Raw genomic sequence first — 144179 nt, 5'->3', positions numbered from 1 at the left:
GAAAAGTGTTTAGTGATGTCACACAAGTCGAAGCATAGACGACCCATCATGATACAAAATATGATTAAGGCATGTACAGTATAACCAAAAGATTCAAGCTAAAGCAATTTGTCCAGTGTCAGATATTCATTCATTCATTCATTAATTAATTCATTCATTTATCCCGTGAAGAAAATAAAAATTCATTCATTAATTAATTCATTCATTTATCCCGTGAAGAAAATTGAAATGCGGTTTTGAAGAAATAAAAGTAATATTCACTTTTTACATAAAACTTTCTCCTTTTTTCAACAGAAAATTAGTTTATTTTAAAAATGAAATATAATTATGTGAGACCTGGAGCTTCAATGAGCAGCTACCACAAGTCTGATCTCACAAAAAATAAATAAAGAAATAAAGAAAGAAAGAAAGGTCTCAAAAAACTTCTCCAGCCCTCAAGAGAAACCATTATTGTAAAGTTTTGTGTACTTCTCCAGTGTGCTGGAAAAAGGTCAGAGTAATATGTTGCACACCCCAGCAGAATCCAACAGAAACCAACAAACCCAAACAACAGCATCCATATTTTAAACAACTGGCACTGAAGAGGGGGAATTTTACACCTCCGTGCCAATTACTTCCCTCTCACAGCTCCTCTCTACTCTCTAAAAAAATAAAATACAAATAAAAAACTCCCTCTTTCATAATGAAGAGGCTGACAGGGAGTAAAGTGCAGTCGTTTTCCTCCAAACGTCCAGCTTTTCTAGCTTGTACAGTATATTTACATATTATATACATTTACATTTATATAAGTATCCTTTGTTATTTTTGCATACCTTTTCCATATTTCTCATATATCTCACATCCAGTTCTAATCCTAATGTATCATTAATCACATTTTGCTATGGTGTGGTAAAACTTTCAAAAACTTCCCCTTGGATTCTCATGCCAAGTCTAACTGTCTGTTTGTTTATCAGTTTATTTATCTTTCATAAAGTCAGCACTTTCTTTTCTTTCAATGAAAGTTGTCAGGGCAGAAGGTACATCACCTCAGTCCTGAGACTAGCGCAAAACCGGTCCATTATAGGTCCAGTCCAGCCGACTGCTGCTGAGACTGACATTTTTGGACCTGTATAACTGTAGAAATGTCTGTCTGTGTGTCATACAGTCTCTCAGCTTTGACACTGAGTGAGTGAGCGGATGCGTGGTGTCCTATTGACACCCGATCTGTTAACTTTGATTTTGACAGAGTAGTGAAGCAATGTTGGCTATCAAAATAGAGATTTCTCCACCGATGTGAGTGACAGGGCACTTGACAGAGGAAGACATTCATCACAAATCAGGAATTTAGAGCTGGAATTGAATATAGAATATCGGAATCTCGCTTAGCACATTCAGTCTGATGTCTCAGGCTTAAATGTGAAACCAGGATGAACACAAAATCGAATGACATAATACATGGTATCTTTGTCTCTCTCCCTCACTCTCTTTCTCCCCCCACCTCCGTAAAAATGATAATCCGAGTCTGTCTGTCTGATAGACTGAAGTATGATTCAGTAAGACAGTGACTGACTGCACATTCAATCTGTTTCAGCATGGGAGCAGTGGCCCATTATCTCAACCATGTGAGACGCCCGCAGCGTGAGAGATCGAGCAGCCCGATCAGCTGGCTCCAATGGCAGGTTTGCTGGGAAAGTTATCAATAAGCGATTGTCTCTAGTCATTTAGGCTGTCACGTTATGACAGGGCTGAAAATTAAGCTGGCAGATATTAATAATAACGGAAATAACACAATGCCGAGGGGAAGATATTGGGCGAGTTTGGGAAAGGAGTTACGGATAGTCTGAGTGAGTGGATTTGTGCCTATGTGTGTGAATGTTGTTTGTGCGTGAATTTATATGACATTGTTAGCGTTTAAATGCAGTGCTAATTGACAGACTATTTGTGATCATTGCTGTTGTGTGTGTATATGCTGATTGAGGTCAAACTCACTCTGGACTTCAACTTTTGATAGAAAATAACAGAAAAAGCTGAATAAAGTGTATATATTTATTTACTTTGTGACAAATATAGTGACAAATATTGTACTTTGAAAAAAAATAGTCTTCATGTTTGTGATAGTACTAAGTACTAAGTTTACTTTTGAGTTTATTGGTGCACACACAGTCACTATGCATTTAAACCTCTGGCATTTATTTTGTAATCATTGTGCTTTCAATCAGCATTTGTTTGTCTCTGTTTTGTTGATAATTTTATGGCTACCAAATTTTACCGCATTTTGTTTCTGTAATAGATTACAGTTTGGCAGACTTATGAGATACAATAAAGTAATGCTTTCAGTGACAAATATCCTGGACTAGTTGCCAGTTTGAGTTAATGGGGTCATTTTCAACCAAGACTTCTGAGGTGGCAATCCTAAACATATGGTGATTAAGTAGAGTGCAAGCACATTTTTGTTTCCTCCATTTATGTATTGTACACATTTTTTTACATTTCACAATTAATTGCAAATCAACAGAAAGTAACACATTGAATTAAATGTGAAATTTTGAAATAGAAAGACTGAAATAGTATTTTCTTGTAAAAAAAAAAAAAATTAAAAAATCTGTGCGTGTGTGCTGAAAGCCATTCTAAATGCTAAACACTGCTTAACTTTATATTCCACATGCTAACCACAGTAGTTACTGACCTTCTGAGAGAAACAGGTGCACTCCAAAAAATGCTAGGAGTTCAAATGAAACTTGGGTGCTGTGAACTGCTGACTGCAGAGCTGCTCTGTGATGAAGAATTACAGGTGATAGCAGTAAGACCAGTAGATGAAGGTAACTAGCGGTGGAGCAGATGGTTGGGGTTCATGTTTGGTTTATGAGGAAGTCAGCATTTTCCATGACTCTCCACTACAGCAGGGTCTATGTCACAGTCGCGAGCAAGACCCCCTCTCATAAGTCACAGTACCAAGGGAATCGTCCCCCTGTGATATTAATGGCTGCCCTTGTGGCACAGGGCGAAAGAGTATGGGGGACACTGGAGGGATTTAAGGGCAACATTGCCGTTTTCAGACTTGACGTTATACATAATTTAAGTGTAGAAAACAAAGATTTGTAAAGTATTTATGTGCCTTGATCAGATATTTATACTATTGGATAGACACAGTTGGCTTCTATTAACTTCTCTGATAATGCTAATGCTGATGCTAACATTTAGGGGAGTAAGGTTTAGATATGTGTTCTGTTTTCAGATTTATGAAAAAGAAGTGCGCTTAACTGTGTTGAATGTCCACTTGTAGTATACTCCAAAGTATGTTTTTTTTTATTTTTTATTATTTACTTGCAGATAATATAATATTAATGAAATAAAAGACCACTTAGGTTAAGAGAGTATTTTATATAAAACACATAAGTTCTCTTTTTAAAAGCGAGCTTTGTAAAAAAAAAAAAAAAAAAAAAAAAAAAAAAAAAAAAAAAGCCAAATTAAAAGTTTTATTTTAAAGTATATTTTAAATTTTTTATTTTTAAATAATTTTTGTCAAGCTTTAAAGATGTACGCTTATTTTGATGTGTTGACTAACATAATAAAACACATTTAAAGCACTTGGTTATATTTTTGACTGTAGTGTGTTATTTGTTATTACTTTTGTAGTTAACATATTTTAGGTACTTTACTTAATTGTAACTTCATCAACAAACACCACATACAGTTTTCAATATAAATTGTATTAAAGTATATTTTAGTTTACCATAAATTGTTGTATGTTTTTTTTTTACTTATGTTTTTTTAGAAGATGGTGTTATTAATGATGTTATTTATTATGATGTTGTTAATACTTATTTGGTTGGTGTTGTTATATTTTTTTTTTTTATTATTTTTTTAAATAATATAAACTATAATAACATTTTCCTTGAATTGTAAACAAGATGAAAGAAGAAGTATTTTCTTTTACAGTATAATATTTCCATTATAAGTATATTCTTTTAAAACATATTATTTCCTTAATAAATACTCTTTTTAAATGCATACTAAAGTGTACTTCTTTTTCAGAATGGTTGCTATCCAACTCCATATTTTTTTTTTCCTTTATTTATTTTTTTTTTTTTTGTCATCTTGGCATCTGGATGACTGGCACCTGAACATGCCGCATTTGCAAATCAATAATATTCATTTACAATACACCAGCCACGTAAAGCTATTAAACAACCACCTCTACATGCTCTGGTATCTTGATAGATGAGAATTATTGATTTCAGCATTCGCTAAAAATAACTGTCTATTTTCATAAGCACAGAGCCTAAATGTATGAGGCTCATGAGACCAGAAAAACACAAATATTTAAAAGTGTGCTTCATTTAAATACTGATTTACAATTGGGATCCACTGCAGCTATGTTTCTATAGACCCACAATGGCTGACAAGCCATCTGACAGCTGACGCCACTCAGATAAGCCCTTACACAGGCTTGAACAGGAAGTGACACGAGTGGGAACGCAGTGACAGCCGCTTACTGGAGAGTAATAAACTGGCAAAATAATTCCGCATTGGACACACTTACCCAAGCAGAAAGAGTCTGAAAGGCAAGACAACATCTTGTGTCATCCATCTTCCTTAAACAGTGAAGCTGCGACAAAGTGAGAAGGAGGAATTATGATAAATGAAAAGATATATTTAGTCAATACCTGGAATTCTCCTTCGTCAACCCCCTCTTGTTTTTGTTCTAACAAGGGTCTGCTTGGAATGAAAGCAAATGAGAATGGTCACACACACACACACACACACACACACACACACACACACACACACACACTGTACATACACTAGGCTAAATGTATGGAATTAATTTCTGAGATATCATGTAAAAGAGCTTAATCTAATTAACAGTGAATTGTAATCAGTTTTGAGAGCCATATTCCTTTAGTGATGAAAATGAACGACAAGTCAACATCACTTTCTCCATCACATAGACATACCCCTCTTTCTTTCTTTCTTTCTTTCTTTCTTTCTTTCTTTCTTTCTTTCTTGCCAGATGCCAAAGGCAGTCTGCTCCTCACCAAAATGCAGGCATCATTTATTTTACTGCCTCATTTGAATATGATGAATGCTAGCGTTGTTTGTGTTTTCACAATAAGTGAATAATTGTGAATCATTCGATTCAGGTCCAATGAATCATTCTCCACGCTGCCTCCTCTTGCCAGACATGATAGTTCATGAGGGCTTTAAAAATGATGAGTGACGAATTCGGATATTTGTTGTTATTCTAAACAATTAGCAAACTGAGTGATAAGAAAGCAATTAGAAAAGACAATTGTTTACTTTATAATTGACCATTTGTCACTGTAGCACCTCTTGTTTTCTGCTACACCTCTAAATTAAGTTTGCATTTTATGTGTATTTAGTGAACAACATCCACATCTCAAAATTCAATCAGCAACTGATGCATAGAACACAGTCCCAACCCACACATTATTTTCTTTTAAGATGATCTGTTAAGCTCAGATGTACGTCACAAAAAGAAAAGACCTGTCTCCACTTCCAATTCATTACAGCTTTAACAATGGCATTTCCCCTTCCTCAGAACATTTAGACCTTAACCATCTATTTGTGATCATGACATAAACCAGCACAGATCAGGTGCGAGACAAGGCATGAAAACACTTTTGATGTAATAATTTAAACTTATTAAGTTTATTTAGACCTTAAAAATTTTTAAGATATATTTTTATGTTATTTCATTTAATTTTGATCCAAAGAAGTAGTTAGTTAGTTAGTTAGTTAGTTATAAAGCACATATAAAAACCACCACAAGGTTGACCAAAGTAACATGATACTTGATCATGTCCGGATGACCACCCTTCAATGCTCTGCAAAACTGCAGCAACAGGTCCAGCAGTGTAACGGTAAAGGACGATAAGCGCTTGCTATTCCTTATGCCAGCCGCAGAGAGGAGAGCCAAGAGAACTATGGGATGATGGAGGGAGAGAGAGACCAAAGGGTAAAAAAGGATGACATCGTCCAAAAAAGACCCACCAATATTGAACAGCATCATCGGCAGGGGCGACTATTTATCTCATGCCCGCCAAGTTGGCACGCACATCTGGCGCCGGGTACTTAGTGCAATTATTTATGATTTCCTCCAAGATTTAAAAGCTCTTCGCCGGGCCTTGTAATGCAGTAACTGATTGCGGCGCTAATGTAATTAAGGGGAGATTATGATGTCCACGTGGCTCACCAGATGGTGGCATTCGCAGCAATGGGGGGGAGGCACAACTGGCACACCGCTGCACAAGGGCAGTGAGGCGCAGCCAGTCAAAGCGAGCCAGACCTCCTGCCAGACGCTGGAGCGTGAGCGTGAGTATGTGTGTGCAAATACGTGAGTTCTGCACTTGCGATGTGTCTGTGTCAGTGTGTGTGTGTGACTGAGGCAAGGTTGGCAGTTGAATCTATCAGCAAGAGAGTATTGGTGGCCTCCGCTAGAGTCAGGGTCACAAATCTGACCTTGTTAACTCGGGTTAAAATCAAACAATGAGGATGTCAGGAAATATTATGCGAGGTTGAGTCCGCATTAATTTTGATTCGAGTGGAGTCCTGATAAATGTAATTGAATCATTTTGCAACAGCATTCAAACTGTTTAGTCTCCTTAAGCATTATAACATTAGTGTTGAAATGAACACCATAGCTCACCTGATTAAACTCAGTGGAGTTGGGATGGTGTATTCGATAAGAGCAATAAGGGTACGTTTTTAACTTATGCATTGGTAGTGCCAAGAAAACAGATGGTTTAAAAAGCACGTAATCACATTTTGGCAAAGCATCACAGCTGATGTGAGAAAAAGAGAGGAGTGCTTCTCTCCAGCCAGGCAACTGCAGTCTAACCCAAACTGACCTTTAATTACTTGCAGAAAATACATGGATATTACATCCAGGCACTCAGCTGCGTCCTCTGGGTGCAGTAAGGCTGTGCTTCTTAAAACACGTTATTATAAGCTATTCAAGAGACATGGGGCCTTTTCATATGCCTGCCAGTAACAGGGGGGACAAGGGAGCGAGGAGGGGATCATATCTGAAGCGAGTGTGGTGGATTTTTCACTCTTCCGCAAGTAATGGCTTGAACGTGGAGACAGAGGTCACCAGGGCTTCTGTAGATTTCCCAGGTCGAGATAAGGGTATTATTACACTGCCTGGTAACAAAGAAATCTCCATCTCCATAGGTCCCCAGACAAATGTTGGTAAATTAGAAAACACAGGCAATGACCTTTCTTTTCACATGTATGGAAGAGAGGCATTTGCAGCCTTTTTCAAACACTTTTCTTAAAACTTGACAGCATCAAACATTCCCTGAACATTTAAGAAAATAACTGTTGGAAAACATGCAACAAAGGTGATGATATCAGATTAAGATAAGTATATGATATGAGATTATTCTACTGTAATTGTCCGTATATAAATATATAATGTGCTGGCCTAACAACGTACCATACAAACATGAACAAACCATACAAAAATCAAACATGTTCAATCAAGCATGCAAACATTATGCAAATGTAAACATGATATATAGTTTAGTCATGAATCTTTAGATGGCGCAGGCTGATGGATTGATAACGCAACTGATGATATTCAGAGAGTTAAACGACTTGGCATATGCTTATTGGTTTATGCTGTATATGCAGCCAATGTGCTTACTGCCTTCCATTTATATGGCTGTCTAGCATTCACTAGAGATTCCTGCAGCCCGCTTTTCAGAGTTTCTCTGAAACCCTCCACCTTCCCCAGCTCCACCTATCTGCTATGGGTTATTTTATATGCTATTCATGCAGCAGCAGTATCTCTTAAATACTCACGGCACTGTATCACCGTATGGATTGGCAGTAGCAAGTTCATGTATTTGCTTGCAGCAGCAGCAATAATCTACTACTACAGCAATAACTAACAGCAGCAGCAGCAGCAGCATAGCAGATCTATTCCACCAAGACCAAATACATTAACATTGTCATGTACATCACCATGTTAAAATCTTTCGAGAGTTGTCATGATTAAAATGTCTTTAAAATCAAATATTGGAATTTATTAATATTGCCATGAACTACAGTACATGGACCTAACAATATGCAAATCATAAATATGGCATGGTCTATAAGAAAAAGAAGTAAAAATTCTAAATAAACAAATAAATAGACGCTTCATTCTGTCTAGTGTATCAAATTTTTATCATTTAATTTTTTTTATTATTTGTTTATTTTTATTTATTTTTCTTTGCTTTCCACAGAGTTATGGAAACAGACCTGTGGCCTGTTTTTGGGTTGCAATATATATGTATTTGTGAACATTGTCTATGTGACTGAGGTTCGCATATCTGTAAGCTGGAATATTGGCATGGAGACTCTTTTATGGGCTTCTGGATGTAGAGTTCCTATCCTTATTCTTAATAATTCTATTGGAATATTGAGCTATGTACAGTCCAGGAGAAATATGCAGACTTTTTTGCATATTCTGCACTTTACTCTGAAAATCTGAGGAATTGTAGAGCTGATTAATTTGCTTGTGATAAAATGTGCTAATAAAATTGTACACTCTTCTTAGTAGCTAAATACAGAGGACACATTCTCTACATGGTATGCATAGAAATTTGTGTATGCTGCTTTCCCACTCATGCAGAAAATCTGGGAACTTTTTAAAGGAACTATTTCCCCCAGCACACGCTCTATAGATGTAAATATGCCATTTCATTGTTTATTTGAGCTCCATGGCATTTAAACAGCATTATATGATTTTTGCAGTTCCTTATTATCTAGTACCTTTCACAAGGTCTTTTGTAGGAAGTTTAGGGCCGTGAAAGTGAAGTGTATGGGTGACATTTACTGGACCTGAAGAGGTGGTTTATTGGAATGTAAGAACTGCAGCGCTGCAAACAAAGCACCCTCATATCTAATGATCCCCCCTCCCATGTACCATCTGCATTGCTCAGCGGACCATCTCCACCCCCATCACACACACATACACACACATACACATCCGGGAATCATTCATCTTACCCGCAAATCCCCAAGCATGCGTCGGGGCGCATATTAAAACCAGCCCATAATGGCTGACGGCTTTCACAGTTAGTGTGAGAATGCTGATCGCTGACTGTTTCGCGCTGAGTGCTTCACCACCTTTTCCATAATTAGACCATTACTTTAACAGGTGCGCCACTTCCCTGGTTTCCTCCTTCCTTCTGAAAACATCTCTCCACACTCCACGTTTTATTTCATCAACTTCAGCCTGTCTGTGAAATCTAGCTGAGGTGTTAGGGGAAAGCTTGTAGTGTTTTTTTTTTTTTTTCACCTTGTCAGGAGAGTCAGGTGTGACATTGAGAAGTTCAGCTGACACTAGAACACAGCAGGATGAAGAAGAACAGCTCGGGGAGTTAGTGGAGATGTTTGTACTGCAGAAAGTGCATGAGATATCTCTTGACAGCCTGTGTTAACTACTGTATGGTTAAAATAGGCCTACCAAAGAAATAGCTTTTACTATGTACAGTGCCGCACTGTTTCGGGATGACTTGCATGCTTCTTTAGCATCTCTACGGGCTTGGAAATATTGACAAAGGCTCATTATATCAAACAACGGATAGTGAAACTTAGCAGGTGGCTCTGCTGCTGCATGACCTGACGTGCCTCGGTGCTGTATACGCGCTCTGACATGAAACACATGTAGCGCTCTCGCTATCTACCACGCGTCTTTCTCCATCTTTTGGGCGGTTTGGTTGCTTGCCAAACTGACACAGCAAGTCTCAGTTGAGATGGCATCCATTAGTCTCTCATTGACACGTCTGTAGTGTACACTAGTGGCGGGCGTCTGCTCTGGGCCACGGGCATTGATTCATTGTCAGTTTTGCATGAATGATGTTGAGCGTAAGAGGTCTCATTACCTTATTATGTTCATTAAATCTTGTTTAGTTCCTGTGTGTTTGATCTTATTGTGCATTATTAGCTCCAGCAGAACACTGGGTTGATAACAGATGCTTTTTGCTGTTGTTTCTGTGTCCTTTCTCTTCTCTGAAACTTATTTCAAGGCAATGACAGAGTCAAATCTATCAGGATTATGCCACTGTGCAGCTGCCATTAGACGATGCAGACTCATGTATTCTTATGTCATGCAATTGGCTGTGGCGTAATCTGTTCCACCTCGCTGTGCTTCACGAGGGTATACGAGCCTCCCTACACATGTACACAGATTATTCATCTTCTACTTTGCAAGGATGGTAATTGTGGAATGTGTGTGTGTGTGTGTGTGTGTGTGTGTGTGTGTGTGTGTGTGTGTGTGTGTGTGTGTGTGTGTGTGTGTGTGTGTGTGTGTGTGTGTGTGTGTGTGTGTGTGTGAGTGAGGGTCGCCGTGATTTTGCCAAGTAAGACATGTTACTGGACCAACACCTTTTGATGATCCTGGATCAACATTATTGTCCAGAAATATAGACTATAGACAATGTTTTGTGTATAGATTTAACCCAATCCCTACTCCTAAACCTAACCCTACCCATAATTTATTGCTAAAATCAGTGGGAAATGATAGCTGATTAACAAGGGTGTTGTAGCACATAACCCTGACTGCCAGCCTAAAATTGACTTCCATAGTTGGGGAAAAAAAAATACCATGGAAGTCAATGGCAACCACCAACTGTTTGATTACCAGCAATCTTCAAAATATCTTCTTATATGATCAACATAAGAAAGCAACTCATACAGGTTTGGAACAATATGAGGGTGAGTAAATGATGACAGAATTTTCATTTTTGGGTGAACTATCCAAATAAACCATGCCGTACATCAATGGAAAGCTTATTTATTCAGCTTTCGGATGATTTTGAAAAATTGACACTTAAGACTGGTTTTGTGGTCCAGGGTCAAATATTTACACTAGATCAGTGGTCTCAAAATCAATTCCTGGAGAGCCACAGCTCTGCAGAGTTTAGCTCCAAACAGCTCCAACTAGCTCCAGCTCACACCTACTTGGAAGTTTCTAATAATCCTGAAAGACTTGATTAGCCAGATCAGGTGTGTTTGATTAGGGTTAGAGCAAAACTCTGCAGAGCTGTGTCCCTCCAGGAATTGAGCTTGAGACCACTGCACTAGATTTCATTTTCATTCATATTATTGTTTATTTCTGACAACTCTGTGTAAAATGCATCAATACTATGAATTTAAAGTCAGTTGTACATTTTGGATCCAAATGCTTTAGTAACAATTCTGTCTGGGAAAAAGTAGTATTTAGTGGTTATTTTTGTTGTAATTTATGGAAGAATGTTATGTTCAAAAGTAGGTAGATTTGACTATGACCATTGTTCATTCTGTCTGAGTGTTTTTATATGCAATGCAATGGCTTGATGGTGTAATTAAATGTGGGGTGTGCTGCTTCATCTGTTGCAATGCAAGCTTGTTCCACTCCATCCTCTTTCATCTTTACACAAAGACATTATAAGATGAGTGTGCATCATTAGTGCCAAAAAAAAGTCGCCCCCAGTCTGGACAGCCTGGCCTCCATTTTTCAATTAAAGTTGCTTTCCAATCAAATAGCCCAGCACTGTTAGGAAAAGGCTGCATTGATTAGTGTACAAATTAACACAAGAAAGAAATCATTCTCCCTCCATAAGCTAATTTGCCATCCTCGGTCCTCCTTAATAAGTCCTTCCGACCGAATTTTTATACATAGACCCTCCACTGCCTCAGTAAATCCTGTAGATTTAATAACCATAATTGCAATAAATATGGTAAACATTTAGATTGAATGCAATAACTCTGTCATTTACTCCAGTAGGTTGCTTTAAACGTAATTTAATAAAAGGGCAAAGGACCCTCCACATATGGCTAGTCACTAATCCTTGGTGATCCATGCGTACACATTAGGCTGAAGCATCTCAGGATGAAAATAGACAACGATTGATCTAGATTTCCTAGAAAATATCTGATTGCCATGGCTTGTTGTTTAGAGAGACTTCACTTGGTGGAGCCTAATTGTTTGTATTTCTACTCTCAGGTCATTTGTGTTGGGTCCACTGGGTCCTAACATAGGCCTATTATCATTCAAAGCCTTAAAGGTGTACCACAACATTTATCTGTTCAGTTCTTTGTCTTAGAGGTGAGCTAAGCAGTTGCGCCATTTTTTTTTTTTTTTTTTTTTTTTGTGTGTTCAGAATTTGAACAGAAGAACAAAATATATAACATATAAACCACCAGTTTAACCAGATGTTAAATGCACTAAAATAATACTTAAAATGAATGCTCACCCAAAAATAACAATTCTGTAAATATTTACTCACCTCATGTCCATTCAAACCTAAATGACTGTTTTAAAACTCAATTAAAACAAAATTGGACACTATTGACTTCCATTGTGTGGGAGTCGTTTTTCATAATATCTTCTTTTTTCTTTTGTGTTGCACAGAAATCATGAGAGTGAGTAAATAATGACAGAATATGTATTCACTATCCGTTTAAATAGCTTTTATTTTTATTTTTTTCCAGGGCAAACATGCATCCTTTATATGTAAATTAGCAAATTGTATTGCAATGTAGACAAGCACATTTTTGCCATTTTAAACAGCTGTTTCAGGTGTCTTTATTTTAATTTACTGAATGCATTTGCATACTTACCTGATATGCGTAATTCCTATAGTGAATCAGGCTCTAAAACAACACAGACAGTGAGTGCAAATAAATAGCATTGTCATTCTTTTGCACAATTAATTTTTAGGAAATTCCCACCATAATGTAGTATGCTTTTTAAAATAAACATCCTAATGCTTTTGCATATCTAACAGAAATCATTTTAAACAACATTCTGTTATGTTCTAACATCTCTATAAATGTACAAGACAACAATAAATAGGGTAGAGGCCATAACTATTGCAAGCACTACCTCTTTCCCAGAGATTTGCTGGTGGCATTTACGCTGTGAAAAGTTTACTCCCACTCTTTAATGTGAGAATGAAGATCGCTCATCTTTAAATACAGCTGCCACTAAAACCATTTCATCTGAAACAGTTCAGAACATAATGTCATCCCACTCCATATATCTGAAGCTCATTACAGGGGAAAAAGGGTTTGCAGTAATTAATTACCCTGCTAATTGGGCCCTCAGCAGTATTATTGTCTGTGTCTGTGCAGCTTATTTAGTGTACAAACGAGACCTGCCGCATGATTGTTTCTCTAGCTTTAGGAGGCTCACACGCACGGCTATTAGCACATCATTCAGTTTACTGACACTGAGAGTTCAGTCTGGTACTGAAAACCTTTATGAGAGAGTTTATTTTGATATATCTATATCTTTATATCTCTCGCTCTGTCTTTCATTACACCTGTGCATATGTGTGTGGGTCTGTGTTCTTGTGTCTTTGTCTGCCAAACCTATTTTTAATACCGAAGAGCACATATACTTGAGAACTGTGCTGTGATTTCCAATTAGTTACGTCAAGCAAAAAAAAAAAAAAAAAAAAATACTAAATCTTGAAAGCACAATAAATATCTTAATACAGTGGGTAAAGAAAATAATCACCCCCTTTAAAATAATCACATTTTATTGCTTTGCAGCTTGAAATGAAGATGGACAGAGTTTTTGTTTTTTTTCCAGCTGTATTTACTCAGTGCAATTTTATAACATCCAAAGATAACACCAACATCTGAGTTGGAAAAAGGATCACCCCCCTGCTAAAAATGACTAATCACCTTCTCAATGGCACACAAAGCCATTTGAATTTCATTTGTGATCAGCTTTGGACATTTTGATTAGCTCAGCATGAAAAGAGCTTTCCTGGAGCATTTCAGTCTTTGAAAGTGCAACTGAAGCAAACAAACAACTATTTGTTGGTGGGAAGGGTCAGTAATGTTTTCTAGGGTATAGTTTTGTGGAGGGGCAAGTGTGGAGATGGATACAAAAAATAAATTAAATTATATATATACATATATACTTATGCATATAATTTTAACAATGCTGTACTGTTAAATTACATGAATTGTCTTGTTAAAAGTAACATAAACCTTCACTATAAATTAAACAGTAATCCATATTTTTGTACTTCCATAAACTATTTTTGTATTATTTTGCAATAAAGTACACTTATTGTAAGTTGGTAAGTTCTTGTTTTTTGTAGTTAATATCTATTCATGTTGTTCTGGATTGTTTTGTATAAATAAATCTGCATTTGGTTTCAGTTTCCAACTCACTGGAGCCTTGTTATATGTTTTAAAATTGAATGATTAAAAAGTAAAAAAATATGTTTTTAATTTCTTCCCTTCCCAAAAGACAGCAACATCATTTATTGATAAGGTTTGGTTTTATTTCTGTTTTTCCTCGGGCTGACTAAAAGCTGTGAATCCTTAAGCCTACCCTGAGGATAGATTTTAACAACTCTTTCAGATAAGGCCTCCAGCAGAGCTTGGCACCAGTGTCCTGTGTTTGTTTAGGACTTAGATGGCACTGACACAAGGGTGGCTGCTGGTTCTCCGGCGCTTCTGCAACTCTCAGCAATCCCAGAGCGCTGAGAGGGGAAACTAGGACAACAGTATCAATGGCCTCTAGGAAAGTGTTTTGTGTGTGTGTGTGTGTGTGTATCTGTTGTGTATGTGGGTGTGCCTCGAAAAGACTGAGAAAAGAACCAGGGCGGAAAGAGAGAGGGGAAGTTTTGCGAATAAAACAAAGCACAAAGCAAACACTGTATAAAACAACTCTTACGGGGAGCTAGAGTTCTTCCTCTCTGCTTTCCTCTTCTCCCTGTGTTTTCTTTCTTCTCTCTCTCTCACTTCCCGTCCCACGTGCCAGTCCCCAACTGTTCCCGTCTCCGGCGGCTTGTCTATGGGTTGGCACGTTGCTGGGGTTCTGCCCACTGGTGCTGAGGATCCGGTGTACACCACATGGCACCAACGTGTTCTCAGAGGCCCTGTTACGCTTGGCCTTTCCCTCCATCACACGCAGTAGGATGCCACTGTTTCACTTTTTTTTTTGCACAAACAAACACATTTATTTATTAACAACCTTTATACAACCAAATATAAATGAAAATTTACAGATTGGTCTATTTTAGTGCTAGTTTTAGTGAGTGTTCTGAAGTTTGACTATTTCAAAAGGATTATCGGTAGCTTCTAACAGTCAAATGTGTCCACTGTTTCACTTTGCTTCTGTATTAACATATTATTAACCTTTAAATAACTAAATATAAAAATTAATCCTTCAGTTGTGCTATGATTTTTGGTAGCTAGTTTTAGCAAGTTTTTGGACTAAGACCGTTTTAAAATTATTAACAGCTTCTGTCAATCCATGTCTCACTTTCTTTGCACAACTGAGTATGTTTATTAAAAATAGTTGTGCAACCAAATATAAACAAAAGTTAGCAAGTGCATTGAACTTTGAAAATGTTAAACTTATTAACAGTGTTCAATAATTCAATATATATATATATATATATATATATATATATATATATATATATATATATATATATATATATATATATATATATATATAAACAAAAACTAATAGGTACATTAACCAAATATAATTTAAATATTTGTTTTTAGTAGCTATATGTATCAAGACTTTAAAGCTTTCACTGTTTTAAACTCATTAAACAATAGTTATCAATAGTTTTTACCAGTACCCAGAACCTCTAAACAGATCAGCAAATAACAAACCACAAGGCACAGAAGACTTATACTTAAGTGCCACTTGAGTAAATACATACTGTAAATACCCTTTTTTTTTGCACAGAAGACTTATACTTAAGTTTTTTTTTAGTAAAAGTTTTTTTTTTGCTCCTCCCTTTACTAGTCTCGGTGCTTAGCAGCTGTTTCCACATTCACGCTGCGTTGCTTGCCCTGGTTGCGCGGTGGCATACAGACTCCTTTGGTGCCTGGTTCCTCCCTGTTTGACTTTGGGCTTCACAGCTCCGGCTCTTTGTTTACTCTGACAAGAGGAGCGGGGCACTGACCTGGAAAAAGTGGCCAGGACGGGTTGTCTTGTAAAGGGAGGAGGGAGCTGGGAAGGAGGGGAGGATATTGTGGTTGATGTATAGACTATTCCTGAGAGTTTTCGTCCTAGCCAACGGCTGCTGAGGCTGTAGCTCCACCACACTCTTGCTGTCTCTGTCCACCAGTCTGTTTTCCTCAATGTCCATTTTTCGGTCAGGTTGTCTGTCTTCTCTGAAAGTTTAATTTATGCCTATCAAGACCTCACAGAGGATCACTTAATAGCTGTGGGCTATTTAAAACTTAATTTAAAATTGCAATTCAAAGGAATAGTTCACCCAAAAATTAAAATTTGCAGAAAATGTACTCACCCTCAGGCCATCAAAGATGCAGATGAGTTTGTTTCTTCATCAGAACAGATTTGGGCAAATGTAGCATTACATCACTTGCTTTTTATTGGATTTGTTTCTTAAAAACGTAGTAATTCTAAATTCCTCCAAATCTGTTCCAGTGAAGAGAGAAAATTCATCAGTATCTTGGATGGATTGAAGGTGAGTACATTTTTAGCAAATTTTCATTTTTGGGTGACTATTTCTTTAATTCCAGTTCAGTTTTTGAATAAAAGTAGAATTGAGGTAAACAGGATGCAGAAATGTGCTTTAAATTCTAATTCGAAATGAAACTCCGATAACTGCGGTGTGTAGTGGCGGCTCGTCAGGGGAGGCAAAATTTTGAGGTGAAAATGGGAGAAGGACAATTTAAAGTTAATAAAATTCACACTTAATTTCACAATTAATTTCAGTTCATATCTCAGAATGTGTATTTTTTGTTTGTAATTTCACAGTTGTAATACCATAAAATGTTACTGAAGTTGGAAAGCGCTGCATTTCTATCGTGAATGTGCTGAAACTGCAGATATAATTACAACCGCTAGGTGATAGAGAAGAGGAGGGGGAAGCCGGGGGAGAGTTGAGCTCTCTTGCCTCCGTTGGTAAAAAAAAAATAAAAAAAAATAAAAATAAAAACCAATTGCCAATCTGCATCGAGTGTTCACTTTCTGCGCTGAAGAGTGTTGAGGAAAGAAACATCGTAGAGGCGGCAAACAATCATCATAGATGTTTGCTTCAAGTGATAGGCCAGGTAAGTGAAATTATATTATATTGTTGTATGTGTCGTTTTCTTTACATTTTCTGACTAAAACCAAAAAGCCATTTTAAAGCGGTTAAGCAAATAATAATAATAATCGGCAGGGATCCCAGACCAGTACAATTAGTCAGTACAATTAGTCAACTATTCAGTAAATTCCACTTTCTGTCATTGCTGTTGTAATTCAACATTCTGTGGCAAGTTCCTAAATCGTGATTGCATCACTACAATTGTTTTAACTATTTTCAGAAAGGCAACTGCTTGCTCTCTACAGAGCACAGTGAAGCCTCATTTAGCTTGTTCAAGGCCTTCTTTGTGAGGTCTTGTCTCATCCTTGTTGTCCCATGGGAGGAGGGGGTATTTTTACCCTTTTTGGAGGCTGAAGATTCTTCTCCACTTGCGTAGGGCTCTAATGAGATGGAGTGAGAGCTCAAGCAAGCCTTAATTAAGTCAAGTATGCACAGAGCAGGGCAAAAAAAGGAAACACGCACACCATCCATACATTAACTCGATCTCACCTCAATGCACACTCTCCTCTCTGTGTTTTTTTTTTTTCTCTTCACGTAGGTTGCACAAACAACAGATGGCATTGATGCCAACCTGTGGAAGGACAGCATATTCAAATCCAAGGTCACATGCTATCTTTCTTCCCCCAAGCTGCCACAATTTCCAAATGTAAGTGAAAACGTGTACATTTTAACATGCTCATTGCAAGTTTTTCTCCAGTTTCTTCACACGCTGTGTGTGAAGAGTGTGTTTGCCCCGCTTGCTTCAGTCCGTCCCTCATTAAGGTTCTGCTCAGATCTTTGATCATAAATCCTTTAAAGTGAATTATCTAAACCGAATGCAAATACTACTCTGAATTTAGAATGATTTGAGAATTAATTTATTTATTTTTTTATTTTTTTCATTTGATGTATGAAGTCCCAGCAATCTTGCATTTAAAAATTTGTTGATGATCTCCGGTTCTCCCGAAGGAATTAGGTTTATGATTATTCATAGATGCAACTTTGCGTGTTAGTAGTTTATGATTTTATTTGGCTAAATTAACCTGGTCCCTGTAGATAGTTTGGATACCTCCCAGCCATTCATCAAAGATGGAGAAAACATCCAAAAAATGTCAAACTTTTAGTTATGTGGATTCTTGCTTATGAAATATGACACATCAAACAGCTATCCAATATGCCTGCTAACGGATCACCTATTTTAAAAGATTCCTCTGTGAATTGAAACTATTTGAACATTTACCTCTCGTTTGGCTGAGCTAAATTGAGAATGAGTGCCTTTTTATGTGTGGGTATCTGTCTTAAAAGTGAAACAGGTGGCCAGTAATGCTGTTCAGATTACCGGTCTTCATTTAAAGTGAACAATGCAGAGCTTGAGCTGGCCTGTCTTTATTGTTCCTCCATTTGCTGTGTAAGTGAAAGCAAAAAAATAGCATGTCTTTTTAGGAAACATGCTATACTTGTTCTCTGTCTAGGATTAAAGTTACTTAAAAAAAAGGATTTATTTAAACAGACCTTGTGTTCATAATTAAGTCTTGCCTGCTGATGGATTGCTTGTAGGTTTGTGACGATGGTGAAAAAAGGCTGTGGCTAATGAGCTCGTTTTGGTGGGTCATTGTTATTCAGTGTAATATCTCACCAGTGCATCTACTTTTTCCTTTTATATTCACTGTTGCAACAAAATGCTTTTCACTGATTAATTAATGAATATTTTTTAAATGATTTTTTTTTTCTCAGCCCATATATTAAAACGTTTCTTTATAAAAGTTTTCTTTCACCTTTATAAATGTATATAGCTGATTTGATATTTTAGAAATCATCATTGTAGCATCAAAATGGTTGGAAACTCCTGTTCTGTAGACTAATAAATCTCATGATATACTGTATGTGGTATTTCATTCCATATTCAAGAGCACTACTACCCTATAACACACGTGTGGTTATACATTCAAGACTCCTATCACATGGTAATCTCAAGTTAACCTTTAAGTGCATAAGACAATGAGAATGAGATAAAACACATTTTGAGAAATTTGCCTTTAAAAGATATGTATTGTAAATTAAATCTACATGTGCACGTAGATAAAGTGGAATAAAAGAAACAATTAAAAGTGTACTTTTGATTTTTTTTTTTTTTTTTTCCTTTTCACAACACGTTATGTAAAAATTGACCAGTGACCAGAAAAACAAAAACAAAAAAAAAACAATGTTTTTGTCTGTCGCAGTGCTGTATCTACTAAGCCCTATAATGGTTATGACATTCAGAAATGACATTGTAATCTGCTGTGGCTGGTTTACCCTGGCCAATTCCGGCACGCTTCTGCCTGTTGATCAAGTTCAATGAGATCTGCAGTTTTAGTATGTAGCACATCATTCCCCTCTGCCACCTCTCCAGCGTGGAGTCTTAAAATGTGTGTCTGCACTGTTTTGAAGTCCCTGACGCTAATAAAACATGGCAGCGCCATCAACAAAGGCTATTTTGTCTGTCAGTCAAAGTGGCCCCCACTGTAATTGTCTATGACAAAAACAGATTCCACAGAATTAGCCAATGAATTATGTGGTGGGAAGTAAACAGTTTGTGATTTATCATACTCAGGGTTGAAGGTACTGTAGATGGCCCTTTGTCAGGTCCTGATAGGAAAAATCTCTCCTGCATCTTTTATAAAAAATAAATAAATAAATAAAAAGTGTTAAAAAGAAAAAAACAGCCCTCATGCATAGTAATAGCATTCATCCCTATTTGTACCCTCAAGTCAGAACTATGAATAAAAATGGTTGGAGTGGTAATAACTGCTGGGTAACAGTAGCAACGGCATCCAGAATGTCGGACTCATCACGTCACGCCACACTAGCTGCACTCTTTCAGGGCTTTTGCCGGATTATTGCTATTTATTACTGTGAAAAATGGAACCATAATGAGTGTGGGCTGGGAAGGCTGAGGGAAAAAGTCATGCTTGAAAATGTCAACTAAACAGCTCCTGATTATTTTCAAGTACTCCCTGTTCTGAAGTACAAGCAATTTGGCCTGCCACCGACTGGCCCGAGCGCTGGGCTGCCATGTCTGAAGATGATGGCTAGTGCACAGGTGATTGCATGCTTAAAAGAGGGCAGCGATTCAACAAATTTGTATGTGCGCGTCTGTGAAATACTGCAGTGGCCTTTTCATTGTAGGTACGGATCATGCATAATTGAAAGCCGCCTGCTTCTAGACATAATTTTAACCCTGAGAAGCACTTTTAACTGGCTTATTGTTATCATGGTTTGAACTCATATAGTCATTATTATATCTCTAAATTTTGTGGCAGAATCATTTATGCAAAGATGATCGACTTGAAGGACTGTTTGCCAGAGGGCTTCACTCCGATCCAAGACACCACGGATACCCGTTAGCATAGTTTCCGTCTTTTTTTGCTTTCATCCTCTTTTTTTCTCTCTCTCCTCTCTGTAGTCATCATGAGGGAGCGCTTCTCCAGAGGTTGTGAATGTGAATGTTTCATGGGCTCAGGTTTAACTTAATTTATGATAGTGCGAGAGAGTAAATAAATATTTTGCCCCGGAGGTAGGAGGAGAGGAGAACGATGAGTCATTGTTTATCTCTGCCAGAACCCAGCTTTTCTTTATGATGTGCTTATTTATTTATGTATTTATTTGTGCAGAGCGGGAGTGGATGGTGGTTATCTAATATTAATGAAATGCATTCCCTTGATGCTTTAGTGCTTTTTGAGTGCTATGTATTTCTCCTCTTCTCCCCTTCTCTCTTCTCCTCTCACCACGCCTTTGAGAACGCCGCAATATTATTTTGGCATTGGAAGTGAGGGCAGCATGTTTATTATTTTCATTATTATTGCATTTAAACACCCCTCGCCCCGGTATCACGGGCTCAGGAGTAATATGGCAGAGTCAGGTTGTGGGTTCTGGAGGAATGACTAAAAGGAAGACGGAGTCTCATTGGGTGCTGGTTTTAATGTACCGCTTTATTGTAGTAAGGCCATGTTTAATAGATGCCTCAGCCACTGTGTTGCCATTTCACTCTCAGTCAAGTCCCTTATATCCTTCTTACACACATATTTGATGCTGAAGATTACCCTCTAGCACCCAATGACATTTTTATGTAATTATGATGGGCTTTCATATACTTATATGTGCCTGGAGCCTCAAAACATCACATAGGTTGCATTTATATGGTGTTCAAATATTAATGCACATATATATTTAGCTTGTCTCTCTGAATAAATTGTTAGGAAATAGGTAGTTTTTATACATATATTATTGTGTCATTGTTTATAAGGCTTCCCAAGGACAAATAGGTCAGGCAGTTTGTTTGTGAGGGAATTGATGCATAATGTAGGTTTTAGTTATGAGTACATGGGACTGTGGGATATAAAGGCATTCTGGTTTAAATGTAGTTAGACTGCTGATAAATGAAAGACATAATTAGGGCTGTTTATGTTATGACTGTTATATCTCTTTCTCTCTCAGAGGAGCAGGCTTTGAGGAAGGAGAGACTGTGTGTGAAGTTAGTCCCCAGGCACAGCGCTGATACAGCTATATGCAATGTGGTTATACAGGGGAAATCAAAGCAAAGCCTCACTAATTATACATTTATAGGGTAAGATATCATATATTTGGCTAAACTGAGTGAGTTGGTATGACGAGCATGACATTTTTATTTTATTTTTTATTATTATTATTTGTGTGTATTTAATGCAGATGGTTTGGTCACTATTCCCTGTGAGGGTAAAGAAGTATCAAAGTAAATATCCTGGAGCCATGCTTATTATGCTCTCTGAATCGTCATTTTTAAACCGAAGCGGATTGTTCTTCTGGTCTGTGTGTGTTTTTTGACCAGCTCCTGTTTCCTCTAGTGCACCTCAATGCTTGCGGCCTGCCACAGGCATTATATGTGCTTGCTTTACTGGTGCTGCTCTTCCAACAGCATTTAAAGCCACCCCTGATATGTCTTACAAACATTATATAGTATTTTATTGACAATATTGTGCTTCATACCATATAGAGTGAGCAAGTATTGTTTGTTTAGGGCACAGCTGTTTAAAAGTCTGAGGTCAGCAAATGACCTTTTTTTGATGTATTTGAATTCTCTTATGTTGATCAAGGCTGCATTTATTTAATTAAAAATACTGTATAACAGTAATATTGTGATTTATATATATATATATATATATATATATATATATATATATATATATATATATATATATATATATATATATATATATATATATATATATATATTACAATGTAATGTGCTCCTACTGGCAAAGTTGTAGCTTCAGTGCCATTACTCCAGTTTCCAGTGCCATATGATCCTTCAGAAATCATTCTTATATATTCTGATTTACTGCTCAAGAAACATTTCTCATTGTTGTATGGTGTTGGTGTAAGGTCTCTTGGAAACGGCTATACATTTTTATGATGATTATTTGAAGAATAGAGAGATTTATTTGACAGTCTTTTGTAACATTATAAATTTACTTTTGATCAATTTTATGTGTCCTTTTTGAATAAAAGTATTATTATCTTTCAAATAAAATGTTCACAATAAGGAAACAAGCTGTTTTGTCCACAGTGAGCTGAATGGTTTGGGGATTTGGTATTAGCTGGGAAAAGCCACTAAGTCACAGGATACAGCACACAAAACCTCCTCTACCTCTACAACAGATATTGGTGTCACCAGGTAAGACACTTCACCAAGAATACATATACTATATTGCTTATTTTAATATAAATTTCCTTAAAACAGGAGGAGAAAGTATTCATTGAGTCATTCATAGGATGAGAGATAGTCCAACAATCTGTAAAATTAAGTTTCTAAGTTGAAAATTCCTCCTTTTCAAGTTCAAGAACAGAATGTAGCATAAGATAACTGAGTGTGTTTCCACTGATAACCCAAAGTTCAACAGGGACAAAACAGCCATAAGCCACAAGTGCTCAAGCAGGAGAGACCGCCTTGAGGAGAGCACAGTCTGTTGTCTGCTCTGACACACAACACAAACACACAGTCTGCCCCACGGCCTCACACACAAACACACAGCCTGAAGGAAAGAAGACAGAGAGGGAGAGTGACTTTGTACCTCATCCAACTCAAACATGTCGATTATTAATGAGCAGGAAGTAGTGGGGTTTTTCCTCAGTAAATAGTAAATAAACAATCACTGCTCCCATCCTATAGCTGATAGAGCAGAGAGGTTGGTGGGGGTATGTGATTGTGCCAAATGAAAATGCCAGATTTGAGTGCGCCAGAAGGCTGTGAAGGTCCCGGCACTGCAGTTAGGGCCAGTACTCATAAAACTTCTGCAAGCCTTGAAAACTTTGTATTTCAGTGCCCTTATGAGAAGTTGCCATTTCTTTAACCTCAAGACATTGCTGCTGAACAAAGATTTGAGATGGTAATATAGTCTGTTCAGAGCATCATACTGCTTTAGAAGTTACAGTTGTTGGGTGGTTAGTCAACAAAACATTAGCTCTGTTCCGAATCCTAGTAAACTAACGTCCTAACCTCCATGGAACCAAAAGTGACTGCGCCACACAAATTGGACTGAACATGCAATTGATTTCAGTACATTTTGTTGTCAGCATGTTAATAAGCTAACTGTGTGATACTAAAAAGCATTAAAATATGCTTAATCAGTGTAGCATAAATACAGTGCACACAAATATTTTTCAGGTGTGCTTTTGCTTTTTATGTTTTTATTCAGTTACGAAGGTGCTTTAAACCAAATCATTATATATATTGTAATTGTCAATACTATCATATTTTGTATATGCAACATTTCATTTTGCTGTTAATGAAAAAATATTTATTTCAAGAAATTTATCATCAATTCAGATACTGCATCCATTGCATCTGCCTTGGTTTCTGACTCACACGGTTTCTACAAATTTCAGTCGACAGAACATATTTTTAATGTATCATCAGATGAATAATCAAACGCACAAGTAACCAACAGTACTATACAACACTGAACTTTATCTTTTTTTCCATCAGTTTTGTTCACTTGGGCCAATCGCTGACTTGGGCCAATTCTCACATAAATTCTCTGTGATCATTGGTTGTTTCATCCCATGACGAGCATAAGATGTTCTAGTGGGCTCCACTCGGAACTTTGTCTGAAGTTTTGCTCTTTGAACTTTTGCACAAGGCCAACCACTGAAACATACCATGGTTTCGTGGCTTGAATAAAGCCCTTTGTGCAGTGTGTTTTTTGGAAGGTGGCAGCTGTAGCGGAGAAGTGTTTGATGTCTCTGAGTCATCCTACATCCAGTCCCACACATTCACACACTTCGTCTCACCCTGTTAATTCCTCACTCTTTTGAAACCACTTTTCAAGTTGGAGAAGAATAAATTGTACCTCCAAGCGAGGATCCGCGACTCCCCACTCCGATACCTGCTGTGATCACAGACTGTGCACTTTTGTGTTGTTATTACATTTCATGCTTCTACGTCTGTGTGAATGTCCAACAGCAATCTGTGAATCTGTGAAAAAAAAAAAAAAAAAAACTCAGTTTAAGAGGCACAAGAGGTAACCAAGTGTTTCATTGAAAATGTTGTTGGATTTTTTCTGTTTTCAAGACTTTTAGCATCCCGTTAAATTGAATGTATCCGCTATAGAATAACCTTTTTCTGGCTTTTAGTCCATGTCAGTTAGGTTTGACGACATGGCATTGTTCTTCTAAAAGACAAAATTAGAATTTATCAGACAACCACCTTTTCTGGCAATTCAAATTATTAATAAATTCTAATTCAAAATATTAGTAAATACTATACTAGTATATAAATGGTAAAGTAAGCTAAATGCTGGTAAAAAAAATAATAAAAATAAATAAATAAATAAATTCCTTTCTAATTTGTTAAAAACATGTTCATCAAATGATTTGATGGGCTATTTAAGGTTTGATCTAATTTTTCAGAATAAAATGTAATAGGCTTGAATTTCCCTGTGATAAAACATGACCAGTTGTATTAAAGGCAAGAGAATATATTGTTAAAAACAAAGGAATAATCGAAAATAATAAAGGTTTTAGAATAGGAAACCCACGTGTCACATTACACGGTATGATGCTGTTCTCGTCTCATTTCACACAAACCATGCGGCCCCATCAATGTTTTACTGTTTGTAACTGTTCTCAAATTTAAATGGCTTTTACAGTTATAGGAAAGGTGTTTTAAACATAGTCAATAAAGAATAAATGTTTAATGACCCTTTTAACTTTGAATGCTGGTGGTTCTGCAAATAAACCTTTTTGCCTCAGGCTACAAGGACACTAATCACTGTGTGTGCAGACTACTGAGTGTAAAGCTGTTTCCCTTGCTGCCTGTTTGAAATTTCAAAGCGTTTCTATGAAGTGTTGATGTCAAAATAAATAATAATATAATAATCTCAACTCTATCAAGGAGATTAAATACTTATATGACACTTAGAAATATAAAGTGTGTATGAAAAATAGAAATATATTTTGTTTTTACCGATTGTCTTTTTCTTTAGATGTTAGGATGGCAGTGTGAATACTATATCTGCCATTCAAACTGGGCCTGGACAATCCAGTTCCCAAAGTATAGATTTTAGGGTTGTTGTTCTTCAGGGTGAGCTTCTTCTCTCATCTGTGTTGCCATTTGTCATCCTGATAAAACTGTCATCTCTCGTTCTGATATCTGACCTCTAGATTGACAGAGAACATAAAGTTGCCTTGTGCTAATATTTCGGTTCTCTTTTTCTTCATAGAATCAAGGTTCCAGGCATTTTTCTCTGAATGATAGGCCCATATACAGTAAGGCAGGAAAAGTTTTTATATCTTTATATTTCAAAGGTCAAGCATATTTCCAATTGCAAGCAGGAAGCATTTTATGCCATCCCATGATTCTTTTCAATTCATTTGATTTTAATTGAACCATTTAATTTCTGTGATATTAGTGGCACTAAATAGAATATTTTTTTCTTTTTTTTCTTCTTCTTCTTCTTCTTCTTGTAGATGACTTCTGTTGCCAAGATTATAAGAGTTAAGGTTGTGATCTAAATAAAACAGCAATAATATGTCAAAAATAATGATATATGTTGAAATTATCATTAGTTTGTGATGCTGTCTGGTGCCATCAGTGTTGCAATAATTACATGTATCAGCTAACAAATGTTTCATGATAAAATCTGCATATTTCACTTTGTTCTGTGGCAGTCCTACATGGATTTTTGTCTCGATATATTGTCTCAATATCAAGTCAGCTGTGACCCTCTGCATATATGGGAATGTCTCGGATTATGAGTACACTATACACCATGTGAGTAGCACTGATGGATGGGTGTCAGTGTTCCCACTCTTTGTTGGTTTCAGTGACCTCTGTGTCACCTTCTCAACATCAGCTCTCCAAACAACGGCTGATCTACCAGTTCTCAGGGAAGGCAGGCCCTGTACCAGATCTGTTGTGACACCATCATCAAATGTGTTTTTCAGACACTCTTCTGTGTACCCTTTCCCAGAAAGCCCTAAAAAGCATGCAAATTTCCATACACATCAAGTAAACTCAAACTGAGCAGTGCCACGAACAATAGAATCATCAGCAAAGATCTGTGGCTCTTCAGAGCATCTACACTCCCATATTCCGCCGCAGCATTCTTCAAGATTCTTCATTCTCTGCACCTGACATGGAACTTTAAGTGGGGTAATGACAAGCGGGAAAGCCGCCGTTGCAGAGAGCAGCTGTCTACAAGCCTGGTTTGTGTGGGCTGCCTGTTCGGAGCGAGCACTGAGGTGTTGTCATCGAGGATCTCAGATGAGTGTCAAAACACCATCTTCGAGATTCCTCTCAGTTTGAGCCGTATTATTTTTATATACCGTTTTTATCCCAGTCTTTGCCTCACCGAAGGCTTTGGCAAATTTGTCCACAGTGTGACAGATGTTCCCAACGTCTCCTCCCCGAGACGGACTTGCGCTTCAGCTTCTACGCCGATGCCTTCTTGAGTTTCTCATCAGCCACCCATGGAGATTCCAGCATGTGGGATTGGGCTTTTGATATTGAGATTACCCTGACTAATTAGCTCCTTTATTAGGCTCCTCCAAATTTCACAGGCTGTAATAGTGCCTTGCCAGTAAATACTGTACAAGTTAGCAACCATTTCTGTTCATGCAACAGTACACAAAATTGTGTTCCGCTTCATCACTGATGGTAGTCCAACAACAATTCATTCTTATTTTAGTCTGCCTACACTACTAGGATGTGTCTGTCTTCTCATTTGAAGAATCTGCTCTAATTTGTTCAGTCCTTCATCCCAAGTCGAGCCTCTTTCTCCACCTACCAGGCATTGTGATATTCTTGAGTGCTTGTCTTTGTGTCCACTTGTCTTCCATTTGGCCTTATTAGGAATCATCCATCAACTGTTCTCCGAGTTTGTGCCTTGAGACCTTTGTCTGTCTTCAAACTCCCTTCTTTTTTGGCCTTCGCGTCATCCATAGATCTAAGTGGAGCATGCTGAAGATCTAAAATGTCATAAGATACAGAAACAAATTGAGGCTTATGCTGTGGTATACGAGCTAAATTGTTTACATTTTATTCCCAGTTCTGTTGTAAGTCTGAGCGGTATTGTGGTATAATTAGTTATTCAAAATAGAGATTTGTGTCAGTGTGGCTCTGATAGGTTTGAATGATGATTAATTGTAGTCAAAACTCCAGTGGCCGACGTAATGCAAGCCTTGCGCTGCCGTTGATTATGTAGCCATGTTTGTATTTTAAGAATTAGATGTGTGATTGATATGCCATATGCTACCCAAAGCCAATGTACCTTATACCGTTAAAAGCAGAGAATTGGGATTGAGTATGGTTACACTGTTTGACAGCTCTGAAGATAGGAAAATGCTTGCTCCTGAAAATTATATTGATTCAAACATATAGTTTTATTTCACTTTTTGAGAGACAGCTCAGATAGAAAGTATTGGAAAAGGTTTTTTTTTTTTTTTTTTGGAGGGGGGCGGGTGCTTGACACTAGCACAATGAGTTGCTCTATTTAAATCCTGTATTTTAAACATATAAAAGACGTTAGATAATCTTATCTCTATTTTGACCTTATCAGGTGGATTTGTGTGCCGTAAACAGGCTTTTCACTGAATATATCTAATTTCCATTTTCTGTATCACTCAGTATCATTCGCTATTGTTTTGGCTTGCTCCAGTGACTGGGGTAGTTGAGGCCAGTTTCGACGAAAGAGCATCTGGACTGTCTCCTTTCAGTTTTATGGGCTAAATGTGGCAATTGATGCCAACCTTTTAAAAATTCACCATTGGGCCGAATTGAACATGGGCAAATGCTGATGCAGATGAACAGAGAGAAGTTGGCCCCATCGAGAGAAATAAATCTGAGTTGCAGGCTTCAGTTCATAAATACCACAGGCTGTCAGGGAGCATGTTTTATGGCCCCAGATAGAAATTACTGCATTTATTTATCTCATCACACCTGATAGAAATGCAGAGTAGCCACTCACGGCAGACCTGTCTTCAGTTTACTCACGAGTTGAATACTAGAGCTGACCCACAGTTCCCATTCATTTATTCAGATGAATATGTACAGTAGATCTCTGGTGGACAGAGTGTTTGACTAAAAAAAAAAAAAAAAAAAAAAAAGGTTTTCAGAAAGAAGCAATGACTGTGTTTTGCTAATTCAGTTTTTGCTTAGCGGATTTCTACACCAAAGCAACCAACCAGATTTGCATCCGTGCCCGGAATGAATGCTTCAACTATTTCATCTATTTATTTCAAACGTACCGCTCCTCCATTTTCAACATCTAGGCATCTCCTGCTTTGCATTGATATCACATTTCAGAAGCTTTTCCAACATCCACTTCTGCACTTACCTTCCTGACTTACTCTCAAACTCAGATTCTTCCGCCAGCCAAATGACATCTCACTCCCCTTGGCAGTGTCACTTTGCTCCTAATCTTCTTCCAAACATGACTCGGTCTGACTTTAATGCATCTGATGCATCCTGTAACATGTTGGAGATGCTCATTTGGTCTTCAAAGCATGTCTAAAGCAGAATTATGCAGCGCTCCTGATGCAGAGAGACTCAGGCAGCGAGGCACTGAATTTATTGATTCCTGTGAGTGAGTCAAAGAGTGTAATTCACCAGCACCTGATTGATGAGGAGAGCAAGTTCAAACTGTCCATGAAGTGCAACTCATGCTATTTTTGCTCTTTCCCAAAACTATGGTATGGTTAAGCAGTTTGAGTTGAGACCAGCAGAGGATTCTTATGTTTATGCAAAATGAATAATAGTAAGTATTATTATTATTATTATTATTATTATTATTATTATTTGTTATTATTATTATTATTATTATTATTATTATTGGCTCTTTGACAAATTGCTTTTGTTACTCTTTTGTCAGTCAAGTCTAAATGCATAAATGTAATTAAAAGGTATTATTATTAATAATAATAATAATAATAATAATAATAATAATAATAATAACAATAACAATGATAAATAATGATAGTAGCCTACAAATATAAAATATATTATAGTAAAATGCAGGTATAAAAGTATAAATGCAGTGCTAATCACTTTAATGCAAGCATTTTATTATAAAAATATAGAATAATATTTGATCATATTCATACTAATAATTATGAATATTCATAATTATTTATATTGTATTGTAATAAGATTAATTATAATAAAATAGAGATTTTTTATTATATGTTTTATAAATAATATTTATTATCAGTATTATTATTATAAAATAATATTCAATATTTTTGTACATTGTATTTGTACCTATATATTTAATTTAAATAATAATAATAATAATAATAATAATAATAATAATAATAATAATAATAATCTTTATATAATAATATTAATTGTATTTTATTATTGTAAATTATTGGTTGGGTTTTATGCATTTATCTGACAATTTGGTTTGAATGTTTTCAGCATTGTTACTGCAACATTATAAGATACATTGGCACTCCTACATAGGAATCTACTGTGATGCTCCAAGGAAAAAAAGAAAAAAAAGTAAGTCCAACACTTTAGCTGTCCACACAGGATGGCACTAATAATCTAGCCACAGACACCCTTCTTGTACTGATGAGGTGGTTGTGTGTGTGTGTGTGTGTGTGTGTGTGTGTGTGTGTGTGTGTGTGTGTGTGTGTGTGTGTGTGTGTGTGAGGGGGGAGGAGGACTGCTGCTGCTGTTGGTTTGTGTGTGTGTGTGTGTGTGTGTGTGTGTGTGTGTGTGTGTGTGTGTGTGTGTGTGTGTGTGTGTGTGTGTGTGTGTGTGTGTGTGTGTGTGTGTGTGTGTGTGTGTGTGTGTTATGCCATACTGGCTTAGGAAACCCTACTTATTACCACCGACTCCATGACAACCTCTCACAGCCTCCTTAGAGCCACAGGCAGGGAGGGATAGAAAAGAGGAGGTTAATGATCTGATGGAGTCAGTGACTTACAGTGGTTAAAGATGGAGACCCACAATCCCTAACATCAATGATTCCTGTTACATTTATTCTATATTTATATTCCAGCACTTTAAAGAGTTTAAGAACTCTTTAAAGAGCGGATTCATTTGTGGAACACAGTGTTGTACAGTCCCAGTAAAGTATGCCAAATCTCATAAGTTTGCTGCTTTTTTCACTATGTGGCACTTTGAAGACAATTTGAATTGCACTGTGTGAATTGCGTTTATGACAGATTTTGTGGGACGTGTTTGCATTGTTTCCTGATTTGCAAAATTCCTTCATAATTCTGCATGTGCAAATAAATGGTGCTTAAACTCTAGAAAGCACAAACCTTTTTCTTAAATTGCTGTGTGAAATCTCCTTCCAGAATCTTTTTTATCTAATACAGTAATTCATTTGAACATTTCCATTAATTATTTCCTATTTCTGTGCGCATTGTTAAATCTTTCCTAGGCCAGACTATGAACACCAAATCTACAACTTCTACACCAAATCAGGTCAGTCCTCTTGTAACTATTATCTCAAAAGTTCAACATTCATTTTATCTAGTGTAGCAAACGTTTACAGCATCTCTACACAACCTTCTGTGACAACCTTGACTTTAGAGACGTCCCTAAGATTATTGTTAACCCTTCAAATGGCAGAAAACGACACAGTCACACCAATGACGTATGCACTCCTATGCAAACATTAGGAGAATGAGATTTGTGTGCTTCAGGAAATCCCATAGACCACCTCGTCCTGCAGACCTGTCTTTCAGGTCCAAAATATAACTTGAGATTGGGATGTGAAGGTATGCTTGTGTGCTTTTTTTCTGGCTGGAGAGAGACACCATGTGGTGAGAATGAGATAATCTGTAGCATAGAGGAAGAAATCATACTGTATTGAGGTACATCCAGATCCAAAACTGACATTTGGCCACACCTGCTAACAGCGAGTTAATTTAGATAAATTGACCAGTTATAAATATATCGTATGTGCTGTTTTGAGATACATTGGTATACATATGCATGTCCTTATCATGTTTTTATTTTTATTTATTTTTTTGTTTATTGTGAATAAATGTGCAGGTCATATAATGTAAAAACTGCACATGCAATCATGATTTTATTCTTCATATTTACATTTTAGTGGCTTAATGTGAGGAATATTCCAAATGTGTTGTGACATGGAGATGTAGAGCAGAAAAATGTTAGAATATGTGCAAGTTGCTACAGTTTTTTTTATCTTTCTTTCTGTTTATTATTATTTTTTTTTACTGTGTCCCTTCTAGACTAAAAAATACAAAATAATTTAACTTGAGTTTAACGCTTGTGTTTGTTTGTTTGTTTTGTATATTAATTAATTGCATTAATACCTATTTGGTATTAACAGCCTTAAAGAGCCTGCAGTAAGTCACGTATAGATTTTACGCATACTGTTATTGTGCAATTACATGCATGTTGATCATATCAAGGCTTCAGTGGATAAAATAAGTGACTGACATGTTAAACTCTGCCATTTGCCTTTGATGTGGTTAAAGTGACAGCAGATTGACTTGTTCTTGAGTTAGGCCAAAGAGAAAGGAAAGGATCTGTCAGCATGAGGGCTGATGCATTCTGCTTCCCTGTCGCCATGGTAATGCCATTTGACTGACAGGCAGACACATGCTCTGCCACCAATCATCACTCTGTCACCACAAGTAGTGTGTTCTATTGATCCTCCTTTAGCAACTTCTCTGTAACCATCAGGAACTGTGTTCACAGGCGAGCTTAGCAGCCGACCAGTATGTGGTCTAGTTATACAGTGGATATTTTGATATTTTTATTGATGGAGATAGTAGAGATGGAATGTGTACACAAACTGCTATGACACAATGTATAATTGTGTATAATTATACTATATATTGTATACTATATTGTATACATTATATGTATTTATAATAATATTTATAATAATAATAATAAATACACACACACACACACACACGTAATAATTATTATATAAATTAGCATGCACACATATCTTATAAGATAGAATTATAATTTATTTGTAGATATATGTGTAATAATAATAATAATAATTATTATTATTATTATTTAGTTAATTATGAAATTAAAGTTAAAGTTAACTATGCATCTATTTTTACTTAAAATGCATGTAGGATTATTATTATCATTATTAGAGACTTTATTGAATTTCTTCCTGAATTGAGTTATAACGTGAAGAGTAAGAGTGGGGTTTCGAACAGACAGATGGATTTACTTTAATCGTCGGGGACTCCACGCACATGCATATGTGCATAAATGCATGCATGTGGATGTTGACAGTTGGCCAGGTTCGAGCTGGGCTAAAACCATGTGCGCTCTGTCAGGCTCGTAGCACCAGCTCCTTCAGGATTGATGAATTGCCTGCTTTCTTGATTAAACCTTCTGTCACTTCCCAACAAAATACACACATGCAAAAAAAAAAAAAAAAAACAGCACAGTAAAGACTAGCCCAGCACAGGAGATTCGACATGTCTGGAAATCTGTCATCGTCAGCCATATTATGTGTGGATTTAAGGTGTCGGTGCTTTGACACTTATTAACAGAGTAATAAAAAATTAATTCGCATAGATTTGGCAACCTTCATTCACTTGACAGTCTATGCTCATTTTAACAAGCTGAGTATTTCTAGAGTTCTCAACCTCTTATTTTGTTTCACCACTGCCTCTTTGAAGCTGAGCAAGATTTTTTGTGTCATTTATTTTTTATTTAGCTTGATGGCTTGAAGGAAATATTTCCTAATTAGCGAAGGAATCAGTGTGAAAAAGAGTCCGTTTGCAACATCTGTGAGGTGATGGATTTGAATGCATTCTTTTTTTGGGAGTATTAATACTAATACATAGTCACAGAAATGAGAGTATTATGTGTGGTTGGAAGCTTGACTTTTGCCACTTGACATTTTCATCTTTGTCTATAAAAAGCGGGGAACAGATACTCATAATAACACAGATATTCAATATCCCCTACGTAACTTACATTAACATATCTATTGCATTAATTGAGAAAAGGACAACAATGCCTTTATTAAAGATAATATAACCGCAATCAATTATTCCTTGGTGAGTTAAAGGAAGATCAATTTAGAGATGAAGGGGAGAGAGAGAGAGAGAGAGAGAGAGAGAGAGAGAGAGAGAGAGAGAGAGAGAAATTCAGAAATGTTTCAGTACTGCCTCAAGTTTGTAAAATATCAGAGCGATGACAATGATTTTTGATTTTCCGAAACTGATATTAGTCCTCTTATTAAAGTATGTGCATCTGATTTTAATTTGCTCCAAATAATTGGAAAATGCAACAGAGCTTTCCAATTAAAGTGCCACTTTACACACTTTAATAATACCCCCATAATATTAGAGCTTATGAAATGACAGGTGAGCTGGTGTATGAATAAAACATAAAGGCTCGTAATAAGAGACAAGAAAAAAATGGCAGACAGTTGTTGGGGGGAGGGGGGGTGTTAAAATGCTTGACTCAATTTGCATATATTAATCTCTTCTTTTCAGCCTTATCGAATATTTGTGCGTATTTGAAGTTAAAATAGTGATGACAGGCTGGGGTATGCTTCATTTTTCCACGGATTTATTGCTTCTATAATTCAGGATCTTTAATAAGCCAATATGACTGATCCTCCGAGTTCTGTGGAATTTAGTTAATTGTTCCAGATGGTGCTCACTGATTATGCAAAATGACTTCTCTTTTTTTTTTACTTTTTTTTTTTTTTTTTTTTTACCATCCCCGACCACACTGTTTTTTGATTGACTAACACAGAGAAAAAAGATTATTTTTGGGCCAGCACTTTCATTAGGAAGCCTCTCATCAGGTTTCAAACAAAAGTTCCATCTTATCTCTGGCTGCAGACTGCGCCGTCACTAGCGCTCCAGCTAGCGCTTGGCAGTCGACGAGGATCCCATAGGCTTTTAATCGTGACTCTAATCTTGTGTAGCCCAGCAGCTCTCTCCACCCGTGTGGCCATATTTTACAATACCAAAACACTTTAGACTGAAGGATTAGAGAACATGCACTCGGGCTAGCGACACAAAAACTCATCTGCTAAGTGCGGCTGCTCCATGGCTGGATGACTAGCCTTGAGGAACTAGTTGATTAAAACCCCCCAAAGCTAGGCCACTATTTTCTGCTCCTCCTCTCTCATAGCTGAGGTCCCATTGAAAGTTCACCTTGATTCTGTTTAGCATCAGCTAAATTGCCCTAAATGAATTGTGTATGGATATTTGATGGGTGGCGGTGAGGGGACTAGTAGGGGAATAGACATAGACCAGATTTACAGCTGTGTTTTACTTTCGATGGGTACACGATTTAAGCCGCACAATTTCGGGGCAATAAAATTGTTCTGAAAGGGAGCCAAGGACTTCAGGTTGGCGACAGGGCATGAAAGACTGCATACAGCTTCTTTTCCAAAAAAGCCATTAATGATTTATTCCCGTGGCCTGCGTAGAGGGAGCCTGGGGAAAATGCAGAGGGGGTTTACAACTTGCTTGGCTTGTGTGCATGATAGCAAACACCACTAAACTTATAATTGATGTGTCATCTAAAGTTCTGTTTCTGGATTAATCTGGATTTAAGACCCTCAGTCTTCCTTTAGGGGTTCTCTTGGCATTACTAGAGTATTGGGACCTATAGTAATATGCACATTGTGCAACATGACTGTGTTTACCTACTTTTTTTTTTTTTTTTGGATGCTGGCATTGCAAAATAATTAGAACAATTATTGTGCAAGTACAAATACTTCTACATTTACATTTATAGTTTTACCTATTGCATTTTAGTATTGAAGAGTCAACTAAAAACATTTAAATTCTATCCCTAGTTGAAATTAATTTATCAATATTTTATTCATTTTGTTTGTTTTATATATAAATAAACTGTTTAATATATATATATATAGATATATTTAATTTTTGTTTATATATATATATATATATATATATATATTATATATATATATACTTTTTACTGTTTAATATATATATATATATATATATATTAGCATTAAAATATACATTCAATCAACATCCATTTTTTTTGCAAAAAATATTCAATCTTATTTATACTATGAATAAAAACGTGCTCTTCTATTATTTTCTAAATGTGTCTGTACTGTAAGTTTCTTGGAGATTTAAGTCAAGCGTAAGACTAATGAGAGGCTCGTGCCTGTAGGCCTAATCACAGTCCGGGGTATCATTCCTCAGCCGTCCATCTCTCAGCCCAGAATAAGATCTGTTCCTTCATTAGTCTCCAGCCTATCAAACATGGCCTCCCTCAATAGATGGGCCTGTCTAGCCTTCCCATTGCCCTCATGTTCAGCAGTCTTTGTTATCGCACATCTAATTAGAACTTGATAAAAATATTTCCCTCGAAATCCCGCCATTAAATATAGGTTAAGGAGATTTATGATCAAATATGCTCTTAAAGATCTTTTAATGGGTCTGTGGACTCGTTAAGTTGGTTATTAACGAGCCCCTAATACATAGTGTGATTTAAACTCACAATGAGATTCCGGGGAATGGAGCCATTTCTGATAAGGGGGAAGTGGGCCCCCCAAAGGCTGTTTTGAAAGTGTGCCGCCTGCTTTGTCTCAAAATTTATTATCTTTAGCTGTATGAATAGTTTATTCTCTGAAACAATGGCCAAATTCCCACACTAATGCTCTTAAAATAAATGCTAGTCAGCATGCTATTGTATGTTTTGTCACTTTATGAACATCCTTTATTATTTGCAATGGGTCGCAGTTAATTTATTTTTAATTTTTAATTTATTATTTTTTTTCTGTTATTCAAGATTATACAATAGTTTACAATAAAGAAAAGTCTTCATCAAAAAGTAATAAAATACATGTACTAAGTTTTTAGAAATGTTCTATTTATGTGTCTAAAGTTCCATGCAACATGCACTTTATAGTTCCTAAAATGTAAATCTTGACATCTATAGTCAATGAGGCTCCTGCTTCCTATCCGTGATCGCCTACACAGTTGCTTCATTCAGGTCTCAGTGTCATACTTGCACTGTTTGTTAGGCCAAACTGCAGCTGTCAAACCTTATGCACATACTCTCATCTCTGAATGACACATCTGAGCTACAGTATCTACTGAGCCTTATGTCACGGCGAATGTAATGCTACAATGATTAACATAATTAATGAGGAATGGCGGTGCGGCATTGGTAGATTGGTTTAAGGAGATGATGAATGGTCTTATGGCTGCACCAGTGGCTGCCAACGAGGCCTCTCATGCTGTCATCCCTCCTGCCTGAGTCCTGGCACACATCATTACTCACCGGGCCGAGGTGCCACTTTACATCGCCCTGCAGCCACCAACATGAAAAACTTAATAACACTCCCCAGCTCTGAGGGGATCTATTGGGGCTCCGTGCCAGTGATTGTCTACTGTAGGGTGCCAGTGAAACTTAAGTGGAGGTATGGGATGCTAGCTCAGCTCAAAATAGCACTCGCACGGACTGTACAAAACAGTCACTGACCCTGATCGCATGACCCTTAAACCACTTTCTTGCCTTAATTTGCATCTCTTTCTAGTATGGTTCAAGATCTCTTTCCAAGTCCACCCTACCTCCTGCTCCATCATGGTGAGTTAGCATACCCACAGAACTGCTAATTAAGAGGGGATTTGGTGTAATTGTGCCTTCTGGTGCGGCCCATCCGGCACACGCAATTTAGCGGTGGGTCCATTGCCAGCTCTGCCGTTCATGCGTGCTCTGGAGAGGCCAAGCTCATTTACTTAGAGTCTCAAAACAACTTCAGATCACTATACTAGCATTATAGTACCGCTAGACCTAGCACATGCCAGAGCTAGTACTAATCTCTTTAGTACACTTGACTAATCCGTAGACCTCTTATCTTAGGAGGTTTTAACACTTGGTTCAATTGTTTGGTCCAAACCAGAGTTTGATTACTCACCCTACCCCTGCTATTATATATATAAAATGTTTTTGTTTGTTTGTTGTTGTTTTCATTACTCAGTTATTGTATTTATTTTTAATACTTGCTCTCTGAAGACAATTTATTCAGAGATAAGCAACTGTGAGAAAAGCATTATTCTATAATAATTAGTGTGCACCTGTTAGGGCTGTCACAATATCAGATTTTTCAAAGTATATATCGTCAATAGCTAAGTTAAAATAGATTGTGTTCATACCAACTGTGCACTATACTGAAATACTCACATGAAACTTACTCCAGACCACCTTTTCAAATAGAATGGGGTCGCTTTCACATCAACAACATGATTCAGACTCTTTAACCTCAAAACTTTTAATGTAAAAGCATCAATTAGTGTTTAGTATTTCTCTCTGTGATTATGCACATTTGTGTCATTACATGGAGAAAAAAATATGGAGATCATTTTTATCTAGAGGTCAAGTATCTTGACCTTTCTTACTGAATAAAATGGGTGATAGGTGCTGGAATTACATTACATTACAGCATTGCTGAAGTGTGTGCTTGATGCCAGGCATCCACTGGAGCATTTTCACTCTGAAAGACAGATAGATCAGTGCCCAGTGGGTGATGCTTACTGGCACCCAACCCACTATACCAGATTTCAAGGGCCACTTGTCAACCAGATGGAAAAATAACAATTCTCTGCTAAATAAACTTAATACATCTCCCCTGCCTCCTTATCTCTCTGGTCTCTCCCCTTCACTCTTTCACTTTTTATGCATATAAAGGTTTGTCCAAAATGACAATACTGTCATCATTTACTCATGTCATTCCAAACCTGTTGGACTTTCAGTCTATCACAAAGGTGAGTTTATGATAGATATATTGGCCATTCTTTCTAATCAAAGTGGACATGAAGGAGAATATATAATGACAGGTTTGAAGTTTTTGTCCAAAATAGTCCATTAAGATTTAGTGTTGCTGCTTTTCTCTGAATAGCTCATTTCAATTACCTACATTCCATTTGGGTTTTCTGTTCTGCAAGTTCTGCGGCATGTTGCTTTAAAGTGAAATATAAATTCTTCTCACTTTAATCTTTTCTGCATAAGTGCGATGCACAATGTTACAAAGTTAAGATGGAAAACGAATAAAAGACAAAAATCTGACAAAAGCAGGAGGAATGGCAAGGGGCACGACCACGAGTTAATAAAAGGTGCTGAAAATAGCAGCGAGCCATCATCTGTTCTCATAGCACGGGTCAGGAGCGCTGACACTTCCAAAACTCCTCCTGTCAGGGCAGGGGGCCATTTGTATTCTCTCTCATTAGGCAATTTGACTAATGACCAGGCTGGGCTTTGAAGGGGCTCAGGCAGACCTCCTCGCCCAGGCTCTGGCTTCACCAGTCAGCAGCCTTTATTGGAATGGCACAGATGGCAAACCCGGGTGACAAAATAAACGACAATATGTATCTGAGATGTCTTCAGGCAGTGGGCACAATTTTTCTTTAAAAGCAAGAAGGTTTGTTGCTGTTAGACAGACTGTGTGCTGAGAAAGCTGTTGGGATTTCCCTAGGGTTAAAGCAACCCATCCATCCCACTGATCCTTCTGAGTCCAATCAGCAGTCCACACCCACTGGGTAACCCTCTCTTCCAATCAACTTCCCCAGGTTTCACATCCATTTGCACAATTGTCCTTTATGCATGACCTGCTGCTGCTGCAGTGACTCAGACCCAGTCTGCTGTTGCTCTCCTGCGGTTTGGCTGGACGTTATCAGTGTGAGCTGTGGGTGTGAGGAGATTAAATACATGTTATAGGGTAAAAAGGTAAGGGAAGGTCTGAATAGCTATATGGAAAGAACATTAATTACTTATATAGCCTGAAAGTAGAATAATGTAGAATATTTTTGGGTACTTACTAATTTTATTAAGTAGTTGAGTACTCACTTCTTTTCAAATGTTTGGGGATTTTTAAGTGCTTTTGAAAGAAGTCTCTTATGCCCACCAAGGCTGCATTTATTTGATCAAAAAGACTGAAAAAGGCAGCAATACTGTAAAATATTATTACAATTTAAAGTAACTGTTTTATGTTTTAATTTAATTGAAAATTTAATTTATTCCTTTAATGGCAAAGCTGAGTTATCAGCAGCCATTACTCCAATATTCAGTCACACGATCCTTCAGAAATCATTCTAATGTGTTGGTTTGGTGCTCAAGAAACATTTATCATCATCATCATCATCATCAATGTTAAAAACAGTTGTGCTGCTTAATATTTTATATGATTCTTTTATGAATAGTAAGATGAAAAAAAACATATTTATTTGAAATATAAATATTTTGTTACATCAAAAATGTCTGTACTGTTACTTTTGATCAGTTAAATGTGCCCTTGCAAAATCAAAAATACTAATTTCTTAAAAATAAAAAATAAAAAAAAGCTTTTAAACTAAATATAGATACAGTTATGTTTTTTTGGTTTTAGGGTCTTTCCCCTACTCATCAAACTTCATGTTTTGCCATATTATGGCGTATTAAAATCTGAGGAACAAAATAAATGAAATATGAGCTGGTTTGCTACTTTGAACTGTTACAAAGTGTCTGTTTTAGTCTGTGTAGCCTAAAGAATTATTTTAAATTCACTGCATTCCCCTTTCTCATCACATTTTCCCCCTCCTCATCTAGGGAAGAAATTATTTTTTGTTTCATGAACTGTGCTGTACTGGCTGACCGAGTTTTCCATCTGTCAGTCTTTTAGCATTAGCCTAGGTATAAATCTGATGTGTGTGTGCGCCGGTATGGTGAGCGTGGTTGGTGGAAGTCCTGTGTGACAGTGCATCCAACAATGGAAGTGTGAAAGATTAGAACTCATAGCAGCATGTAACGGAAGTCTTCTCTGCCTGCAGCAGCCATCCGTCAGGGCTCGAGGACTGTGGGGATGACAATGGCGAAATTTTTCACAACACCTGACACAGCTATTAATAAGGCAATGATCCTCATAGCCACACTCATTCTCACTTTAGCACACCCTCATCATTCACTCACTCTAACCAATTCTGGTGCTGAACTCATCACTCTAATCAGCAATTAATGTCATGATTGTACCTGTCTACCCGGTCTAACCACTTGTCAAGTATTGGCAGACTGAAAGTCCCTATTGTAGTATTTGTTTTGAATAAACAGATATTATGCAACATTGAACTGCAAATCTGTGTCCGTCAACCCTGTAAAGATCAATGAGCTCTGTTGTAATTACAAGATGTTTTGGTAACAGTCAGATCCTGTAGCTCAACTGGTAGAGCATTGTGCGTGTAATATATATATATATACAAACCCGATTCCAAAAAAGTTGGGACACTGTACAAATTGTGAGTAAAAAAGGAATGGAATAATTAACAAATCTCATAAACTTATATTGTATTCACAATAGAATATAGATAACATATCAAATGTTGAAAATGAGACATTTTGAAATGTCATGCCAAATATTGGCTCATTTTGGATTTTGTGAGTGCTACACATTCCAAAAAAAGTTGGAACAGGTAGCAATAAGAGGCCAGAAAAGTTAAATGTACATATAAGGTACAGCTGGAGGACCATTTTGCAACTTATTAGGTCAATTGGCAACATGATTGGGTATAAAAAGAGCCTCTCAGAGTGGCAGTGTCTCTCAGAAGTCAAGATGGGCAGAGGATCACCAATTCCCCCAATGCTGCGGCGAAAAATAGTGGAGCAATATCAGAAAGGAGTTTTTCAGAGAAAAATTGCACAGAGTTTGAAGTTATCATCATCTACAGTGCGTAATATCATCAAGATTTAGAGAATCTGGAACAATCTCTGTGCGTAAGGGTCAAGGCCGGAAGACCATACTGGATTGCCCGTGATCTTCAGGCCCTTAGACAGCACTGCATCACATACAGGAATGCTACTGTAATGGAAATCACAACATGGGCTCAGGAATACTTCCAGAAAACATTGTCGGTGAACACAATCCACCGTGCCATTCGCCGCTGCCGGGTAAAACTCTATAGGTCAAAAAAGAAGCCATATCTAAACATGATCCAGAAGCGCAGGTGTTTTCTCTGGGACAAGGCTCTTTAAAATGGACTGTGGCAAAGTGGAAAACTGTTCTGTGGTCAGACAAATCAAAATTTGATGTTCTTTTTGAAAAACTGGGATACCATGTCATCCGGACTAAAGAGGACAAGGACAACCCAAGTTGTTATCAGCACTCAGTTCAGAAGCCTGCATCTCTGATGGTATGGGGTTGCATGAGTGCGTGTGGCATGGGCAGCTTACACATCTGGAAAGGCACCATCAATGCTGAAAGGTATATCCAAGTTCTAGAACAACATATGCTCCCATCCAGACGTCGTCTCTTTCAGGGAAGACCTTACATTTTCCAACATGACAATGCCAGATCACATACTGCATCAATTACAACATCATGGCTGTGTAGAAGAAGGATCCGGTTACTGAAATGGATGGTATTGAGTGATGATATTTTGCATATATTGAAAATTTGGCGCATCATAAAGAGGAAGATGGGTTAATGAAGACCTAAGACAGTTGAGCAACTAGAAGCCTGTATTAGAAAAGAATGGGACAACATTCCTATTCCTAAACTTGAGCAACTTGTCTCCTCAGTCCCCAGACGTTTGCAGACTGTTATAAAAAGAAGAGGGGATGCCACACAGTGGTAAGCATAGCCTTGTCCCAACTTTTCTGAGATGTGTTGATGCCATGAAATTTAAAATCAACTTATTTTTCCCTTAAAATTATACATTTTCTCAGTTTAAACATTTAATATATGTCATCTATGTTGTATTCTGAATAAAATATTGAAATTTGAAACTTCCACATCATTGCATTCGGTTTTTATTTACAATTTGTACAGTTTCCCAACTTTTTTGGAATCAGGTTTGTATATATATGTAATATATATATATATATATATATATATATATATATATATATATATATATATATATATCTATATATATATATATATATGTATCCAGTTGTGTGTGTGTGTGTGTGTGTGTGTGTATATAGTATAATAAATACTTAATACCAATCTTTAATACCTGTCAATTGAATTATGATGGTTTCATAGTCTTTGCAGACACAATCTACCTTGTAAAGTGCATGTGAACGGGTAATTAATGTAATTTTGATAATTTTGTGTAGTTTGTTTCATAGTTTCACCAGGATTTTGGCATTTAACACAACCTGTGTTAGCATCTGTCTAATCTGAGTAGTTTCTATTAAGTGACTGATGAATTTTTTGCAGCCTTAGACACTTTCCCCACCATTGACAGAATGTTCCATCACTTATGAGACAACGCTTCATTCCTTTCTTCTGTGGAACACTAAAGCTGATTTTTAAATGAACCCAGGGTTCTTGACTCATAATATAAGTTCAATGGGTGCCTTCACTTTGAGAGTCAAAAAAGCAGATACAGGAAACACAAAATTAATAACTACAGATCCTGACAATATATTATGAAGGTCTTATGAAGTGAAAAATGTATCTGTGCAATAATGTGGTTTTTATTTACAACATTATTACTTGTAATCCATAGCCTCTTAAAGTGATGGAACCCGTTGACTTGTATACGAACCACCATAGATTCAGCTAAAAATCATCTTCAGTGTTCTGCTGACGAAAGTAAGTCATATACATCTTAGATGGCCTGAGGCTTAGTAAATTAACAGCAACTTTTAATAGTTGGGTAAACTCTTCCTTAGAATATATGGGAAGGTTTTTTTTATATATATATATATATATTATTAGTTTTGTATGGTCTTAGTTTTAGTATATTGGATATAATATATATACTTCCTTAGAATATATGGGAAGGTTTTTTTTATATATATATATATATAAGATAATAAGCCCAAGTCTGTTGCTATATATGCTAACTATGTACAATTATATTATTGATTGTGTTTTATTATTTGCATTTTTTTTTTCTGCTGTCTCTGACCTGCAAAACATTTTTGGGTCACAGGCCACCAGTTCAAACACCAACTATTGTTTTAAATGCTTTACAACTACTTGGAGCACAAAGTCCCAGTGTTCCATAATATGATCTCACCCAATAATTTTCATTTACTTCAAATATATTTCCTGAACACTGGCATTTTGGTGCATTTGTACCAACAGATCCTTTCAAGCTGCTTCCATAATCTCAGTTATGCTCTTCCAGAGAAGTGTATATATCAGGCTGCCTGTGGTCTAACCTATTTGTGTATTATCTGCCAGGCACCATACTTTACCTTTACGACTTCAGTCCAGGCAACAGCAGTCTGGACAAACATTACCTTAACACTCCTCCTCAACGTGACCCCAAACTCACATCTATTATTCTCTCTACTGTTCCCATCAGGCCACGTGCCTTTGCAAAAAGTGTGTACATGTATGTGTGTGTTAGTGTGGGACACTAGTATGAGTGGCAGGTGAATAATAAGTGCAGTCTGATTGAAAGGCAATGTTTGAACAATAAAAGGGAATGCTCCGGCCTTCAAGTCCCGCCTTCATCCATTTGACGCATGCCTATTCATCCGCCTTGCTCTCTTTCCTCATGCTGTTGTTCACCAAAGCTTTAGCACATGTTTATTCACTTGTTTTTATGGACCGAAACATGTTGTTATCATCCTCTTTTCAATTACCCGAGCTCTGCTGGTGAAATGACCTCTTGAAGCTCTTTGTTGTTCAATAGTCCATTCTAGAGTCGAGTGATACATTCCCTGAGGCCTGTCTAATGGCCTTAAAGGTAGTATCCATAATGGTGTTAAAAAAGTATTCATAGAGAAGCCCAAAGTTGTTTGATCAGGTTGTTAATGGCTGTGGTAAAGTGATTTAACATTGTATATCATTCTCTCGATTTTTAGAGCTTGTACAGTATAAGTAGGACATATGCATTTTTAAAAGTACATGGTACAACCATGGCAACAACATTGATTTTTTGTTTAATTTTGTTTTTTGTTTTTTTTTTTTTTTTGTTTGTTTGTTTGTTTTTTTTTTTTTTTTTTTTTTTTTTTTTTTGTTTTTTTGCCATGTTAATATTTTTTTTTTCCTGAAATAAAAGTCTATGATGTGATAGAAGAAAAAGACAATAAAAAAAAAAAAATTGTTTTGTTTGTTTTTTTTTTTTTTGTTTTTGTTTTGTGTAGTTGAAAGTCTTTGATTTAATTCTTTGAAAGTGTTTTTCTTTATTCTATCACCCTGATATTTTGACTTTATGAACCCTCCATCCCACCCCACCACATATAATTAATTTTATGATTTATTTTATGTTACCATAATTTAACAGGTTATTTTATGTCCTTTTGTATAAATTAATAATAATAAAAAATAAAAAACATTTAAAAAAATGGCATTGATCCAAATACATTAGTAAGTGAATAATACAGTACCAACCTCTATAAGAGAGGAGCTCTTTGCCAGGACGTGCTGAGCTCATGATTGGGTGACAGTGTCATCATTTATAACATGTTCACCTTTTTCCCCAAGACATCTTGTATGTTCAAATATCCATTAATTATACTGGACATGCTGTGGAAAAGTTGAGGACAAAGAAGTATTCAGCTTTTGCCAAGGTAATGAAACCATATGACAGTTTAAGATATTCTTTTCACCTTCAGCAGCAAAAGTTACACTGTTGACCTCCAGGTAACTTATGAGAAGAGGTCCTCCGGTTTCCTCCTTCCATTCCAGCAGATCCCATGCATGGTTGCTTATATATAGCACCACTGTAAGATGCCATACTCAACATGTTTTCCATGAGCAAAGTTGGGCACTTTCTATTTTTTTTGAGGGGGATGGACATTTTTCTTTAGTTCAGTCAATGGGAGCTATTGTGTGCTCGTGTCACCCTGTGTTAATTTGGGCTCTAATGTATTTGATAAACAAAGGGGCGCTCTTTAGCCTGACAGTCGTGACACCCTGATTCTTGCGTGGGCGCCGTGTGGTGCAGGGTTACGCCGTTAATAACCCACTGGCAGCCATCAAAGGCGCTTTAACCATGATCATTATGATAAAGGGCATACACTTAATTACAGGCCTGCTTAATTATAGCTCTGTTGAAGCTCGTTTGTTTGGTAGAATGCTAATTATACCACCGCACTCTTGGCAAGTCCTCTTTCAATCCACCTCTCTCTTTCTTTCTCGCTCTCGCTTTCTCTCAGAGAGCCGAACACTCTGGCTCATTTTCATGCAAATTGATATCCGGCGAATGTTTTGTCTCTCTCTTTCCCCTTTTTCTTTCGACGTGTGCGAGTGGGGCTTTGTTTTTGGAGTTGAACATCTCCCTGACAAGACCAGGAATAATCAAGAGTAATTAACAGGGAAAGAAGGAGGGGGGCGAGTGGGGGGGCCCTCAAATACAGTAGAGGATAAAAAAGGCTTTCATCAGGCTTTGTCTGAGCGGGTTTCCGAGGGGATTTGGGAACTTTCAGTGTTCTGCTATTTTCGACCATTAGATTAAGTCATATGCATTTTCAGAACATAAAGAACAGAACTTGATATTGAAGGTGTTTGTTTGGAATATTTCTTTAATGTTTTAATATTTATTAGTAGGATTTATTTATTTTTATATTGTTTTTTTTTTATTACACTGATCTCTGATTGGTCAGTGGTGGAGTTTTCAGTGCTGGCGACCAGTTTCCTGCACTTTACTAGTTTCATGTTTCTCCTATGATTTCACATTCTTTTTGTTTCTTTAATAAAAAACTCAGTTCAAATGTTTAATGTCCATTTATTTACATTTTGATGTGATAATATCCAGCTAGGAGGTCTTATTTATTTATTTATTTATTTATTTATTTATTTATTTATTTATTTATTTATTTATTTATGTATTTTAATAAATACACCCCTTCAGGACCTGGTTTGTAAGTCATTATCAATTCATTATCACTTATATATTTTTCTCTCTTTCCAGCTATGGAAATCTACAACCACAGTTGAAGTAAGTGCTTCTTTAAAAAATATAATAAATAAATAAATAAATACAAATACTAATACTATGTATTATTATTATTATTATTATTATTAATAATAATAATCAGGTGACCCTTTACCTTTAGGTTAGTTAATGTTGCATTAACGATGCATTAGATAACATTAACAATATATCTGTTACAGAATTTATTAATATTTGTTGACATTAGTTATTAAAATATATAATATATAACTCATGTTAACAAATTAAACCTTATTGTACAGTGTTATACACTTTTCAAACAAGATTTCCTAAACACTTCCCCAGTCTTTCATTGGTTGGACAAACAAAAAGTCCCGCCCCATTGTTTGAGCCAGTGCTGCTATGCAAGGCTGACCCTGATGCTCAAATAGACCTGTCACTGTGCTACTTGATGCAACCAAACTTTTTCTAGACCCCCATCCCACCCAGATGTTGAGCTGTGATGTGGAGTCAGTGGTGCACAAGCCTTCAGCACTACTGTAATGGATGTGCGGCTGATGAATGCATGCAGCCAGGCAGAGCAGGCTCATGGTGGGCCATTTGGCCCCTGTCACAAGAGCTCTGTTCTTATAGTCAGAGAGAGGATTACAGATCTTATGCTTACTTAACCATGGGCACAACCATAATGTTTCCTGTCTGTTTTCATATGTCTGTTTTCATATTTTTTATTTTTCTTTCCATATAGAGTCAGTCCATTTCTTAAACATTACCATCAAATTACCACAAGAGATTGAGTAGGAAGTTGTTTCAAATATTCTCAGGTAGACTTAATTGTGAGGTAGAAAGGCAGAAATAGTATTTTCTTGTAAAACATACTCCAGTAATCTTTGTTTTTATTTACAATTTTGAAAAAGTTTTTTTGTGTACATTTGTGTTGTATGGCTTATCTATATGTGGTCTCAGTTGTTTGATGCCATAATCAGCAGCTTATCTTCTAATATTTACCAAATAAGGAAATTATATATATATATATATATATATATATATATATATATATATATATATATATATATATATATATATATATATTTTTTTTTTTTTTTTTTTTATATATATATATTTTATATATATATTATTATTATTATTATTATTATTATTATACATTTATTTTCATCATTTTTAAATATATATTTATAGATTTTAGGTAATTTTCCAATTAATTTCCTCTTCAGTAAGTAAGCTCAACACTGCCTGGATAATTATGTTGAAAGTGTAGGCACCTACAATGAAGTAACAAAAAAGTTTCATTATTATTATTGTTAAAAATTGTTAACAATATTGATAATAATAGTAATAGCAGTAATGCAATGAAAATGTTGTGTAAGGAGGCAGTAGTGCAAGTCAGTTCATGGCCTGAAATTTTTGTTAAAAACAAAAGAAAATGAACTTAGCGACACAAAAGGCTGATAATGGTTTTCATTTCATTACAAGTCATTATTGAATATCTGGAATAAATTATGTGAAAACAACAGGATTTTGTTTTAAATTGGCAGTTTTTCTTTGTTTAGTTATACATATTTACTGTCATGCTGACCCCCCTTCCCATCAACACTTTTCATGGCACAACTCTCCTCGTGATTAGAAGCAGCAGACCTAGCACGGGGGGAGTGGGGATTCATTAATTACAGCCTAACACAGGCTCCGCAGATGAAGTAAAGCAGAGATAGTGTAACAGCACTGGGTTTAGTGAGGTGGGCGACAGCACAAGATTAATGGAGACGCTAGGGCTGACGGCGACGGAGTCAGAGCGCTGCCCTGATAATTAGAATCAGTGTGAAAGCATCCACAGCTATTGTTCTTCAGCCGCATCTTCGACCTGGATCTTGGTTTCCCTGCCACCCTGTCAAAAATGCAAGCCGGGATGCTCTTGCTCTGAATCAGTCACTATTGGTCACATATTGCTTGTGTATGATCCTGTGACATGACAAAAACAAGCAAAAAACAAAGACAAAAGCATGTACATTTAAAAAAAATTAAAAGGACAAGTTATATTTATTGTTATTATGAATATTATGATTATTATTATTAATAGTAGTAGTATTTTTTTTTTTTTTTAGTTATACAATACATATTGTGTCAATGCAGCTTTAAAGTGTTAAACAGGAAAAACCTGTGCTGATAATGCAAGAGGACAATAGAAATCAGACAGTTTATCAAAGTCAGTTGATTCAGTGATGTCATCATCCAGCTCAGTTCAGTTCTCTTCCAATAGTTTCTGTGCAGTCGGCAACACTATTGCCTGATATATCTATACATGCATACATATACTTGTATTGTTATTATTTTTAATTAATAAAGACTTTCTGTGTTATGCTTATCTACTGTCACACTCAGTACTATTTTTTGTAGTTCATTTGTATATAATTTTGTGTGTGTGTGTGTGTGTGTGTGTGTGTGTGTGTGTGTGTGTGTGTGTGTGTGTTTATTTTAATAGTTATATATACAGTATATAAATTACTTTATAAAGAGTTTCTGTGTCTGTTCTTGCCTAGTGTTACACTAAATAATATATCTATGTAAATGTAATTATTTTGTAGTGCTGCTTGTAATCACACACTGTAATTGTTATTATTGTAGTAATTAATTTTATCAATATGTAATGAGCATAACATGGATGCTGTAATGTAAAGTGTTACTGAAATCTCAGTTTTAAGTGAGCGTATAATATAATTCAGTTCCATTTACAGGCCGGGAGCTGAATACATATTTCCAGCAGGAATCAGCACGTATTCCTTCATTAGTCTCTGGATGATAACTTCTCTGCTCAGGGCCTTGACGCACATCGTAATTGACTGATTGCTAATTCTATTAAAAACAAATTCATTAAAAAGAGCCATTTTGTGAAATTAAACATATGCACATGTTATTGCGGAAAAGCGCCGTAATCACAATCGGGTCTGTCGATAAGACTGCTCTCTAACAAGCATCCCTTGAACCTTTTTTTTTTTTTTTTTTTAAGATGTTGGTTCCAGCAATTAAGCATTCTTTTCATTTCCCAAATGATTCGCAAAACTCGTAGAGATTATAATTGCTTTAAGCCACGCATATCTAATTTGTGTCTTTTTAAGTGTTAATTAGTTAGTGATTTGAGATGACATCTTTATGTAGTTTGCACAGCTGAAAAATGTTATTGAAGTGAGGCTAAAAATTCTCTGGTGGGGGGAGGGGGTGCATTTTTTCAGCTACCTAAAAAATGGTATATATATATATATATATATATATATATATATATATATATATATATATAATATATATATATATATATATAATATATATATACACACATACAATATGTGATTTCAAGCATGTATGAAATTGTGACACTTTAAACCAGACAAGACCTATCACATGCTATAATGTATTTCCAACAGATGTGTGTGTGTGTGTGTGTGTGTGTGTGTGTGTGTGTGTGTGTGTGTGTGTGTGTGTGTGTGTGTGTGTGTGTGTGTGTGTGTGTGTGTGTGTGTGTGTGTGTGTGTGTGTGTGTGTGTGTGTGTGTGTGTGTTTGGTCATGGGAGGGAGAAAGAGACTGAGAGGACACCCAGGGAGCAGACGGGTAAATATTCAAATGAAGGGGGAATTAATGAAGATAACATGTCACATATTTTCACCTGCTCTGAACAGGAAATGAAGATCTGCTCATCTTGGAGGCTGCGGCCCATGTTCTGCATCTCACTGTCCTGTCACAGGCCTGTGTAAAAATGGCAGGCAGTGATACATGCACTCTGTGATAACGTCCCATTCCTTCCCATCCATCATTTATACATGTGCGCGCACGCATACACACACACTTGTTTCTTTTTTTACTTAGTCAGGTGATGTGTGTGACTTTTTATTATAACTAAGCGGGGTGTGACGTGACATGTTGGTGGAACTTGCAGTTTTGCTGCAGGTAGATAAAGGAGAGAGAGAGAGAGAGAGAGAGAGAGAGAGTGAGAGAGAGATTTCTGAAAGGAAGAACGAGGTTGTTGTGTGATCCTCCAGCATCACCTAGTGCTGTAAATCAGCATAACATCTTACAAGGGTTTTTTATAGAGCTTAAAAAACAAGAGATACACCAGGCTATAATTATTATTTAGTGTTGTTCAGAATGTAACTGAAGATAGAAGCAGGTGTCAGTGGTTCAGTAAAATTGAGTGAGCATGTGTTCTCTCTGTGCATAATCAGCATAATTATTTGTGATATGTCTATGTTTGTGTTTTGTGTCATCTTAAAACTTTTTCAGTGACTTCTTCCTGCACTGTATTTAGACCTAATTTCAGGGCCTACAGATGTAAAAATTTTATTAGGCAAGTCGTAAGCTTAAATTTTAAGTCATGAAGTTTTGTGTATTATAAAAAGTAGTTAATTCATTTGTTTGACTTTACCTTCTTGATTTAGTGGTTGTGTTTTTGGACACGTACACAAGAGGGCGCCATTTAGCAGCATTTAGGCAAAGACTAAAATAAAAAGCTTTGGAGAGGGCGGGAAGACCTAAGTGTAACGGATGTTATTGGACGAAATAATGCAATGACGACTTAGAAAAAGAGAAAAAAATAATGAAATGCAATTCAGTGCTGCTGCCTTGACATGGACTCAGTGACTCTAGAAAGTGACGATTCTCAATTAACACTGGTATAAGGAATCATGTACAGTTCAGTTGACATTAAATGTCATTTTATTTAGTTTAAGAACAAAAAAAATAAATAGAGTTTCTAAATAAAACCCTCTAAGACTAGTGTTTTCTTTACTCTATTTGCTTGGTTTCTTTTTATTTGTTATGAAAAAATATATATATATAAACATAGATACATGTGTATGTATATATATATATATATATATATATATATATTATATATATATATATATATATATATATATATATAAACCTTACTATGTGTACTACATCACTAGGACTTGTCACAGCACTTACATGATGTTATTTTGTTGGTTTGATTGCTTCTTTTGTCCTCATTTGTAAGTTGCTTTGGATAAACACATCTGCTAAATGACTAAATGTAAATATACTTTGACCAACAACATTTCAAGTGACACATGGGTTAGTTTAGGTTTGTTGCCACAAGGGCTTTAATTTATTAACATATGTGGATGATGCTTTTTACTGTTTTACTTTATCCTTTCTTTCCTTTTCCTTCCAAATTACCCCATGCTAAGAAATGTTCAGTAAAAAATGTGACAACTAGCCCCAGTCTTATAAGAAATGTGAAAATCTAGCCCCAGGATGATTTTGTGATGTTGTTGATTTCTAGAAACACTTTATGCTTAAAAAAAATATCCCTTGGCACAACATTACAGCCCATCAACCTCCATTATTCCCAAAGAGCCTTGCATTTTTGTTTAATTTTAAAGAAAAATAAATAAATAAATAAATAAATAAAGCAGTAAATAATTAATGACTTTTTGCTCTCCCAGATGATTTTCTCTTATTTGTGACCACAGATGCATTTTGGCTTTTTTTGTTCATGTCATTCTTGCTCTTTTCCCCAGACAAGCTAACAGGGGTTTCTAGAGTGTATGGGTGTCAAAGCTAGTGGTGTGTTGATGATTTCAGGAACAAACAGCAGCAACACCAGGAGACACACAGGTGCTGCACCAGAGCACAGGTTCTGTCTCACTGGCCCGTTTAGACATCATGAGCGCTGGGACAGGACGCTCTCATGGCTGTCCTTCCCATCAACTCACTTCACACTCCTTTGTTGAACAGGTAGAGCATTTAGTTTCCCAGGTAATCCATTTAATAACAAAGGCATGTCAAGTAAATATCATCAGTGTATTTTGACTAAGGGCTCCCCATATATATATATATGTGTGTGTGTGTGTGTGTGTGTGTGTGTGTGTGTGTGTGTGTGTGTGTGTGTGTGTGTGTGGGTGTATGTGTATATGGCAGACCATATATCAGACTGATGAGAAATATGATTTTAGTTTAGATCATTATGTCATCCTGAAGACCCTTGTAAATTTGTTGAGGTCTCTAAATGGCCCCATTCTATTTGTGTACTACTGATTTATTATTATTATTATTATTATTATTATTATTATTATTATTATTATTATTATTATTATCATCATCATCATCATTATTTTTTTATGATTTTAATTGTGTATGCACAGTCTATATATTTATCTTAATGTTTAATCTTTCATTTAAACTGTTAAATGTAATGTTTACCTAATCTTAAAATTAATATCCTTACTGTACAATATGATGCTGTAAGACTTAAATTCACTTGTAACATTGAAAACAACTGATATTAGTTTTTAGTGTTTTATTTTAAACTTAGTTAGACAAGATGGTATAGCATTTTAAGATAGCTTTTTAATCTATTATGCATCCCTAGTTTATCAACCATGGCCGGGTTTCCCGATAACGATTGATCTTAGCGCTTAAGAGCGTTTTCTACGAGTAATTTTACGATCGTTCGTTATTGTTTCACGTGCGTTTCCCAACAATGCTCGCAAAGCATTCGCACATAGCTGTGTTTTAAGTGCTACTTAGGAGTCAATATCCGTTTGTCAAGTGCTGAAACGTTACCTTAAAGAATGGCTCGTAATTGTCGTACACGATCGTTTATTAACGTTAACCTAATGCTGCGTTCCAGACAGACAACTTGGATATAATAACTATAATACAATACAATGTTATATTATAGAGTATAATATTATACTTTACATAATAATATATAATATACTTTATATACAGGAGAGAGAGAGAGAGAGAGAGAGAGAGAGAGAGAGAGAGAGAGAGAGAGAGAGAGAGAGAGAGACGTTATTTTCGGGTCCAATACACAGCTGGTTTTCGTGCGCTTCAGCAAGTTATTGACATATTTTCCCCCAGTCTTTGAAGCATTTCCTATACTTCTTTTATCATTCATTTAATTTAGATGTGTATTTTTATTTTTTCTGCCCTTTTTAATTATTTTATTTATATATTAATAAAAAGATAAAGAAAACGATTCATAAAGTGTACAATAAAGCACAATCAAATCCTTATATTATAATCACATTGCACTTGAATCAAGTTAAAGGTGTAATCTGCCGATTGTCCTGCAGGTGACCACATAAATCGGTCTTCTTACGATGCACTTAGGGCTTTACGATTTCTCCAGAGCACTTGTAGATCTACGATGATTTTCAAGTGAAACTTAAGTTACGATGCTTTTGGGAAACAGACCCCGTAATATCAAGATCAGACGTACGATCGTTTTTACGAACTTTTGCGAAGCTTTTGGGAAACTCAGCCCATGTTATTTATGTTTTTTTATTCCAAAAACAGTCGTAATTTAGCGTATTATGACTATTTTCAACCCTCTGTCTGACTTGCAGAATTAAGCAGGCTATATAATTTTTTCTATTTTGTTTGACTAACTATGTGTCAGTGTTGTTCAGCCTGTTGCAAAGCAATGATGATGATATGTAATGGTTGGTCATGACTTAATGTATCATCAGTTTCTCAATGATCCAATAACAATTGTTTTTTCTTAAAAAAAAAAAAAAAAACTGTCACTGGTACCTTAATGTACAAAAGTTAAAAGCTACATCTTTGTACCTTATTTACCCCTAAATAATACATATTAGTAAAACACATATTACATACATATATATTAAAAGTACATGAGTACCTATGGTATACAGTGACAGTTTTGTACCATTTATTCTGAGCGTATACAATAAAATGATATGCTTTTATTGCAGGAAAATCAGGGGCCCTTCCTGAGCCTCTGATCACCTCACCATAGACCCTCACCTCCAGATGGGGCTAAATATTAGGTCTCTCTCAGAACCACAATTCCCACCCACAGCATCACTACCTCTTCAAAAAACCACCTCACATGGTTTTACTTTCAGCTGTGCTATGGCTTTATGATAGGGAAAATAATAATAATATCCTGAGACCGCACTGTAAAATAAAAAGGATTGGCTCTCTCACTGGTCAGAGCCTTTAGTGTGTTTAATCCATGTGTGTTTGAAGGGAATGGTTTGGCATGAAATAAGAAGGAGAACTATTTGTAACTAGTCTATTTATCTTATAATTAGATAACAAACTTCTTTTTGTATATTTCTATATCTGTTTGATCAAAAAGCAATGTAAACATTTGGATGAGAAATTTTTCTGTTTATTTTTTATTTATTTATTTTTTTTATTCTGTATTTCTCTATTTTTTAGGAGATGGAGGGAGAAAGAGGTGAGAGGTTTGTCAGACCATGACTTGGTGTGCATGAACGGACAGGACTGTGTTTTTGTAGGCCGCTGATATAGCCATCTGCTTCCAATGTAGAGAAGAGCAGAGGGAGCCATCCATCGCTGAGCGCGTGGATTCAACCTTGTTAGTCTCTCTTTTCTTTTCACAGACACTCACACACAAAGTAAGACATACGTGAATACATGGAAACTTGTCCATGAGAATAAGCTGGAATCCCATGATGGGTCTTCCATGCATTCAGATGGACAGGGTCTCTGAGGAGAAACCTACATAATGAAATTTACAGAGTCTAAACCTTTGATAAAGCACAGGCTGAATTCCTCATGCACTGCACTAGCACACACTACAATGTGCATTTTCAGCATCATTACTCCAGTCTTCAGTGTCACATGATCCTTCAGAAATTATTCTAATATACTTATCTGGTGCTTAATAAATGCTTCGTATTATTATCAATACATTTTTAAACATAAATGATTTGTAACATTATACATGTCTTTACTGTTAATTTTGATCCTTGATAAATTAACGTTTTATTTTTGTAAAAAACAAAACAAAAAAATGTATATTACATATATGCATGCATTTAATAATATTTTTTAAAAAAAAATGCATGTCCTAAAATCTTCCATAAATGGCTAAGATTCAACAGAAAGTTAGATATGTAAGGACTCTGACTGAATAAGCACTGAATGATTGTTGTTTAATTTTTTGTAATCATTAATATATTATTTTTTTGAATATCATCTATACAAGAGTTATTATGACAAGCCATAAAGCATGTGCACATTTATTTTCATGCTTTTCTGTGTTGATGACATCATCTCAAGGTTAAGAGAGCAGGCTATTGCAGGAGAAGCGTAGAGGGAGATTGAACCATGTGGTCGCTGCACTTCTCCATTAACAAGCTCAAACTGGACTCGAGGGGGAGACGTAAACCATCACGTCTGGATCTGGCACAGAGCAGAGACGGATATCAAAGAGCAAGTCAAGTGCAAGGACTCTCTCTCTCTCTCTCTCTCTCTCTGTTAGAGTACCTCAGCCATATGAGGCACATTAGAGTAATTGAGTAGCAATGGGCCCGGGCGTGAGGTGATCTCGCTCTCTCTCTCTCTCGTTTTCTCATTCCCCTATCCTGTGCCACACACTTACCCCCACCAGCAGCCCATATCCTACACTGTAAAAAATAAGTGTCATTTTAACTGTACAATTTTGTAAAAACGCTACAAAAAAAAGTGTTAATAGGTTAACAGTAAGTTCCTGTACTATATACAGGGAAAAAACTGTAAAAGATCTAACCAGACATTTCATGTAATTTTACAGTAAAATGCTGTTTAATTTTACAGTTTTTTAGAAATAAAAAAAGAACAATCAATGTATAATTTACAGTCAAAAACTGTAAACTGATATTCCCAGAATTCCCTGTGTGACGCTCCACACATTTGAAAGTATTTTTGTTTAAATAATCATGTTTTTTAATAGTTTTTTGTTATCAGTTGTACATCATGGGCTTTAAGTTACATCTTCTGCTGTTTAATGAAAGTTTATTGAATTGTTTAAGTATCGTGTGTAACCATGATGGTGTTTTGTGTTTGCATGAATGACTTTGTGCACCTTCTATATAGTAATATAAACTTCTGCTTGTGGCGAAGCTACTTGTGATGAACTTCGATTCTTCATGTGGCTTTCTCTTTTACCACCTGCATTATTATGGTGGTTGTCAGTATGTTAAAGGTACAAAAACAGATTTTAATAGCAGTGTGCGTTGTTGAATTTACTGGTTTACATTCAAATTTTCTTGTTTGTAAATACAGTTTTATACTGTAAAATTTACAGTTTTTGGCCGTAATTGTGTTTACAGTTTTTCTGTATGTTTTACAAAAGTATTCTGGCAACCACAGCTGCCAAAATTATTTTGTAAAAACTACAGACTTTTTTTTACAGTGTACCTTTGTCTAAGTCTGGAAGTTTAACTTTCAAGCCATGCTATTTGAGGGTTTTTCCCATTCTTTTTCATCATTGAAATAATTTTCCCTTGGTTTTGTCTGAATTTTGATTTCATCTCATGTCCCTTTTTTTTTTTTTAACTGTGTTCTGAATTGCATTTATAGTGCAGCAATGGTGAATGGGGCCTCAGAAGTTTATTGATTTAGGTGGTGTTTTTTTTTTTTTTTTTTTTTTTTTTTTTTATGGTAAATTTTGATATTATTAATATTATATTTAATATTTATGATCAGCATGTTTTTTGCTTTGGTGTTTTAATGCTAAACTTTTATTATTATTATTATTCATAATAATAATAATTAAAGGTTTAGTATTTTTGAAAAAACTCTAAATTAACAAATATGCTGATTATAAACATGTTGATTATAATATCTAAATTCTCACTAAAAACCATTAATAAATGTATACTACTACTACTACTAATAATAATACATTTATTGATTATTGTTATTGATACAATTTTGATAATATAATCAACACGTTTATAGTCAGCATGTGTTGATTTAGTGTTTTACATAATAATAATAATAATAATAATAATAATAATAATAATAATAATAATAATAATATCATAATATATTGTCAATATAAAATTTTCTGATTATAAATGTATTGATTATAATTTTAGTGTTAGTAATACAGGTTTGAAAGTTGTTTTTCCCGAGGCCTTATCTGAATTTTTGTGCTGCTTTTATTTTGTTCTTTTCTCCCCTTTAGGACACCACAAAGTGGCCTGAACACAGAGATCAATTAGCTCCTTTTAAGTGAGATCAAAGCGACGTGGCCCCATGTCCAGGCATGAAGGCCAATTAAACCTGACCAGAAGGATGCTGGTCCCCATGGACCACTCACCACTGGACACATGCTATGGATTAAGCAATATGCTATAAAAATGCCACAAATCTGTATATTTATCATTTGATATACAATGTAAATAGTGTTATTTTGGAGGCCAGCAACACAGAACTTCTCATTCCTTACTTATTATAGTCATATTTATAATAAATGAAAGCCAATGTGAGGTGATAAAAGAGAGAAACAAAGTGTCAGTGAGGGAGCGTGAGAGTGGAGTCGGAAGAGGAAACATCGAGTGTCAGCCCACAGACAGGTGCAGTGACCCTATCCACCTCTGGAGGTGCCACTTGCATTTTATGGGACATTTATGGTAGGCCAGCGCTTTTTACCATGGCCACCTGGATGCAATAAGAGTGCAGCTCCTGAGCCTGCTTGTAGGAAACTCTCAGGAGCTCCCGTGGGAGGCAGGCCCTGTTAAGATGTTTATGATTCAAAAAGTGGTCCGAGGGGAAAACACTGACAACTACAGAGAGGGATTTTGTAGAGGGAGCTTGTTTTCTTGTTATTCCCAACACTACCCCAGAGAGCTGTTTTCCCTCCTCTTTTCCGGAGTAAACCCATGGGGAGAACAGGATTGATTTAGATGTTTCTTAACCTGTGCTTAATTGTGTTTGGTAGAAGGGTTAGGGTGATTTGATGACCAGCCAGTTGGTTTTAGGTTTTGTTTTTTTAAACAAAAAAAAATTGAATGAACTACAATAGAAATAAATCAGCTAGATGTTTGGAAATTAAAGTGCAGCAAGTCAAAGTCCCTTGTGTCCAGATGGGCTGCTCTAATAACTTCATTAGGATTGACATACTTCCTGTTCATTGATATATAGGTCTGTGGTCAGACATTGTAGCTTAAATCATAAATTTAATGGCAAAGTTTTAATGTAATAATTATGTATTTTTACATTGTAAACATTATACACTTTTTTCTCTTTATATATATATATATATATATATAATATATATATATATATCGATATATATATATATATATATATATACTATATATATATATATATATATAATATATTATATATATATATATATATATATATACAAAGTTTTAATGTAATAATTATGTATTTTTACATTGTAAACATTATACACTTTTTTCTCTTATATATAATGGTTTTTTTATTATTTTATTTTTTGTTTATAATAATGTGTAAACATATTTTAGATAATTTTCATCCACATGTAAATCATAACAATGATCAAATTTGAATGTACTATTGAAATAGTAGTATTATTTATTATTCTATCTTCTAATAATGGTGTATTATGACAAATGGCAAATACTTTTGTTTTTGTGTGTATTTTATTTAATATAAAAATGAAACTATAAGCATTTTGATATGAAAATATATATATATATATATATATATATATATATATATATATATATATATATATATATATATATTTATTTATATTTATATTTATAATTTCATATCAAAACATGTCAAAATGTTTATATATTTATATCATCTGTTACCCAAAGTCTTGCTAGTCGATTAGACACCTGGAAACGACATAAGACTGAGAACTTCACAGCTCTAATGCCGCAGGTCTGTTCTTTTCTAGGCTGTAACCCATCTTCCATGCTGACCTTTGATGAGGGAGACCACAGCAATAAATCCTGTGCAGAATCCACTCACACCTTCATGTTTCAGCCCTCTAACTACATTTGACCATTCAGGGGGTTTAAAACTGCAGGCTCTAATAGCCAGGCAGATGGACCAGTAAATGATGGCCAAGACATGGCAACAAATCTGAAGAGTTTAAACCAAAGCTGCTTTTCTACCCTTACACTTTATGATTCTATCTGTATTATGATGGCCTCATACTAAAATTAACTTTTGTGGTAAATTAGCTAAATGAATTTTGTTAGCATGTCTGATAAAGTCCTCTTCATCTCAGCATTCATTTCAGATTTCAGCTGCAAACAGAGATCAACAGCTCTGCCAAGTCATTATTTATCCATGATCTTAAACACACGGGAAAAGGATCAGCGCTTGGACCGGTTTCAGTGCTCTGAAAGTCTTCTTTTGCTCTCGTGGGATACATGGAGACCCCCAGGTCAGCACATGCAGGGAGCATTGAATGTGTTGATAGAGATGAAGGGGTGCTGGATAGATTAGAAATGCTAGCTTTTGACAGATACTGCACAGATCTTCATCTCCAGATCCAGCCAGCTGAGGAACATCTGGAGCAATCCACACTCAGATGCAGATGCTGAGAGCTGTACTGTGAATTACATTAACAACACATCAATGGCGAATGCGGTCTGTGAAGTTGTCATGCTTGTTGATTTAGGTGGTGTTAATATATATATATATATATATATATATATATATTATATATATATATATATATATATATATATATATATATATATATATATATATTCACAGGCCACATTTCTATGTTATATATATATATATATATATATATATATATATATATATATATATATATATATATATATATATATATATATATATATATTACATTTACTAGTAAAAATTGTATTGACAATGTTTTATATAGTGATACAATTTCAATATTATTTATTATTAATTGTAGTAGTAGGGGTATTAGTTTTACTGTCGATAAGAAGAAAAATACTATGAAATACTTCATGTGAATAGATCAGTTTGACATCTAAAACTATTTTACTATTTTCAAAGAGAGTCAATATCCTCATGTTCATTGAATGATTATGTGGAATATTAGTATTTTTAAAAATTAATTTGTCAAGACAGTATAAGCACCACTATTAAACAATACAACTTACACACTACACACACACACACATAAGAATAAAATAATTGAAAAATCAGAAAGAAAGAAATACAGCATTATAAACTGTAACCTAAAATCTTAATGTTTAAAAAATATTATGGTACATGGACATGCATCAACCATTATTATTATTATTATTATTATTATTATTATTATTATTATTAAGAAAGTAGTAATAACTAGGTTGAAAATAAAAAAGAGAGAGACCAGAGGACTGACAGTCATCAAAGCACCTGGAATTGAAAGTTGAAGTCTTGATGTGAAACATTAAGCAATTACCTTGTTCCCTGCGTTTTCCCTTTAATCTTCACGGCAAACTGTTGGTTCGCCATAATTACAAACCAGTGACAAATTTTCAGACATAAGCTCTCCTCAATGTTGTGACTCAAATCTATTTAGAACTTCTCGGTGTTCAGGCCACAAGCCTGGTTACACACATTTCATTTCAAGAGCTCTGATTGAACTTATTCCTCCCACCAAAGAGAATCAGGGGATGTATGTTGTAAATGGCACATATCCTAAAATCAGACTCGGAGCCGCCACTGAGCCTGCTTTGCCATGGGATGAATAAATCAGTCTGGAGAAGAACCCAATGAACAAGACAACCATCTGCTGAAAAGCATAATAAATCTTGTCTAGATCGGTAAAAGTTACCATCCCTTCAGTTGTGCTGTAAGGATTTGCAGTCTTCACAAAAGCCTTAACTCTTAACAACAATGCTAATGCTAATAGATTAATTGTGATAGTATCATGATTATGAATGCACAATGCCTATCTGCTTTAAAAAATATATATTATTTGTAACTACTGTGAGTGCTAGTATTGTTTTAGCATTAAAAGGATGCTAAAAACTGCAAGCGTGTCCATGTAACATTTTCCATATTCAATGGAGAAATCATACACTTCTTCTTTCAAAACAGTCTCTTTGTTAGCTTTACCTAAAATAGTCTGTTTCATCTTAAGTTAACTTTGATCTGCGTCAGATCCTGACCTTTGATAAAAAACATCTGGATGAAATAATACAAGTGAAGTTTGTTTGGCTCTAAAACCTTTTCTTTTATTTCCGAATAGTATGTAGTGTGTCATTAAAAACTTTATCTCATCATATACCTCATTTCATACACTTATGGAATGTTCAGAAATTTAAAAATCTGCTGAAGGTTTACTCAGGCCTTCCAAGATGTAGTTTGTTTCTTCATCAAATCAGATTTGGAGAACTGTAGCATTTCATCACTTGGTCACCAGTTTGAACAGATTTGGAGAAATCCAGGCCAGTTTTGAGTGTTTTGGAGGATTATAAAAACATCATAATAAATTAACTCACACGACTCCAGTCCATCAATTAATGATCTGTGAAGTGAGAAGCTGTGTGTTTGTAAGAAACAAATCCATCATTAAGGCAGATTAACTTTAAATTGATGCTTCTGGCAAAAATGCAGAAGTCTATAAACCATTGTCCTCTCACTTCAAAATCCACCAACATATTTGTTTAGATCTGTTTTGGCTTGAAAACAGTGTTTGATCGCTGCATATTTCTATCCTGATTCAGACAAGACAACTTTTTCACTGAAGAAAGCAATACTATGATAAAGGCCTTGTATCGATTTAGGAAACAACAATGTAATGCTAAATTTCTCCAAATCCAAACTCATTTACAACTTGAATGGCCTGAGAGTGAGTACATTTTCAGCAAATTTTCATTGTTGAGTCAACTAGAAACTACTACCAGTCAGCTGAGCTCTTGTTTAACATTTGAGAAGATTAATATAATAAGTATTGTTATTATTATTAATAGACTGCTGTTTGTTTCATCATGAGTATGTCAGTGAAACTGAAGACGTCGATTTGCCACTGGAGGGCGATATTGACCTTCTATATAACATTAAGAATTGAGTCCATCCAGGGGAAACTGTACTGAACTGCGCTCGGTGCTGAAGAAGTACTAAATACTGTATAGTAAGTCATTCATCAATATAAATCTGTTTTTAATGCAGAATATTAGTTAAAATAAATTTAAAAATGGAAAATAAATGAAAATATACTAATCAAAATTTCATGAAGCGACATGGCAACTGCTTAAAAATAAATTAAAAAGTAAATTTTCTGTTTATCACTACATATCGTGCAATGCAATTTGTTTGCTAATATTGTTTTAGTGGACAACGATTTTATTGTTGACCTACAAAATCTTAATCAAGAATTTATGTGGATTATAATGAAACTTCTGGCAAAGAAAAACGTCTTTTTTATTATTATTAAATGCTACACCAAATGTAATATGCTAAGTTAAATAAGTACAAGTAATTCTTGTTTAGTTTTTAATTGTCATTTAAGTCTTAATCAGTGGCGTTTGTAATGCATATTTTCAAATGAGTGAAAATAACTTAAAGCTGCCATTTATCTTGTTTTCAAGTCTTCAAAGGTGCAAAGGTTCATTATAGCAAACACTCATTTAAAGATCAAAGTGGACCCAAACTTGAAAGTTCACTGCCACGTACAATTTACTGTATGTGTCTGCTTCTCACTGCCATTAGCAGGGTTTGCTTTCTTTTTCAGGATTTGTTTAGATAAGTGAAAGATTAACCCATATGATCCAAACAGCTCCAGGATTTGCCCGATACCAAATAGGCTACAAGATATTATGTGTAGGTTAACATCTAACGTGCATATTTACTGTGTGATTGTAATTACATAGTATATATATGATATTTTTAATGATTTAAAATGATCTAGAACATCATTAGCTAGCCTACTTTACCGCGGTTATACTGCTGCTAAATTTGATTGCGTTTGTTAAGTAGCACAAGTTCTTGACTGAAAGTTGTTAAATGACTTTTTTATTATTATTATTATTTCGTTTAATTAACGAATTGTTGTTTAGTATTCATTTGTATTAGTAGTGGTATTTTATTTTATTTTATTCAAGAGGCAAGTAAAGAACGCTATCCAGAATTCCCTAAAGGTAACTTTGAAGGTATTTTGCTAAATTTGTCAATTGATATTATAATAATCTAATATATATGTAAATCTGTATCTAAGTACATTTTGATGACGTTATTTCGTTGCATTCAAAGGCAATGTAAGCATCGTTAGATGGCAGTGATGCTCTCAGAGCTATCTTCTGGCGCTGAGTCTCAGCTGTGAAAACTACACACAACTTATCATTTCAAGCTTAGAGTCCGTGATCACATCCGAGGTGCTGCTACAGAGCTTAAACACATCCCATACTTCACTTCATACTTCCTTTACAGATTCATAATTGATACTATAGTTTTATGCACATAGTATATATACGGAGTAACCATTATTATTAGCCTATTATTATTATTATTATTATTATTATTATTATTATTATTATTATTATTAATAATACTATTATTACTATTACTATTGTTGTTGCTTATGTCTGAGTTTTATTATATTGTTATCAATGCTTTTGTTTTTGTTTGCATTATAACCATTTATAATTTATTGCAAAGCGCTCAGTGATTAATACTGATAACAAGGTTGGACAAATTAACGATGTTAAAAAATGTGAACTGACTGAAAATTTAATATCTCGCATTACACTTGAAGGGAATGCTCCCCTCAGGAAACGAAATTATTTGGCAGTTTAATGGTAATTAATTTATTATTATGTTTTTAATAGAAACTAAACAAAAGACCCTTCCTTTGAATTTTATATTTTCGTTTGATGAACGTACAATTTAATTATTATTATTATTATTATTATTATTATTATTATTATTATTATTATTATTATTAATCTGTCATTTAGCTAGTTGTTAGTTATTAGGTATATAGCCTACATTATGAGCAATATTTTACCTCTTTTCTCAAACTTTGATAAAGTATGGAAAAACACATTTCTACCGGATGCAGGAATAAAATCTTGATATATTTATCCTTGTGAACATTTATCATGTAAATGCGCTTAAAAAAAACTGGATAAATTAGTATAATGTCTTAAATAAAAAATAAATAAATAAATTGTATTTATTTAAAATTTATAAATTATTATTTCATTATTTTCATTTCTTTATAAACAAACAGTGTTGCGTTGTTCTTACCTTGTGGTCGAATTATCCGAGTTGTTTAACTAAAACAGTGTAGCAAAGCCTGCAAACCTTTATTGAGTTTAGATTGGCTTTTTCACCCTCTCTCTCGCTCACTGTGGTGCACGTGCCACACACCTGCGCTCAGGCGCACCATTTAGAGAGAGGGAGGGGTGTCTGAAAGAATACAATTAAAGACACTTTCTCAAGCAACATGACATAAATCACATGTATATGCGTTTCTTGCTTTTGGGCCTCGTTGTCAAAATTCTTCAGAGACCAGAGTTCAGGACACATCTCGTGCGTTCACTAAAACCCTTTCAACTTTTGTGGGCACAACTTTTGGGCCTTTGCGCCACCAGTGACGGAAGTCAAACGATTTTTAAGGGACTCTAAACATGTAAGGCGTTCGCCCTGATTGCCTTTCATGCTTGTCCAATGAGATCCGTCTTTATGAAACACTTCGTAAACCAGAGTTCCAAACAAAAGGAGGAGTAGTAGAAGAAACACACAAGTCACGCCACCAGCATATTGCTGACGGCCTTGGACACAGTTCATTCCTCTCTATAGCAATTACTTTCTTCATAGCACATCCCTGCTTGGGGAAAAAAAAAAACAAACAAAACCACCTGGTCTTAGGTAGTTCGGAAAACTAGTTTAAGCCGTTTTTCTTTTTCAACAGGCATAACTTACGCAGGCTACCTTCAGTGGGTCAAACATATCATGCATTCTTTCTGTATATTAATTGCTCCAGACATCTTTATACAATCTACGTCTATATTTTTAAAAAGCAAAGTTTTATGTGTATAATTTTCTCAACATTTACCTAAAGCAGTCATTTAGCCCAGCCGTTTCTTTGCAGATCATAATTGAAACGCAAGGGGGAGACATGCACAATAGGCACAAATACGACCCACGGGCTCCAGTTTCACTACAAAGGATGTTCAGTGAACCTCAATCAAGGTAAATGATCCATCGATCTCCCCTAATGATGGTGAGTCACAAGGTTTTTTAACCTTAGATTTTTTTTTCTTAACCTTAAATAGTGCCACATTTTTTTTTTTTACGACGCACTCACCAAAGGGAACGTTTTGCGAATTTCCTACGACACCCCAGAAATAGCAAATCACTTTATCGTAAAATATATGATTAATAAAGTTGTTTTGCTTCTCATGTGAGCTCAATGAAATCTCCCAATTTGAAACATTTTTAAAACATTTTCGGAAATGCAATTGATTATTTAGGTTTAAAAGCTGTGTTTGTTTGTTTTTAACCGTTTTTTATCATTTATTAAGTAGCCTAGCATATACATATTTAATATAACAATAATAGCAATGAAATTATATAGCCTATTATTTGTTATTTTATATATTTTGCATTACTATATATCCACATTCCTGCTAATGATTAAAACTATATTGTTGTTACACTAAATAATAATAATAAATTTTTACGATTTTTAAACTATGCCCACAATTTATGATTCTTATCGAAATTTACAGTTCGTCCTTTGACTCACCTGCTGTCTTTAGATTGATTATTTGATCTGTAGCCTTTCTGATCATCACGCGGCATTGCTGCAATCTAATGGAGAAAGTAGCCTACTAAAAATACATCTTCAGTTGAGTTAGTCAGAGAATAAACTGTTTTAAGGAGGTCGTAATGAACTGACCGCCGTGGCCGGTTTTCTTAGTGTCGGCTGAAGAGATTTATTTTTGGAAGGTGTTGGGCTGGTGGGGGTTACTCGATAATGAAGGGTCGTCATAGGTATCTCACTTGGCGACTGCTTGAAGTCTCCTAAATGGCTCGGAGGTAGTACGGAATCCCGGGAATGAGGCGGTAACAGGGGAGCGTGACGAATTCTGTATAACGCGAGGAGTTACGCGCGTGCATTCCTCCCTCTCAGTGTAGCTATATGATGTTTGGAAAAGAGCGTGTTAATTCTCATGCTTTTGAGTATGTGGCTTGAAGCATTGAAGGCAAGTCTTTGGTATTAGTTATATTAAAATATTGACGTTTGAATGGCCCAATCCCATTATAGGCAATTATTATGAAATATGCAATGACCTAAATCAATATTGCACAGTCATTTTCTTTTCTTATTTTGACGAATTTTAAACATTTTAACAGAGGCTTTTTACACTTTGAGAGGGACTTTAAAAATAAGAATAATAATAAAATAAAGAGAGAGAACGAGAACTTGACATGAGTGTAGTTAATCTTAGCAACAACTGAGGACACATGCAATTAATAAAGACCTGAAGATGAAAGGCGCAACTATTTGTGGTTCTCAACCCAAATATCCAGCACTGGGATACTAACAATTGCTCTCAATGTAGGTAGTCAATGTATATAATTGTTAGTCATCGTTAGCCTGTCTCAAACATTTGTGAAGCAATGAGCCGCCATTAAATACAGATGATTTATTGTTTTCCTTCATGATCAAAACGGTGAGCAAAAAATATTTCCTTACAATACTGCTATAAATTATGTTGTGCAAATTGTATTTGTCATTAAAGCAGTTAAGCGATTGTTTGTTATTTTTAATAAGAACGAAATGTCTAATGGATGGATTTACTGGAATTTACTCTCTTGAATAAACTGGCAAGGTAACCCAATAATAAAATTACAAAGAAGCTATACATTTTAATAATGTATAAAAGATTCGTCACTTATCTGTGCATCATTTCATTTGTTCAGATGCGTCCTCTTTTTATTGGTTTATTGGTTTTTTGATTAGAGTGGATCTAACCAAAGCGGTCCCTCCGGAACGAAACCACAAAGCTCACTAAATAAAATCTGGGACATTTAACTCATTAGCTCGATTTTTATCTTTTCTGTGTAATCGGTAGCATTATTACTCCATCTCTGCCATCCTATGACTGCACAAGGGTTTGCTTATTTCTCCGGACTCTGTCAGCCTCTGTCTGTGGTTATCGGCTCTGATCTCCAGGTGCATCGTAGACGAGGGTCAGAAGGTTCGAGTCTTCATAATGGACACAAAAGCACAAAGCATGCGGACGGGCCAGGCGTGATGCTCCGCTACCTGATATCAAAGCCAGCAGCCTCTGCATGAGAGGAGAGGCCCTCGGAGCAGCCGGAATAAAACCAAAGAGTAACACGCGCTTCAAGGTTTGAAGTGACACCATCTATTTACATCAACAACAATAACAGTAACATTTTACATTACAATAGGCATGTTACAAATTGGACATTATTGTGATTAATTACAAAAGAAACAACATCGCGTAATTGCATGCCACAGATTAATACGACGTTTCCCGTGTATTCATCGTAATCGCACTTTAACAAACAGGCTACTTCTACTGCTGCTACTACTACTACTGATACTAATAATAAAATCTAAAATTAACATTAATAATACATTGTTGTTTTGTTGTTGTTTTGTTGACAGATAAAACCCATTTGCCGTATTTGATTTTTTTTCTCCCTCCCCCCTCTCTCTCTCTTTTTTTTTTTTTTTTTTTTTTTTTTTTTTTTTTTTTTTTTTTGCGTAGTGCGTCTAATTTCGTTAAATTGACGGAAGCAGTTGTTCATTAATACGCAAATCACTGATTGCCCAAAATGTTGTCAAATGCGTGGAGCTGTTCTGTGTCCATAAACGCATTAATTGTTTTTTAAAAATTGTTTAGGGCTTAAAATGCAACATTTTACATAGTCTGCAAGGCATCAAAATTCATACTTGAATAAATCAAAACCATGAATATATATAAATATATTAATAGGCTATGTAGACTTACTTTCTCTTTCTTTCTTTCTTTCTTTCTTTCTTTCTTTCTTTCTTTCTTTTTATTTCTTTGTTTCTTTCTTTAGGCCAAGCTTTTGTCTGAATTAGACTGTGTTTTTAGACTCATTTGTTTCACCATAATTTTTGTAACGTTGTTTACCATCCTTGTGCGCCTCTAGTTTGAGAGGCAATGCGATTTTGGAGGCGGAACACATTTAGTTCCACTCGGCAGAGTGCACGAACACTGGCGCACCAATAGCATCCCTATGTCAGTCAATAGTCTGCAAAGTGACGCGACCAAAGGGGAGGGTGCTTTCTCTCAAACCTATCTCAGTTTTGAGCTTTCTCAAGCTGCAGGGAGCCGAATGGCGCACTAATTTAAGAGTTAACATTTAGACATCTCCTTTATAATTTTGTGGAATTTACTAATTTCCTGAAAACTTTTTTTGCGGGACGAGACGACTTGTGCACGGTGTAGGAAAGGGAGGATCTTCCCTTGCAGCTCGTGACAGCACAGCCGGGATACAAACTTTGCGCTTTGTGCAGAAAACGTCTAGATTGACTCGGCCACTAACTAACAGGTGACTTAGTGCGTGTTTTAAGTTTTATAGTTATGTCTTGTTCTGCTTCTGTGCCGAGGTTTGATCGAGAGCAAATACTAATCTTGCAAGTGCCAACTGCAATGAAAAGTTTTCTTGAGCTGGCCATCTTAGCGGCAAAGCCGTGAGGTTGAGATTTCTGTAATGTTGTGTGATAGCTTTGGGATTTGAAGCATGGACAACTCTGACAAAATGTGTTGTTGTGGATATTACAACAGGTCCTGAGTCGCTAGGACGGCGCTTCCTTGCTGGTAACAGTGGGAATATTTAAAGATGTTGGACGGTATAAAAATCGAAGACCATCCGTTGCGGTCGGGACAGGCTACACTTGGAGTTATGCTTGGTAAGTGATTCATTGTCTTCAGTATTATAGCCTACTAGCGTGAACACGTATTCTTGCAATACGAAAAGATAATTTCTGCGAATTTTATGATGCTGTTTTTATCAAGATGTACGCGAGAATTATAGCTGAAACTGTGGCAGTCAAACTATGCAGGCGGCTGGGATGTGTCATGCATTTTACCGGCCGGCCGCTATCTGTCGAATAATCAAGGATAATTCTCAGAGAAAATAACCCCATTACACAACTGACGTATAAAACATCTGCTTACATTTTATGGGCAACGTAATGCATGTGTTTTGATACTCTAGTGTTGTCTTTTCTTCTTTTCTTTTCTTTATTTGACACAAATGGTTATACTTATTTCTCATTCACACATTTATGGCTGCTTCATTCTATCTAATAACTGTAACGTGTAAGTACTGACAAATAAAAAATAGGCCTACCGCAAAAAATACACACAATACACATTGAAATACATACAAAATAATAATTGTTATGTCAACAGAACAATGGAAATCATTATTATGTAAAAAGAATGCAAAATATCTTTTTTATTATTTATAATGGCTGGAAATTTTTACTCCACGTTTTTTTTTTTTTTTTTTTTTTTTTTTTGTAGAGTAAATAAGCAGAAAGTACAAATATTATTCAAGAATCACATTTATGTTAACTTTTTTTGAGGTAGTTTTGGCTGATAGTTTGTGCGTTGTTTAAAATTTGATCGTAATAATAATAATAATAATAATCCTATCGGTTTTATAATTCACACGCCATTTGTTGTTTTGTCATACTGGTTTATTTAGCACATCCTAATATTACAACTTGATATCATAACCACTTGTTCAATAGAAGAAAAAATAGATGAAGTTAAAATGTTATTAAAATGATGCATTTGCTCTCCAGGGACGGAGTGCCATCACCAGGCGGTGTGTGAGGGGTGCCAGCGGCCGATATCCGACCGCTTTCTGATGCGCGTCAACGAGTCTTCATGGCACGAGGAGTGTTTGCAATGCGCCGTGTGTCAACAACCGCTCACCACCAGCTGCTACTTCCGGGAGAGGAAACTTTACTGCAAAAACGACTACCAACAGTAAGGGCATGGATTATTTGAAAGAAATGATTGGTGTAACACGCACGCAGGTTCATTGCTTCTGCTTGACTTGCTTTTATTCATCTGTGATCAAGCAAGGAAATTGACATATTTTTCGTTTTTACGCAATAACACTCACAGTAGGCTATTTGTGGCGTTGGTGGTATGATTTTGTTGAACTTGTCAACATTTTAAAATTCTGTTGTTTTTACAATTGAGACGCCAAGTGCACTGTGGTATTGTCGAAGAATCGTCTTTATATTTATTAGGCTTTTATGTGTTATAGCCATAATGAATTTAGTTCCTCAGTTCTAAACTGAGACGTCAGTCCTGGATTTAGTGAGTGATAGTTTGGCTTGAATTTTAATTTCAGTTTACGCTGCACTGGAACTTTTTCTTCTTTCTTTCTTTCTTTCTTTCTTTCTTTCTTTCTTTCTTTCTTTCTTTCTTTTTTTGAGCTATGATATTTTGCAACGCAATGACAATCAGAATTAAGCGATTTCGTTTAATTTAGTCTTTTCTTCGAAAATTCGATCAGTCGAGGACAACATAGGCCTAATTAGGCTGTTTGATCACCTGTCATATATACAGTAGGCCCATGTCCATTTAACGCAGATGGATGCGGGTTGATTCATCTTATTTTTACATCTATTTACATTATTTAGCCTACATGTCAATCATAAATGGTCAGAAATTATTTAAGTGAGACATTTGGTATTAGTCTATATAATTCTGGAATGGCACACACACACATAGGCTATATATATATATATATATATATATTATATATATATATATATATATATATATTATCTATAATTTCTTGACTTCAAATTATAAATGCACTGATGTTGTTTTTACTTTTTAATAACACATTGTTTTATCTTCTTTTATTTATTTTATTTAATTAATACGTTTTCTTTCATTTGTTTATTTAGCTAATATATTATTATTATTATTATTATTATTATAGCCTACCTATTAATTATTATTGTTGTTGTTGTTGTTGTTGTTGTTATTGTATTTTACAATCGTGGGCCATTTCTATCGTTCTGTTGCAGAATGTTTTTTATTTAAACAAGCCATAACCATAACATCATGAATGTACAAACGCTAAAAGTGAAGCATACCCTATACAAAAAGCCTATTTTTTGACCGGCACGGCATTTAACAGCATTTAAAATCTTTTCGAATCACACTTCTTATTCCTCGGTTATAAAATCGTGTGTAGTCATGGTATGGGATAGCCTAGTCTGAATTCGCACAGTGGGTGAGTGCTGTGTTAATATTCACCCGGTCCTGAAGCTGTGAGTGGACCGCAGGGCGCTTTATGTTGCATGTCTTCTCCCCATGTGTGTCACTACTTTTGCAAGCTTTTGTGTCAGGGGTTTTGAAAAATCGCTCCCTCTCTTATGGTGATAACTGGGAGGTCCCTATCCGACACCATGCAATAATTAAAGGGCCATCTACCGCCTGATTTTAATAGTTGCCAATTCTTTCAGCTTCAGCTTTAGTGTTAACAAAAATAATTTCATAGCTCTGGACTTATATTTCAAACCCTGGAGACGGCAGCTAGCGCTGAGACAGGCCAAGCATGTGAAAAGCGTTTTCTTTGAGTAGGCTAGCCTATGGTATTAGGCTATATTTAGATAACATAGCCTAATTAAATGACTGGTTGTTTAGGCTACCTGTTATTGGGAAAGATTTCTCACTTTTTTTCTTTGCATCCACTACTCGCAATCTTAACTATGTTATGTTTTATAAGGCCTTGTGAATGTCAATCAGGTGTTAGGTTCGTGTAAATCATATTTCCCTGGTCTGATCTCCTTTTGCTCGCATTACAAAACCTGCCATTTCATAAACAGGCGTTTCGTTTCAGCATGCACACCTCTGCTATAGGGCTCCTCTCACGCGCGCTACACAGGTAGCTAGCAGTAATATTTGTTTATTTATTTCGCAATGACGGGCCACTTAGTAGATGTAATTTGCACCTTTTTGACTTTTATGACGTTCATTTAGGTTGTACTTGTCAACCCCGCAAAGCGCCCGTGGCACCAAGTTGAAGCCTTTGGCCGTTTCTGGTGAAACTCCTCCTAATGACATACTAGCATCAATTGATTCATGCCCTATAATCATTAGAACCGTAAATCACGACATTGGGCAAACGTTCATATTCACACCTCTCTGCCAGCTATTTACAGCACGAGCTTACCGGCGGGAATTTATAGCTTGTTTTGGCGCGGTAATTTCACCTTGCTGTAGCTCAAGAGTAACTTGGAATAGCAGGCTCTCGTTATTAGAGGATTAGCTTTGGAATTACGATCTGCAATGTTCTTTAAATGGCTCAGCAGACCTTTGCGTTAGCGCCAATTAAAGACACAGGTTAAGGAAATATAATTGTGTTTTCAAGCTATTTGTGTGAATTCTCTTTAATCGGAATTAATTGAAATTGCAACGCCACTATAGATGGAGCCTACACTTTCTTTCTTTCTTTCTTTCTTTCTTTCTTTCTTTCTTTCTTTCTTTCTTTCTTTCTTTCTTTCTTTCTTTCTTTCTTTCTTTCTTTCCTAAAGGTGGCAGAAAAAAAATTAAATAACCAAAATAGACTATTAGCCTATATAGGCTACTGTCTGTCATTTACAAACAATTACAAAGTAGTTTGGACAAACACCTTTTATTATCTTAAAATTACATTTTGGAAGCTAGAAATACTTTTCTTTTCAGTAAATGATATTATAATAGCTTTATATTCATATTTTTTAAACATAGCCTACATCTAAATGTATTTTATATATTAAGTTTTTAATAATTATTTTTTTCTGTGTTTTTATTTAACAATTATTCAAAATTATCAGAATAAATAGATTTACTCCAAAATAAAAGAATGACTATTGCTATGTTATGAAAATGAGAATAATGCACTTCCTCTAGATTAGAAGTTGTTTTGGGCAAAGTTTGTGTGTGTGTGTGTGTGTGTGTGTGTGTGTGTGTGTGTGTGTGTGTGTGTGTGTGTGAGAGAGAGAGAGAGAGAGAGAGAGAGAGAGACATACTGTAATGTTTCTTACAGTTGTATTTAACTCATTGTGATTTGAATTATTCTCAAATAGATTTCTGTACCATGAGAGGAGTAGGTAATGAGGGTTTCTGAGCACTCAGGATTTGTGTATGCATAGATAGATATGTCTCAACTTCTGCCGTTTAATTTTACTGTGTTGTTTAACAGAAGTGTATATATTTCTGTATTTGAATGCTGAGTGTTTGAATGTTCTTGTCTGGCCTCAGTGAAACCTGGCTCAAGTCTGCTGTTAGTCTTGGTCCAGGGATAATTTGCTTGAAGTAGGAAGTTGTGGATGATCCCCTGGTGTGCTGATAGTTCTATTTTAGCACCGTGGGGGCGTCCTCCTGCGATGTGTTGTTTTTTAATTAGCTCTGCTTTGTGAGCGGGATGCCGCATTCCCGCTGACATGAGTGGATTTTGGGTCTGGCAGTGTGTTTTCTACATGACTGGAGCCATACACCCTCCCAAGACACCCTGACATTGTTTTTACAAAGAATGCCTTTACTGTCTAGTTACTGTTTCAATTAAAATAACCTTTAAATCAGCATGATGATTTAATAATGATTTGTGATTTTTTTGAATACTTGTTTTGCTATATTTGTATACATATAAAAATGAAAACAGCTGTGTTTGGATGAATGTGTGAGAAGTAGACTTACACGTTTAGAGAAGTGAGGCAGGTACTAATCCTGCAGTGTTCAGGGGTTTTTGCTTGCTGTGCTGAAGGCCCTCGTAGCGCTCTGCTCTGGGATGAGGCCGAGCCTGAGCCAGCCTGTTCCTCTGCAAGGAAGTATTAGGTTTTGTGTCAACATTAGCCCAGCCTCTCCTGGCAGCATTAAAATGATGCAATCATCTGTCATCTCAAGACTAGTGCCACACACCCCCCACCACCAGACGTTTAACGCTTTGACCTAAAGGGATGTTATTCTGGTGTAGAGGGAAGCGTTAGATGACTGGGTTTTGCTTTTAAATTCACTTGTGAAATAGAATATTTAGTTTTCTCTGTGGGTCTCTTCTCTTTTAGATGTGTGATTGTTGTTACTTAATGTCCTTAACATGTAACTCCACATCTGTGATGGTATTTAACCATGGAAAATATGTATGCTATGTCTATAAGTTTAATGTGCCAGCCAGAGCTACTCCATAGATTGTGAATGTAAAATTATGAAAATGTCACAACCACTAGTTTTTTTTTTTTTTTTTTTAATTGAACGCAAAAAATAAAATAAAAAATTAAAAAAATAAATGTTTTTTTTTTTTTTTCTTATTTAATGATTTTGAAAAGTGAAGTGTTTTTAACTAAAATTAATTAGTAATTCACTTTATCCCAGGTATGATTTATACTTGAACGTTTTTAACTAAAATTAATTAGTAATTCACTTTATCCCAGGTATGATTTATATTTGATCTTATTTATTTTTTTTTATTTTTTGAATTAATAATACGGGAGGAAGACGATTTTTTTTATTCATATTTATATTTTTTTTTTTTAGATCGCCCATTTTTATCCATTGGATGGGCAAACAGATAACCCCGCCCCCAAATAAGATCTGTTTCTGTGTTGGACTGGTTAGTTGCTGAGCCACAGCATTTATTTCAAGGGAATCAACTTACAATTTGGTTTACTTAGTTGCACACATAAACAGATATATCATCCACTATGCAAATAAAAAGATTCCTTCTGTTTTAGCATAATATTAAGAAGCCATAAGAACAATATCTCTCCATCATTCCTCCCTAATGTTGCTGAAGGCTCTTTTCTTGTCTCTGTTCCACACTGTTCTCAACATAGTGATGAAGTTCAGTGTCTCCACAGTGTTATTCCTACACAGGCTTCTCACAGATATGTGAGAAAACACTGGCACTGGGATGGTAGCTGGTGCCACGGGGCATGTGGCTCGCCAACGGCTCACTATCACACCCACATAACACACTCACAACTTGTGCATGAAGACATTATGCAAGTGGATTTGTCTCAAACGAGGATTTTGAGTTTAAACAAAGCAAAAAAATAAATAAATATATATAGAATTTTTAATTGCAAAAACAATAGCAACATAATCCAGTGATATAACAATTATTGGTTTCTTTCAAAGTCTTCACATTCTCCAAAATAATCCTGGACTATTAAGTTGTCTTGCGAGAGTGTTTCAACTGTCTTGTCATAGACAACAAGATTTAAGCTTGGCTCATGTCTTAGATGCAAGTTATGAGGATGATAATCGAATCTCATCTTGGACTTCTCAGACTCTTTCTCTCCCTCTTTTTCTTTTTTATATCCTAATGAGATTAGCTTCCCAATCGCCATAGTACTAGCCAATTTGAATGACAGGTCTGCTCTGCTATTCAAGGCTATCTTACTAAGCTCTTCGCCGCATTGTCTTGAATGGAGGGACTGACGGAAGCTGTGTGCTCTAATCCTCTTATTTGTGTCAGAGGGAGAAAAGAGGGAAGAATGAGGTGGAATGGGACAGTGATTTGGAATAGCACCACTGCCACTTCCTCCCTCCGAAACCTCTCTCACAGCCAAGTGAGCATGAGAGTGATCTTATGAGGCTCAGGCTCACAGACAAGCAAAGTCACACATGCATTAGGCAGTTTGCTACCTCCATTTAACCCTTGTTCTGAAACCATTTTCATAAAGTACGAAGCTCTTGATGGTGGAAAAGTCACATTTTGAGTAGCATGTATGCTCACCCTCATGTGGATTCAGACCTTACTTTCTTTCTTCTGTGGACCACAAAAGGTGTTTTGCAAATGTTCTTTGAAGAACTTTGTTTGGACACCAACGTTCTTTGAAATATATTATTTTATGCTCCATAGAAGAAAGAAAGTCGTGTTTGGAACAAAATGCGGTTTAATAAATGATGACTGAATTTTCGTTTTTGGGTGGACTATCTCTTTAAATGTCAAAACCTGCCTCACCTTATTAGAGCGTTTTAAGGGTCACTTGAAAGAATGACTTTTGCTGGTTCTTGCTGGATGCTTTGTGGTCTTTTGTGCCCGTGCAGTTCAGTTCCTTCACGTGGAATAAGCTTTCTCTGGGTCGGACCCTCCTGGAGCTAGAGGTATTCTGTCTTCAGTTGGAGCTCCCACAGTTCTTTATTTACTCATTCAACTAGTTGGAAGTCTGTTAGACTCCAGATCAGATGCTCTGAAACCAATCTGATTACCTCAACCAGCCAATTACCTTCTTCTTTGTGACCACAGTTCTAAAGCTCCGCATTCTGCATTGTGATATTTCTTCTTTTTCTTTATAAAGGGAAAGAGAAGAGCAGCCGTTGGAATGTTCTTGAGTGTTGTCATACCACCAATGTACTTGTATGGTCCTTTCAGGAAAATTACACAGAAATGTTGGATAAGTTACTTTGGTCAGGAATTGAATTCTTACAATTTAGCACATCCTGATATTTGCAGTGAACATGGCAGATTTCATTTTGGTTGGCTACAAAATTTTGTGTGGTTGTAGCATTAAACAGTGTTGATGGAATCGTAAGATTTTTTTTTTTTTTTTTTTTGATCTTATATTAGCAATCAGACTCAGTTTCGAACAGAACAACTTTACAGCTAAAATAAACTACAAGTTTAAACATAGAATTAATGTAAGTGCTTTTATACAATTATAAACTTCATATTTCTGCCTTTAAATCTTTCAAAAATTCGCCCCATTAATGTCCTTTGTAAATGCCTTATTATAAGCTTCTGCTCAAAACTGTGAAAACCTAGGCTGATTGCTAAAGCTGTGAAATTATGTACCTCTTAATTATGTACAAATCTTAATGTGTGTGTGTGTGTGTGTGTGTGTGTGTGTGTGTGTGTGTGTGTGTGTGTGTGTGTGTGTGTGTGTGTGTGTGTGTGTGTGTGTGTGTGTTTGTGCTTCATTGGTATATGAAAATTAAGTGGCTTCATCCTCTTGTGCATCAAAGCGGGAGTGACATTACTCAGTGTGTGTATCCGGGACGAAATCCTGAATCCTGAATGCTGTGGTCTAAATATTCCTTATCTCCCTCCCAGAGTTGAGGGGAAACTGAAGTAGGAGACAGGTTAAAGTAAACTGAAAAGAAAAAAAAAACAGCGTTCTGACCAGCAAGACCTCCTGTTTCCCCACCCACGGTCTTGATCTTCTGTTGCTATGGGGATCACTGCTGATCAGCCCATCGCTGACTGGACCAAGGAAAACAAACGTGAGCTGGAGATGGTGGGAATCGTATTTCCATACCTCCATGGGACTGCGAGCCCCCCACAAGCAGCTAAAATGATTTGTGTTGGAGGCCAAAAGACCCATGGCAGCTTCAAAAAGTGCAGGGTGGAAATATTTGGATAATAGTCAATAGAAGGCACAGTGATGGAGAATGGAGTGAAAGAAGAGACACATGAAAAAAAGCAGCTAACTGGATTGCAGATGTTTAAAAAAAAATTATATTCTTCTGTCAGATGATTCAGAGGAGTTAAACACAAAGCCACAGCAGTGTAAACACAATTGGCTTTAATTTTATAGTCATAGATATTAAAAGAATATTCCGGGTTCAATGCAAGTTAAGATTGATCAACAGCATTTGTGGCACAATGTTGATTACTAAAAAAAAATTTTGCCCCCTTTTTTTTCTTAAAAAATAAAAAATAAAATAAATAAATAAATAAATGTAAGTAAATAAATAAACATTGGCCCCTTTAACTTCTATTGTAAATGCCTCATCGTAACCTCGACTGATGATTTTGTAAAGGGAAAAAAGACAAGTTAAGTCAAAAGACAAGTCTCAAAAGTTTTGTTGCAATCATCATAATGCTGTCAACAGAACTTACATTGAATCCAGAATATTCTTTTAATAGAAACAGAACAGATATTATGTTTTATTTTAGAGAAGATTTCAACTGTGATCGTTGTGATGTCATCTATAGGTAAGGTCTCATGTTACATTTTCACAAAGGGATGCCACCTTTGTGAGACAAAAAAAGTAAAAATCCAGGAGTATGATACTGATCGTCTGTGCCTTTTTCCTCCTTTCTCTCCCCCTCTCTGCTGTATTTCCATGTCTCTCCTGGCTGGATGCTAATATTTCTCTGAAAAGAGCCACAATACATCTTCCTGGGAATTTCCACCACTCGCAAGTGCAGCAAAATGATCTGCTAGCCATAAAAAAAATAAAGAAATAAATAAAGGTGGATGAGGGAATGAAATATTGAGGATTTCTGAAAATCGAATAAAGGAAAATGATTTATTTCATAGCGCCATTTTAATGAAGACTCATGTGTCTTTGTTTACATACGAGCGACACCAGAAAACCTAAAATATTGGCTGATTAATATTGAGATATTACACGTTCTTTGTTTTTGTGTCAAACAATGCATCCTCTTTATCCTGTTTTACCCTGTGAATGCTGTTGTTTTGATAGTACACTTTTTACCAGTCCTCTCTATGCCCATCCTTTCTGGCAGGATTCATAACCACAAACACAAACATGCTGTTCAGACATAATAGTGTTTCGAAGAAACATTGAACCTTAGAATTGCTTATTCAGCGGTAAGGACTGAACGAGAAGCAATGCTAAACTCACTCGAGTCACATATGGAGAATAGATAGACCTGAATTATGCATATTTCACTCCTAAAAGAGTCAAACATTTCTGTTATGGCCTCAAACATGTTCTCCATCTCAGACCAATCCATCTCTTCTCCTGGCTTCCCTGCTTCTGTTGTTTTTTTTCCTTTGGAGTAAGTGAGTAAGTCCATTCCCCCCTCCTGAGGTGGGCGTCTGTCTGTTGTCAGGCGTGAGGAGTGGCCCCTGCCCCTGCAGTTAGCAGGGGGAAAGCGATCCTGACCCCCGGCCCAGAACATGAAACCAGAGCCGATGTGTGGCGCTTGGTGCTCAGCTGGAGAGGCGGCAGAGCCCTGACCTCCAGCTTCACATCACACCGTGCGCCAGACTCTTCTCTGCCCTCCCTCTTCAGCTCTGTAGTGGTGGGACACGATGCCAAACCACCTGATGGCAAAGCGTCACGCACCCAAAAACAACTCTACTGTAAGATAAACAGTCTGTTGCAATCCAAACAGTTTGCTTTCACATTCATCCTTGTTTGCATAAGTACTTTATACAAGAGTTAAAAGGATTAAAAGAGAGTGTTACTTTAATACTATAAATGTCTAAAATAATACACAAATGAAAATATTTAATGGAATAAAAGAAGACTGTATTCAAGTATAGAAACTATACTAGACTCTTTATTTGGCTAATGTTCTTTCTTATTGGTTGTGAGGCTTTGGATTGTCTTGAGGTAGATACTTAAATACCGACATGAGAAACATTTTCCCTGTTAGTATGTTTGTCATATTGTTCGGAGCTAGCAATATCGATTCTCGGATGAATCAGTCCTTTGAGTCTGTGTTTTTTTTTTTTTTTTTTTTTTTTTTTTGAGTGAATAGGAAAGACTGTTTGGCAAAACTTTATGAATCGGTTCATGATTCAGTTTGAATCAGTCAGATAGTCGTTTGGTGCAGCTTTCACTCAGTAAAACAATGTAATACTCAAAACATGGAAAACAAAGAAAAAACATTGGATTGAGTGGAATATTTGCCTACAAACCACTGGAAATGCTCTCATTTTGCAGGATCGAATAAGGTCTTTAGGAGGTTCAACACCAGCATGTGAAAATTGTGAACGTATGAAATCATTCAAAATAAATGCGAGTTTTTTGAGCATGTACTGTATAAATACTATGGTGCAAGGAATACCATAATGATCAATACCATGTTTATTTCAAAACACCATGGTATTACCATTTAATTCCATCATTGTACCATGGTACTGCTACAAAAAGGCTATGTTTTTGAAAGGTAATTTTGAGTTAGGGCAATGTCATGTGAATTTATTTATTTATTTATTTATTTTTGTAACTCTGATCCATTTTTATTTTGCTGTTTTATGTTCTGCTCTGATATTTTGTCATTTCCTACCTCTCCTCTCTTTCTTTAATCTGTGTGATATGTTTTACCTATCAACAGAAGCACCAGCAATGTTTAAATCAAACATTTTTTTTTTTTTTTTTTACATTTGTTTAAAATTTGCATTTAGCATTTTTTCGTGACCAGTGTTTTGATATATCTGAATAGACTTGCAACACATTTTTGGATCTCAAACCACCACTTGAGAATAATTGGTAAGGTGTTTTCCAACCAATCTACATACTATTAACAAAGCAAAATCAAAGCAAGGACAGAAATGTGTCATAGCTTTCAAAAGAGATCCCTGCAAACTTATCGTCCATAACGTTGGACCCAGTGATGTAAGCGGAGAAGAACAAATGATCTGCTCTGAAGTGTTAAGTGCTTTAGTGTTATGATATCAAATGGAGCATGAAGGCTTGGACAGAGGTTTATGATTTCACTTCTGTATCCCTTTCATTGCTCTTTCCTGTCATTATTTCCCAGTCTCATAGCATTCACATGTGGGCTGTATTTGCATACAGTTGCTGAATCTCTTTGTATGTGACTACACTGCGTCATGTGATGAACAAGAGTGGATACGCTCACAGTAAACCATTAAATCTCAACTGGATTTTCTTTGGGATGCTGATTTGTGGCAAATTTTGATTGGTTGTATATCCTTTGTGACATTTAAACCCTCTTTATTGTTCTGTCATTGCTATATGATTTCATAGTTGGTTGCCGTTTATTATTTACATTTGGCATATTACTTTCCTCCTGTTGTCCGCAACAAACCTACAACCTAATTTTGAAAAATACTGCTATGCGATGCTCACACACGCACACATGATGCTCCCTAAGAAACCTCTCAGTGGTGTGGTGGTGCGGGTGTTTGCCTTTTTAACTTAGTGTCTGCACGTGGTGGTGTATTTGTTTCGTGGTTTTCAAGTAGAGCCGATGTTTCAGTATCTGACAGGCTGCAGAGCTTTTGAAGAGCTGATGATCAGTTTATTCGCAGTGGAAGGGCAGCTGCTGTATCCTCTCAAGATTTTGGCCTGATCCACCAGTTACACTCTTACAGGCACGCACATACGCACTGCACATCTGCATCCCAAATGCTTAGATACACGCGTACACATGTTGTCGGATTTGAGGCTATAATCAGATTAATTGGTCTATCTTTCCTTGGAAACCGAACATGCATTGTACGTTAAAACATTTTTTATAAGAGCCGTATTGATGTAACATTAACCAGAAGCCGTGCTCAGAGTGTGGGGTCAGAGGGAGACTTGAGGGCCCCTGACATGTCATCCTAATGAAATAAAGACTGCAGAAAGAGAGCGAATGCAAGAGAACCCTCTCAGCATTAGCTATTAAGAGAGAAGAATGATTCCTTTTCTCCATACTGTGCTCACAAATTATACCCCTAAAAGCATTTTCTACCTTTTTTGTTTTTAAAAATGTTAACTGTTACCTCAGATGTTATGTCTCCCCATTTGAGAAACATGAGTAAAAATCAGTCATGGCCCCATGAGGGAACCCGAACATTAGTTGAAGTATGTTTCTAATCCTTATTAACATTCTCTAAAGTCATGCATGAAATATGTTTTGTGCCACACTACGCACCATGTGTTTTTCTTTTTCTCCACAAGTATTTTTCAAACAGAGATCCACTACACACACTGCTGTGCATTATTTTATTATAGGGTTGAAGCTCACCGCAAGCCCTGAGAGTTTAAGAGAAGGAAAAACTGGCCTTGATTTTCCACTAGGGTTTCGTTTGCTTTGTCCCAATGCTTCCTTCTGCTTGATTGTTATTTCGTAGTGATGTCATCAGTGCAGGTACAACATGACGTTTTGTTTCTGTTCACGAACAGTCTGCTGTTCAGACAGGCCTTGCATTATTCCAGCACATGTTTTCTCGATATCGACCTCTCCTCTTTCTCTGTGGCTGTATTTCTCTCTGTCAGGTTTTTAAGTCTCCCAAAAAAACACATCAAACTCCAGGGAGAGATGTATGATCAATCAAAAGGCTCAAACATCATTATTTTTTGAGAACTCTGAGTATCTCCCACCCATGTGTTTTTTTTTCCCCTCCGTGGGAGACATGCGAGCAGCTGCGAAGAAACTCTTTTGCCAGCCATCGGATGAACCTCAGCAGACATTCGTCAAGGATTATGAGAGAAGTTTTTCTGTTTTTCATAATTGAAATGTTACATCCTTCTGACCAGTGAGAGAAAGACAAACGAGCAGCTTGAGCGCCAAACAGGAAGAGTTTGTGGACTCTTGGCCGAATTCATATAGTGTATCTGAAAAACACTTCTAGTTGTGCAGAATTTGAAGATGTGGTCTTTTAGGTCCATGTTGTATGTAATGAGCTGAGAATTGCGAGGAAGAAAGCAAGGAAAAGGGGGAGGGAGAAATACAGTGAGTGGTTTCTGAAGGCAGCATTAACACAGGGTTCTGTAGTATTAAAAGAGATTTACACACCAATGTTTTAAAGCAGTTTTCTTTAGCTCACCAGCTCCTCTTTTACAGATATTTCAAGGAAGCTATAAAAGTGAAACTACAACTGGAGCAGAATCCCTGACGCAGCATTGGAGATCGGCCCTCAAGCCATACTGCATCTGAGACCTGACAACTATTGGGGCCCTTGGGTTTGAGTTCAACCGCAGTTGGTGAAAGTCAAAGCAAGATAAATAAGCAAGAAAGCAGCGAGTGCTCTAAGGTTTCACGTGACTTCGTTAGGATATGTTTATCCCTGCGTTCGGTGAAGACTAGGATTGTATAACCTGTGATTGTGCTCCTCATGATACCTATTCTTCTATTTTTCTGTGGAGGGCCCTGTTTGTGACCCAAATGCAGTAGTGTTGTCTGTTTCCCGTGCGGTTCTTTTGAAGCATGGGGTCTGCGTGGTCCAGAATGCCTCTGCTCTCTGTCAGATGTCATATTCCTCTCTGGGCTGACCAACAGGCTCTCTTTGCACCCTGATGTGCCCATAACATTTAACGGTGCTTTGGCAACCCTAAATGGAAACTCTTACTTGGCCTCTGCAATCAATGTTAATTTCTTCTCTGGTTGCATTTGTATTTCTGTTTCCTTCGTTATTATTTAATTAGTTATTTAACCCTGAGTCTTTGATATCTGTGAGGATCAAGACCTCAATGGAACATTGATGGAGAAACCTACGTCTTCTCACAGGGGTGCACGAAGGAGCAGTAATTTGTCCAGAGGTTTAGTAGGTGTCTTTTGAGGGTAACATAATAGCAAAATGGCAGTGCTTGCATGTTTTTCTGGGTGTATATCATTCTTGAGGACCTCTAAACAGAGGTGATGCTGAGCTTTAGACTAACAATCCTAGGTAAATTAATTAGACTAACAATCCAAGATAAATGTGCAAAATCCACACTGGGAGACTGGCTTTCTTAATTCTACGGCACACAAAAGAAGATATTTTATCTCAAAAACATCCTACATGTACAATTCCCCCATTACCTATAAATCAGTACCATGTCACTATTAGTCCTTGGTATTTTAATGACTATGCTTGTATCTTGATTATATTCCAGAGTACTTTATGTTGGGATGTAGACATCAGAGACTGATTTCTACAACGTGCACAATCCTTTATCTCGGTTTCCATGTCTCAACTGTCCTCCTCAAGATGGACACTCACCCTGTGGCGGCAAACCACCAGAGGCCTGTAGGTAATTGCACAAGTGGTTGAAATTTCAGAGCCTGCGCTCACTCTCTGTCCTCTAAATGCATTTAGGTGCTAGACTGGGAGCTTGTAACATATTCCTAAGATATTTCAGATAGAAAGAGATGTCATTTTCAAGTGGTTGTATGAGAGTAGATGTCCGTTTCATCCTTGAGATTTGTGATTCTGGGGACATCCATGCAGATGCATTGCATCAAGCCCAGGATGCACTAAAAGTGTCCTTCGCACGTAGCTGTTTATGTGGAAGGTTCATAAGACCCACAGGATCAAAGAAAAGGAGGAAAAAACGACATAGAAGGGAACAGGAAAAATAAATAGAGAGGGCATGTTTTTTCTTACTCTTTATTTTTTCGTTGTCAACACTGTTAATCATGTTAGCATTGGCTTTACAGCTCCTCCCACGGCAGGGGCTCATGCTGTGGAGAGTAGCCCGTTATTTTAATTCGTTGTTTTTATTACTGTGAAGAAAAATAAAACTGAGAAAACGCAAAACAGACCTCTTAAACATAAGAACAATGGCAGTTAAAAATGATCAAGAAAAAAAAAAATACGAAACTTCACACCACAGACCTATATCCTATGTCTGCATATTTTTTATTGCATTGTAACAATTTGTTCTCTGAAAGGCCAGTGAGCAAATGAAGATCATAGTTGACAGTTGCTTATTTCTTTCCTACATTCACCATCCCATTTGTTTATTTTTCAGGTTTGCTTTGCAACATTCATCAATCTGCTGTATAAATGATACGATGTGTGTCAGGCAAGTTTTCACAATAAATGCCAATCCTTTCGTGTTCAGCGAGTCTAAATTGACCTGATTGCCACACGTATCTGTTCTCCAACTGTTATCATTATGAAAACACAACTGTTTGTTTATATTACTATTGCATATCCCAATACATTTACCACTTTCAAAGCCAGTAAACTGATCCCCATCTGAAGCAACACATTGATTTTTGGGACTGCACAGGACCGGGCGAAACTACTAAGGATAATTCTCTGATTTATTTATGGCCACACAGACCTCAGAAATGTGTTGTAGGGAATCCGCAAGCACATTTCCCCCCCTATAATCAGAATTTATATGCCAGTGGGGTCGCGAGCGATTTGTTTTGGCTGTCTGTTGGAGTGCAAACACGTGTGTATGAAGAAGCTGGTGCAGATGGAAGGGGCGAATGGCCTCGGAAACCTCTGGTTCCTGTCTCTCACTTCATCTGTTTTACTTTATTCTATTTTTGTTTTGGTTTTGTTTTTTTTGTGGTAAGTGTGGGGATAAGCGCTCTGTGATCTATGAGGTGCTTGGACATTGCCAGTGCCGTGCTGTAACAGAATGTGTTTGGGGTCTTGGGCTTGACCCCTGCTCTACTCCTCTTGCCCTCTGAAGATGTCTCCTGATCTCTTGCAAATTTATTAATTCCCTGTTCCCTACTCTTATGAATTAAAACAGATTGGATTGTTAACTTTTGCATTGTTCTGTAACTTTTGATTTCAAACACTTGCGTTAAGCGTTACCTGCACTCTTCAGAAAGGGGAGTTTTGTAGCGACACAATAGAACCATTTTGGGTTCCACAAAGAACATTTCAGTGAACAATTTTTAAAAGAACCTTTTTTCTCTTAGTGTGAATGATATTTCAATAATCTGAAGAACCTTTTCCTATTGTAAAGAACCTTTTATGCAATGGAAATGTTGCACAATCTTAAAAATTAGGGTTTGGCATCTATGGTACCAAGAATAACCTTTAACATCCATGAAACTTTTCCATTTATTTGAAGTGTAAAAAGATTCTTTAGATTTTTCAAATGTTTTTGAATATTTTTTTGAAATGGTTCTTTCAAGAACTGTTCAGTGAAAGGTTTTTGGGGAACCAAAATGGTTCTATGGAATTGCTTTTGGAACCTTTGTTTTTACGGATGCTCAAGGTTCTACATGGAACCATCAATGGCAATAAGGAGCCTTTACTTTTAAGAGTGTGAGAAATGTTTACAGATATAAGATATGTTTTTAGGGGTATCTCTCATGCCAGTGATGGTGCACATAGGGTGACATTCCAGCCCTAGCCATGTTAATGCTCAGCCTAAGGGGGGTATTAAGGAATTTCATAGCTTTGAAACTATCCCCTCTTTCTCCATAGCTTTCTCTCCCTTGCTTTTTCTGGTCTCCCAACGTTCGCCTTGATCCCTCCTTCCTCCTTTTTTCTTCTCCCCCTCATTATTTATGGCCATACCCATCCTTCACCTGTGAATAGATGGTGAGGATGAAAGATTACTTCTCTTCAGGCGTGCATGACTGTTGTTTCACATGGATTAATGGGGCTAGGAGTGCTTTCCCTAAGCACAAAGAGACAAATTTGAGCATTAAATTAGACATCTCTAACATGCCAAAAGTGTTTGCTCATTGGACAATCGCCAACTTGTTTCCAGAGCCTGTCAGAGTAAATCACCTTAGATTCACTGATGAACGCTAATCCTGTAAGCAAGCATAAGTACGCTAAGATTCTAGACTTGTTATATTCTTTTAAGCTAAAGTAAATCTTGCTTCAGGCGGTATATTTTCAGACTGCAGGAATATGCTGTGATGTTTCATGGGTAGTTACAAAAACTGGAAAAGAATATTTTTAATGTTGAAGCTTTATGTTGGATGTAATTCACTCACACCAACATGACATTCTGATATTTTGTGACGTGCAGTTGTGATTGTTCATATACTGTAACTATCAGCACTCTTTTGAGAAGCTTCTGAAATGATTGTGAGCACAGTTTTATTGTGCTGATTTACTGAGACACCAAGTTTAAACACGACATATCACATATCAAAGGGCTTGTCCTATTTTGTTTAAATAGTCAATATCCTTAAGTGTGTATATCAGCATCAAACCATTATTTGCTACTTGGCTTTAGAGGGACAGACATTCTCAGTCTACAGCATTTTATTAGACAAAAAAATTGGAAGTGTAGGTGAGTGCCAGATGAGTCATCAGTATTTTTGGTCTTTTCTTTATTGAAGAAACATTATGTATATTATAAATGTGTATATCTGCTAAAAAAAAATAGTGTATATTTTATTAGTGTTTATTTTATTTTTGATGTGTTTATATTATAAATGTGTATATCTGCTATTAAAAGTTTGTTTATGTTTTATTGGTTTTTATGTGATGTTTAAAAAAATGGACATTCATTTTTAGTGTTTTCAAACTGTTAGTGAAACTAACAATACTGACTATACTGATAAATACTATATTTATAAATAAAAAATCTCCAACCAGTGATACCAATATATCATGCATCACTAATATAGGTGACCTCAACAGATGTAATGCTTAGCAAATTCACTAATGTTTACAATTACAAAGGTATGAGTGTACTTTTAATTATATATACTACAGTGGCAGTTTACCTTTGAGACTTGACATCCTTCTGTAGTACAGGTGCCTTCAAAACTCACCACCTCAATTCACTTGAGCATAGATTTACATATACATAGAGACAAAGAGCGACACAGTTTTCTGTTTGGAGCCTTTAAACACAGCTCACTGCACATTTATCATCAGATCATGTTGTGATCATTCTTTGGGACTGCGGGCCACATTTAGCCACGTCTGCGTCTCAGGACCCCTTTGCTGACTCCCTCAGTGCCTGTACCTGTTCCTCCATTATTAGCTTTGGATCCAGAGAGTGTGGCTGCTGTCTCCTCCTCCGCCCTCAGGGAGAGCCATAGCTGGGCTGTGAGATGAAGTCGGGCAGGGGTGGTGGGGAAAGGAGTGCTGGCTGTGCTGTAATTACTCCATTGATATTCCTTCCACAATAACGCTGTCACTGCTCATTTGCATAAGTGCTTCTCCGCTCTCGCGGGAACAGATGAGCAGAGACAGAGGAGTAGAAACCTGGAGGAGTTTGGTTTTCAGTTCAGATTAACGGGTTTGGCTCGTGCCATCATCTGTCCGGATCTATCCCACTAGAAATACACAGATATATAATGGCGTGGGCAGTAGTCAAATGCTAGGATAGTAGAGGAGGGATAGCAGATTGTCCCTCACGTTGGACCATCAGTGTCAGGATGCTGATATGATTAAAAAACACATCCAAGGTGATGGTCATTGAGAGGTCTGTCTTGGTGCAACACAGCTGAGGGAAGACAGTTGAGATCACATGGCTTTATTGAAAATCTGATGTATTATTTCAGGAAACTCAACTGAAGTATATGAGTGGTTCACATGCTTTTAGTTTTTTGTTTTGAATGTTGGACTCTTTCACTCTAATACCACTCTGTCATGATCATAACGGGTAACAGCCCATAATGCAATCATATGTCCACAAGAATTCACCACAATGCAGTGTTGCAATGTAGAAGACTTAATAATTCATGCGAGATGTCAAAATCTTTTTTTTTTTTTTGAGAACATACAACCCCAACTAAGCCTAGCCATGATCTAAATAAATAAATAAATGTGACCCTGTCTGTGAAATCCAGGCTAAAGTCTCAAAATCTAATTATGAGATAACAAGCATCAAAGTTTGATTTCAACGATTAATTTCACTATGATTTCAATCTTTGACATGGCCTTAATGTTAAAGATATAAAGGTTATTCCACAGAATGTTTTTTACATCTTTATGAAGGATCATTTTATGTAAAAAACAATTAATCACAAAAAAAGACTGGGTTTTTTAGTTTTCAAGCAGTTTGTATAAAAGAGAGATGGAAATAGTAGAATATTACACTGTACAAATGATTTTTTTAAACTTAGCAATAAGTCTTTCTTTTAATTTTAACTCATTTTAATTTAGTTTTGCCATTTCTTTGTAATTAATTTAGAAATTTACTAGCAACTTCTGAGTAAAACTTATTTCTACCCCAATTTTCACTTCAGTGTATTGAACAGATAAAAAGTCAATAATTCAAAAATAACATATTTAGGGAAAAATATGATGAAATTTTCTTTTTATAAGTAGAAAAAAAAAACAGTACAACTCTCAGATCAACTATAACCCATCGCAACTGTACAGAAACAGCACAAACATTATTTCACTATTGTATATGAAATGTTAAAAGGACTACAGTTTAGTTGTAACAGGACACACATTTTACTATGAAGTGATCTCAAAGCCTTATTCCTATATTCAGCGAGTGAGAAAGCCTGGAGTGAAGCTGGATCTCAGTGATCACAGAATGTTTGAGTGTGGACTACCATCACTCCATTCCGTTCACATTCTCGAAACCCAACCAATCACTGCGGGTATGATCAAATACATTTTTTAAACAATGTCTCATATGGTTAACAAATCTGTTTATTTAACCCTGAATATAAGACCTTGTATTGCAGCCATCAAAAACATCTGCTTTGCCAAAATGGTTCCCAGTTTCTTTGACGGTGTGAGCATCTATCCAGTCTTGCCTGCACAGAGTGCACGCTGGGTAGATTTTGTGGATGTGTGCACCCATGACAGGTCCTCCATCTTGGTAGCGGGAGGTGTTCGGAGCCTTTATTTAATGTCACTGATCTTCGCCTCAGTGCTGGCGTGATGAGCATTGGTCATTGGCTGTTTCTCCTCTATTGCTTTTTCTGAGCAGGCTGAGGCCTCCGCTCTCTCCCCTCAGAGTCAGGCCCTCAGGCTCCACATCATTTATTGCTGTCAAGAGTCAGGGAAGGAAAAAAGATGGGGTGATGAGTAGAGGGTGCGAGAGATGGGGAGAGAGAGAGCGAGAAGGAGAGGCAAAACAGGAGAAAGTAGCGATTCCAAGGGGGACGCGCAGAAGCGAAACACAGGCGATTTAGTCAAATCTCAGCTGTTGAATATTTAATGGAGCCTGCAGTGTTTATTTAGTTAGCCTGTCGATTTTTAGCACACTGTCAATAGCAGGCTCGCACGTCGGGCCCTGATGATCTTTAGTGTCTTCGCTCCCTGGGGTCCAGACGCTAAACACAATTATGGATTTTTTTTCCCTCACTCTCCCTTTTCTCTCTCTCCCCCACCACCGCAATGTGTTTGATATTTTTACTGATCTAATTTGCAATCTGGTAGTTTATTGTTTGGCATTTTAGTGGCGCTCAAGTGGCGAAGCAAATTCGATTTCTGCTCATAATTCTTTATAATGTCATTAATGCTGTTAGCGCACAGGCGCGGGTCTTAAATAAAATAAAAAAATACGCTGAGAATCTGTCCACGGATGCGCACATTCTTGCTTTTATTGTCTCTCCTCCCACTTTCATTTCACTCATTCGGTTTTTAATTAAAAATCCTTGCTGTGGTTTTCTGTCATTGTGAAATATGAAATTATAGTTGCATTGTATTTCAGAGGAAGAAACAGGAAGCTAAGCTTCCACCGGGATGTATAGCAACATCTCACAGACAGACAAATTGGGAAAAACATCATGTAAGGAACATAAATAAATAAATGATTAAATGAATACCATGAGGGGATTTTATGTTAAAATAAAGGAGGGAATTATTCAAGCTACTGTTAGGATTTTCATCAAAACTTCAGCATTGAATCTCAGAACATTCTTCGAGTGGTAACATTTTTAGCAGTTTGTTTGTTGGTTCTTGCCGTTTTTATTCTGAAATGTACATTAATCTTCACATTTAAGTGTCCTATGCAAGCCACGCTAGACGTGCTTGAGCGCTAGCTGATGGGGAGCACGCGGCAGGTTAATAGTGATGGTGTGCCACGTGCTGATGGTGATGGTGTGCAGCTCTTGTGAGGGATCTATTTGCTGATGATGGATGAGCGGTAAGCCACCCAAAGCCTGCGATTTTCCACACTCAAGAGAGTCTGTCGGCTTTTTAAGTGGACGAGCACAATTAGCACTGAAACCAGAGCGCAGGCTAATCTGATGGCACGCTTGACAAAAAGAGAAGTAGAGAGAGGGGAAAAAAAGAAATGTGCTCTTTGCAACCAACCTGAAAAGAGATTAGAGCAATGGTTCCTGTCTACTATGACTGAGAATGCCAGGGATGGATAAGCATAATTGGGTGTTTCTTCAACTATGGGTACTTTTATGTTCCCAGGGATGATTTTTTATTGAAACTACATTCATACTACATACATAACAGATTTCAGATTATATATTTCCCCTTTTTTATTTTAGTGCTACCTTTAAACTTTTTACTATGCTTTCAACATGTAGTTTTACTTTTTTTTTTTTATTACATTTTCAGACAATATGTTTCCCTTTTTTTATTATAGTGTTACTTATACACTTTTTACTATGCTTTCAACATTTAATTTGACTTTTTTTTTTAAATGACAGATTCCAGATAATGCCTTCATGCATTCTTTTCAAATGCAATTTAGAAGTTGAATGTAGAAAAGTTTTTTATTTATTGATTTTTATGCATTTGTATATATATATATATATATATATATATATATATATATATAATTATTGTAAAAGATGTAATGTACACACATACAGTATACTCTTAAAAATAAAGGTGCTTCAAAAGGTTCTTCAAGCGATGCTATAGAAGAACCATTTTTGTTCCACAAAGAACCATTCAGTCAAAGGTTCTTTAAAGAACCATCTCTTTCTTACCTTTTTGTAATCTGAAGAACCTTCTTTCGCCACAAAGAACCTTTTGTGAAACAGAAAGGTTCTTCAGATGTTAAAGGTTCTTTATGGAACCATATAGACAAAATGGTTTTTCTATGAAATCGTGAAGCACCTTTATTTTTAAGAGGTGCTTGAGGTAAATATAAGATGTAAAAATTACAGATTAGAATTTCCTAGGCAATAAAATGACAGATTGTATTGTTTTATCCTTGCTGCAGAGCTAGAATTTCTAAAAACATTCAAATTAATCATAAAAATGTATTACATATAGCAAAGTGACATACAGCCAAGTATGGTGACCCATACTCAGAATTTGTGCTCTGCATTTAACCCATCCAAAGTGCACACACAGCAGTGAACACACACACAGCAATGCAAAAGGTTGTGGGTTCGATTCCCAGGGGACACATGTTAGGTAAAAAACATTAGCCTGAATGCACTGTAAGTCGCTTTGGATAAAAGTGTCTGCTAAATGCATAAATGTAAAACTTGTTGTATTGCCAGCCCAATACTTGGACCCACAACCTTAGGGTTAGGAGTCAAACTCTCTAATCACTAGGCCACGACTTCCTCGCTTCAGGCACTGAATATATATAAAATCATTAAATTTGAAATTTCAAAAGAAATTCAGAAATATATTTATATACATTTTTAACTTGTAATTTTATATCTATAATATGTAATTGCTTGAGCTTAAATGTTGCATCTTGAGTTTAAAAAATTGCTGCATGGTTGGAAATGATATGCAATTGCTATGCAAAAAGTGCAAAAAATGCTATTTAATTGTATTATGCATTTAGGATAGCTACATAAAATGCTAGTTATTAAATTAGCCTTAATTAACCTAGCAAAAAAATTGCCTTTTTGTGCCATAGAGTTCAAAAGTTTTGTTTTGAGAGTGAGTTTATTTCATGAAAGTCCACGGGTTCAAAAGTGCCCTTAGCTGAAGAAATAGTCTCTGCTTCTGTTGTGGTGGCATCATATGTCATTGCACAGAAACAGTACATACATTTTGTTTTTTTGTAAACAGTCAAAAATATTACAAATACAGGTCAAGGCTGGCAGTCGAACGACAGTGTATGAGTGTATGTGTGTGTGTGTGTATGTGTGTGTGTGTATGTGTGTGTGTGTGTGTGTGTACACAATACTCCCAGGATGTCAAGGCAGTGCCAACGGACCTATCATGTGTGGGGTGATCTCTTGGGCACGTCACAGCAGCTCAAGTGTGTTTCTCAAAAAAAAAAAAAAAAAAACTGGCTACACATCAAAGAAGGGCAACACCCTAGCCTGTCAGGGGTGTGTGTTTGTGTGTGGGACTTAACCTGTTCTCACCTGATACATACTTGCCATCGCTGGAGGGATTACCCAGCTGTAATTGAAGGCTTCTGTGTTGATGGTTATTTTAACACCTTGAGGTAAGAGCCAACCTTTGGACTCATTAAGCAGTGAGCACATAGTCTTTGCAAACACCTGAGGAGGCTTTTCAGAAGTACTGCACTCAATGTGGCTTCTTTGTATTGCGATTACAGCATAATAAATTAAGAGTTTAAGAAGAGTAAGGAGAAACCGCAGCGCCATGGGGGCCAAAACAAAGGAGGTCTCATATGGAGCCAGAGACTCTTCCTTCTTATCCAATTTAGACTCTTATATCTTCATATCATTGTCTCGTCCAATGGCAAATAATTCAGAAAGGATATCAGATGTAGATGACAGTGATTCATTGTAGTGTGATGCTCTTGGGAAAATGGTTAAAATTTACTGTGAAGGAATGCAGTAACAATTCTAAATGGTTTGATGGAACAACAAGTTCTGGACTAATAGACAACGGCTCTTCAGGCATTGAATAGTCAGTGGCTTCATGCGTTTATTTTTCTCTTGGTTGTTGGGAAATACTTCTTGCATACTTGGGTGTTAAAAACCAATGTAATCATACATACTGCATAATTTTTAAATGAGAATAAACATGCTGTCAAAATAAGTCTTGATGACGGGCCAATGTGTCCTTCAAATACTGTAAACATATTGTTTTGATTCTCAGTCATTCCAGCAATTGCTACTGGTACAAAACTTTACCACTCCCAATATAATTCATCCGGAGATGTTTTCCACAGTTTATGAGGCTCTTTCACTAATTCTCACACCCTTGTTAATTCACTGAATGATTTGCTTTTGATTACTTAGATTCTTCTTGTTCTTCCATGATGTCTCATGTGGTATTTAGTGTGGCTTCGTAGGGTAAGAGGAACTCCATCCATCCATCCATATTTGTTTTTGTTTTATCTCATTTTCTATTCTCAAATATCTATCTATCTATCTATCTATCTATCTATCTTTCTATCTATCTATCTATCTATCTATCTATCTATCTATATCTGTCTATCTATTCATCTGTTTGTCATTCGTTCATTCTATCTTTTGTGTTATTGTTCATTCTATTGTTTGTATGTATCTAGTGCCCTTCCTTTTCCAGGATTACGAAAGCATCACTCCTTCCCCATAGTTTTGCTCCATCTTTGCACCTTTTGACTGCATAATGTGAAATGACAATTAGACCAAGTCAAAAGAGCTGCACAATCAAAGGTCTGTGATTCCCCTTGGCAGAGCGGGCCCTTCTTTTAGCCAGTTTGTGCCAAACTGGAAGCAGATGTGGGCTGCCATAGGGCCCTGACCAGACTGCTAGAGTGTCTCAGCAGGGCCTCCGCTCCCTCCTGCCATGCACATGTCCCCCTCTCTCAGCCCGCACAGCACCACACACCACCATGAGACGTGCTGGAGCCCAGCGGTGCTGCCGAGCCAAGTCGCCACAATAAATGAGAAAAACTCTCTGACTGGTTTCAGTAATGACAAAGCCCAGAGCTGCGGTCGAGTCATAAGGTGAGCTAACCAATGCTGGAGTTGCCTTGTTTTATCACTTTGTTCCTTTATATCTGCCTTCACTCTTGTTTTAATTCTAGTACTTTCTTTCTTTCTTTCTTTTTGCTTTCCCATCTGTCTCGACACATCCTTCTCCCCCTCTTTTCTCCTCATCTCTGCCTTTCTCTTCAGCTCCATCCCTCCTTCTCTCCCCAAAGCGACTTTCTGCCCTAATTTGATCTTTGTGGCAGATCAGAGGAATGTGATTGAATTTGCGGGAGAGAGTGTGGTGGAAAAAAAGAGAAAAGAAATACATTCTGATTTATCCACTCTGACTGAGGTGTAGCACCAGATGTGTCACTAGACCTGGGCTGAAGGGGCTGTAGTCATGATTTTTTTCTTTTTTTTTTTTTTTTTTTTCTCTGGATAGCGGCAAATGTTTTAGGGCCACAAGTATGATGAAAGTAAATTAATTTTGACTCTATTATTATTAGGTTATGAAAAGTCAGCCTCCAAAATGATTAACCTTCATAACGGTTAGAACATTTCTCACAAAATCATCACAAACTCAGAACCAGTGGTGGATATAGACAATATTTTAATCTCTTTTCTAGTAAACATAGATATTCATTACAACAATAACAGTGTTCAGTCAGCGTGCATTACTGAAAAATTGGTGTTTGAAAACCTTGATGGCAGAATTAATAGCCAATGTTAAAAATTGAACAGCAATTTCTTACAAAAACAAAATAATGTAATTACACATTTTCTGTGAAGTCAGTGCCTGCTAGGTTATTTTTTTGTAATAACAAACTATTACTTTCTCTTTTTTTAAGTGTAATGTAAATAGTTTTGTTTGAAGCTATCATGATAGTTATTAGTCATGGTTAATCTTTGATTCATGAGCAGTCATTTCCATTTAGAGCTGTTATTTAATTTAGGGGGGGGAAATGTAGATGTAAATTTCATTGAAAGTACTGCAAGTAGTATGCAGAAATATCCTATAAATGTACCATTGTAATTTTCACAGATATTTGTAACCTGCTCCAATCAACACCAATTCAGTTGTCTGTAATTGTCTATATATATATACACACACACACACACACACAATTACAGACAACTGAATTGGTGTTGATTGGAGCAGGTTACAAATATCTGTGAAAATTATAAAATCTGTGAATATATATATATATATATATATATATATATATATATATATATATATATTATATATATATATATATATATATATATATATATATATATATATATATATATATATATATATTCCATCTGATTTGCTTTGTTCTGTTTATAAGAGAGCTTTCTGGAGGCATATTGTGCTCTCAACTTTTATTAACTGCAAATATGGTATTTGAAAATGCTACAAAGATTGGTTTTAAATAAGTTACAGTGAGCCAAATCTGGTTTTTGCATTTGCGTGAAACTGAACCTGTGGATTGCTTTTGACAGACTGACTGGCACTCAATACTATATTGGCCAGAACAGAGGGATGAAATCAGGCGTGGAAGAGAAAGGGGTGGGTGTGAATGGGCCAATAGAGTGCTATTGATTTGTTTAACAAATTAGCCATGATGATGGCAGGTGCGGTCGCCAGGGCAGGTTGCCGGGGTCAGCTCGTCATATGGTTGCTAACAGACATAATATTGCTCTGCGCTCTGATCTCTTCATACTCACACAAAAGGCTATAGGGACACCCCTGGGAAATAAGCTGTCTCTTTTTCTCTCTCCGTGTGTATGTATAGACCACACACACTCTCTCTTACACACACACACACACTCAAACTACCCATCACTGCCACTCTTCAAATTAACTCCCCAGAAGGTTAAGCTCCCTTGATTCATAATTATTCAGTGCCCTCTTTCTATCTCTCCATCCTTCCCATTCTCACCTCCGTCACTTCTCCTGAGTGGCACTTGCCTTTTGGTGGAGGACCGAGGGAATTAAATTAGCTTTACTGACCTGAGAAAAGCATAGCCAGATGACGGGCGAGGGGAATACGGTTTGATCTCTGTCTGTTTGCCTGTCACTCCCTCTAATCTAGCTGTCTATCTGTCAGATGAGAGTGTTATTGCACACGGACCTCTCTATGGACACGAGGCCGCTCCCCTTCCACGTTTCGTCCTTGTGATTATGTTACCAATAAACACACCGGTGGTGACGGGCATCCGTGCATGTCCCTCACAAAAATGGTAGACGAGGACCTTTTGCAAGCATTCCTCCAGTTAAATTTAATCTAATGGCTCAGGACACAAATCACTCCGAAATTCCTGAATGATGGTGTACAAATCCCAGCCAAGCCTGATCGCATTGTAACAGCAGTAGCTGTAGTTCATGCCGTAGTTCCCGTAGGGTTGCTTGGCATGGGGTTACATAAGGCAAAGAGCGAAAACAACCTCAAAGAGGGAATGCTGCAGAGCGCCAACACCATAGAGGTTTGTTTTTAAGAGTGGGACTGACATGAAGCCTTTATCTCTCTACATGATATACTGAGTCATTTGGGCCAGTTGGCTCGGAGGACAGCAATAATTTCACTCCCATATCCAGGATTTGTAAAAAGAAAGGCAAAAAGCAAGTTTTGTGTGTGTGTGTGTGTGTGTGTGTGTGTGTGTGTGTGTGTGTGTGTGTGTGTGTTTTATTCACTCTGAATTATTATTATTATGGCTTTCTGGTATTTTGTCCATTTCAGAGTTGATTTGTGATATTACAGTTATGTTGCATAGTTTATGATGTATTTCCATGTATCACAATTCAACCAAGCTCTGTTGGGTTTCTGAATAAATGTAGCTCTTTTTAATTGAGGTGAAGCATTTTATTTTAAATATATTATTTTACCACTTGTTTGGCCATATGATTTGGCAATAATCATTGATCAATACATTAATCTGGTTTAGTACAATCATTATGGTAAACTGTACAAAATATATATTGATTTAGTTTACAGTTTTTGGACTTCATACTGACACCTACTGGCCTGGATGTATGATGTTTACTGGCCGCTTTGCATTTATTTGCACTCTATTTTTCTGTTTTGTGTTAAACATAGTAGTAGTAGCTTGTTGTTGCCTGCATGACATCACTGATCATGTGATGTCAGAATAGTGGTTTTTAACGAGATTTAAATATTTTATGTTTAGTTGATTTCAATAGCTAAAACAGAAGACTGCTTGGTCATTCCGCTGCTTTATCTATTATTACTCTTTCAAGACCCCTGAGCATGAATGTTTGGCATCAGTCACATCTTTCTCTTGAACGTTCTCTAATGTAATGGGTGTACTGACTAAAGTCTGAGCTGCTTTCCCTCAGAATACCACTTAATGAATGCTTCTCACAAGCCAGGCAACAAGAGGCTATTCTGTGTCTCCTGATATCCGCGTTTGCGTTCACTGCATAAAGGCCGTGTTCAGCTCTATGCTTGCTGGGGTTTAAACAGTTACGAAGCCATTCCTGTATGGCCTACAGAGGATTAATTACCAAACTACACCCTCCCTTTGGGCCCTATTAAGAGATAGAGCAAACGTAAACATACTCACACATACACATCGACACATATGCAACATTCACACATTCACTGACACAAAGGGACACTTCACAACCGAGTACTCTAATATGTCGTCAATTTAGATAATGACCTGCAAAGAGATAAACTGAAGTGTGCATTGGAGGTAATTAGATTTACAAAGCTGCAGAGCTAACTCCAGGTGAAGACCAGTGGACTGTGTTTTTTTCTTTCTGTGTACCACCATTGCCAGAATGTCATGACATTAGTTGGACTTACACTATGAATTCTTGTAGTACAGCTTTTTTTAGTAATTGGTGGAGAATGCAAAGAAAATTTGAGGGGTTCAGCATGACTGGAAATAATTTCACGGGAGTGAGGGGTTCAGCATGACTGGAAATAATTTCACGGGAGAAAAAAAAAAAAAAAATGAAAAAAGCCAGGTAAAATGTCAGGTCTCCACAGTTTTTATAGTCATGGAACCCATCAATCGTTGTCAGTTTGTCAGAGATTTGGAGATTGATTGATTGCTCGTTTAGCTACTACTTGTAGTTGTACTAAATCAAGCAGTTATTTTAAGGCTTCAGACTAAAAAAAATTACTAGGTGGCTACTGGCTCCTAAAATAAAACATAAAACATAGGAGCCAAATTACTTTTTCTGTTTTTTTTTTCAATGATATAAATGACATTACTGATGTTATCCATGCTACAGCATATGTTCCACTAATCATTAATGAAATTATGACCAGACAGATTGACTAGTGATGCTTCAGAAATTTTCAGGTAAGATATTTCTGCTTATTAACTGTTAAAATTAACTTAAAACATGGAATTCTTGAAAATTACTAATGTATTTACATTTATTTTTAAGTTATTGTCAGTTGTTTCTTAGCCTGGACCCTGTATTTTGTCTGGCTAAAGGTTAACCATTTTTGTTTGAACTTTCAAAGAAGAAAAAAAAAAAGGTTGTAATTGGCACTATCATGTTGAAACTTTGCACAGGCTACTATTACACTAATAGGGCATAAACTTGATTTAATGTGGATTTTGTTCATTTGTGTTGTTGTCCTAACCGCATACAACTGCAAAACACAACATCAGTATGTCTTGAAAGTTGCTAAAAAAAATAGAAATAATAATAATAATAATAATAATAATAATAATAATAATAATAATAATAATAATAATAATAATAAATGCCTGTACTGGATATTGTGTCAGATCTTCTCAAGAAATGTCCTAAAAAAAGCTTACTTTTACCACATAGCATGAGAACCACCAAAGAAAAGTCCCTGCCATTATGTTTGCCTAATGAAATAAACAGTGCAGTCAAGCAAAAGAGAGAATTTTTGCCCAAGGGTTCAGATACTGCCAATCATCAGAAAGAAATATGTCTGGCCAGTACAGTCATTCAAAACTTTCTCTTGCCAGAGAGAGTACGTGTTGTGTTGGTTTTGCAGAGTGTGCTGTTACTACAATCGGGGTCAGATTTTTTACCTTCTTAATTAGATGAGGGACAGGCTAATTAAATCAAATTCATTATCCACAGGTCTGGAAATCAAGCGGCACTATTGGAAATCAGGTTAGGCTAGCCCTCATCCATCATGCTCCTAACTAACCAATTTACGGCCCTGACTTTTGCATGCCACGTTATTAGCTTGTCATAAACAGTTAGCTTTTAGATCCGTGAGTGGAGCCCTGATAGCGTTGGCGTTTATCACATTAGTTTCTAGCACTGTGTCAGCCTCTTTCAGCCCAAGATAAAGCACATAGCCGGTAATCACGTTACTTTTCACACACACACACACACACACACACACACACACACACACACACACACACACACACACACACGCACACTCCATAGACTTACAGTACAAACGGCCGCCACTTAAAACGATCCTCTAATTCACTGTAATTAAGACATACTACTTCAGCCGTTTGCAAATAAAGGCTCTTTAACAGTCTTTAAATGGAATCTTTTCTTTATAAAATGAATCAGACAGCACATCTATGCTGTTAGGATTTGGGCCATGTGTTTATCATGGTTCAGGGGTTTGCATCTTTACACTGAGGTAAACATTAACAGGTTGAAACAGCATTTTTATGTGTATACTATTTATCTGTTTTTTGGTGGGGGGGGGGACTAACTTTCCCATCTATTAACTGTCTATCCCATAAAAGGGACAGATAAAGCAAAATAATTTTTGTCATAATAAGATCTTATGGGTTCAACGTTGGTTGGGACCACTGACTTTTAATGTATGGACAAAGGTGGTTGAAATATTCTTCGTTATATCTTCTTTTGTGTTCCATGGAAGAAAGAATGTTCTAGAGGTTTTGCAATGACATAAAGGTGATTAATATTGACATAATTTTTATTGTTGATTAAATTTCTTACTTAACAACCAATTACTTTACTTTGTTTTACTCCCCGCACCAAATACTATATACATAAGTATCCATATTTTGTATTTTTTACAGGTAATTATTGTCTTAACTCTTTAAAATAAGCATTTGGTTACACACTTTTGTGTCCACAAATGGCACTTGTCCTCCACTTTGGGCATGAATCCAGGAGTGAGACTGTGGAGAGAATGATAGAGAGCGGAATAAGAGAGGCGATTTGTCGTCTGTGTGTGTTATAGTGCTACGGTCAGCCTGAGAGAGCGAGAGAAGAGGGGCGGAGGGTAAGAATGAGCGTGTGAGGGATAGCCTCATCATTCAGAGTTTACTCACACTAAATTGAGTTGAAATAATAGGCTTATTCAAGCGGCCCTCACACAATGACACCAAGGCAGGTCATATCAAAGGCTGGCCTGAGGGCCGGGGAGACACTGCACAGGGGGAGGGCTTTCAGAGGACGGGTGACGGCACTGTCACGGAGCAGGGGACCCCACTGACAGACACCTGGAGGAAGGGGAGAGGGGTCGGGGGTTTGGATGGGGCCCGGAGGCACTGTCATTCGACAAGAGTTGGAGGTTGATGACAGCCCTCGGGTCATTGGGTACCGTAGAGCCACAGCAGGGTCGAGGGACAACTGAGACCAGCCCAGGGTTGGTGGGACATGTTAGAAATATCAATCACACGTCTGACGTCTTGACTTGCTGGTGCTCGGTAGTTTCAGTCAAACACTTTGTGTTCTGCTGTATTTCTTTGTTTGCTTTGCCATTTATTCTGTTTTGGTTTTGTGGCTCAATGATCAAAAATACATTTGAAATTAAATACATATAAATATAAATGAGCATGTTTTTAATTTCTGAATTTAAATTATTTTATTTATTTTTTTGTTTGTTTTTAATTTATTATAAATATTAATAAAAAAAATAATATAACAGCCATTATCCATACATTTCTACCATTATCACCCAAAACAAAGATAAAACTTTATGGAACACAACATAGGGCATGTTGCTACACTAAGTGGGGAAAGGTGTCACATTATTATGGAATTTTCAGGTATATTTACATAGCAGAAAGCAGACTCAGTAAGCAGAAAAATAAAAAATACAAAAATATTGTTATTGTTTTAAAACAATGTTCTCATAACTAGGGCATTTTTTTCAATTTCCAGATATTTTAATGTTATATGTGTTTTTACAGTCCAGCTTTTTTGTCCTTGGGCTTTTGACTCAAAACCCTATATGTACTTGTGATATTTTGACAATTTATTTCATTATTTTGTTTGAAATACCTATATTTTAATTCATTTTTTGCTTTACTGCAAAAAATAAACAAATAAATACCCCACATAAAACACAATGTTATATCAGAGAAAATCCCTCCAGATCCTTATGACTGTGTGCCAAGTTCAGCAAGTTTCTGATATTTATTAAATAATAGTTCATGATATTTGTTTAAAAAAATAATAATAATAACCTTTTTGAGATGTGTATTCAGTTGTAAGGAAAATTTATATCCACTGATTAAATCACATGACATTTTTAGAGTAGTTTATTTTAAACTTTTCTTGAAATTAACTATTGTTAACATGAACTGAAAAAAAAAAATCTAATTTCTAGTATCTTAAATTGATTTTCCTTTTATTCATCATGGACACTCATATGTCATTGACCCTTGTATCTTGAATCTTGTATCTTTGAATTCTTGCTGTGTCTTTGTGTGTGCCAGTCATTTTCACTGCCAGCCATTAGTCACTATGTGGCAAAAAGTGCTGCCTTTGCATTAAAAAAGCAGCTGCTTTTCGTAAGTAAACAATAGCCCGTGCCGGTATGGACAAAACAGGCCAAGACTGTGTAAAATCAACCCATGAATACACTTTCAAAATCAAAGGGTGTCCAATTGGCTCATGAATACGCACACACTCCCTCTGCCGAAGGCGTTTGTAAAGGGAGTGTGTAGTCTGCGTGTAACAATATAAGAGACAGCATATCTGATCAACACAAGCATTCGCACCGTGTAGGGAGGTGACTGAGCCGCCCCTCCTGTGGACTTACATGAGCTATGCTTCAGACAGCTGGTGGGACACATGTGTCCATCATACATCATCATGTTTTTTGTAGTTGCATTTGGAGTTGTAATTGTTTTTTTAGATCAATATATTGTAATGAATCTTTGAACAAAGTTGTATAAAGGCTGAAATAGAAATTCCCACATTCAGATGGAGGGTTTCCTGTCACTTTCACTGCCAGATCACTTGAGGCAAAAGACATAGTTGAACACACAGGGTTGAGAAGAGTAGAACAGATTCATAGTAACGTTAGAAGGTATGAGTGAAAAAAAATCCCCGTTGCGATGATGGAGATAAAATATCCCTCCAGATCAGATAAACTGGACGTGTTTAAGCAAGCAAAATCTTCTACAATTAATTTATTGTTCTTTTTGGCCTGTTGTTTTTCTGCTTTAGTATTTATGGTGTAATGTCTAGACGTTACAGTGTGTTGGGTTCAGTGCTCTACCTCGAACATAAAAAGGAATTTTTGTATTAACTCATCTCAACCAATATTGATGTATGTTGTTGTTTTGTTGCCGCGATGACGCAATTATATCGTGGGATCAGGGTACTGTGTAGAAATGTAATAATCAGTGACAATCAGATGTGGGAATGTTAGTCTATCACTGAAGTTTATTTTGATTAAATGTTATGTAAAATTTTAGTCAACGGTTATCAATAGTGAACAAAAGGCAATCAAGATGTTTCTTTTTTGCGTGCTTTATTTTATTCAATTATTTTAATGAACATTTAATTAGGGATACACAATATTGTTATCATTCGATTTCACAATTGTATTTATTTATTTATTGATGTAGCGGTATTTCTCATTACCTTTATTTTTTACATTTAGTTTAGCTTTGCATCACCTTAAGTTCCCCGGGCGCCGCAGCATAAATGGCTGCCCACTGCTCCGGGTGTGTGTTCACGGTGTGTGTGTGTGTGTGTGTTCACTGCTGTGTGTGTGCACTTGGATGTGTTAAATGCAGAGCATGAATTCTGAGTATGGGTCACCATACTTGGCTGTATGTCACGTCACTCACTCACTCACATGCACATAAAGCGAATATTTAAAAGCACAATAATACTTTTAGTAACTGTAATCTTTAACAAAACTCATAATCAATGTGCTTTTTTTATATTGGTCATTATAATGTGATGCCTAAATTCACTTTTAACATTCAAAATGACTCATTTTTGTTTTATTTTTAATTTAATTAGACAAAATAATATAGAATTTTACCATCAGCCATTTATTGGTTAAAATAAGCATCGACTTATTGGTCACGTTTAATCTCATGTATTGTAGTACATCATACCAGAACAAGCCTGAAATATGAATATTTCTACATTTTAATAGTAGAGCCACATTTTATAGCAGCTGCATTTTTTCCAGTAAAATTTGCAGACATTTTGTGCATAAATTTAGGCAAATTCACTCAAAGTTTAAACCAAAATTATGTTAATATGATCATTTATTAGGTGTCATTAAAAAGACTGTATTTCAGTTATTATATATTTGCACACAGCATTTTAACAGTATACCAGTGCATCAGAACATATAGTAAAATAGAACATGATGAATGAGTTTGCCAGCCGGGAAGTTCTTTCTGAATCAAACTGGAAAGTCTTCTCCAATTGCATTTGTAACTGTAATTCAGTCATCTGCGGCCAACTCCATCTGTGTATGCGAATTTGTGTGTGAGTCTATGTGTGTGTTTAGAGTGGCTTTGTGGGCTGAAATGGAGAGCCTTTGGTAAGTGGCTGATTGGAGGGGAAGTCTGTCGGTTTGGCACGTGCCTGGTCCCATGGGACATGTGATAGCTCGGTGCCCACGCACCAGCGCCAGTCTGTGCCAGCAGGGGCTTTCATTTCATCCTGCCTGTGCCAGCCATGTGGAATTCCTTTAACAAAGATCTGAAGGCCTGGCTCTTTCCAAACAAAAGGTCATGCATGACAGCCTTCAGAAGTATTGTTCTGCTTGATTTCAGATGAATGGAATATGGTGATATTACTGGGGGGGTTTTTTTCTGTTTTTTTTTTCTGTTTGAGAGGAAGCTATATATTGTAGGTGCTACGCTATCTCTATCAGCCCATCAAAATGTTATGGCATTAAAGTAATACTTGTTTGTTAGAGAGAAAAAGAAGTGCAGTGTTAATGCATGCTGATCTTTCACCAATGAGACCTGCTGTTGCCTCTTGCCCTACTCTGTGTCCATGGTGGATCAATGTGCTCTTCCTGCTTCTCCCTCACATACCAGAGGAGTACAGGGGCATCTCAACATCTGACCCTGTCCACTGCAGCTCAAGGATGGGCTTTCAAACCCAGCCAGCTCCCCGTCATGCCTGGAGTCTCACCAACTGGCCCGGACTCAGGGCAAAGAGAGCGGAGAGGAGACGACTCCTCCTTTCTGGACATCATCCTGGCCAGTCGAAACAATTGTTGGATGCCTTCTATCACACACACCTGCTGTTTTACAGATACAGTCCTTCACAAAAGTACCCAGACCCTGCTCTCACTTTTAAAAACCTGTAATGCAGCTCTGTGGTATTCTTAATTTTAAGCACTAAATATAAACAAACAAAACAAAAATAAGACTGAAATACGCTCTTAAAAATGGGTTATAAAGGTTTTTTTTTTTTTTTTTTTTTTTTTTACAGCTATGTCATATATAAAAAATAAAAATATTAAATATATATATCTATATATATATATATATATATATATATATATATATATATATATATATATATATTTCAGTTCCCCAGAGAACAGCCATTATCCATACATTTCCACCATTATCACCCAAAACAAAGATAAAAGTAGAGCATGTTGCTACACTAAGTGGGGAAAGTTGTTACATTATTATGGACTTTGCAGGTATATTTAAATAGTACATTAGAACAACCCAATAAGCAGAAAAAGAAAACATACAAAAAATATTGTTTTGCCAGCAGAAATTGCAATTAAAACAATGTTTTCATAAAATGGGCATTTTAATGTTTATGCATATATATATATATATATATATATATATATATATATATATATATATATATATATATATATAAGTCTAACGCAACGTTTTTGTCCTTCGTCTTTTGACTCAAAACCCTATTATGTAATTGTGATATAGCCCTTGTGACAACATCTCCACATGACAACTAGCCCCAGTGTTCATTACAGTATATATGTTTATCATATAAGTCAGAAGAACAGCAAAGAACATCTTCAAAATGCAACAAAAGCAACAGAGGAAAAACATCCTTTGTTCACTGGTGGTCTCGGATGGTCTCTTGTGTGTGTTTGTGTGTCTTTTTCCCGCATTCCACCATCGCTCTTCGTTCCGCTGCGCTCTCACTTTTGCCATGGTTGCCATGGTGACATCTCCACAATTCATGCCAGCCCCACACACTGCAGACATATTTGTTTGGCTAGTGTAACTCGGCCCCACAATGAAAGACGCTTTTCAGCATAACACCTCCTAATCTGGAATTGAGCTTTTTGAAGAGGCCTGCTGAGCAAAAATTCAAATATAGTTTCTCTATGCTAATCTGGCTGGTAATCCTCCAGCCTTTGGGTCCTGAAACATCCTGTCAAAAAAAACCTTGTTTGTTTTTCATTTTCTCTTGCACTTCCCCCTCAAATGTAGCATTCCTTACCAGCACCGAGGAAGCATGACGCAGTTAAACCGATAACCAAGAGCTTTATTTTCTTTCTTCCACCACCGAATTTCCATCAGACCCGTGTTCCCATAGTGAAACCCAGCAATGCACCAAGACCAGGATCCCTTCATGAACTTTGCCCTCTACACCCCTGTAGCAGCTGGTCTTAAAATGTACTTGTTGCCATCAGCTGCCCGGACATTTACTTGGTTAATATGTGCCCGCTACAGCTAACATATCCATCATGGAGAATGTGTGCTCTCCCCGTGCTGACTAGCTTACCCTCCTGGCTGTTTCTCGCAAAACCGAGCTTCTTTTCCTCATTCATCAATGGTGGCTTTAATGTTAGCGAGTCTGCCAGTGATGCCATGGCAACAAGGCTCTGTACAAAACAATCTTTAACCAGGTTCTTTTAAGAGTGTTACTCTCAGGTTAAGTTCTCTCGGTCTTGTGTTGTAGAAGCTGGACAACATTTACAACATCGTTGTGTTAGCTAGGGAGCTGTTAGTGGAAGACTACAATATGAATGTTTAACAGGTTTTTACGGTGCCAGTAATGAACTGCTAACTAACCAAAACCTAAAGGGCCACAATACAACCTGCTGATTTCCCAGCTTATATACACAATTAAAAATAAAACAACTTGAAATAAATAATAAGCGTTTTCTGTTTTAATATTTTTTCAATGCAATGTCACAAGATTCTGCAGAATTCAATTTAATATGCCGATTTAGTGCTTAAGAAACATTGCTTATTATGATCAAAGTTGAAAACAGTTGTGCTGCTTTATATTATTTTATGGAGACCATAATTCTTTTTCAGGATTATTTGATTAATAAAAGAACTTTAAAAAAAATAAAAAATAGAAATCTTTTGTAACATTATAATTGTCTTTACGGTCACTTTTGATTTATTTTATTTTATTTTATTTTATTATTTTATTTTATTTTATTTTATTTATATAAAAGACCAGCAAACCAGCTTAGGCTAATAAAAAAATACTCATTACATTTTTAATAATAATAATAATAATAAAAAATTCAATATTGAAAACCTAGTGCTACTAGTATACCTACAGAACACAGTGTAGACGATCCTAACAAACTCATCCAGTGGTGATCTGTCAGTAAATCTTGGGTTCCTCCACAGCTCCTATCTCTCCCTCTGCCCTGTGAACTGACTTGGGCCTTTTCAGCAGCTTTTCATGGGGTCAAGAGAGCAGCTGTTGACTTTATAACTCTGCAGAGCCTGCCGTTTCACAGCTAGCTACCGACTTTAAACAGGTCTATTAAATGTGCATTCACCACATCGCAGCCAGACAGTGACAAGACAAGGGAAGGGGGTACGCAAGTTTGGAATGCTCTTGTCAAGTACACTGCAATATATCTCGCTAAGAAGAAGTGTCATTATTGAGGTAAAGAATGGGGAATGTGGACTATATTGACTTTTATGGTCACATATTCTTTCTCTTTTTATTCTTCTTTTTCCTTATAGTCCTTTACTATGTTGAGACTGTAAAAGCACATGTAATATCACAGTTACATTAAGATTGTATTATGTCTATTGAACGTCAGTTGTAAAAGACAAAGCTGAAGATAAACCTACAGGTGATTTTGTCTTGTCACTTTGAATAAGTGCAATCTTAAATCACAGAAGAAACCATGGAAAGCTTGGTTTCAATGTCTTGACTCTTAAAGGGATAGTCCATCCAAAAATTTTTTTTTTTCCTGTATTAATTATGTATTTATTTCATTGAATTTTTTTTTTTTTTTTTTTTAAATGTTAAAGTGTTTGTGTCCTTTCAATTAAAGTCAATGGGGTCCAAAAACAACATTGGACCATTGGATTTTAAATATAGGACAAAAAAAAAAAAAACATTTTCTTCAAAATATCTTCTTTTGCATTCCACACAAGAAAAAACATCATACAGGTTTCAAATGATATGAGGGTGAGTACATGATGACAAAACTGTAACTATTCCTTTAATACAGAGAATACGATTCCACAATTGTGACCAATTTACCATTCAGAACACAAATACCCAATTAAACGATTAATTAAAGTGTTTTTTTAATTAAAAAGGGGGCATAATAAAGAAATAAACAGTGATATTCCTTTCACAGTCGAAGTTGACTTAGTGGGTGTGGAGAATTCGAAACAGAAGAAGGAATCTATAGGAATAAAGAAATAAGTGACAGTGCAAACAAACGAGTCTGGGTTCATCTCCACCTCGACTAAGCCCTTGTCACCACACATTCTCTTGATTTCAAGCTGAAACTAAGTCTCTGTCGCGTAAACAGACCCCCCACCTCAACAAGCTAGCATCCAAATAATGACAGGGTCATTCCTGCTAATTAAAATGAAGGTAAACACTCCTTCTTTTTCACTTTTTTCAGGAGTTAGGGGGTCAGAGAGAAGGGAGGGGAGGACACACATATGCGCACAAGCGTCTTTCCAGACTCTGCTTTTGGTAATCCACTATTTATTCTATTTATTCATTCCGAGTAAACTCCACAAGATGGACAGGGCATGGTTCTTCATGGCAGAAAAGGGGGTTGGGGTGTGTTAGCAGACAAGCTTCTCCAGCCTCTGTATGGAGCTAAGGAATTTTTCATTAGTGAACAGCTGGGTCACAAGTGGCTCCAAAGCCATCTTAATATTGTGTAGGCCCACAGATTAGGCTGCCCTGAAAAGAAGCCAACACGTGACGTTCTCCACTGAATCCCGCCTTTGCATATTTGCAGAGCCCTTGCTTCAGAACACCTTATATTACTGTTTGTTTTATTTCTCAGAAGAAGGCCCTCCAGGGTCAATAGTAATTATGAAGCCCTCTACTCCAAATGTTGCTTTTTAACCACTTCAACACTGAAGAATTCCACTCATTGTTTTTCTTCTCAAGTGCGTCTCAGGAACGGATGGGAATGGCACACTAGATCAGTGATTCAGATCTGTGCACAATGCTACTGATGATATCATGTTGTACTTTTGTGCACAATGCTACTGATGATATCATGTTGTACTTTGAGATACCTCATTGTACATGTTCAGAAAATATGGTAATATTACTCATCATCATTACTGCCGTTAATGCTTTAAATAGATACAGAAAACTTTGAGGCCATTTTTTTTTTTACTCCTGTCACTTTTCTTTTTTCTTCCATTTTTTTTCTCATTCGTCCTTAGATTATTCATTTGATTTTTTTTTTAGAGTTGATTCAAGAGTCCCCCCCCCCCCATCTCTCTCTCTTTCAGATGGTCTCTCATTTGCAGTGCATGTGCTGTAAAGATGTCAGGTTTCCAACGGGGCCAGAGAGGAGATGAGCATTACTGCAGGCTTAGGTTACAGAGCAGAACACTGTGATGAGAAGCAGAGCAGTCTGCAGAGCTCTGCCCGTAACTCACGCACTTCTGCCTCCTTTACAAGGGAACATGCTGTAGCACAATGACAAAGAGTTTGGGAGATGCTAAAAGGGGAAAATTCACTGATCTTTATATCTATGAATCTCTTCTTTTCCCTGTTGAAAGAGAGCATGGGCATGGTTATTATTGTTGTGTTTGTTTGTGTTTTTTGTTTTAGTTTGGTTTGTTTTCTTTTTTAGCTGTCCAGGCTAGGAGACCAACTGGTCAGCCTGGTAAATTAGCTAAATACTAGCTTAACCAGGTTATCAGACTAACCGAGCTAGTAATTTTTTATCAACAGGGAGATAAAACTGTCAACCTTACTAGGTGAAAGGTGCTCAAACTCTCATCTTTCACCATCAAAAAAAAAAAGACCATCTTAATCTTTCTTTCTTTTTTTTTTCTTTCAGAAGGGATTTGAATGCTTTTTGATTGAAAATTGTAATCAGCATTATCAGGAAGCCTCTGATAATTCTCAAATCTCCCAGCATTTTATGTTTATTTGTAAATCAGACTCAGATGGGTCAGATCTTGCATACGCTTCGTCATGCTCACGCCCACTCAATCCCCCTTTTCTTTCAGGTTTTGTGAGAGGCAGCACTGTCTCTTAGTACATAGGAGCTGTGGTTCTGCATTGAACATGCTCACTGGATATCTACAGCTGTCCAAACACACACTGTGTACCTGTCTGCCTGATGCCCAGGCTTAGCTGTGTACTCAACCTCCACCGCTCATGGCCCTGCTGTCCTTTTCATATCAGTGTGGCCATCTCTCCACACTCATTTTTGTGAATTATTTGAGGGTTTTTTTCTTTATCCCCATTCTACTGTTCAAGCATTTGGGGTCATTAAGATTACAAAAATCTATTCATCAAAAAAATATCACTGTTTCCACAAAAATATTAAGCAGCAGAACTGTTTTCAACACTGATGATAAGAAATGTATCTTAAAGCTTTGCTATAACAGAAATAAAAAACATTTTAAAATATATAGAAGTCATTTTAAATCGTCATAATATTACTTACAATACTACTGTTTTTGATCAAATAAATGCAGCCTTCTTAAAAAAAAAAAAGAAAAAGAAAAAAGAAAAGAAAATTACAGACCCCAAAAATTATGTTTTCTAAACTGATGTAACTGGTCAGAATTTTTTTTTTTTCTTTTTTTTTTTTTTTGAGAAGTGCATCACTTGTTTTATTCCGAAACCTAATGTGCTGCCTAAATAGACAGTATTCAAGGCATGATAAATGAGAAGACTTTTCCATGAGGTAAAGGCAGTATTTTCATGTATACTTAAAGGTCAATCCCAGAATGCATTTCTATTAGCTTAGAGAAAAATACAAACCAAATAGAAAATGAGATAAAATATCAATTACGAATAAACATATATTTTATATATTCGATGTAATTCAAATATTTTTTAAGTTAGGATATTTTTGTAGTTAGGGTTAGGTTAGTATTGTGTTAGCTTAGCAACATGCTAACACTAAACTTTATTGAAATCAAATCGGAGTCATGCTAATTGTACACTTGTTGCCTGTGGAGAGGGTTCCAAGTCATTCATTTATGAAATTCATTGATAGTGCCTTAGAAGGTGGGACGGCTAACTAGGTGTTGAATCAGAAATACTGTGTCTCCAGAAATTTTTGACCAGTTTGATGGACTTTTCTTTGCAAATTTTCTGATAGAAATATGTTAAGACTTGATTTGTGTTAATCCAGCCTGTGAATGTTGCACTTGGCCCTGTGTTTCGCTGAGAGGCATTGAGGCAAGTGTGTAGACATGTTTGGACACTGATACTCTCCCTCAGCCGTGCCTCACACCTCTGCGAATGACCCCTTGAGTTACTACGACTTTCAGTTCAACGGAGCAGAAAGCATTTTTGATGATCATGCCTGAAAATAATTTAACCGCTCAACCAGGTAGAGAACGCATCATATTTTTGAATATATCTCCTCACGATACAGCTCAGTTTGTCAGATCAATAAGGATATTCAACCATGCGTGGGATATTTTCCTGTCAGATATATAACAGGAGCTGCACGACACGTGTTTCTATGAACAGAAAGAGAAAATTTCACATGTCACATAACCACTTTCCAAAAGAGTAGGACAGAACGCTGAGGCACTAATTTCATTTAAGTCCTCAAACATCACATGGGTTTCTGGATCTAAAGCACACTCAGAAACACAGATTGAACATGAAATATGTTGTATAATGAGAGTTACCAGTCAAATTGTGTATGATGACGAAGTTGATGGCTGTAAAGCTTCGCTGGGAATTTCTTCAGAGCGTAAAGCAATATCGATCCACATCCTTGTCGCATTGATTGCGGTGATAAGATGTTTTGTGAACCTCATCAGTTGTTTCAATTGTCTTAAATGGCAGATTCATGATTGTGGGAATTCATGTGAGCTCACTTGCACGCCGTAAAACTATGCAGGTGTTGAATTCTGTGGGGTAATAAATCAGCTGTTGCAAAACAAATATGAATAACAATCCGTGCAGCCAGCCAGCCACCTACCAGCGCTAAAAACCTCCCAGCATTCTTAGATGCACAAGACAATGGTGTCATAGACCAAAGGAGAACCTGTCTAGGCACATCCACTTATCCATCACAGAGAGGTAGATGATCACACAATGTTCTTCGCTGAGATGGTGACTCATACTGTGGCTTACGAGCCATTTGTTAGCCACAAGGCATATCATCAACACCCCACAAGCTTCAAAAACAGTTTTCTTCTAATTTGATAGATTTTTTAAACGAACAGGGGACAAACTGAGAGATGAAATGTGTCTTGTGAGATCAAGATCCTCAAGAGAAAGAGAGCCCAAAGATTGTTTGATGGAGGAAAACACCTCTGGGCCAGTAATGGAGGTGCACATTCTCATCTAATGTGTTTTACTTTTACCTGCTGGGAGTTTAATTAAAAAACAAAGAGCCTCAATTTAAAGCCCATTACTATGCTAATTTAGTATAGAGAGGGAGGTGATTAAGCAGCTCTTAGCGTTGACTTGAGCTTGCCCAGGGGAACGTGGTGAAGATACTCTTTATTTGCCTTCATTAGTTCACACTGTAATCTCTCCACGCCGAAGAGAAACGCTGATACTAAGCAGTAATAGAGGCCCATTTCCTCATGGATTATTAAAGAGAAGTTTTACTTTAATGATTATGGCATTTGTCTAATGAAACAGCATTTTTTAGTCTGTGTTTAAAGTTTAAGGACTTGAGTTATGATCAATTGCATTTAATCTCACCCTCCAAAATGTTAGAAGTGTTGCAGTTATTCTTAAAGAATATTAAAGAGTAATGATTTTAATGCACACTACACCAACTATGTTGGTTGTTCACAACCAAGTCATAATATTGGCTTGTGGTTGTACTCAGTTACACATGCTTTTTAGTGCTCATATTTAGCCTAAATGTATTTAAATGTTATGGTCTTTTAGATTATAAACAGCAAAATGTGCAGTATATCCAGCAGCATGTAAGTGCAACCAGCATTTGTATGTGTGTAAAGTGTCACAGCGTGTGTTTCAGGCTACGTTTACACGACAACAATGTAGTTAAAAACAGAAAAGTTTTTCCTTTGTTTTTAAAAAGTTTCAGTATACGCAACAACGTTTTCGAAAAGATTCACGTTTACACATATCCGCGAAAACAGCCAGGCCAGTAGTTGACGCTGTCACATTGTTACTAAACAGTACCTGTAGGGAAGTGATGATTATATGTTGTATATGATGCATCTTCACTGTTGGTTGTAATATTGGTGAAGTAAATCCACTTTGCTGAAGAAAAGTTAGCAAACTCTTGAAACCCATTTTCAAAAATATGCGCTTTCAGTCCCCAAAACACCATTGTCATGTAAACGAACAGGCAAAACACATAAAAAGTTTCCCGTTTTTTGGCTGAAAATGTTGTCGTGTAAGCGATCAACATAGGGATCAGTCAGATCCCTAGTTCAGCAGTCAGTGCAAATCTTTCTAGTATACTGATGAAAAAAAAGGATTTATATCAGAAAAATATCAGTTCTGATTCTAATGACAGGATTATTCAAATTTAAGAGAATGCCTTTAAAGGTCAGATTAAATTAATTTTTGGCTATAAAAGTAAAGTTTTTCAAAACTTTGGATTGACAAAGGCTTGTCTCAAAGTTTTGAAAAAATGCATTCAAGTTTAAAGGATGGATGGATGGATGGATGGATCTCTAACACTAGCTTGCTCAATTCTTTTTCTATTCTATCTGTTTTCTTTTCATTTATTATATTATTTAAAATTATTATTTTATTTATTTATTATTTGTTATAGCACTTGTTTATCATTGCTCTTTTGTTGATTTTGATTGCTTCCATTGTCCTCATTTGTAAGTCGCTTTGGATAAAAGCGTCTGCTAAATGACTAAATGTAAATGTAATGCCATCTATATGTAGTTTAGTTTATATATTTAATCATATTTTAATTTTGTGGAGCAGGAAGAAAGAAAACATAATTTTCTTGAATGCATTATTTGTACTGATTTTTCTTTTTAATAGCAGAATGAGACACAACAACAGTGTATAAACTATTATAGAACATTGCTTTACTAATATACCTCTCAAATGTTAAAAAATACAATATCAGAATAATCTTTCCCAAAGAATATACAGCATTCAGAAATAATATACTGTATATGTATATCATCTTCACACAACTTCCACTTCTAATCTATTACTATGAAGCTGCCCTAAATTGCTAAATTGTTTTCTCTCACTTTTCTTTGGATCTCTCTTTCCGTGTTGGTATCCAGGAGACAAGATCCATGGCACAGATGAAAAAAAAAATAAGAAAAAAAAGAAAGCTCATAGATGCCATGTAGCCTGTAACCAGGTAGCTCCCAGCCTGGGTGTCTTTCAACTCTTTTTAAACCGAGCCCCCCACCTCAGTGTTCGTGTCTTCATGATTGACACGACCAGAACACATCGCAGGCCTGGGGGGCTTGGTTGAAGAAGCCTGGGGGGACTGACTGTCTTCAAAGTGATTGTTTACAGCTGTTAGACAGAGCCTTTGATGGAAATGTGGTGACATAAGAATCCATTCCGAAATCGTTACAGGCTTTTTTTCTCTTGTTCTCCTGCATGTTCAGTACAGGCGAGAGGAGAGGTGGGAATGAAAGCATGTGTTGCTAAATGTACGACGATTATCGAGCCGCACACTCCCCCACACATCTCTCCCTTCTCTAGACTCATCTTCAATCTCCTCTGGGTATGTGATTCTTATCAGCGAGTTAGAGGCATTGAGGGAAAGGTCTTTAGTGGTCGGGAAATCATTGGCAACATGTGGTGAAAGCTTTAAGATGTTGTCACACTTTAAGTTGCTCATAAGCTGTTCAAAGAGAAAGTACTCTGACGGCAACCGTTCTGAAAGGAATTGGAAGGTGAGGGCCTAGTCTTTTTTTAATCACAGAAATATCTTCCTCTGATGAGCCGTCAAACGCTCTGTCCGTGCAAGAGGCAGACACCCTGCAGGGAAAAAATCATGTCAGAAAACAGGGAATGTGGAGGAATTTGGGCGCTTTTGCTTGTAATGTACAGGGGAATGGGGTCAGGACATAACACATGCCACATTCAAACCATTGTTTAACATGCATTATTTTTTATTATTATTATTTTACATAATTATGAAAATTTATTAAATGTCATCTGGTGATAGAGTACCTGTTGTTCTTAAGATTCCAGTGGTGGACATTTCTTCTGGCCAAACATGCCATCTTGATGTGTGAATACCTATTCAGCTAGCGATTACACTGGACTCTGAGAGTGTGGAAGCAGATAATGATCTTTTCTGAAGTTATCTGTGTGGATTATCTCTGATTTGACTCGTGGGGTCTGGTTCTGAGAGGGTCTGAATCAATATTGACACCGCACTGCCTGAATTGTGTCTGTTGATCCAAATTCAAGGGTCTTATCTGCTAATCTGTGCACACAGGTGCTTGGTAGGGAGTGTGCATCCTTAGGACAAACAAATTGGGTGTCTGAGGGAATTTAATTCCCCACAATCCTCAATACTGTTTGGTCTGTCTTTTTCTTCCCCACTTTTTGTTTAATGACTCATTAGACATTACTCTGCACTGGAGTTTCACCTTTATAATTCATCATTGACTCAAATTATTCACTCTCGTTATTCAATAGTCAACTGCCTTGCTGTATTGCCTACTATACCTTCCAACTAGAATAACAATTCTATGGATTAATTTTCGCTATAGGCAGCAACTCACAAATAGCACTCCGCACTGATGACTGAATTCCTAATTGGATTAATTTTTTTTTTTTTTTTTTTTTTTTGATGAGCTAGGCACAGTGCATTTTTGGATGGCCTTCTCTGTGAATGATACAGGCAGCTATATGATATAATCTATGTTACTTTGTTCACAGAATTGATTTATTTATTAATTTATTTATTTGTTTGTTTGGTTGGTTGGTTGGTTGGTTGGTTAGCTGTTTGTTTGTGTATTTTAGTTTTGTTTACAAATTATTTAAATGCAGATGATGCAACAGGAACAATGCAATACCAGAAAAGCATAAGCATACATAAAATATATTTTTTGTTGGTATAGTTCAATATAAAATTAATACAGTATATGGTATTTATAAAGCATTATATATGGTATTTTTTTTTTTTTTTTTAGTTTTTGTTATTTGTTTAGTCATATTTATTAATAATAAAGTTGTTGTTATTTGTTTATTTATTTATTTTTAGGTATTTTAGAAGGCAGCTCACTAGATATTGGAACTCAACCGTACTGTAGTAATGTACATTTTCTTCACACTCTTTTTACTCCTTGAGACGAATAGCATAAAAAGTGGGATCTGTAGATCTTGTGTTTTGTGTCCGGTGGTAGTACTTTCCCTCACTGAGTTTGTAGAGGCAGATAGTTTAAAAAGGCCCAGATGTGGAGATGCATCTGAAGCATTCTGCTCTCTAGTCTCTCTTCAGCTTTCATCTCTAACCACAGGACAAAAATCCCCTCCACAAGATGCGCGGCATCCCAGTAAGAGCTTCCGTTGTTTATGTCTGTCCTAACGTCCGGTCCACTCTTCCCCTGAGTGCCCATACTCCGTTGCTCACCCGGGCTAATCAGGTAATGTTACGGGGATTGAGAGCAATGACCCCCCCATCTCGGTTGGCCTTTGCCTACTCACACTGTGGTGTTGTTTTAAAGCGCATTCTTTCGGCGCTGAACTTGGAAAGGTATTAAAGTGGGATTAGGGGCTCCTCCACAATCCAGCGCTTGTGTCATTCATTGGGCTGCTCTCTTTCAACCCCCCTCCCCACCACCACCACCACAGCCTGGCCGCTTCCCTCTCTCTCTTTCTGTTACCCCCCGCCTCTGCCCTGTTTGATTGTGGCGATCAGTGGGAGTTGAAGTGACTGGTGCTTTCAAAAGGAAAAAAAGGGGTAGGGTTAAATCCCTACTCTACTGCTCCCTGCTAATTCCCCTTGTTCCTCCAAGAAGGATTTACTTCTGCTGCCAGTTTGTGAAAGGCTTTCTCTGCCCATCCGAAAAGTTAGCCGTCGCCTTCCTGCAGAGGTGTGGTTGCTATAGCAGGGGCGTCATGCATGGCTATTCCATCAGAGGTCCCGCTGAGAATAGGGAACGGGTCGGGGGGCTGACGACAGCCAAAAAGTCCGGATTAGATGCCGGGACAAAGCCAGGACAGGAAGATTCCAGAAGGAACAAATGGGAATTACAGCAGCAAAAATAATGCAAAGTGACAGAGAGGGGAAATAGAAAAATAATGGCTTACAAGATTAGAACGGGTGGGGGGAAAGGAGGTGAGAAGAAAAGAGGCGGATGAAAGGGAATGTTTTCATTTGGATGAGAAGGATCCTGAGAGCGGGGCATCGTCGAGGTGAGCGGGCGAAACTAGAAAGTGTCACCACCGCTCAATAGGGTTCATTTCCTCTGCTTTCCGGCCTTTTTTGCCCTGGAGTCTTTGACAAGGATTCACATTGTTGAATGAACATTTGATTCAGACTGAGTCATGACAGATTCATTATTCTGTTTGACTTGTTCGACAGATCTGGCATGTAACTGGTTAATCTAGCCAAAATACTACATCAGCCGTCGTTTAATGTGAAAGTTGTGAGTGTTTGGATGTGTTTAGACAGCAAAAACTATGTAAACTAAATAAATATGATGGAATGTGCAAAATCATCTTGTTATTGTTACAACTCATCTTCTTTACAGATGTTTTAAGGATCATATTACAGCGCTGTGGTCTTCATGCCAAAAATTACAACCATGCTAATCTTCAATGCTTGCTCAATATTTAATTTGTGGGGGGAAAATAATTCTATTTTCATGTGATTAATGAAAACTGTATGGACGAAATTACTTGAACAATTGGGAGTAACCACAACAGATCAGGCTGTGTCTAAACACAAAATGATAAAGGTGTGTTCCATAGAAATATTCCATCGCTCAGATTGGAGAAAGGAGCAAGAAACACAAAAGAATTGTTGGCATGCCAACAGTTTAGTTAAGATTAATAGTTTTCCACTGGCAAATAAAACATTTCTAATCTTCTTATTGTCCCACAATAAATAAAGGATTATAAGCTTATATACAGCCTGCTAATGCCAGTATCCATATTGTTATTCTCCCCCTGCAAAAAAAGTTTTTGATCCCAAAGATCCCAAAATATGATGACCCCCTTGTGAAGGAGTTAAAATAAAAATCCCATTTATTATTCCTATTAATAGTAAGCATACCATTATTAAGAGAACATGATGTTCAATTTTAAATAATTGATAAGACAAATTAAATAACTATATATTGTCATGTAACTATAAAAATATTACTAACTCAAGTTAATAATCACAATATAAATATAAATATACAGTTTGAAAATTTAAATATAAATATAAGCTAAATATAAAATAGAAATTAATTAGAATAAAATAAAATACAGTAATGATTAAAAATGGTATATATTATAGTACATAAAACCTACAGTATCTACCAATGATTATTTGGCAGTTATTTTCCAACATAAGTAATGATGCTGTGCCATAAATGACAAGGCAATTCCACTGGAAGCCACGTAGGTTTATTCTCATGACATCTCAAAGGACGTCAATAGAAACTCTGACATGCAAAACAACAGTAGCGACCAAAAATACCCAGCTATATAAAACTCCAACAAACAGTGATGCAGCTGGTCGTGTGTCCAGCAGGATGTCATTATCAGTCCCCATCACCATCTCACAATGAAATTACCATCACAAAACCCACCATATTTACACATATTCATCTGAACTCATATTAACACATATTCATCACTGTCAACCAGCCCTGTCCACCATCAACAGAATATGATGATGGGCATTCTCCCTGTCTCTCCCACCCGATGAACAATGCCACAGATGAAATGCAGAGATACGCACAAGCGCCGGAGCAGCTGTCCTACCAGCCAGAGCAAACAAAAGAACCAAGGCTAATAAATCAGCTTTTATGGGCTGGACACTGTCATACACCCGCTTCCTGTAGAGGTGGGCTCCCGCTGAACCTCACAAGATGAGAGGGAGATGGCAATATCTCTGCCTGTAATGAAACCAAAATGATTTTATCGACACCGTTTGGAGGAAATGAATGCTGCGGGGGTGGCCGCGGTCTGTTATGTAAACAGACATGTATTGTGGCATAGCATATGAATTTAGAGTTTATCTGACAGGAGATCAGTTCACAGCAACATAGTGCAGATTTGCATTAAATTTGAGTGAAAAAATGCTCAAAAATATTTTTAATTCTATTTTAATATTTTTTGCTATTTTTTTTCCCTGACCAATAGGTTGTTGTATTTTCCTTTTGATTTCATGAGTAGCATTAACCAATATCTCAAAAAAAAAAAAAAAATGCAAACAGATTTTAAGCCATCTCTTCCCTAAGAAATAACTTCCCGTTTCAGTAGCATTGTGTGAGTGGCGCTGGAGCCTGTCTAATCACTGCAGTGAGCAGGGTAAAGCCAGTGGAGCTGAGGGCCCACGCCGCTGATTGAGGTTTGCTGGTGCGTTGGGTCGAGAGGTGATCCCGTATTTCCTCCCATTGGGTTCTGCTGAAGCGTTGAGGAGTTATCCAGGCTGCATTAACAGATGAGCCAGTGTCAAAGCAGATCGCTCAGGGGCTCAAACTCATGCCCCCTGCCCCCTTAATCACCAAACTATGATGGACAAGCACATGTAAGGCATCCTCTGTGCTGTGATGCCTACTGACGCTTTACTCTTACTGTATTTTTAAATCTCTTAAAGGGGTAGTTAAAAAAAAAAAATCTGTTAGTTTACGCACTGACATGTCATTTCAAACCTGTATGCTGATGTTTTTTTCCACCATGAAAGTAGTACAAATATTTAAAAAAGTGAATATGACAGAATTCAGTTGTTTGTTTGACCTGTGCATTGCCATGAAACGTTTGGGGTCAGTAAGATTATTATTATTATTATTTTGTTTTTTTTATTTTTTAAAGAATTAGGTCTTTTATTCTGCAAAGACACATTAAACAGATAAAAAAATTACAGTAAATATGGTTATAATATTACAAATATTTCAAATAAATCACCCCTTTAGCTTTCTTTTCATCAAAGAATCCTGAAAAAGAAAAAAAATGTATAATGTTTCCACAAAACCATTGTTTTTTAATGATAAGAAATGTTTTTTAAACAGCAAATCAGCATATTAGAAGGATTTCTAAAGGGTCATGTGACACTGATTACAGGCGTAATGGCTGCTGAAAACTAAGGAACAAATTACATTTTAAAATATATTAACATTGAAAACAGCTATTTTAAAATGTATTTTTAGAATTTTAGAATCTTTTAGAATTTTTAATTTTTTTACTATATTTTGGATCACATACATGCAGCCTTTGTGAGCATAAAAGGCTTCTTTTTTCAAAACCATTAAAAAAAATTACTAACCCCAAACTTTTGAACAGTAGTGTAGGTTTAGAGCTAAATTTTGACCTTGTTTGTGTCATTCTAGATAGATTTTTCAAGCATTTACACATTTCTCTCTTTCTCTTTGTGACTTTCTCAGGTTATTTGCGACCAAATGCAGCGGGTGCCTGGAGAAAATTGCCCCCACGGAGTTTGTTATGCGGGCGCTCGAGTGCGTGTACCACCTCAACTGTTTCTGCTGCTGTGTGTGCGACCGACAGCTTAGGAAAGGGGATGAATTTGTACTGAAAGACGGACAGCTTCTGTGCAAGAATGACTATGAAAGGGAGAAAGACCTGCTCGGCTCTGTCAGCCCCGATGACTCTGATTCAGGTATGAATACAGACTAATCTATACACCACAGACCATGATGCCAGTGTCATGAACATATTATTAGGGGAGATATCAGAAGACTTTCTTTGCTCTACAAAACACAGAAGAAGATATTGAAGAACTGTTTTTGTTCATACAATGAATGCCAAAACAACATTGACTTTCACTGTATGGATAGAAAACACTTAGCCCATTCTGTTTTACAGGAGTCAAAAGAAAGGAAAGAATATGCACAGAAGTGTAGAATATGGCCCCTTTAATCAACAGTAAGCAAAGGAAAAGTGGTTCTGACAAAGAGAAGCCACACTGTGCTGTCTGATGTGGCCAAGTTAAGTTGGTGGAAAGAAGAAGAGCTTGAATGTGTGTGAGTGAAAAGAGGGATTTCAGGCCCTGCTCGCTTCTTGTCAGCCCCTTGGACTCCTTTTCCCTCACTTCACCGTAATGAGGCATCTCACCAAGCCTCACTTCTACCAATCCCCTGTGGATTTCCTTTAAACGCGCACACATGCACACAGCCCACTCTCTCAAACACTGAGAAGTTTGTCAGATGTTTCAGCAAGACTGCGTCAACTTTCTGTGATGTTTGTCTCTTTTCTATTCTTCGTTTATAAGTTTTGTGTTTATAAGTTGACCTGAACGCAAGAAGTGAAGTGTAATGGCAAGGAATTTAGTTCGCAGCACACCACACTACTGGCATTAAAAAAGATCAGAAACAGATGAGAGAGAGGACCGAATCAGTCCATCATGTTTGTATCTCCCGCTGATCACTTAAAAAGGCCAAACCATTCGCAGGCCTAATCGCCAGAGACGTTCACTGCTGATGCCACAAAAGCCACTAGTGCCAAATTGCAGAAGCCCTTAATCTCGAAAAACAGTCACGCTGGGAACATGCCCATTTGGGTTTTTAACTTTTGTACCAGGCCACGTTATGTAGTTTGGCACCTTTTTTTTTAATTACTATTATTATTCTATTAAACACAAGCTGATGTGGCTTATTGGATGAAACCTCCACCCACTGAACAATAAAGCCAATCCCCCGTTTGACTATAATAATTACAGTAGGAAAGCCAGGAGCCATTTTGTGAATATGGCACATTAGTTGGACCTACTGAGAGAGATTATCACGACACAGGGCAGGCTTGATTAACCCGCCCGAGGATCACCTTAGACTAATTGAGACACTTTGATTAGTTCATATGAACAGGCAGTGTAAATTTCGTGATATGAGGCGAGATATTGAACTTTATGGATTGGCGAGCTTAAATTCTGCTCACGTAGTTTGATTTGTACAGGCTTTTTTTTCATCTAAGTGTTCTTTTTGCAAGCATGTACACTGTTTGAATTTGTGGTTTTGCTATCTGTTTCACTTCCCCTGGATATTAGACCTCATTTCCCATATGTAGTCCACTTTCATACCTTTCCCAATACGTTGCATCCGCTGTGTGTTGGATTCTTATCAAAGATTTATATAGTGTAAAACAGCCAAAGCCGTGCGCTATTAATTTTAAATGACAAAATGTCCAGTCCAATGACAAATTCACATACTTTACAGTCTGAGTTGCCGTTTTGCAGTGGATGTGGCCCACTCGTCCACTAATAAATTGATAACAAAAGTATTAAAACCACATGTGTCTCCTTTTTATTATGGATGCACTGTGACTGAATCTCCTAAAATTGAAAAGAACAAAAACATAGATTTTTCATTAGGTTGTCTAAAACGTTGCAGAGTTTTAAAAGTAAGTACTGATTCCAGTGAATGATGGATTTATTTATTTTTTTCAGAGAAAAGTGAAGATGAGGAGTTGGATATCAAGAAGGAGAAGGGCTCAGGAGGCACTGGGAAGGGAGATGATGGGAAAGACCCAAGAAGACCCAAGCGACCACGTACCATCCTTACCACACAACAGAGACGTGCATTCAAAGCATCCTTCGAGGTTTCTTCCAAACCCTGCCGGAAGGTGAGTTCCTCTAGATATCAGTTTCCTCCATCTCTTGAGCACCATCTTTAAATAGAAGTCCTTTGCAACTCAGAGAAAATAAAATGGGTGATTATGAGATGTCATTTAAAATAAGACATAGTGGCACATTGTGGGATATAAATTTGCTGTTGTGATATCATAATCATCTAGAAATAATGTTTCAACAAGACATGAAGTTGCAATAAATTACGCGATTGTGAGATATAAAAGTTGCGATTGAAATTTTTAGTCAGAGTTGTGATATATAGTCACACTGTAATACATAGTCACATTGTGACATATAAAGTCACAATTACTAGAAATAATATCAAAGTTGTGGGATATGAAGTCACAGGTATGAACTATCAAGTTGTGAAATAAAATGAGAAAAAGTCACAATTACAAGATATGCAGTTGCAATTGCAAGACATAAAGTCACAATGTTACAGAGATAGTCACAATTACATGGAATAAAGCCCGTTACAAATTGTAATTAACATTGCACTTGTGAAATAATTTATGAAGTTGCAATTGAGATTTGAAGTCAGAATTTTAATATATAATTACTGTAACATTGTGAGATGAAAATAAGATTGCAATTGTGAGAAATGGTTGCAATTATGTTTGAGATATGAAGTTGCAATTTTGTTAAAGTTTTGAGATATAAAGTCACATTGCAAAAAATAGTCAGATTAAAAAGGAAAAGTAGCAGTTGTGAAATATGAGGTTGCAACTGTGAGGTCAAGCTGCCTTTATGAGAAAGTTTTGAGATAATCGATTTAGTTCTAAGAAATATATTTTGAGATAAAATCACAATAATAATAAAAAAAATCTGTTATTTTTCACTTAACACTCTAAGGTGGAAACTGGCTTCCATATATTACACAGACTCTTCGCTAAAGAAACAAATTATTTTTGTTGTATAATCTAGGTAAGAGAGACGCTGGCTGCAGAGACGGGCTTGAGTGTTCGCGTCGTTCAAGTGTGGTTCCAGAACCAAAGAGCTAAGGTGAGTCCAGACCCTGTACATTACCTTATTAATCATCCAGTATTACCCACACAAACCTGATAATGTACATCCAAGGACCAGATAACACAACAATTTTCAAGTAATCCTCCAACAATGCACTAAACTCCTCGCAGCCGCTGCCAAAAGGGAAAAAGCAAGCGAGGCTCGAGACAGCAAATCTCAGTCGCTATCTGCCTGAAGCTTAACCTCTCGACGCATTCCACAAAAAACTCCCCAAGAGTTCGAGAGAGATGTATTCACATCCATCCTGCTCTTACGTTAGCGTCTGAAACCCACCTCAGAGCCCTGATTTTATCTTCAAAAGGCTGTGGATAATATAATGCAGCCAGATCAAGCTTGGCGTAGTTCAAGCAGAGGTGAACAACAAGGAGCATCTCTCTTTAGATAGGCGAGAGTTGGTCTGGGGAGTCGCAAAGTTTTCTGATTGTGCTTTTATCGGTATTTTTTCAGATGAAAAAGTTGGCGCGGAGACAGCAGCAGCAACAGGAGCAGCAGAACTCCCAAAGGCTGGGCCAAGGTAAAATGTCCTGACGTGAACCCAAAGGCATCCACATCAGTCCGAAATATGACTTTAAGACGGAAATCAACATGAATGAATAGCATCTATATCCAATCTGTGTTTTTTGCGCTTTCAGAATTCTGTGGAGATTTACTTATTAAAATGTTTTAAATGCAACTGAAAATACTACAGTCAGATTAGCCAAAACATTTACTACTTGTAGAATGACGAACTTCTATTTTGTGTAAATTGTAAAAGGTTTCCTACAGATTTTTCAGGCGTAGATTCCGTGTGGGCCCTCTTATAAGCAGTTTTGATTCCTAACTTAGACCTTGTGGTCAAAGTTAAATTTTTAAAAGAATATCTAAGGGTAGAAAGTGAGGTATCCCGCCCAACCTCCTTCCACATCACCCCTTGTGGTGTGAGTCGTGTCCACCCTCTTAGAAACAGGGCGAGCGACACAGGTGATGACCCCTGGTCGAAGAACGAGTGCAGCTCTTCTGTGAAGGAGGAAGTGTGGAGGTGGATGAATTCATTTACAACAAGCGGATTGAAGTTGCCTCCACTTTGACCGATCCACCCACCCCGTTCCCTCCTTTTGCTGGAACTTAATGTCTCAAGTTGCCATTCAGCCAGGTGCAAAGGATGAGCCATGCATGAAGTTCACGGCCTTCACATTTATAAGACAATCTGTTTCTGGTCATGCTTGGCGACATTCCATGTGTTAATACTATTTTTTAGGCTAATTTTTCATTTGAGAGTGTTAAAGAGCTAATCTGTCAAGTAGCGTCTTTTTTCGACAGTTAATGTGTTACTGAGACGATCCAACTGAGCTTCTGTAACAGATGAGTTTGGATGAGACTGTCTGGAAAATAGAAACGTGAAGAATATTATTCCAAGCTCTACGGAGGAGGACAAATGTTTCCTCTACAGCTCAAGAGTCTTAATTCCTGTACAAATATTTGTTGTAAGGCAGTGGAGTCCATTCCTCCATCAGTCATATTTATTTCTTCGCTCTCTGCATTTGTCTTTAGAGACTGTGGAAATAACCATAAAGCAGTTTAGATACAGAGAACACATTTTGTGTTAGATAAAAATACTTGTACTTAAGGGTAAATGTAAAAAAAAAAAAAAAAAAAACATTAAATTCCTACTATATTGTATGTATATGGCTAATGACATTGCTTAATACAGACCTGGAATTTAATGTTAGCACATCGTCTATTTACATTTTAAATCATTTAAGCAATATACTTTATAAAAGTATTTTGTTGTTGTTGTTGTACTTCCTAAAGCTGCATTTTAATAATCAAACATTCTAATTCTATTGAATATATGTGGCTAATAATATTGCTTAATATATTTAAGACCTGTTAGCAGTTTTTATTTACATTTTAAATCCTTAAAGAGACATATGAACACATTTTTGTTGTTTGAGATAAGAGCTAGTCTTCGTATCTTTATTTTGTGGAAAACTGAGGGTTTATACTGACATTTTATTGCTGAACAGACTCCCTTGTGTCTGCTCTCCTGCAAAGCCATAATCCAAGCGATCATTGAATCATCTTCAGCGATAAAGGACAAGCAATAATATTTTTATTTTATAGACTGATGTTGGACTATTCTCACGATGCATTCATTTATGGAGCTTTGTCTCTGCTGTGTAGAGCAAAAAGATCAATGTCGAACATCAGAAGTGTAAAGTCATCACACTGACACTAGTTTCTCTCTGTTTGCTTCAGCACTTTTGTGGCCTTTGGCTTTGTCACTTTTAATGAGATAATTCAAGTCAGATAGTGATCCATCTTTGGACATGAACCTTACCCTTATGAACCAATAGAAATGTTTTCTCAGAGAAATGAAAGAAAATGATAGGGTGATGGAGACACTTGAGAGAGACAGCTAGGTGTAGATGAACTATTCTGGTGGTCTGAGATATTGAGAAGTCTTGTGAAGTCAGACTCCCCTTTGGGAAATACATTAGCGATCTCGAGTAGTCCATGATGTCATGAATCATGAAATTTGGCTGGAATATGTCATCCAATGGAGCCCCACGGTTAATACATTGTTATATTTGTTATCGGAATTCCTATCTGTCTTGGTTATAAGTGTCAGCTGTCCAATAGTTTCAGCTATGGGGCCAGTGATTGGTTAAAAAACATTCTAGAAAAGACTTTGCTGTGTCATGGTGTTTTCAAAGTTTTAATGCTACCTTGCAACTTTATGTATTTGGGTCAGCAACAAAAAAAAAAAAAAAAAAAAACTTTTAAATTGAAAAAAAAAAACGTTCATATACATACTTTGTGGATAGTCATGAAAACATTTATGAAATATTCACTAAAAAGTTTAAATTAAAAAATGTGAACGTTTAATGTGGAAATTGTGTTGTAAATATCGTAAATAACTACTTTATTTATATACAATGTTTTGAAAGTTGCACACATGGCATTTTATAGTCCCCTTGTCTTGTCATAATGTCATAAAATATGTCATAAAATAATTTGTCATAAAATATCAAATTATTTGATATTTTAAAGGATAAATAATGTATATTATATATTATTTAATTCGTTTTTTTATAAAAAAATGTTTTTAATTATAAAGTTTTTAATAAATACATTTTTAAATAAGCATTATATTATAACTTTTTTATTTTACATTTATTTTTATTGATTTATTTATTGCTTTTTATTTATTTCTTTGTGTGTGTGTGTGTGTTTTTTATGATAGTCAGTTACTTGATGGTGAAACTCAACATCAGATGTCTTTGCATCAGAGTAGAAGATGTAATGGAAACTTGTGGAAGCCTGTAGAAATGAATCGCAGACATCTTTCTTGCAAGAGCTCACCACTCAAAAGCAGAGGGCTGAGATGGTGGGATCCAGACTGGAAGCCACAAGAGTCGTTCCTAGCCCTTTGCATTGTGTATGACTCATAGAGTACTGCCCTATAGGGCTGGTGTCACTGCGTCTTCTCCCGCTACAGAACAAGAGTGTTTCTTGTTTGTTGGTTTTCGTGAAATTCAACTTGATTTCGAAGGCAGATACCAGACCCAGCCTTGATTTTTGGAGAAATCCAATCCACTAGAAAGAACAATTCTTACTAAATGAAGCATTAATGTTTTGCATTATGTACAGTTGTTAAAGTAACTACGCTCTCCAGTTCACAGAGATGATGTCAGTCATCCCTACCATGAGAATATCTCAAAGGCTGATCAACATCTACTTTTTTTCCCCTTTCCAGAGGTGATGTCCAATCGGATGGAGGGAATGATGAACTCCTACACACCATTGGCTCCAGCCCAGCAACAGATGGTTGCTATGGAGAATGGTTACAGCACGGATCCCTTCCAGCAGGGCCTCACCCCTCCTCAAATGCCCGGTGACCACATGAACCCATATGGTGAGCATCAACCCATGAGCTCTGTCATGTTTGCTCCCTGAAGCTGGGGCTTGTGATTGGACCACAAGGTTCACAGAATGCAACCATACCACTCTTCTTTCCTCATGAGATTACACAAACGCACCACTTTATTTTGAAGTTTTCCTTCCAAATGAATTCAGTGTGTTTCAAAACCATACTTGCCCCAACCTCTGTTCCCAGAGCCACCCGTTTGGTTTATTTGCCCGGATCTCTTACGGATTAATGGTGTAGTCTGTTATGCTGTGTGACACTATCTATTGGATTTTTGTTAAAGAGCCGAACGATGATCTGTGGTGAGCCATGTAAAACAACAATGGTTAACCATGATGGCTGACGCACAAAGTACCATGGGAAAGCATCCATGGGTCTGCTAGCAAAACAACACACTGAGCAAAACCATTGCGAGCTTGCCGCATTCGTCAAAATTTGGTATAAAGTTTGGGTAAGAAGCGAACTATAATTCCTCAGACTGACGTTGTTTCTGCACAATTCCAGTTGTTCTCAATATTATTGACGTTAACTTCAAACATTAACCACATAAATCTGGAGACATCGGTCACAGGCAGCCTAAGAACAGGTCCCAAGTGTCTTGTCATTCATTCTCCTGAATGGCAAGGCCCAAATCCCCGGTCTCATCACACTCCAGCTTGGATTTTATGGGAGAACAGCAGGGACAGAAAACATTGCCAGCTCATTAAAAACCCATAGCCTATCAACCTGTCACTGTCTTTCAGAATGGTGTCATTAAGTACTGGAAAGCGTATTACAGCTAACTGTGCCCACAAGGAAAATGATAGAGCGAGAAGATTAGCTCAGAAGTAAACATTTGCTATTAGCTTGGTGGTTAGTGAGAAACCATTTAGTTTAACAATATCCGATTGCATAGAATGTGGGATCCCATACAAATACATAATTGAACAGTCATAAATGTTATGTTGTTTTTGTGAAGGTTGATAGATTCATATAAGGGTCTGCAACTCTTAATCATTATTTCTACTTTTGTCTTGAAAATTATTTTGTCTCATATATAGTTATATATAGTTATATATAACTATTTAATGCACAAATGTCATGTCAAATGCTTACAGCATGACATTTTTACACTTCCTATATATATATATATATATATATATATATATATATATATATATATATATATATATATATATATATATATATTCCTCAACTTCATAATTAAATAATTATCTGAAATTTTAGGAAGCTTATTGATACACACTCATGGGGATCTGCAAGGGTCCTTGCTATATCACTTCCTGTTTTAATTTCTTTTTATGTATTTCAGCGTTATCATAGTTATTTATATATATATATAAATAAATATATATATATATATATATATATATATATATTATAAATATTAACAAATAATGATCATGATAAAAGATATATGAATATGTATATATGTGTGTGTGTGTGTGTGTGTGTGTGTGTGTGTGTGTGTGTGTGTGTGTGTGTGTGTGTGTGTGTGTGTGTGTGTGTGTGTGTGAGTGTGAGTGTGTGTGTGAGGCTGTATTTTCTTCATTAAGTTATTGACTTGCCCCCCAAAAATATCACAATTAATTTTAATACAGAAACTAAAAACATGATCATCATAAAAGAGGTGTATTTACGTCACTGTATATGTGAGTGTTACTTTTAATGTATTTTTAAATAAATCAAAAGATTCAGACAAAAAAGAGCATCATATTGACCATCTCTTTTCTCTTACCACAGGAAATGACTCGATATTCCACGACATTGACAGTGACACTTCATTGACCAGCCTTAGTGACTGCTTCATGGCCTCGTCCGAGGCAGGCTCAATGCAAGCGAGAATCGGGAATCCCATCGACCGACTCTATTCCATGCAGAGCTCCTACTTTGCTTCATGAAAACCTAAACAGACAGGGAAAGGAAAAAGTGGGTCACTTCGCTGCAGCTCACTAGTCAGACGCCGCCTATCAAGGAAATACAACAGAATCGTCAGCAAAGACGAAACATCTTAGATAGACAAACAGGCAAAAACAGAAAAGACAAGTGAACTTGAAGACTTGCATTCTTATTTCTCTGCAGTGAAGCACCAGCTCTGGACGCCCAGGCGCCTGAGGCTGAGAATTTTTCTAGTTGCTTGTAGATTGTTTGTACACGACTTTCTCAGAAGTAGCATTTCATCTTATCGTCAAAAAGAGCATTGATGTACAGTTTGACGTCACTGAAGCATCAAGCCTCGACTTATGATTTCCTGCCAGGAGAGGTGGAAGATCAAGACACAAAGCTCATAATGCATGAATCCATATCTTTGTGATTGTTACATTAAAAATTTTGAAGAAAAAAAAAATTGTTAAAAAAAAAAACTTGTGTTGTTCAGATGTTAAAAATGTGATGTTTGGACTCATAATTTCCTCTTTTTCATTATGTTCAGCATTGCATTTTTATCACTTTGATAGGTTAGCCCTCTGAAAGACGATGTAGAAAAGCATATAGGGGGAGATATGTATAGTGTATCTGCATTTGTAAGTATGTTAGTGCGTGTGAGTGTGTGTATGTGTGTGTTCCAATGTCCTTACCTGTGTGGTTGTATGAGTGTGTGTCTGTGCGATGGTAAGGTACTGTCATTGAAAGTTTGAACCATGTGTATATATACTTTTCCCAAACAAATCAGTTGTGCATGTTAAAAATGGAGATCATTCTATTTATTTAACTAAAACATGCTTTTGAAGGTACTTAAGAAACTGAAAAGCTTTATTTAAAAAGGAGAAAATCATGTTTAAGTAGCTGACACATTAATTTCACACCACACTTGTATGTCTTTTAATTAGAAAAAATGTATCTTTATTCCAGCAATGTACATCTGCAAAAAATGTGCTATTTATTTGTTTCAGCCCTGACATTACCGAAAAATGCATTTCCAAATGCAAACATTGCTAATTTGCCAAAGTCTGTTGGTACAATGAATAAAGTCCTTTTCTCCTTGATCGTGTAGATTCCACAAGACTATTTGAGTACATTGTTTATTATTTACATAATGCACATTTTTCATTTTCTTCTCTTTAAGTTAGTAATGTTCATTTTTTCTTTTAATTTTAAGATTTACAAAAATATTTTATTTCCTAAAACACATGTAATGGAAACAGGGTTATTGTTAACTAAAACTAAAACCATTTAAAAATACTTAAAGATTAATTAACATTAAATAAAATATAAAAAACTTAACCTTATTTTATTTCATCTAGTTGCTAAGGCAATATTTCAAAAATAACTAATTACTAACACTTAAAAACAAAAAACAAAAAAAAACTATAATAGTATACCAATTATATTAAAATAAGATTGTATGGTAGCACCACCTTACTTGTAAATTATTTAAGGACTATTCTGATTTTTCATCATTTGTATTCTTATTTATATTTTTAATAAGTAGTGTTTTTAGAAATTAACTAACATATATTAAGTGATAAACATAGAACTTAATAAATAATAATTAATTAAATATTAAATAATAAATAATTAATTAACCCATGGTAACGTATTGATCTTAACACTTTACAATAATGTTAGTTAATGTATTAATTAACATCTAGTTAATGTATTAACTAACATGAACAAACAATCAACAATAAATTTATTACAGTATTTATTAATCTTTGTTAAAGTTGGTTAATGAAAAAAGCTGTTGTTCATTGTTCATGTTTATTCACAGTACATTAACTAATGTTAATAAGCACAACTTTTGATTTTAATAATGCATTAGTTCAAGTTGAAATTATATATTATTGTAAAATGTTACCGTATTGATGCATACTGTACACTATGCCTTAAGTTAAAATAGGCTACACCTTCAAATATAATTATAATAATAATAATAAAAAGAATAAATAATAATTAAATAGAACAATATAAAAACAATATACAACTAAAATATTAATAACATACTCAGACTAAACAAAAAAGCATAATGGTGCACACATTTTAATGCATATTCCATCTGGCATACATACCTAATTATGAAGCCCTGAGTGGACGTTTTCTATGAAGTCAATATGTTTACCGGAGGATATAATTTGTCTTCTTACAACAATAGGTTTTGAGTTACTGGAGATTGGAACAAAGCTTTGCGAGCATGAGTCACACGTGTTCTCTAGTGTCACACGATCACGCATCACATGCCACACACTGAGCTCATGCATGTGTGTTGGTACATCAGTGGGAGCTTTTGCCTTCCAAGTCGCAGAGGCCATAAATTAATCCAGCACAGGTTTAGATTCCTCAGCAGGCAGAGGCCTGGAGGCCAGATCTAGTACCATCACTGCAAGTCGTCCCAATCTGATGATCAAGTGGTGGTATATCTCTCCTCTTATCTCGCTCTCATCTGCCATCACAGGTGTTAGTAGGTGTGGTTGTTCATCTAGTCTCTGTCAGGGCAGGTCTTATCAGCAGATCCACCGCAGGAACCCCGCCAAGCCTGCATCTACAGTAACAACGCAGCTCCTCACATGCAAAGAAGGGGGAAACGGGTGGCACTCTGTTCGACCCGTTGACCTCAGCGTGGCTTCCTCTGGAAATGCATTTCTGTCATTCCTTTCGATACTGACCACCCACTTTTACTCAGACCTTTGCATTTCAGTGAGAAGTGTAATCAATTATTTGAGAATTCAGCTGTGCTAGGACACGAATTGGATCTCAGGTTACGCCCACATTAATCCGGGTACATTTGAAAACACATCTTTTCTCTATGTTTTTGCCTTTTGTCCACACTGAGACTGTGTTTTTTTTTTTTTTTCTGAAGATAATCTCCCAACTGGAGTAGTTGTAGTATTTACTGTGAAAACGCATGTTTAGTCATGTGATGCATATTGTGCCCACATATGTTTGTACCAGCATTGTATACTTTGTACAAACTTCACCTTCAGTATTCCTGGAAAGATGTCGCAATAGCTGTCCTGCAGCAAAAGATGATGACAACCAAAATGGATTTTAAGATTGCGTTTTAGTAACATTTCAGATCAATAAAATCTGAAAACAATAGCATCAAATTTACTTTTTTAATAAACTGTAATATTCAGGCTGGTCTATAACTGCACATGTGTATTCTGTGGAGGAAACAAACAGTATCAAAAAGACAACTAGCTCTTTTAAAGTCACAATATAATGGAAGTGGCAGATATTTCCTTCTGTACTGTGACATACATCCGTGTGAAACGGATTATTGAAAAGAAAAAAAAAATGTAGAACAGGGACTTTGGTCAATCTATCAGTTGTTGATTGGATAGAGACAGATGTGAATGTGAACTTGCCATCAGCTATGGGGGGCAAAAGTATAATTAGACTAAAGATTGGAGAACTCTTTCGTATACGTAGAGAGAATTCTGTTTAAATTTGAAGTTTTATTTAGTTAAATTTAAATGGAATTAAATAAAAAAAATGAAACATGATAAATCGCACAAATGAAATGCATGTAGGAATCATTGCAATAGGATCAATAACTTGCATTTAGAAAACTGTAAAGTTCCATTTTATTGTGAATTTAAGTGAAATGAGGGACATTCATTCCTCCTGTATTTCCATGGATTCTCCCATTCATTTTACAAGAGTGATTCATCTGCCTGTATGTTTCTGGTACATCAGTTCTACAGAACATTCAAAGCTAGGTTACATTAATGATTCATTTGTGGTTCATTCCTCATCTACCAATAATTTAGTAGTTAAAAACGAATTTAGATAATGTCCCCTCAAGCATCTGAGTGAAGGTGTGCATCATGTGTGAGTGTTCTGAGCGAGTGACACACTACTTCAGGTGGGACTGTGTGTTTACAGTAAACCTACAGGAAGAGGAGGCATTTATTAATAATTTATAAAAAAATAAAAAAGGCTGAACTGCATTATTAGAACTGAAATCTTCAGTAAACTATGTGGAAATCATGCACAGAGCTTTAAAGCAGCGTTCCACTTTCTCTTTCACTTTTTACAATTTTGCATGCATGTTTTTGTTTGTAAATGTTTAGACTAAAAAGTTGAAGCCGTTGTTTATGTTCACTGTTTATATTCTTTATCTGGTAATTATGATGTGGTTTAAGAAGCTTTCTTGAGTTCTTAAAGTTATTAGTTTGATCACAGAAGTTTCAACACTAGATTCTAGATGGGTTTGAAAGCAGACTGAAGGATGCCTGCTAGCACGCTAACCGTAAACAAATTTTCACATGTACGTGTACATATATATTGTGGCATATCATGTTTTTACAATTATTAGGCACATAAATTCAATTACATTCTTGGGGGGACGTTTTCAGCCAACACTTTTTGAAATGTTGGGGTTGCTTCACCACTGAGGGCCCTGAGGAGCTTTCTAAGTTCTGAGGTTTAAACATTTGAAGGGCTCTAGCAGAGATTACAATTATTGAGACACCTTCCAGCACATCAGCAGCTATATTACTGTATTTCATATTAAGCTTTTAAATTAGTCGCTGACCTGGTTATATCTACATACTTTATTATATTATTTCTTAAACATAATTTTAACATGAATGTTAGAATGCGGAGTGTGACAGATTTATCTGATCTCGTATTAATGCATCTTTGCATATCACATCATGTTGTTTGAATCTAACATTTCCACACAAAAACCAACATTGTACAGGGTAACGCTAGGGAGCATGGGCCACCCTCTAATCAGAAACACAAAACCTCTGTACCACTCAGCTCATATGTCAGAAATTAGAGTGAAGCTAATTGCGTCCAAACAGAGAGTGAACTGAGGTGAATGCAGGTCTGACTGACTGACCAGAGAGCGATTCATACCCCTCCTCAGAATACTTAAGATAGGACAAATGGGGTGGCCCAAGTAGACAAACATCTCCACTGTAATATGAGCAAAGACACACACACTGACACAGACAGCAGTAGTTTAACCAGTCGACTTTTCACACATTCTCTCTCTTCAGCTGCCCCTGGCTCCTGCCTTGCAACATTTTTTTAGGAACTCATTGCCTATTATGTGTGCCATGCGGCTATATCACTCTATATCCTCAATCCCAGTGTTGGTTAGACTTCAAAAACTGGTCATGACGAAAGTTGTGCCCTAGTTTTTCAACGTCTTAGGTGCACAGCTGGAGAGCTGACATCTATGAATTTGTTCACTAGTGATTTGGGTGTATATACCACACTGTAAAATATGTTTTGACAGGTATGAAATGTGCTTCATGTGGTAATGTAAATTAATTGGTTTTATCTAGAGAAACGATTGGTCTTTTTTAATTTTATTTATTTATTTATTTTTTTTATACAAATGTATATATCCATTTTTAATCACAAATATATCCTCCAACACTTAATTATCTGAAAAACCAGTGACATGGGGATGAGTAAATTATAAGAAAATGTTCATTCTGAAAATGAACTAATCCTTTAAGGCTCTCAATAGGACCAATGGGGATGAGTAAATTATAAGAAAATGTTCATTCTGAAAATGAACTAATCCTTTAAGGCTCTCAATAGGACCATTTGACATTGTTATTGAGTCATGTGACTGTTGTATTATACGGATGAACGAGTTGGTTGGATCTGAGGTAAATTTTTTTGTAGATTGTTTTGTAGAATTGTCTTATTGGTTTGATTTGTGATGGAGATTTGTTTTTTGTTTTGTTGTATAATATGTATTATGTATTTAATTTCTGAACTGTGCTTTGGATTGGTATTGTGATGTGAAATGGAAGTGTAATGTAGATATGGAATAAATTTATCGGTAACGCATATAAAATATTCCGTGATCGCGTGACGCGCACGTGCCACGCTGCAGAAAGAATTTGACGTAAATGTCACGTCACACTGACATATTTCGGATTAAAAACTGCGACGAGTTTACAGCACTGTTCATACCAGCACGGATAGCAGGCGATTTATGAGGTAAACTGTAAAAATCCCTCAACACAACAGTGTGTTTACATCCATCTTCTTTAGCCATGTGGACTTTTCGTTTTGAAATCTGCTGTGACACATCCTTTAATTAGACAATCTCTCAGCTCATCACTTTACATTACAGCATTGTGGGCCAATCCTTAAAACACATGTTCTCTAGACCAGTTCATTCCAGACTGGGCCTCAGAATCGGACCCAGTCCAAACCAAAAGGGAATTTTTTTTTATTATTTTTTTTTATTTTTTTGACAGGCATGTTCTCTTGTCTGTCATTCAGATTTTGTTTGATCATCTAGCATCTATCACCTTTGAAAGGCATCTTTGTCTTGTTGTGTGAAGAGTTAACCTTTATTATACAGACTGGAGGTAGTGACCAGTGAAAGGTGGAGAGGTCATGCAAAGTAATGTAAATACCTCTACACACATTAGCCGAAGGGCTAGTTCTTATGTTGATTCTGAATGGCTCTGTTGTTGTTGTTGTTGTTTTAATAAAAAAAAATAAAAAATAAAAAGCCTTTCACTTGAGTTTGAGTTTAGCTGATTATTCTGGATTATGGTTTCTTTCTATTTGACCCCATAAAGCCTGCTGTATTGTAATTGATACAATAATTTTTAAAGGCCTTTAAATTATCATAATGATCAAAACTTTGCAGAAAAACTTGTACACATTTTAATCTTTTACATGTCTTTTGCCCTCTCATTGATAGTTTATACCTTTCTTTGTCAAGTAAAAGGTCTACAAAAAGTATCATTCTAAAAAGGTTGTGGTTTTGTGTCTTTCTGCTGTGAAATCTTTATTGATTTTTATAAAGTAGACAGAATAACTTTTATAATAATATTTCAAGATGAAAATTTACTAGACTGAAGCAACTTAAGTTTGCTTGATTATTTTGAGCAGCATTTATTTGTACATCTCTGTCATCATTGTATTGCATTGCACTCTATGTTTTGCCTGCCAGACTTAAAACTGCAGCATTTTGATCATAAAACTAAGCATGTTAATATTAAGATAGTATTTATAAATGCTATCTTAATAAGTCATAATATTGGGAGATTTAGAATGACAAATCTCGTTGATTTATATTATATCAGAATTTCATGTTATTTTTTGGCCAGCTAAATATATATAATTATTAGCATTTCTGGAGGAATTCAGGCTGCTGGTTTTGATGTGGGAAAAGGACTCTCTAAGGCCAAAGGGTATTGAGACAAGTGGTCATAACCTCAGTGACTAACACTCGCTAACACCCTTAGCCTTACCTGAGATACCATCACTAATTCAAAAGCCCTGTTTTGATCCAATCAATGTTTCCCACAGAATTTAAGTGTTAGTTTGCTGTTCGCAAGGTTGGGATCAGGTTCATAATCAGAGTTGTGTCACTATACCTGCAATACAGATTTGTGTATGTTGTTTGTTACATTTGTACACTGAAAAAAAAAATTGTGTTGAAACAAATTTAGCTTAGAAATTGCTAGAAAATGTAACAGTTACAAAGAAACAGCAATTTTGAATTAAACATCAAATATACTTCAATAATCTTTTTTTTAAATAATTTTGACAATGTAGGTCTATTTACACTTTTCAGCTTAGAAATACTGAAATATGATACCATGATGATAACATTTTGACTTTAGATGAAAATCAACATATCGTTACCTAAAACAATCTAGATAATTATTGCATATGAATTTAATGCAACAAATGCAATACATTTTTTTTTTTACTTTGTCAGCTTGCTTCTTAATTGTCCTTTGATGACTCAATTTTATGTATGCAAAAACATAAGTGAACAAAATTAAACTCTATTATAAATCATATTAAAATCAAGAGACATTTATTTCATTTAATCTAGCCCTGACGTTTCATTAAAGCATACTATCATTCAACATCAGACCCTTAACAATTGCACTGTATTCACTGAAAAACATCACTATTGTTCCCCTTTGGTTTGGATTATTTAACATAGTATGAGTTGTAATTAAAGTAGTCATGGACAGTCTTATTATGAAACTGAAGAATAGCGCTATCCCACCTGGACAAACACTCAAATGGAGAAACTTCAGCTGGCCACGTACAAGTTTAATTATGTGTTCCAGGAACAACATAAAAGTCATTATTTACATGCCACTTTAGTGAAGCGAAAGATAATTAATGTCAGTGAACTGTAGAAATACAGTGTAATCTGATAGCTGTCCATTTCTGCAGCACAACCTGCATGACATGAAATGTACAGTAGAGTGAATTTGTCAATGAGTGACTCTCACATATAACAGTGTATGACAATGACAGCGGTCTGTGGAAAGCATGTGTAGAGTATCAGCTTACACGAGAGGTTCACAAATAAATTCAAAAGTGCTTTCAATCCCTCCCTATGTAATACACCACCATTCAAAAGTTTGGGTCAGTATTTTTAATTAATTAATTATTTTTTTTATTCAGCAAGGATGCATTAAATTGAATAAAAGTATAGTAAAGACATTTATACAATGTATGAAATTGGTTACAACAATGCTTAAGTTACAAAAGATTTCTATTTTAAATAAATGCTGATCTTTTGCACTTTCTATTCATCAAATGCTCCTGAAAAGTATCGGTGTTTCCACAAAAAAATATATTGAGCAGCACATTATAGACATTTATAATAAGAAGAAATATTTCTTGAGCAGCAAATCAGCATATTTAGAATGATTTCTGAAGGATCATGTAACACTGAAAACTTGAGTTATGGCTGCTGAACATACAGCTTGGCATCACAGGAATAAATTACATTTTAAAATATATTAAAATAGAAAACAGTTATTTTAAAGTCAGTTTATACTGAATAATACCATTCACAACAATAACATTTTTACTCTATTTTCTACAAAATCTGTAATAATGTGGTGAACACAATATATTATATTGATAAATAATATATATATATATATGGATAGGCAGCCTGCATTCATGGTGCTCTTGTACAATCAAATTTACGTGAAATTCGATAGCAATGTGCTTGTTCAGGTCTCTCTTACAGCTTAGAGCGAAGAAAAGAGAGGTTTTTTGAGGGTGCAATACCTCAATGCATTAAGCCATAACACTGCAGAGGAGAGACAATCACCACTATAGTATTTTACTACAGATGCTCTAACCACCAATGGCCTGTAAACCCAAGTAGACAAGTAAAAAAGAAAAAAAAACAGTAAATATTCATGTCAACAGCCAATGAATGAGCTGGAGAGCTGGTAAGATTTCTGCCCTTGGCATAAACTCTTGTCAGGTTGCCTTTATTTATTATGGAGTTCTAATACCACCAATAACAGCTCTATTTTGTGAACACTCATAAAGCCATCGCTGTCTTGTAAGAATTAATCTTTAAGGCTCCAAATGTCGTCCTGGTTGGAACTTTTATTAATGATTCAATCCAGTCAGGATGAAAAATATGCTCTTAGTATTTAGTCTTGTTGTAATAATTGAAAGGCTGTCTCTTATTTGTTTTTGTTGTTGTTGTATATAGTATACAGTACAGTACACTAGTTTAAGAGTTAAGAGTGCTGTTTTTCTTGTTAGGAATTTATGTGCCAAAGTGAGGAATTTTATAGTAAAAGAATCTTGGACAAGTATTACATTACAGCTTTTATTGTATTACTTTTAAATATAACGATCCCAAATGCTCCTAATGGATTTTTGTGTATGCATGCTGCCAAAACAGATTGCTAGGATGTGGATGGGACACCTGGAGTGAATACAGCCCCATTTTTGAAGGGATTGAGTCTTCCATTTTCACCGCATCTATAGTCACGTGACCAAGCTCTGGGAGTAGTATTCCCAGCGAGAGGACCTCTGGGTAATGTTCAGACCAGACAGTGAACAGGATTAACTCCACACAATCAATGCAAAACAATGAATCTGCCAAAATCCAATCTGCTGACTTCTCAATTATTTAAGCTACCCTGCCTTCCCTATGGAGCAAAGCTTAGATTCCACCTCCCCGGCCGGGCTATTAAATGCTTCTTTAACTGAGCTAACTAAATGACAACCGAGCTGGCTTGGGGACTAGTGTGTCAGCCTGACCCAGAGTGATTGACCTGATAATAACTTGTTTTCACAGGCTGAAAAACAGAGGGCCCTAACATGTCACCGCTTGACCCGGGCTGACCTCCGGTGAGATATTATAGGGTCAGCATCTGTGTCAGGTCATCAGTGCAATTATGTTGCTTTGATGTTGGTGTGATACAAGAGAGTGAATGCACAAACTATTTTCTTTTACGTGAAATATTTTTAGAATGAAAATTTACATTACTGTTCAAAAGTTTGGGGTCTCTAAATATTATTATTATTATTTCTTTTAAAAGAAGTCTCATACTCACCAAGGCTGAATTTATTTTATAAAAAGTACAGTAAAACATTAATATTATTAAAATTACTTAACTGTTTTCTTTTTTAATCTATTTTTTATTATGTCATTTATTCCTATGATGGTAAAGCTGAATTTTTATCATCATTACTCCAGTCTTCAGTTTCACACAATCCATCGTAAATCATTCTAATATGCCGAATTGCTGCTCAAGTACCATTTTGTATTATTATCAATGTTGAAAACAGTTGTGCTGCATAATATTTTTGTGGAAACTGTGATATTTTTTTTTTCAGGATTCTTTGATTAAAAAATAAATAAATAAAAAAAGTTCAGAAGAACAGTATTTATATTGTACAGTATACAGTAAGTGTCACATTTGATCAATGTGATAATGTGTTATTTTTATTTTTTTTTTATTTTTTTTTTTTTCTGAAACTGAAGTAATGCTGTCTACAGATCTTTCTACAGATCTTTCTGTTTTCATACTGATACCAAGAATTATTATCTAAATTAGTGGTGGCTGACCCTTTCTGACCCTGGCATTTTATGATGAATGGATAAGCATATCCACGTCCATGTTCTCTTGTTTTGTATTGGCAGATGTTCTATACATTTTCTAAATTACTGTACATGTATAAACCAAAAAACTAACAGGCAGTTTCCACTCCTTCTCCAAAGCTTTGTGAATATAGATTTCCAGTCTGGGCTTTAAAATGCCACAGTTAATAATTAACCATCACGGCATTTGTGAACGGGACCTTTTATACAATGGGTCAGACTGGTAAGGTTAATTGTTGGATTTGCCAACAGCCAATTGTCCTTTCATCTGCAGTAATAAAGATGGATTTCAAAATGAACTGCTCTGAGCTAATAAAAGAACTCTAATGCCCTTTCTGGCATATTGTTTGATCAAACAATTATTTTTAAAACTGAGTGGATTTTTTGTACGATTTGAACATAATGTAATTAAACTCAGTCTATAACGGTTTTGATTCAGTTTTAGAATAATTTGTGCATATTTCAGTTATAATGTCCATTTTATTTGTATATGAAAAAAAAATCGCACATTGCATTGTTTCAGAATGATTCAAATGGGTGAATAATCTTTTGTTACACTAGTCATTGAAAGATTAATAAAAACTACTATGGTTGCGTTGTTTGTTTGCATGCAGTGACAAGTCAATAGAAACATGTTTCTTTCCATTATTTTGTGGATAATCAATAATACCAGCCCTACTGTACTTTTAAACACAATTCATCTAATTTTGGTCAGGATTCATTCTAAAGTGCTGATTTATTGCCTAAGAAACATTTCTTATTATTATCAATATTGAAAAGAGTTGCTGCTTAATATTTTTGTGGAAATGTGATCTTTTTTTTCAGGATTCTTAATGAATAGAAAGTTCAAAAGAACAGCATTTATCAGAAATAAGTAGAGTATTTGCTGTCACTTTTGATCAAAGAATCTTGGTGAGTAATAAAAAATCTGATTAAAAAATTAAGAAATTGCAAAAAAATGCAGGATTGCTGCTTGTTTCAGGAGTTGAGAAGCAAAGTGATCGTTGCACATATTACTATGATTTATTTATTTATTTTTTTATAATAATAATAAAATGGAAAAAAAAAAATATTTGCAATTGGATAATCTTGTATGTATGATTTGATTGTGGTATGTTGTGCCCCAGCCAGCAGGACAGTTGACTGAGCTGGTGACCACCAGCAGCTTTCCTCCATTCATTTACACACACATCCCACCCCACCCATTCAAACTGTAACCACCTTGAGTGATCAGAACACAGAGGCTCAGTGTTCACCGATGGCGGCTGAGGAGAGCAAGGCTGCCATCACCCACGGCCAGGCTTTGCCCTCTACCCCGGGCCTTGTGTAAGCAAGTCCGTTGCCTCACGCGTTGACACGATAAGCAGAGCCCTCATCCGGCCGTGGTACCAAGAGTGTGTGTCAGCCCGTGTTTGCGCTGACATACAAGTGTGTATATATTCGTCGACTTGTGTACGTGCGCGTGTGCGAACGGTTTTTATTTCAAAGCTTCATTGTGCTGCATGAGTTGTTGAAGTTGCTGGGTCGCAACAGACATGCGTGGATTTCCCTTCCCATTCCCTCCTCCTTCTCCTCATTTGTCATCAAAGTCAGTGTACCCTCCTACCCCCAAATGCCACTGTGCACTTCCTCTGCTGAAAAGGGAGGGTTGATGTGCTTATGTTGAGCGCCAGCCACCCAGCGCTGCCATACATTAAGATGAATGGCACTTATGTTAAATTGCCCCTCAATGCCTGTATTTCACATTTGGGTTAATGTTAGTTTGATGATTCAAGCTTCACTAAACTTTATTTTACGAATGTATGGGCTCTTTATGGATTTGCTGAACTTCATGCGTGGATTTGTTAATGAGCAGAGGAGCCAGAGAGCGCCTTCTATTAAATTGATAGAGCTACCGAAGAAATCGACAGTCGCTTCCTTAGCCAGCTTTATAGTCTTGACCTGTTCATTTTCACTCAACTTAGATTTAGGGTAACATAAGCCTCCATCTAAGTTGTAAATCAATCATGTGTGGAATGGCTTTTCCACAGCTTCCAACCATCAGCGCAAATGGCAACCGAAACCGACACAAGAGAGCTGTGTGTTCAAAATCATTACTACACATTGTTATTACCCTAAATCCAAACTCTGATCCACTTGGCAGCTGCTGTCAATCCTGAACGGAACTGATATGCCTGGATCAGCCCGCTATGTTTCACGTAGCAGAAAATAATACTTTGACAAAGGCCTTCAGGAGCAGGTTGAGGAATCGAAATCTACAAGCCCTGACAGAGAGTTGAGTTGTGAACCATGCTGGAATGAGAACTCGCTCGCCTGGAGCCAAAGACAGCTGCCCACAAACTGCTTGCCCGGTGGCAGGGCACTTGAAAGGAACTGCAGGTCGGTTCTTGTCTTCTGATGCCTCTGGGAACACTGAGTTCTCTCTCTTGTAGTTTTCTAGAGCGTTTGGAGGACTTGTCTTTCTGGTAGGGGATGGCAGCGGATGTGATAGTATTGCAAAAACCGGCATTTTGTTGAAATTGGCAGAAAATTTGACGCTCTCAAATGAATTGTGTGGCCTGCAGGCATTTATATTTTATTTCTCACAATGTTAATTAACACTTAAACAATATATAAAATGGTGAAATGGTGAATGCCACTCGCGTACCTAAAATAGATATTTTACAGTCATTGTTATGCATTACACACAATTTTAACTTGAAAATCATGGTATAGGCTAGTGGTAAATCAATGTGTTTTCATGATGGAGCTCACAATTCCTGCCAGTGCTTCTTCCTCAAAAAATCTTCTTTCTCTGTCTCATCATTGAGCAAGTTTTATCACTGGTAGAAAATAAAATGGGAGAAGTATTGTAATACAAGCATTTCAGTAAATTTCATTTATGCAATATGTAATACCTTGAACCTGCAGAGGGAAAAAACAACCCGCGGCAGCAGTTTAAAAGTAGCCCAATTCCTCAGGAAAACCTCAGACTTGGCAACCCTAACTTGACCCTAACAAAATAAAATCTTGGTACTGAACATGGCATGATTGCAGGGCGACAGCAATTGGAACAGAGCTCTATTAATAGATCATTCCTCAACTTAATGCAATTAAGTGAAAAATTCAGAGCTTTTCTACTTGTCTCCAAACAGGTGACAGCCATCTTTAGTGGTTATGACACAGCTTGCCCCTCCAGATGATGTTATATGGTCCTAATAGAGTTAATGAGTGATGCCCAGCGAGTAAGTGTGTTTCAGCAGGAGCTTACATCAGTCTCAAGCTGTTAATGATCTCAACAGGGAATCACACTCTAAAACAATAAACTAATCAGTTTGGAAAATGCGCTGGCCACTCACGTTACAGAGGGCCGATGCCCAATGGGCTTCATGCGATGAGGGATTCCTCAATAGTGATTGGTTGCAACAGTTTTTTGTGCTTTTAAGTGCTGATAGGCTGACATGAAACAGTTAACAGGGCATACACACAAAAAGTCCTTCCTACATGTAGAGATATTTTTGTCTTAATAGCAAATTACATTGATGCTGCGTGTCTAAAAAAATGCAGAGTGCATGAACCCAATACACAAAATTAGAGGCATTTGACCAAAGGTTCATAATTTACTACACGTCATGTTTTGCCCAACCTGTATGACTGTCTGTTTTCTGTGAGACAGAAAAGGTGACTCTTTGCAATTACATTGGATAAGAACTGAAACTTTCAATCTACACACACACACAAGCATAAAAAACTGCACTAAAAAAACTGGTGTGGGATTTGTGTAGTGAATTATTTTTTTAGAATTTCCATTCAGCAATTGCTTGTAAATTTCACAGTCAAAAAAACAGCAAGTAGCACAATTAATTAATTGTTATTAAAGCATTAAATTGTGTATTTTATTGTA

The 144179-nt window shown here is 36.3% G+C and overlaps 1 protein-coding gene across 2 annotated transcripts; it reads left to right on the top strand.

Moving 5' to 3' along the window:
* Positions 1-67175: 67175 nt before the first annotated feature.
* On the top strand, positions 67176-129808 carry LOC109094936 (LIM/homeobox protein LMX-1.2-like). Of its 2 annotated transcripts, none has more exons than XM_042762496.1 (9): positions 67176-67476; positions 68910-69034; positions 69938-70124; positions 120346-120578; positions 122361-122536; positions 123468-123545; positions 124017-124083; positions 127309-127467; positions 129223-129808. In XM_042762496.1, the coding sequence occupies exons 2-9, from the start codon at positions 68965-68967 to the stop codon at positions 129378-129380; spliced, it is 1128 nt and encodes a 375-aa protein (XP_042618430.1). In that variant the 5' UTR covers positions 67176-67476; positions 68910-68964; the 3' UTR covers positions 129381-129808. The 2 variants fall into 2 exon arrangements, with proteins under 2 accessions (XP_042618430.1, XP_042618429.1); XM_042762495.1 differs by lacking the exon at positions 67176-67476 and adding an exon at positions 68333-68673.
* Positions 129809-144179: the final 14371 nt, after the last annotated feature.

This window comes from Cyprinus carpio, chromosome A8 (genome assembly GCF_018340385.1).
Source record: "Cyprinus carpio isolate SPL01 chromosome A8, ASM1834038v1, whole genome shotgun sequence".
NCBI classification, from domain to species: Eukaryota; Metazoa; Chordata; class Actinopteri; order Cypriniformes; family Cyprinidae; genus Cyprinus; species Cyprinus carpio.
This window is presented reverse-complemented; position numbering and strand designations above follow the sequence as displayed.

What these genes read in the sequence shown, in the direction of transcription:
- LOC109094936 (XM_042762496.1), top strand. Translation starts at nt 68,965, where the DNA reads ATGTTGGACGGTATAAAAATCGAAGACCATCCGTTGCGGTCGGGACAG. An exon ending in CCCCGATGACTCTGATTCAG is followed by an intron (nt 120,579 to 122,360) that starts GTATGAATACAG and finishes TATTTTTTTCAG; the next exon opens with AGAAAAGTGAAGATGAGGAG. An exon ending in CTTCCAAACCCTGCCGGAAG is followed by an intron (nt 122,537 to 123,467) that starts GTGAGTTCCTCT and finishes TGTATAATCTAG; the next exon opens with GTAAGAGAGACGCTGGCTGC.